Source organism: Periophthalmus magnuspinnatus, chromosome 13 (genome assembly GCF_009829125.3).
Source record: "Periophthalmus magnuspinnatus isolate fPerMag1 chromosome 13, fPerMag1.2.pri, whole genome shotgun sequence".
Classification (NCBI taxonomy): domain Eukaryota; kingdom Metazoa; phylum Chordata; class Actinopteri; order Gobiiformes; family Gobiidae; genus Periophthalmus; species Periophthalmus magnuspinnatus.
In genome coordinates this window covers 4,733,036-4,873,126 of record NC_047138.1, presented here as the reverse complement: position 1 = coordinate 4,873,126, position 140,091 = coordinate 4,733,036, and the positions used below count along the sequence as shown (strand labels likewise).

At 40.1% G+C, this 140,091-nt stretch overlaps 1 protein-coding gene across 1 annotated transcript; it reads right to left on the bottom strand.

Moving 5' to 3' along the window:
- Positions 1-19,798: 19,798 nt before the first annotated feature.
- On the bottom strand, positions 19,799-94,252 carry clmpb (CXADR like membrane protein b). The gene is made up of 7 exons (XM_033977155.2): positions 93,843-94,252; positions 39,872-40,023; positions 33,692-33,884; positions 30,557-30,724; positions 28,759-28,881; positions 25,423-25,564; positions 19,799-24,394 (listed from the first exon to the last, which is right to left on the bottom strand). Exons 1-7 carry the CDS (start codon positions 93,871-93,873, stop codon positions 24,058-24,060), a joined length of 1,146 nt encoding a protein of 381 aa, XP_033833046.1. The 5' UTR covers positions 93,874-94,252; the 3' UTR covers positions 19,799-24,057.
- Between the last annotated feature and the right edge of the window lie 45,839 nt (positions 94,253-140,091).

Below are 140,091 nucleotides of genomic sequence, written 5' to 3'. Positions count from 1 at the left end.
GGAAATAGAACAATGTGAGTCCTGCTGAGTTGGCCTTTGTTAAAATCTTCTGTTGGGGGGTTTAAAAGTACGACTGGCAGTGCTCCAAGAAGTCATGTGACGTTAATCCCAAGTAACAAACACTTTCATATATAGGGCAAGAAGTATGTCAGATTCTATCATAGTGGAAAATGGAGTTTTGCTGAGCCTCACATGTTTAGTACTGGGCATCTGAAATACTTCTTAGAGAGTTTATATGTCTTTATGTCTAAAACACATCTTTAAATGCAGTGGTGGAGCATAATAAAGTAAAAGTACTGCGCTTAAGTACACATTTTAGGTATCTGTACTTAAGATTTTACAGTGGATACTTTTTACTTTTACTTCACTACGTTTAAGAGAAAGTATCTGTACTTTCTACTCGAACTGGACTGAAAAGTAAAAGTTTTTTTTTTTATTATGATTTGCGACCTGCTATAACTTGAGCAAATAAAAATAAAAACATCTATAAAAATGGTTGATTCAATTGTTTCCATTGAATAAAATTCAGAACAAAACTTTATCAAAATCACTACATCTGAAGCTTTATTAGATCCAAAATACTTTACACTTTTAAACAGATACTTCAATACTTTTACTTTTACTAAAAAAAAAAAAAAAAAAAAAGTAAAAGTCGAAAAACTAAGTACTAAGTAAAACTAACTAAGTAAAACTTTTACTTTTACTTGATTATTTATCCCCTCCCCGAACCGCCACCTTAACGTGGTGGAGGGGTTTGAGCACCCGAATGATCCTGGGAGCTATGTTGTCGGGGGCTTCCTGCCCCTGGTAGGGTCACCCATGGCAAACAGGTCCTGGGAGACGGGTCTGACTAAGAGCGGTTCAGAAGCCCTTCATGAAGAGAAATCCAACGAGGCCGTTTACGTTGCCCAGACTGGCGTTACCGGGGCCCCACCCTGGAGCCAGGCCTGGGCTCGGCAGCGAGCGCCTGGTGGCCGGGCCTTTCCCCACGGGGCCTGGCAGGCCCAGCCCGAAAGAACGACGTGGGGCCGTCCTCCCGTGGACCCACCACCTGCGAGAGGAGCCATGAGGGGCAGGGTGCAGAGAGATCAAGGGCGGCAGTCGAAGGCAGGGACCTCGACGACCGGATCTCCGGACATGGAGACTAGCTCTGGGGACATGGAATGTCACCTCGCTGGGGGGGGGGGGGGGGGGGGGGGGGGGCTGAGCTTGTGCGGGAGGTTGAGCGTTACCGGCTAGATATAGTCGGCCTCACCTCCACGCACAGCTTGGGCTCTGGAACCCAACTCCTTGAGAGGGGTTGGACTCTCCATTTCTCTGGCGTTGCCCGTGGGGAGCGGCGGCGAGCTGGTGTGGGCTTGTCATTGCACCACAGCTCAGCCGCCACGTGTTCCTCGGTGGCAACGAGATCCGTCCTGAGTACCTCAAGTCTGTGGATGTTGTGGGGCTGTTTTGGCTGACACATCTCTGCAACATTGCGTGGTGGTCGGGGACAGTACCTGTGGAATGGCAGACCGGGGTGGTGGTCCCTCTGTATAAGAAGGGGGACCGGAGGGTGTGTTCCAATTACAGGGGAATCACACTCCTCAGCCTTCCCGGTAAGGTCTATTCCAGGGTACTGGAGAGGAGAATCCGACCGATAGTCAAACCTCGGATTCAGGAGGAGCTGGTCCAATGTTCCATCCTGGTCGCGGAACACTAGACCAGCTCTATACTCTCCATCGGGTCCTCGAGGGTCCATGGGAGTTTGCCCAACCAGTCCACATGTGTTTTGTTGATCTGGAGAAGGCACAGAATTTCTAGGCGCAGCCAGGGGCCGGAGGGGGTCTGGTTCGGGAACCACAGGATTTCATGTCTGCTGTTTGCAGATGATGTTGTCCTGATGGCTTCTTCGAGCCAGGACCTGCAGCAGGCACTGGGGCGGTTTGCAGCCGAGTGTGAATCGGCTGGGATGAGAATCAGCTCCTCCAAATCCGAAGCCATGGTTCTCGACCGGAAAAAGGTGGTTTGCTCTCTCCGGGTGGGTGGTGAGTCTCTGCCCCAAGTGGAGGAGTTCAAGTGTCTCGGGGTCTTGTTCATGAGTGAGGGAAGGATGGAGCGGGAGATTGACAGGCGGATCGGTGCAGCGTCTGCAGTGATGCGGTCGCTGTATCGGTCCGTTGTGGTAAAGAAGGAGCTGAGCCCAAAGGCAAAGCTCTCGATTTACCGGTCAATCTACGTTCCTACCCTCACCTATGGTCATGAGCTCTGGGTAATGAGCGAAAGGACAAGGTCGCGGATACAAGCGGCTGAAATGGGTTTCCTCCGCAGGGTGGCCGGGCGCTCCCTTAGGGATAGGGTGAGGAGCTCGGTCACATGAGAGGAGATCGGAGTAGAGCCGCTGCTCCTACACGTTGAGAGGAACCAGTTGAGGTGGCTCGGGCATCTGCTCAGGATGCCTCCTGGACGCCTCCCTAGGGAGGTGTTCTGGGCATGTCCCACCGGGAGGAGGCCCCGGGGAAGACCCAGGACACGCTGGAGGGACGTCTCTCGGCTGGCCTGGGAACGCCTTGGGATCCTACCGGAGGAGCTGGAGGACGTGTCCGGGGTGAGGGAAGTCTGGGAGTCCCTGCTTAGACTGCTGACCCGGCCCCGGATAAGCGGAAGAAAATGGATGGATGGATGGATTGATTATTTATTTTTGCTCCTGTATCTGTACTTTTACTCAACAAAATGGAGTACTTCATCCACCACTGCCCAAATGCAATTGTATTTTTTTATCAATTCAATTTCAAAGTGCTATAATTTCCACAAAAAACACCAACTACACAGTGCAGTCATGACCACTTGCTAATGTATACCTGCAAACATATCATTTTCAAAGCTCACCCGTGCTTAAATAACAAGTTTAAACCCTCAACGTTTACAACTCCAGTTTGCTAAGCTGCTGATGAGGCGGTGATTGAGCGATACTGTACTTTCCCAGCATCCCTCTCTCTGTTACAAACTGGAAATCTCAACACATGCACATTCATTCATACAAGAACAGCCAATACGAGCAGTAGAGCTGAATGTAATATATGAGCAAGAGTGCACAATGGGAGAGCATGGAGAGGCATACCTTCAGGGAGAAATTCCTCGGAGAAGTCAAAGATCACAGTGCCGGTGCCATTTGGTAATGTTCTAGGTTTAAAGTACGGATTGGTTTGTTTGTCCTCTTCAATTCCAACTACAAAGTCTTGCTGTGCTTACGAGGAGAGAAAGAGAGAGAGAGAGAGAGTCAGGAGAATATTTTGTCAGCTGGTGTAAGCAATCCGGAGCTAGTTTTTAAATCCCTGAAGAGGAGATGCAAGAATGCACCTTCCGTTTGCTCTTGCACTGGTACTATCTCTGACAGCAGAAAGCTCCACACACACTCTCCCTGTCCCCTGCCTCCTTCCTTCGTGGCTGCCTCTGCTCTCTCTCTCTCTCTCTTTCTCTCTCCTCTGATCCCTCGCTCACTCACTCTGGCATGTTTCCTTCCTTACATCCATCCATCGTAGTGCTCAAACCAACCAAACACATGCAAATAAGAAGCAGCCACAGCACATGCACAGGCTCCTCGTGGATTAAACCACTTTGTTTGTTGGAATTTGGGAAGCACTGACTGGCCCAAAGGGAAATTTGTTCTATACTTCCACAAAAAACATCTGAAAAATGTAGGACGCAGACCTTGTAAACGCAACTGCTCCTAAATGTACGATGAGACGTTTTTTTTTACGAGGGAGTTGCATCTGACTAAAACAAATCTGTGTAATTCATCAAAGTCAAGAAAAGGAAAACTGTTTTTCTTTTTGAGTGACTTTTGTCCACTTCATTCCTGCGCTGAACGATACCTCTCAAGTGAAGTGGATAAGCGTTTCTGTTGTATTTATGAGATTTAGTGAAAAATGAAAAAAAGCCGGCCATCTGCTTGTTTCCATGGAGACGTTATTGGTTTTCCTTGAATATTCCACAGCATAGAATTAAACATGTCTTCCATTAATCACATTCCAGCTGTTTTTACCGCTCAGAAATACAGTAAAAATATGCATTCTTACTGTTTGCGGACTCTCCTCCCCACAGATTAGACTTGTAACTCGACCTGGAGCGCTCAGTTGCTTCTCTCTATTGAAAGGTTACACAGTACACCTTTAAAATCCTTGCAAATCTTTACAATTTGTAAATGGAGACAAGTCTATATGTGTTTTTAATGGCAGTTTTGATTTATTTTGTGTATTTCTGTACTTTGAAGCAAATCTATTAGTTATTACCACAGGAATAACTATTTTTACTGTTGTACCACCTAAAACACAAAGTATTTCCTTGGGCACATGTCTGTTTTGGGGAGATAGTAAAGCATTTCTGTTTTATTCTGAATGACTAGAATAAAATCCTTCATAGTGATGCACCATTGTATTGTAAAATCTGTTATTCAATATCCATTTTCCACAGATCACATGACTTGAGGGATATACCGAGTGTGAATGTGTCCGGTAAAATACTAAAGACACAATTGGGCTCCGCTCTCGAGGGGTGTGCTATTTTAAGCGACAGTCACACTGCACGAAAAAACCAAGCCACTATTATGAGAATCCCTTCCATAGTTACATTTCCTCCGTCTCCAAATACACACGGCTGCGTTTCTTTCCACGCTGAAAATATCAATGACTGAAATGGATAACAACAGGAATAGTCACAGGCAGGGATTGAAAAATAGCTCGTAGCAGATTTAATCATTTTTTCACAGTTAGCGTGACCTAAAACATCCTTCTTGGGTCTAAAATGGGTCAAAATGGATTAAAGTAGGACTAAACCAGGGATATAATAGCACCAAAGCTAGTCAATATCAGGACTAAACGAGGGAAAACCAGGACCAAACCAGGAAATGAAGCACCTCAATAACATATCTAACAAAAACAAACAAAACACAACCTAATATGTCCAACTGATACTGATACTCTGAAGTGTCACTGCGCTGAAACTCATTAAAATGGAAATGAAAAACCGTTAAAGGGTTATGCGGATTATGAAATATTAATTTTTATGGCATGGCTATTGTTGAACTCTTTCAAACTGTGTTCAAAGACGTTCGTTTCTAGCAGTGTTGCCATTTGAGAAATTTTAAATCCCACAGCTGGATACTTGCGTAATCTCCACTGAAGTAAAACGTGTAACCATAAACGCAACTGCTGCCATTATTATTATTACGAAAAGACTTCTATACGCCATGAATGGGAGGGCATCTGACCTGCAACAAATCTATGTAATTCCACAGTTTAGAGTAGAATCTATCACAAAATAAAACTGTATTCTGTCAAATCTGCCAAAGTTTTCGAGAGTGACTTTTGTTGTTTTCTTTTGTGCTACAACAAATCATCACTGCAGTAAAGATGCCGCCCAAGTGAAGAGGAAAAACATTTCTGCTGTATTTATGAGATTTAGAGTAAAATGAAAAAAGGTGCACAACTGTAAATGAGTCTGCCATCTGCTTGTTTCCATGGAGACGTTATTAGTTTGCCTGGAATATCCCACAGCATGGATTTAAACACGTCTTGCATTTATTACATTCCAGCTGTTTTATGTTTTATGCTCAGAAATACCGGGGAAAAAATGTGCATTGTTAGTGTTTGTGGACTCTTTTCTCCACAGATTAGACTTGTAACTCGGCCTGGTGACCTCACTTGCTTCTCTGCATTGAAAGTTACACAGTGCAGCTTTAAAATCCTTGCGATTCTTTAAGTTTTGTAAATGAAACCAACATCTTTTGAGCTGAACACTGCAGAGTCTGTCTATATTTTTGAATGGGACTTTGTATTGCATCAAGGAGGTTAGAAAATGCTTTATTCAAACGTGACAATTTTATTTATTTTCCAATAGTTACGCAAATTGTTATGAAACAGATCGTTTTCCCTATTGACCCAATTAGTTTCATGCTCGTGTTTAGTTTGAAGTCAATGTCCCAAGTCTTTTGTCGGGATCGAATTAAAGACGAACAAATTTATTTTTTAGCAAATAAGTTAAAGTACTGTCGAATATGCTGGGTTTATTTTGACTTGTTTAAAGGTGAGCTGTGTAACTTTTGAGGTGGCAGTCCATCTAATACTTCTAGTCTTATTTTTTGATCAGGGATAGCATTGAACAGTCTAGAACAGTGGTTCTTAACCTTGTTGGAGGTACTGAACCCCATCAGTTTCATGTGCATATTCACTGAACCCTTCTTTATTGAAAAATAATATATATATTTTTTCAAATTCAAGACATATGTATGTTTTACTGGTGCACAAAATGAACCGTGCATTAACATCACTGTGCTCAAAGAATAAAACCAATACAATGCATGAACTCACAACAAATTACATACATACCTTTTTATAAAGACATGACCTTTTTTAACACTACCACACTGAAATTATTTTAATTTTTAACCTTATGTATTTCAATAATGTTCTTATTGTATTTATGCTATTTATTATTTTTAACATTTTAACACACACCCATCACCTAATTTCCATCAGGCTAGAATAATAATGAATATTTACTGCAAATCAGTGACTTCTGCTGTTGCCTTTGAGAGACCAGTTCAGAAATGCATGGCTTCACCTTGACAAGTGCCACTCTCATGTCATTTTCAGAGCAAAGTCTGTTTCTTTTCTTCGTTTTTATGTCGTTTTATGTTTTTATGCCGTTCAAACGGCTCATTTAAGTCGGCGGGTACTTCGATAGGCAGATCAAAGGGTGCATTTGTTGAACTGGGACACGGCCAGCGTCTGGCCGCGAATCATATGAGTCGGGTGCGTTTCTTGACCTCCTCCGAATCCCTGAGACTGACTCACCCAAACCCTAGGGTTCGATCGAACCCAGGTTAAGAACCACTGGTCTAGAAGTTATTTCATTTCAGATCCTTGAAAAAAATGCATTTAGCAGAGTCGTTTTCGCAAAGAAGAAACATGGAAGCAACAAAACATGCCCTTCACCTCAAAAAATATGCACCGCACCTTTAATAACACTGAGCACATCCCTAAAATCCTTTCCTAATAGAAGCTAATGTATGTCTGGGACTTCACAGGGGCCAATAACGATCTATTACAACCATTTAATTAACCACATGAAAAGCTACATCAAAACTGCAGAGGAGATGGGAGCAGCAGCCGGGCCTAAACGAAATGATGAACCCCCGCTGAGCCGTGACACTGCAGAGACTGGAGAGTTAGCTGAACAATGATGATGACGACAATACGGATAGAATATGGCCGTGCCAAGAGATGTCATTTTAAACAGGCACATAGAATATGATTTTATGTTTGCACTGATGTCTGCAGAGGGCATGTTTAAATGTTTTCAGCTGAAGTCAATTTGTCCATAGGAGGCGATATATGCAACAAAACAGAAAACACAAACAGCTAAATCACTACACTGGCTAATATTCCCTGTGGGCTCTCTGGTTTGTTTGCTGATTTGCTGTTTCAGTGGTAAATTGGAAAAAAAAGTAAATTAATGAATAAATAAAAATATAATAATAATAATAATAATAATAATAATAATAATAATAATAATAATAATAATAATAATAATAATAATAATAATAATAATAATAATAATAATAATAATAACAATAATAACAATAATCACCATCATCGTCACTGTAAAAATTGTCAGTAAAAAAATAATAATAAAGTAGAAAAATAAAATGATAATAAATAGAAACAATAACATAAAATAATAATAATCATAATAATAATAAGTAAAAAAATGTAATAAGTAAAATTATAATAATCATAATAATCATTACAAATATAATAATCATAATATTCAGTGAAAAATAATAATAGAGTAGAAAAAATATATATAATAACAATAATCATCATCGTAATAATCATCATCGTAATAATCATCCTCGTAATCATCATCATCCTCATCATCATCATGCTTAATCATCATCCTGCTCACATAATCCCTCACTCTCTCTTAACATACCTTCATGTTTTAACTTTCTTTCCTCAGGTCACGGTGACAGATGGGAGTCTTTATCTGGTGGAGAGCAGCATCTGTAGATCTGAAATAATACGCTTCCACCACATCGACCTGCCCATTACACAAATGTCACTTTGCCCCAGCTATGCCCCGTGTGGAGTCAGACAAGTCACATCATTATAAGAGTTTAAAGTTTCACTCGACTGGTTAGAAAGTTTTGTTTCTCTGCCCACACAGTATCCTTTGAAAATAGATGTTGACTTATTTGCTACAGCTACACATGCACACAGCAGTAGAAAAATAATTCAACAAATACATACATTTAAGCTGTTTTATGTAACTTTACTGGTGTAGCATCTGCCATCTGCTTGTTTCTGTGGAAATGATTTTGCTTTGTACATAATAGATCAATCGAAAGTGTTTTTATTGCTGTTCTATAACTTTTTTCATTCATTCTTACTGCTGGTGAGGTCATCTCTCCACAGATCTTACCTGTAATAGGCCTAGTGTCGTCACCTGCTTGTTGCCATTGGGACAGATACATTAACTTAACATATTTAACTTCAGTAAATGAATAAAGGAGGAGGAATTGTGGCTTTGCTTGATCAAAATGATGCAAAAAATCAAGTTGTAGCAGATCATCTGTGGTAGCACAAAGTGAATATCAATGCAAAGTGACCATGAATACGCTTTTGTGCTTTTTGACGTTACAGCGGTGAGTGGGGTTTTGTAAAAATCCAATTCCAAACTCAAGTCAGTGACATTTTGGGTTTGCAGTCAATCAATTCAGAATGCACTAAAACCAAGGTTGACCACAGAAAATGGAATAGCTGAATACTGCAAGAGGCCCCATGGGACAAAAACTAGATTACCATACTCATTTACAGCGAGAGTGGCCTCCTGACCACACCGTCCCCTCAAATATTCAGCTTCATGTGGGAGTTAGGATTTGGAGAGAGCTTAAAATAAAGTCAAGGCTGAACACAGTGATTTACAGAACAAGAAAGATGCATCAGAATCACATTATAAGCAAAGAAAAACATAAACAGCCATTATAAAGTTAGATCAAATCCATCTAGACTCATGCAAAACTAAACAGAACTGATGTGAGCTGAGATTTGAACATTTTCAGAGTTGAGGCCCGTCTCACATCTTCAGAAAGACACATAAAGGTTTATCATTGTTTTATACAGCCAGACACATCTTCTAATTCAATGTCTTTTTCTTTGTGTTTACGACTTTCTACATTTTATATAGATACCAGAGACATTAAATATATGAAGCAAGATGTGTGGCATTATGGAGCAATGAAAGAAATAGTAAAATAAAATAAATAAATAAATAATAAAATAATAAAATAAATAAATAATAATAATAATACTACTACTACTACTACTACTACTACTACTACTACTACTACTACTACTACTAATAATAATAATAATAATAATAATAATAATAATACATAAATAAATACATAATTACATAAATACATAAATAAAATCATAAATAAATAAATATGTATGTTTTAATATTCTAGATTCAAATTCCTCAAAGTATAAACCCTTTCTTTCTTGACAGTGGTATTTCTTGACCCTTGTCTTGTCAGGGTCAAGAAATGCCAAAAGTACAAACCAGTAATCAAAGCAAAGAGTAACTGTTTTTTATGCGGATGACGCAGTTTTTTATGCACCCGCCAAGACACCAGAGCAGGCGGCGGATGTTTTGTCCGCATGCATGGCTGAGGTTAGTCAGTGGCTAACTCAAAATAAGCTGACTCTAAATTTTGCAAAAACTACTTCTATGTGTTTTTCTATTAAAAAAATAAATGTAGACCAAAGATTTCAAATAAATTTACAAAATGATAAAATACAAGTAGTTAACGATTTGAAATATCTTGGGTTGGTCTTAGACCCCCAACTAAAATTTGATAAGCATGTTAAGAGTATAGCCAAAACAATACAAAGAAATCTAAATTGTTTTAAATTGATAAGGCAATATATTCCAAATCAGGCAGCCCTGCTGTACATGCATGGTATGATTTTTTCTCATATCTCCTACTGCATGACAGCATGGGCCCAGGCAGCTCCCTCAGCCACAAAGCGCATTGGTTCTTTGTACAACCAAGCAATCAAAATTATGGATCGAAAGCCAATCCGTTTTCATCATTGTCACATCCTTAAAAAATATAATCTATTAAGTTTTGAAAGTTTTACTAGTTTATGTTTTCTTAAATTATGTTTTAAGTGTATTTATAACTTGGCCCCAGAACCACTCAGTACATTTATACAAAGATTAAACAGCACCAGAGTGACAAGAGGCACCATAAACAAGAACTGTACAATCCCACAACGCAGAACCTCTTTTGGACAGTCCGCCTTTTCATATCAGAGCTGCAAACTGTGGAACTCACTGCCCACTGAAATAAAAAACATTTCTGAGTTGAAAATGTTCACCTCTAGGGTTAAGAAATGGCTGAAAATGAGTCAAAACTGTACCCACTTGTAAATAGGCAGTATGACAGAGAGAGAGAGAACGTGTGAGTGTTGAATGTATTTTTGTGCACTGATGTATCTATTTTATGGGGCAGGTGTTTTAATATATTTTGCATATTGGTGAATTGTGGAGAAGCTCAACCAGGGACGGGAGTTGAGAATTAGCTTTTGCTACAAACTCTATATGCATCACATCAGCTGCAATGTTCATGTTGTAACTATGTCAGATTGCATTGTCCCTGTCAAATAAATATATAAATAAATAAATAAAATCTAAAATGTTTTGGAGTTTAGAGTTATTTTGAGCTGATTTTCTTTACTGGACTGTAAGTGTTTGTTGTGTGTTTGTTGTATGCAAAGGTTTTAAAGAAGTTATTAAAAGTAGTTTATACAGTTCGATGTAGACTGGTAATAGTTTTGTTAATCCACTGCCAAGTTTGGAGAAAAAAGAGATCAACATTCAAATCAAACTAATGATATAGTAACAGTTATAAAGTATACATTTCAGTCGTGGTGCGCATGAGTCAGGCCCACCCTTTCCCCTCTCGCTCCCTCAGGGCTTTTCTAAAAATGCTCTTGTGCTGTTATGAAGTACATGGTGGTTCCTGATGACTCAGAGTACTGTAGGCTGTACTTTATTGATTGCAAAGCATAAAAAGTGGCTGAATCACGTGACGTGAAATGAATAGAGTTTGATTAGACAGAACTCATTTCAGCGTGTGTACAGGAGGTAAATGGCAGGTGTTTAGGGAAACTACTCGAGGAAGTGTGTGAGGAAGTGTGTGAGGGAGTTTTCAGCAAAGAACAATAATGAATCATCCAAAATGTTCGGTGTACACATGAACTAACAACGAGCAAAACACCAAGGCAAATAAAGGCATGGACGATACGTAAACCACATTTATGCATTTTATTCTGTCCATGTGTTCAGTAAAAGCAAGACACTGTTTTCAGTTATGTATGTATGTTTATTTGATGGGACAGTACATAGTTATGATAGTTATGAGTGAATTTCATTTTTTCACAGATTTGTTTCATGTTTATTTGTTTGGTGTGGCCATGACCGTGTGGCACTTTCTTGCATTGGTTTATTAATCCAAAACAGACCTGAGGCGTTTTAGCTTTTCAACGTCAGAATCAATTCATCTCCAGATAAAGTTGTAGTCTTCTTATGGCTTTGACTTTACCAGGCAAAACCAGATGATTTTTAAAGGTCAGCCTTGTCAGATGTGATTTAGATCAACTTCCTCTGTGGTTGTGTTACTTGAGACACAACGAGGCTGAGATCTGGTGACTTTATTCTGAAGTTCCATGTGGGGACTCTTCACACTGTTCCATATTATTTATTATTAAATACGATACTGGGAGGCATCATTAGAGCTAATTGCTTAATTAGATTAAGCAGTGGGTGGATTGATCTGGAAAATAAAATAAAGCCATCAAAAAAGCCATCCTGTTTTTGCAGGGATGGCTAAATAAGGTAATATCCTTTCATTTGATAGATTTGGGGACAAAAACAAAACAAAAACAAAATAGAAATAAAAAAGCACCTTACAGCACTGACCACATTCAACATGTTACATAAGAAGAAACAGCAGATAGCAGAGTCCACTTCTGGATGCACATAAAAAGTTTTGAATGATCAAAGCTCGTCTCACAGCCCCTGAGGACGGCTTTCTGAGTGCATGTACTTGTGCTGTCTAACCTCACAAACTGCATCTGTCTCACTCTTTTATTCACACTCAGGGAGAATGGTATCTGCTCTTGAGTCTAGTATTATTTTCATTTAAAAATCACAATCTTTTTTCAAAGTGGGAAAACACACACCAATGTTTTATTGTATGTTGTATTTTTCCTTCTTTTCTCCAGTTGCTGTTCATTTTGCATTAGCATTACATTTTATAATATTATGTTCATGTTGTTATGTCTCTTTGAAAATAGTGTTAAATTCTCAAAAACATCTCAACTCTATTGGACACAAAGCAATCTTATTATTATACTGCCCTCTAGTGGACAGTGACACACATGACACAATGAAATCACTGGATGGGGTCTGCAGTTTTTGAACAACTGTCAACAGGAGTTATCATAATAAAATGAATGTCTTTTTGAAATTTCTGCTGAATATGAGGTGATTATCAGGACAACCATACTGTTGCATTAAGTTACAAGGACCTGGGGAAATGTAGATTTACATTTTAATGCATGAATCTGACAGACAGGACTCCCAGCTGAGGAACATGTGATGAGGCACCTATTACATTATATAACATTATATAACATCATATCTTATAAGATTAGGCTTGTGCTTCCAGCTGTCCTTTGAAGACAAAAATAGCAGTTATGTTCTGTGTCATACTGTGAGAATAATTAGCATAACCTGTGAAGAAATACGTCTTATATGTCTTAGCTTAGCATCTTTGGAGTCATTGAGGCGCCTGCTAAAAGTTCATGATTACATCCAATAATCTCACTAATTAGACCTGAACCAGCGTTTTATTGGTCTATAATTAATCTGACTGTTCAGGCAAAGGGGCAGGGAATGACATTAGAGATCCTTTCAGAGCTCGTGCCCCCGAGACACACCTGGTTTATCTGGTCTGTATAACACACAGAAGAGAGGCAACACACAGAAGAGAGGCAACACACAGACGAGAGGAACACACAGAACAGAGGCAACACACAGACGAGAGGAACACACAGACGAGAGGAACACACAGACGAGAGGCAACACACAGACGAGAGGCAACACACAGACGAGAGGAACACACAGATGAGAGGCAACACACAGACGAGAGGCAACACACAGAACAGAGGCAACACACAGAACAGAGGCAACACACAGACGAGAGGCAACACACAGAAGAGAGGAACACACAGAAGAGAGGCAACACACAGACGAGAGGCGGAGACTAAATCAATGTTTCTCCATTCGCTCATTAGCACAGGCCCCTGGGTCAGCAGCCTCCACAGTCCACAGACCTGCACAAGGACATGGACACAGTGACCACAGACACAGAGACAGACAGTACAAACCAGACTGCACAGGTATGGAAGACATGTGTAGAGAAAGACAGAGAGAGAGAGACAGAGGGGAAAGGAGTGAGAGACAGACAGAGAGAGCGAGAGAGAGAGAGAGAGAGAAGGAGGGGGGGGCAGAGATACAGAGACAGAGGGAGGGGGGGAGAGAGAGAGAGAGGAAGAAAGACACACAGAGATACAGAGACAGAGAGATGGAGAGAGAGAGAAAGAGAGGGAGGGGGAAAAGAGAGAGAGAGAAAGGAAGGAAGAGAGAGTGATGCAGAGAGATAGAGAGAGAAACAGAGACAGGGGGAGAGAGAGATAAAGAGAGACAAAAAGAGAGAGAGAGGAAGAGAGAGAAAGACAGGGAGAAAGAGAGAGACAGAGGGAGAGAGAGACAGAGGAAGAGAGAAAGAGGAAGAGAGAGAGAGAGAGAGACAGAGAAAGAGAGAGAGAGAGACATTTACTATACAATTACACACCGGCCTCATGGATTCCGTAGATTCATATTGTTTTATTGTGGGCTTATGTAGCAAATGCAAAGTAGCAAAACTATGTATGTTTGTAATTACTTTCCATGTTTACTGTAGCTTTATTTTTCCTCATATCAATTCAAAGCACAGGGTCTGAATTCTGATGGTTCTATGGACGATGCTAAACCTGGAGTTATTATTCACTGGGAATAGAGACATAACATCACACTACAGTGGCAGTGAGAATAACTCCCTCATATCCACCCACACTTCTGTTGGTGTCAAGGCACGTGGCCAATTCCCTGTGACATATGGTGTAACATTATGTGGGTAAATATGTGCTCCACTGAACAGTTTATAATCTGTGTCCACAGGTCTGAGCACCGCCAGCAGAAGGCAGCGCATTTGAACGGGATTAGTCCTATTGTTGTGGGGATTGTCTCAATCTAATTACCTCATAGAAAAAGCTTAACCGGCCACAGCAATATGACTTCTTTATTTCGGTGTTTGCAGAGGAACAATTGCAAAGCTGATGACTGTGTGCATTTGTTATGACAATTTGTGTCAGTTTGACTTCATCCATTTAAGGCAGAGGAGATGAGAGCTGAATGCTTTAGCCTGAATTACAAAAGCTGTGGTGTGTTTAGTAGTTTACTCATGAATGAAATTTAATATAATGAAATTCAGTATAATTACACATTCAGCGTCCACAAATGGATCCAGACACATTCATTTTCTTTATTATCAGCTTGTAACTTCTGCTTGTTTATTGAAATGAGGTTAATACTGCATATATTACGTATCATAATTAAATGTAATGATATTATAGTATTTACTTTACTGTCCTGCATGTAAGGCTTGAATTTCATGTACCTCACTCCTCTGCACAGCCCTTTTCTCTGTACTTACTTGTGCGACATGTAGGGCTCAATAATGTCACATATTTTCATTATTAAAAACACAAATCTGGAAGTCAATGAAGCCAAAGGTTTTATAATGAACAAAATGTAAAAGAATGATATTTGTATGTTATATAAATACCCCTAAAGCATACAGTGTCTCCTTTGGGACTCGCTGAAGCACATCTACCTGTGAACATGCTCCTACATCTATGGAAACTACAGTATATGCACATGTGGCTCAACAGCAACACGTCTCAAATTATCGCTATTCCTTCTAAAACCATGAAATGTTCCTATTCTCTTGCATCACTCATCAATCAACAATCACCATCCCCACCGCCGAAATAGCAAGATCCCAGAATAGTAAGTGCTCTGGTGCAGCCACGTTGAAAAGACTCTCTCCCTGCGTGTTCTGATCTGTGCCGTGTTTGTGGATTATCAGTGAGCGCTGGTGCAGATTTTCAGGGATAAAAGCAGAGATGTAGCCCTCTGCTGGAGCTCGGAAGCGGCCTCATTTCTCTGTCTCGGCTTTGCTAAGGCCTCATTAGAGCGTTTCTCACACTGCATTTGTAAAGCATTGTGGTAGAAAGCGATACAGTAGAATGTAAAGCAACTATTTATAACATTTGAAGCATTCTGGATGAGCACAGTTGTAGTTTATGCTCCTTCTGCGCAACTTTACAGATGTGTGCACCACCTGTTTGCATAGAGAGTGTCATGTATTGCTGTTTTGGCCTTGTATGTTTCGCAGTATGGCATTAAACTCCATGGAGACAAGCAGATAATCCCACCAGAAAGAAGGTTATGCTGTCATTTGGATGACTTCGATCAAAATTAATCATCAAATCTCGTATTGCACGTTGAACTATGACTAAATTGAGCCAGTTCCAATGCACTTTTTTTTTTTTTCTGAGCCAAATTTGCTGAGTCAATTTTACATTTGAGGGACACTTGGACATGTCATCAGTTTTCGCCCCGTTTATGGATGGCTCAAACCCCCTCATGTGTCACCTCCTGTCTGTCTGTCCACTGGTGAATCAGCAGTGAACGTCCATGTCCCTCTATGATTCCTCTCTCTTGGGGGCAATGCCAATCCCCAGTCCTCAGAAGACAAAATAACATGAGTTTGACACTTTTGCAAGTTTCACAAAATGTCACAGAACGACTTGCGGGTGTGAGTTTTCTATTCCGGCCCGTGGGTAAAAGTAAACGCAGCGGTGCTATAGTTAACGGCGGTGAAAGAGTTGGACGAAGTTGCTGGGGTTATGCTGACATTTCACACCTGTAATGGGTGGACTATTATGGGAAGGTCGTGTCAGGAGCCTCCCTCGGACTGTGTTTCATCGTTTTTTCTCCCTTCTGTGCTTCTGTCTCTCCTCCCACCTGGGCGTCGGCTCACCTGTTCATGCAGCTGGCGCGTCTGAATCCAGTTTCCCTCATTACGTGCAGTAGAACACATCTGTTTTTTTTATCGTTTCCTCAGCAGTTTGTCGTTGATACTACTCCAGTTAGTAGATGTGTTAACTTTTTGCCTGATCCCTGCACCTCTGGACTCCCTTCCCCAGCCTGACACTTCACAAATGTACCTGATTACTAGCCTGGATAATAAACAGTTAAAATTCTTACAAGTTGTGTGCCGCTTTTTCTAGCTCTGTGTTCACTGTCCATCTCTGTGGCTAATAGCGCATTATTTAAAGACCACTATATAGAGAGTATACCGCCTGCTTGTCATTGCTTAGCCCAGAATATTCCACTGTTTGGCCTAAGACATGACAATTTTTCTTCCAAAAAAAGCATTTGCAATTGAAAAAAATAAAATAATAATGCCTTGCCTTGGGACAGTAGCCCTGTCTCAAGTAGAAATGCTCGCAAAAGGCCCTTCTTTTAATGCACTTTAGACATCACTTGCCACAAAAATGCACAAAAATAGTATTAGCTTGAGTATAGGGCAGAAATGATGTGGGGAAGCTTATCTAATTATTCATTCGAAGAAAAAGGAAGAAGGGAAAAGAGAAAAAGAAAAGGGAAAAAAGAGAGAAAAGGGAAGAGAGAAGGGAAGAGAAAAGGAGGAGAGAAGAAGGTGAGAAAAAAATGAGAAAGGAAGGAAAGGAAAAGAGAGAAAGAGAATGAGAGAGAGAAAAGAGAATGGAGACTCAACCCTGAAACTGAATGTCAAACCTAGTTTTAACTTCATAACTTCACTCATTCATTAATTTTACCTGCGAAAATAATAAAACATTAGCTCATTGTAAGACCCCAGCCCGCCCCCTCAACCCACCCCAAGCTCTGATCATTGTTTTATTTCCGTTTCTTGTCCTTTGCTTTGTACCAGGTTTATCATTTTCTTGTCTGTTTCTTTATCTCTTGCATGTTTCTTTGTCTCCTTTGCATGTTTCTATCTCTTGTCAAATCCTGTTATGTTTTGTACTGTGTTTTTTTCATAAATAATAATAAAAAATGCCATGCTTATTCAATTCAATGGTTTTTTTGTAAAGCCTCAAATCACAGCCGCAGTTGCCTCTTAGGGCTGAACAAGGGCATTGATTTAACCAACAGAAAATTAGAAAATCAACAATGAAACAGATATTGGTCAACAACAGAGAAGCAGATTAATCAACAGAAAACAAGCAAATGTATAACTGTCTCAGAACTTCTTTAGAGCAAGGAAAAACTAAAAAAACAACAACAAAAAAACAGAATGAAAAAGAGAAACCTGGAGGAGAACCACAGTGAAGGAGAGATCCACTCCTATGGACGGGCAGCTGCAGATGTGTCCAGGACTAATGTGCATCCATTTACAGACAGAGGTGGGGGTCATCCTAGTCTGGTATTATCCCCAGTGCACCTTTAATCAGGGCATTGTATCAATCTATTAGTTCCACATTGTCTCATTATTCCTTACTGACAACATAAGAAAAAAATGTGCATCCAGATCACTGCTTATAGTCCCAGATTAGATCCATTTCTTTGATTGTATTCCCTTCCCTATTCCCTTATATAAATGAATATCCAACAACCACTTCAGAATGATTGCCTTGGGTTGACGAGATGCCATGAGAATTTTGACATATTTCAAGCCTCTATCATCTCTGTATCACAGCAAACTGCCTTTAGTGTTTCTACCCTGAAGCTTCCATTTGAATGTACATTATTAGACATAACGCCTACAGTCTTTCACTGAGCTGTGTAATGTGATGCTGACAGTGACACGCTTCAGTAACTCCTATGGAATCAGGAAATCTACAACATCTCATCTCCCTGGGACATGCGATGGAGGAGGACGGAAGTCTACCCAAAATGCATTGTGTTCTGAATTAGCTATGGCCAAAGGGGCAGTACGAGGTGTTACTAATGGCATTTGAAGACAACTTTTGGTCAGCTGGTTTACTTTTAGACTTAAAACATACTAGAAACAGACGTTAATGAATTGAATATAAAGCATGTATACCCAAATAGCACGCACCCGTAAGTTAATAATGAACATTTAGGTAGATTAATTTGTATGTCGTTATTATTATTACATGTTTTGTCTGTTTTTATTAATATGTTTCTATATGTATGGGCAGTTGTTAAAAAAAAATAAAAATAAAAATCCCTAAAATCCTTGCACCAGTCCAATGTAAATGTAGTGTTCATAATAAACATAATAAATAAGGTTTATACAAAAGGGCTCAGTGTGACGTTTGGGTGACAGGCAGGACGAGGTCTTTCATGCAGATAAAACGTTCAAGTTGATGTAGGCGGATAAATTCTCCATGGGTTTCAAAATGCTGAAAAAAATTGCATAATCAACAGTCTAAATGAAAATATTATACCTTCTGAATGGTGAAAAGTGCTTAAAATGTCACACATACTCCCATGTACCAACCAATACCAATGCATGGCCACCAGGGGGAGCTTTAACCACACTTCTGCATTCTGGTAACTGTAGAGTCAAAGCATGAGGTTAAACTCTTCTGATGCAATGTAATGATCAGTTAAAGAGGGAATATATGATATTTAGTGAGGACAGACTTTGTGGATGCGTATGCTCCAGTGAAAATGTAGCAAACTAAATCAAAACTACATCATAAGTAATCAGTGATGACTATGACAACATAAAGAAATAAGTGGAGACTGTATATAACTGTTCATAAGCTTATAAAGTCATATACCTTTTCATTCACTTAGCTCATTGTTTCCCCTGTAGGAGTAAATAGTTCTCACGGTGCCTCTTTAAGTGATGTTGATGCAAACACTTGATCTGTGAGGTTCAATAGATGACCAACATGAGAGGGACTTTTCAGAGAGAGGGAGAGGAGCATTTGTCAATAGGGGCCGACCGGGTCAATAGATATCTCTGACCTTGTTGCCTCGGGCTGCAGTGTCACATTGAGATGTTAGAGATTGGGATGTGGGCAAAGAAAGAAAAACTACAGGGTTTGGAGTGCCTGTGTTTTTATATTGTCTCTGGTGTATGATTTGCCGGTCCATTGCTAATCAGTGCAGAGTGATTCATTCAAGATTTATTCCATCTGTGGGTTTGAATGATTGATTTTGTGTTTCTGACACTTACGCTTTGACAGGAAAGTTGGTGTTATTTTCACACTTTAAGCATTAAACTTAGACTTTTGTACAGTTTAATGTCACTATTGCATGTTGTATTTTTTATGTATTTGTTTCTATCCATGTATTTGCCTGCCTAGGGACTACGGATGAAATTTTTTTGCCATATTTACATCTGTTTTATACTGATGTTCATTTATGTGCATTGTCCCTATCAAATAAATAAATAAATAAAATAAAATAAATAATAAATCTATCACAAACGTCTGATCCATGTCACTGACTTTTGATCCTACAACTAAATGTCCCTCCAGGGCCACCATATATAGGTGTTCAGGTACAAGTCCAGACACATTATACCCAAAATTATAACATTAGCACAAAATCAGATATGTTGTCATTGTATATTTTATTTGCAAATGAAATAGTAGTAACTCAGAAGTCGTAAAAATATACATTTTTTACTTGTGTGATATTTACATGGATTGTATTTCTCAAACAGACAAACAAACAAACAAGCTGAGAATCCAAAGCACTGAAGAAAAGTAGATGAGCATGAATGAAACAAGTGTCTGATACATTTCCCTTTCGTGTTTGCTGTCCCTGACATCCACAACACTACAGCGCATCGCCAAGTCCCACACAACGGGCCGGCGATGAGCAGAGCACACAAAAAGTGCAAAGTACATGAATATGAGACCAAAAATAAAGCTTTGTAAAACTTTCTGTGATTATATTTACAATTGTAGTTTTTTATGTTTTCTTTTTTTTCTTAAACAGAAGCTTATGATACACCAAAGCATTTCCAATCCTCTGCTTGGTCTCGACTAAAGACATGCAGATACCTTTGTGATCTCCAGAACCGAAACCATTTTTCAGTCGCTAAATGTGTTGACATTCTACAAAAATCTCCCCACGCCCACTCAACATTTCCAAATGAACATAAATATTCTTAACATAAAGTGTGGCTACATGTAATTTATACCTCTATCATAAAACGCAGATGACAGCAAATGGGTATATTCTGACTACATGTGAGTGCCGATAATATACTGTGTGGATGGATACAGTCAAGGTAAGATGTGCTGATCCCTGCTTTTGAATGACATCAACTCTAAGTAATATATTTAGGCGATATTTTGCACATTTAGGACTCGAGCATTGCAGGACTCATAAAAATGGCGAATCTGCCATCTGAGACTTCTTGCAAACTGTGTAAATTAAATAAAAAAGCAACAAATCTCAGTGGAATTTCACAGCTGGAAGACTTCACATCCCATTCACCTCCACCACTTCTTTTTCACGTGTGGAGGAATTTCAACGGCACGAGCCTACGCTACTCTGGCTCGGCAGCAATCTGTTATTTCGCCTCCCCACTTCGCTCCGATAATAAAAACAGTCTTGAAGCAAATGTTACCCATGAATTTAATTATGCATAGCTGTATGTCAGAAACAGCAGGTTTTGTGTTTTTATATTTACAACGTGTGTCTGGTTTCGTGTGCTAAAGTCCCCCAGGTATAAAGCAAAGTTGGCTAGTGTCCTTTCAGTGCTGCGTTTGAGATTCCTGACTGCATCCATCAGCCGTAACACCTGCAGACATTCAATCCATCACATTGATTTGTAAAGAACTAAAAAAAAAAATCAAAATAAACAAGGACTGTTTTTCAAATCCTGTGAATTTCTGCCTATATGTGCATGTATAAGTAAATCTCAATTGCACATCAACATCTGCTGTGTTGTAGTTAAGAAGTAGAAAAGACCGCAGTGCCCTCCAGTGCTGACAATAAAAATGAATTATGGACTCGCTTTGATTAAAGGAAAAACAGGCAACGAGATAACCTCTGTTTCAAAAAATAGGTTTAAACGAGCGCAAATTGAGATGCACGCTAGTAGTCTGCGATCATATCAACGTGGATAAAGGTTACGTTGCCTGGCTGGATTCTCCTCCACCACCGCACGGCCGACGTAAGAGTGGGTGTCGCCTAAAGGCTCACTCTCCCACGTACACTTGCATGTACTCTAAAGCACACACACGCACACACGCACACTCCCTGGTCAAACCTAATCGAGTTCTTGGATTGGTACAAAACGGATCTGACTAATGCAAAATACGAATTATTTCATCAAATGAGACGGGATTTTGAAAGCGATGGATTGTTTTTTTTTTCCTGAGAGAAAATAGAGGAGGTGCATTGTGTACAAGGAGATAGATTTGGAGCTCAAGAAACTCAAGTTAATCCTTAAAAACAAAAGTCCTACGCACTCATCGAGGTTACTTATCAGTGACACGACCAAATGATTTTTTTGACCTATTGCAGTCTCCTGAGGAAAGGCCAAAAGAATCAAAATGGACTCGACAAAACGCATACATCCTTTAATGGAACGTGACTGCAAAGATATGTCGATTTAAGTTATTGTGTGTTGTATTGTTGTATAATTGTGTATGATTATGTCAAAAACTCAGGCCATGTGATTAGGTACAGAGATTTAAAAGCAGTGGACGATGTGACAGCAACTCAATGCATTTATTTATTTAGTTCAATGACTCTTTATTCCAGATACTGCTGTCTTCTTACCATATGTCTATTGTCAGACATTGATCTTCAAAACGCCTTAAACCTAATGAACAGAATAGCAGGCGTGTCATTTAACAGCGTGATGAAGATGTATTGTAACACGTATACCTAATAACATGGCCTGCGAGTGTGTATGTCGAGGTTTGCACTTCCGATTTCGACTTCTTGTAAGGAGTTTGTCTTAATTCCCCTTACATTCGCCTATATTCATATGACATCATGTGCGTATATATCTATTTGTATTTACAATATAAAACATGTCTGATTACACAATGTACAGTTTATATACTACTAAGGTCTGGCACTAGATTGCTTTCCCCTGCGGATAATTGGCGTTCCCTTGGCTGGAGGCTTAGACTGCGAGCTATATATGACCCTTAAAGCTGGACTTGAACCGAGACCCAACCCCTCGCGGCGTTGATGAAGACAAAGAAAGAGAAATGATCAAAATGGGGACTGCAAAGGCACACTATAGAGAGGCAGCTTTCCCTGTTTTCAGCTGTAGCCTCAATCAAACCAGAACTCAGGGTGCAACAAAAGCACTGATAGAACAGCCACACCAACCAAAAAACAGGAATCCAGTAATACTTTGGAGAGAGTCCTGACAATGATCCTTTATCACGTATCAAAAAGGCGTAACATCATGACTCATTTTGCCCAAAAAAATATAGATTTTCTTTTTCTTTTGATCCAAATTTTAGTAGTCAAGATTTACTCAAGTAATTATTTTTATTTTGTCACGTTTGAATAGACTAAATAGATAACGTAAATGTATTTTTGTAAGTTAACAGTAATAAATAATGTATTGGACGTAGAGTTTATGACCTGGTTTTTGGTTCTAGGTTTGAAAAGTGGATGTTTGATAGTCTCCACTCCATTATTTGGCGAAAATATCAGTACGAAAAATTCAGTTGTAGTTTTAATCGATGCTGACCTATGTAATTTTAGTCATTATAATTACTTTTCAGTTCAATTTAAAGGCAATCTTGAGTCTTGACAGAAAACATATTGGAACCTTACTAGTCAGGAGTCAGAATATCCTGTATGATTGTTGTAAAATCTCGCCTCACCCTTTTGTAAAACTGAAATCAGTGACTTACAGGGGGCACTCGAAACCCTGTGACTTCCCGGGCGTACCCTAAATTGCACAGCTTTTGACTCCTGATTCTAAAATGAATAGGGATCCACCATCTTTGAGCTCGACACATTCACCATCATTTTGGTTTTCAATGTAGTACTTCAGATACATGAAGCAGAAAACATAAAACACAGTGATTAAAACCCCATGTAAAGATTTGTACCGCATCTCAATATTTAATGAATGCACACACAGCAGTCTGTCAGTGATTCTCACCCGTTCCAGGACAGACATAAAGAATGGAAATAAACGCCAGGCGGGTTTAATAGATGCTTATCTATAGTTAAAGTATTGACTACCTATAGATCTAATACTATTAATTATTCACCAATGTTACTTACTACCAGCATAGGACATTTGGAGAAAAATAGGGAACATCCTTTTCAGCTCATTATGCAACTTTTTTTCAGAAACTAACTATCCATACAGTCCTCGCTGCAATGAATAGCAGTTCTTAACCTCCTTAAAAAATGATATCTTTTGAGCAGGCTGATTTGTTTTGTAGACAAATCAACTGCATCCTCTGAATTTGGTCTGACAATATTTTCTGGGCATTCATTTTCCATTCCTTCCTCTAAGCCTTCGCCTTAATAAATAAATAAAGCTCTACTGGGGGGCTTTCCACCTTGTTAAACATTGTACTCTGTGTCTCCCAAAGCCAAAAAAAGAAACTCAGAAATAAGTTCAGCCTTCAGCCAAGACACACAGCGATGCATTCTGGAGATGGAATTTCTTCTATTTTGTTCTATGTCATTCAGTACGGGTCAAGCAAGTCATATTCTTTATGCATTCATTAATTAAAAGTATTTCTGATTTTATAGTTGTAATATCTTCCTTTTATAGTTGCATTTATTATGGAAGAGTTCAGTCATTGGAGGGCGCTATAGAGCAGGGGTGGGAGTCTTTTGGCTGCAGGAGTGCTGGCGCTTTCCTGTTTAAACAGTCTGAAAGGCCTTGGTTTGCGCTGGGACCATGAGGGTGGGGGGCGTAGGGGCGGACATGTTCCTGGAGTTGAATTTGGGTGTGGTGGGGGGCTCGGGGGTCTTGGGTGGGACCACTGTAGTGTAGGCTGGAGGTGACTGAGGGAAGCCTGGGGGTTGTCCATTCTCCTTCAGAGCAGCCACAGCGGGAGGGCGGGGGCGGTGACCACGCTGGACACTGTTGTGCACCATGGACTGAGTGGACGAGGCACCGGAGCGAGAGCTGCCGGACCGCGACGAGGAAAGTGAGTTGGGCTTCACTAGTTTAGCCTTAGGAGCCTCTGCGTCCTCCCTGTGGTTAGACACACGGAGAAAACAAGGTCAATTCATATTCACTCAGATTTAAAAACAGAAAGTACACAGTGCGCTCAAAACAGGCCAGCGCAGCAGGATTTCCACAGTGTCTTCTGTCTCCCAATTCTCATGGGGATAATATGTAGAGACCTCATGTAATTCATGAGGCACCCAGACACAGCGTTCAGGAGTGCATTTGCATCAAATAATGAAATCTACTGAAATGATGCGTTCCCCCCTGCAATTGTCAAGAAGAGAAATAAAGTTGCTTTTTTTCCACAATGAAAACTTCTGCCTTAGCACTTCATGCGCCCATTTTCAGACAATGACATTCACTGCAATTTTATGTCTGTTAGGATCATTATATGTTACCTAAAACATGTAGAATATGTAAAATCCTCCAGCTATGGTAGTCCTGACCAAGTCTGGCTCAAGATCTGATGTCAAATTTGCCTTAACCTTATTGTATTGACAGAAACAAAACACGAATCTAACTGTGTTTTAACACCTCAGTGGATTACAAACTGCATTTACATTATTCATTTGTGTCTGTCCCATCCTGCATAATTCAAAGTTACATCAGTAATTACCAGCCCCTACACCACAGCCGCTCACAGAATGCTGTTTTACCTGTGTGATTAACTCAGAATAAGGCTGATGCAAGATGTCATAAGAGAGAAGAAAACAGTGGGACACCTCACATCACTCAAACTCTCAAGTTTCACAATGACAAAGGCAGAAAATGGCACTAAAGTTAAACCTGCAGTGTCTCTCTCTGTACACTTTAAACAAAGGCTTGTGATTAGCCTCTCCCATGGGTGCAGGACACCCACCCGCAGGTGCAGTCTGCCCAGTCTCTCGTGGCTGCTGAGAGCTTTACTTGTTCTGCTGTATAGTCATTCACCTACACTGTAAAACACCATACTATTATCTAACAGAGTGTGTGTTTTATACCTCTAAGATCTGAGATTTTTTCCTACACTGTGTATCTTTAATAGAAGGTCAACCCCATATTGTAAAACTTACCTGATTTCATTTGGAGTCTCCTCCTCTTCATACTTCTTCTTCTCCTTTTTCCGAAAGACGAGCCAAATGATTAAAGTAACAATGAGGATACCCATGAGTGTCCCCACCACTACACCGGCCATCGTCCCCACGTCTCTAACGTCTGTACAAACAGAACAAGACAAGACACTTCAGTTTTCTGCACTTTAGATGACCTGTGATATCCAGTTCCTGATAATTACAGTATGTTTGTTAGTTGTTTTGACGGATTTTATGGGGAATAGAGGTGCCTGCAAAGAAGAATTCATAGTTGTCTTCCAAGTAATGAGTTCAATTTACATTTTCTATTTGTGGCGTAAGGCTCTAGTTTTAGGTAACTCAGATTTGGAATAGGTTTACATCAATGCCATTCAAGGACGTGGCCTCGAGACCAACATATTTAGGTGTAAGGCTCGTCGTGGACATCAGAGAGAGACGTGAGACAGGAATAAAAACACACCAGCTCAATTTATAGAAGGCTATAGGGAAGAGTAAAAAATGTTAAATAGCATTGAAATATTTTGCATGGTTCAGGACAAATTAATAAAAACAAAATCTATGGTAGTATACAAATCAGCAGTATCACATTTTAACGTGATACTATAAAGAAATTGCATGACTTTGATGCTAATCTCGAAATTACACGATAGTCTTATGTTACAACGTGATACAAAATTATCATGAAATTATAAGGATTAAGTAAAATGAGGAACTACAGCATCAATCTATCGATCCACTTTTGCGTGTTTGTATGATGAGATAAAGGCTGTGCGACAGATGCTGACATGATTTTTCTCTCCCGTAGTGGCCGCATCACCAGTGGTAAGTTGAGCCCATGAGGGAGCACTGAAATGACTGTGTCAGCGCTGTAAACTACTTATGGTCCTCCACATCCAAGTCTGCGGCTGAGTGAAATCAACTCTGAGTATTGGGAGACAGATGACTTGAGTTGCCGTCTTTATTAAGGTATGTAGCCATAGTCTACAGCTGATTCAGCAATTGTTTGATGCTTTTCTGATGTCACTGTCACATAATAATCTATCCCCCTGACATAAAAGTGAGGCGTACACTCATGCCAATATAAACTGCACAGGCTACAATAGATGTTACATTTGGATGAATAGTGTACATCCCAGTTAAGCCAATCTGATGTTGATCCATGATTTTTTGCAGAGGCAAAGGCGTAAATAGGTGAAGGGCTCCGGGCATAAGAGTGGATAGGCTGTCTGCAGGCTAGGTTCCCCCTTTTTGAGGCTGAGTGGTCAGAGGAAGAGTGGAGATCACTCCCTGAGGCTGCTAGTCAGAACACCTGATTCATGCTTGATTTGAGTGCACACTGCAAGTTTGAACCCAATCCCCAACTTGGCCTCCAAAAGGGGAAGCCTGGCCTGCAGACAGCTTATCCACAGTCTCACGCCCAGAGCCCTTCACCTATCTGCGGCTTTGCCCCTGTGTAATGCCCGGTGTTCGTTTTGCTGGCGCCAGCATGGACCAAGGCGAAATCACCCTAATTTTGATTTACACTATCCATTCAAATGTAACATCCATTGTTGGCTGTGCAGTTTATACATCTGGCCATGAACTCCATCCTACTGCTGCCACTTGGCACGAGTGTCCGGCTCACATTTACGCTAGGGGCAGAGATTACTGCGAGGCAGTGACACAAGAAGAGCATCAGACGACTGCTGGATCAGAATGAGGATACAGAGGCTGCTTAAGTAGGTACTATTAAATGTATGATTTATTTACTGAAGGTGTTGGCTTTTATGAATGACTAAGAGCTGCTTCTTCCTGTGTGCACAGCTGTAGACTATGGGTAAGTAATCTGTGCGTAAAGAGGGCGACTAAGTCATCTGTCTCCCAAAACTCAGAGTTGATTTCACTCAACCACAAACTTGGATGTTGAGGAGAACCACGGAAAGCTTACAGCGCTGACGTGGTCATTTCAGTGCTCCCTCATGGGCTCATCTTACTGTTGGTGATGCGGCCTTGCCATTTAAGCACAAGCAGTAGTCCTACTACTAAGAGTTAGAAAAGTCATGCCAACATCAGTAGCATAGCCAATATCTTGCCAGACAAATGCACAAAAGTGGATAGATCCTCCATTAATACACATCATTTTCAAGATAGTATCATGTAATTTTGAGATAGTGGCATGTAATTACATGATACATTACATTAAACAATGATACTGCTGATGTTTTATTTAGTCCATATTTGGCAGTTCTATGCTGCCATAAAAACTAATTTAACAGACCAACTGAATGGACACTAAATATGTTATGGGAAACACTGCAAACCATGCAAGTAATAAAGAAATGTTAAAGCAAAATAACCAGCCGTGCAGGGGTTATGATGCAGTGTAGCAAATTATATTTTAAAAAGTTATATAACACACAAAAATAAAACTTAACTCACCAAACCAATGGAATAAATCAATGTCTATGTCTAAAGAAAAAAAGGAAAATCTATTGAATTAGCCTTTCTTGCTTAAAACATCTTAATTGTCATGTATGGGGCATTTTGGTGAGGCACCTGAATGCACCCACAGTGCACTAGAGATGGCACCAGTCACACCAGACGAGTGTTAGAGAAGAAGAGGTAGCTTTGCTTAAACAAAGAAAAATCAGCGGACAAAGCAACAGGTCCTGGTCTGGATCTTTTAGAGTGTGGGTCCTTTAGAGTCTAGGGCCTTTAGCGGCTATGTCCTTGTTGGACTGGATGTGCCTGTGCTCACAGCCAGCAGAAGGACAGGGAGGGCTCGGGTGGACTGGTGGTCAATCCCTGCTCCAGCTCAGAATCTCAATCAAGATGCCCAAATCCACAGTGCAAGCCACATCACTGCACCACACACACAAACATGCTCCAAACAAAAGAAATCTAGAGCTGCACCTAAGAAAAGAAGTGCACACCTAATGCCACATAAAGATTTGAATAATAATCCATAATCCCTAATATAATTCACCTGGGGACCCAAAAATGTCTCCGTCCCTCCATATCAATTCCCTGTTCTGAATCAATCATAAAACCTGTTAGTGAGTCAGTAATACATAACCTAGTGGACACTGGTCGCCACCTCTGCCCTCTCGTTTGGTGCAGTCCCTGGTGTTTAAACATAACTCTGAGTGGAGAAGTGAAAAAGGCACAGGGCAGAATAAATGTATTTCCAGCTGGAGTTTGAAACAATAACCATCAATCAGAGTGTCAGCTGTGTATGAGGCGACTACAGCAAGGTCGACCCCCCTGTCCCACCCCCTTTCTCCCCCTCTCCCTCCTGCCTCTCCTCCCCGCTCCCACCTCTCTCCCTCAGACACTCACGTTGCATGGTGACCTCCACGGTGCAGCTCTCCTCGCCCACGTCATTGCTGGCTGTGCACCTGTAGACACCTGTGCTGTCCATAGTCAGGTTTCTCAAAGTGACGATCTCAGGATTTTTTAGATCTGGAAAAAACAAGCAAACTTATTAACAACCACATTTTCTCTTTCATGAACAATAAATCATTTTCTCTGGTAATTTTAAGCTAAAATTTGCAATAACTACCACCTTACCGCTTCATCTTACTTAGTTTTTGAACATCATTTTGTAATAATTAGGCTGTTTGTAACAATATTATGATGTATAGACCTGCAGTTTTTGGCATCACCAGCCTCTTGTCTCTAAACAGCCACATTACCGTCTGTATTAGAGGAATAGACGTGTCGTGAATGCGCAGAATATGAGTGATTGTATTGACTAAGCTGCGTGCTGTCTTATGGGAATGCTTATTTGTTATGGAACTCAAAGGCCATGTATTATCTTGTCATAACCGCCCCGGGCCAGACTTTGGACATGTCTACTTCAGAGTCTACATAAGGTTAGAGGGAAGAGAAAACACTTTATCTTGCGATGAATGCCCATAGACAGCAATAACAAAATATGGCCGACAGTGCCCCTCTGATGGATCTATAATCAATCTCACGGATGATAAACATATTGTATTACCTTTCAGCAGGCCTCTGAATAATGCGTGCGGATGTCGCGGGTGATCGTCCAATGAAAACTAATTAAACTGAACAGGTGTTGTTTGGTTGAGGTCATTAAATTGAATTTCGGTCCGGGCTCATGCCATTGTGGATTAAGTGTGAACAAGAGACAGAGATTCAGAGCCTGGAGCGATTTGCGGTGCTTACCAGAAATGCACTTGCCCCATAGTTACATTTGTGTCCCGAAGGCTGTTTAGAGACGGTTATGATCCAAGACAAATGCCAGGATGCACGCTGTGTGAATGAAGTCTGCCTCAGGGCTACAGCAAACACACTTTTTGTCTAAAAATGTGTTGAAATCCACAACTCCATTACAGCATAATATAGATTTTTACTCGTACTTTTACGTTCATGAAATATTTTAATAGACACTGATTTTAAATTCAATCGTCAGGCAGATTACAAGACTCGATTAAGCAATTCTACTTTTATGTGGTAAGAAAAGGGCAGTAGGCTAACGGGTGTGGAAATGTGTTTGTTTACTTTTGCTAATCAACCAACTAAATCAGGGCCAAAGATCCCAACTTCAAGAAAAAGAACATAGTTTTAGAGTTATTGCATTTTGTATTTGCAATTTTGTGGCACGGTGAAGAAAAAGCAGAAGATTGAGTGTGGACTCTTAATAATCGGGAAATATCTACTCAGCTCTAGTTTTCTATATAGTTTTTAGCTTGGTGTTATTTATCATTTTGGCAAACCGCCGCTAAAGATCAAAGTTATATATTTTTTAGGTTTGCAGAGAGTCTTCTTCGGGTGTTGGTATTATGTTTGTGATGGGTGTGCTGCCTAAGTGTGGTGAAGATAAGGGATGCGTGCAAAATCGGGTCTAATTGGGACATTAAGAGTCCGTGTTTGTGCCCTTTAGGAAAGCATTGTAACTAATTATCCAAGTAAAGCAGCTTGGGGACCAGCTGTACTGGGAAGGGAAAATGTTTGGAAAATTATGCAAAAGTAAAGAAAGCCTAGTACGATCATTTGTCAGACAAACACAGCCTCTAAAAAACTCTCAGTGTAATAAATCTTGTTAGTGGATAAATCTGGACGTTTTGAATGGTGAATCAGCATGTAGTGCACAGATATTGCTTTTGCTTACCTATCAGAGCCAGGTTTGGCAGCTTTCCCAGACTCTTGCCTTTGTCCAGGACTCGCTCCCACTTGTAGCTGATGGGATCTGAACCGTCGCTGGACTTGCAGCCCAGTTTGACATCACTGCCCTCCAGGAGTTTGCCATCCATCCAGCATTTGGGCTTTGAGGGCTTCACTGTAACAAAATAAAGACTTTTTAACATGAGGATGTAAAGTTATACAGTATAATATATTTTCATAAAGCAATGCTATGGCTTTTCATTTTTCTGGTTGCTGTAAGAGAAAGGCATTATCTGAGTAGTCCCTACTCTATTCTAATTAAAACACTCATCAAATGACAATAATCAATGTTATTTACACCGCTCCAAGTTCTTCTGAAGTGAATAATGTTTTTATAGTGGTGTTACCATATGGCTTGTCTCTTCGTCTGGTTAATTAAATTGTATAAGCAAACAGACTATTTTGTCTTCATCATGTGCTTGCTTTAACCACAAAAGGCTCTGATGAGCTCGCTGCAGTCACAGCTCGTGCAGCACAGAACCACAGCGCTCCAGAGGGAATGGATCAATGTGACCTCAAAGCTGCTGGTGGATGCTGCTGGTGATATGCTCTGCACAGGTCAGAGGTTTTGTCCAGTAGCTCCAGGCTCTGTATGTATACAGCCTACTGTTCTCCTGCCTGCTCACTATCACTCTACAGTCACTGCATACAAATGGAGAAAATATCACAGGAATATAAAGATTCACTATAGCTCCATACAAACAGAAAAAAACATAAATAAACAACATCACATGATGTGATTTTTAATAGATGCACAATATGTCTGTGTCACATGGCAGACCAAGCTTTGTCAAAATCACATTCACAATCCAGTAAAAAGTACTTTTTATGTAAAAACAACTGTACAACTATTTTATTTATTTATCTTTATTTATACAGGGGAACCCAATGAGAGCACTTGGGCTCTCTTTTTCATAGCTGTCGTGTTTAAAATACATTACAAAGAGAAAAACAAACATTAAAAATAGGTGCAGGTGTGTGACACTATTACTACTACTATTACTCATTAAGGCACCATTATCATAATGTTTTACTGCTGGCTACACTGGCAACTCCATAACTAATTTGGCAATGATTTCCATTTTCATCACTAACACTCCTACTCCCCTCTTTGCATGTGAAAAATGTGTGTATGTAGATAATAACTTGAGCAAATGAAATCACTTTAACTATTGTTAAAAAGATTATTGTGCAAGAAAACAAAAACAAACATCTAATTTAGTCTGAATCACATTGTGTGATTCTATTTACAATATAATTCTGTTAGGATAAACAGCAGATGAAATGTATAAAGTAGCACACAAACATGGCTGTCTCATATGCACAGTCCTTGGCATGAATACAAATACATACACTGCATCTTGTGCCAGACCAGTTTGGCTGCCAAGCTATTATCTAAGCGTGGGGAGCGAGAGGAAGAAAAAAAAAATAGTAATGTTGTTCTCTTTCAAAAATCGAAAGTGTCACCACAAAGCTGAGGGCAATTTGTAAAAATGAAGCCACTAACTCAGTGAAAATGTCTTTATAGAAGTCAGAGGAGGCCAGTGGATTAGCACACTGTTCTATTAGAAAACCAATAACTCTGCGTTGGACTAATCCTCCATGATGTTTTAATAAATCGTCTGCTTTTATGACACTGACATGATGAAGCTCCTCCCACCAGACTTCAAGACCATATTTGTCACTTCCTCCTTGGCTGTCTGTCCTTCACTGTCTGTGGGGCGGGGGGCATGAATAAGCAGAAAAAGCTAAGCCGTATAATAACAATCCCAGAGACAAAGAAAAATTGAGTACATTTTCCAGTGATGACATTGCAGGGACCGAAACAGGATAAGTTTAACAAGAACTGACTTTCAATATGAATACACTCTCTAAGTAGCTTAACCACTGACTAATGATAGTTGACAGAGTTTCAATGTCATTCCCAAGTAAATTTGATTTCAGAATGTATCCGAAAGTAGGGCTGTGTGGTATTAGCAGAAATGTCATATATGTACCATTATATACATATTGTGACAAAAGAAACTGGATTCACAGAACAATTTATAAAAATATTACACATTTAAAAAGGGTTAAAGCAGGATTATGGGTAACTTCAAACATTCACACACATCTAAAAGGTCCAAACCAAGTCTACATCAGGACTAAACTGAGTTAAAACCAGGACAAGTGTGAGCACATGCTGCAATGCATTTAGTTAATGGAACAAATAATGTGTTTGCTAATATAATAACAGCCATAAAATGAGGGAGTAAGAGAGTGACGCAGGCAACACGGGGACATGAACTTCTTTCAACTTAATCAATTTGTACTGTGCCCACTCAAATGCTTCTGGTCTCACCTCATCAACAAAACCAATCAGAGAGGACCCAAACAGTATGAGTGAAATCAAATCACAATGTCTGAATCAAATTGAATCATTAGATCAGTCAGCATGACAGAGGAAATGTGCCGGGCTAATGATCCAGTGATTAGGGCCTTGCTCAAAGTGTGTGCGGGTTACATTATGCACGCATACATATGTAAAAATCAGTTTTCTTTGTAAAATAATAAACATGGCTGCCTAGTATCATTCCTGGAACCTCTTTGTGGTTCCATTTCACTGTACTTCAGACTGCTATATAGTTATGACACCCGTGGATCATTATGTTATAATTTGCACATTTGAAATCTTTTATATTCAACTAAAACAACTTAATAAAAGAAACAAGTCCCCTGTCATGGGAGAAGACACTGGCTGTGAATGTCGTCACAATAAAGCCATGAATTCCTGCACATCACGTGAGCAAATAGCAGATTTTTTTTCCCATTTGTACCAAAATGACAACATGACACTACCTAAACTGTGTAAGAAAGTCTATTTTTGCAGTTTCATAATCCACAAGTCCAGCCTAGATTTAATTTGACTAATATTTTTGAAAACATAAACATGCAACAGTGACTGGCCCTGAGGAGATGTTCCAGAAAAGTTAGATCATGTTGTTGTCATTTTGCCATTTCACATTTTGGTCTATACTTAGCTGAATCCTGAAAACATTTGTCATTTATTATTCCTCATAGTGTCAGTCTGAATGTGGCTCACCCAGTACAATGAGGTTGATTTGGCTCCAGTGGTACTTCCCTCCGGTCTTGACTTTACAGTTGTACTCTCCAGAGTCACTGAGCAGCAGGTCACTGATGAGCAGAGAGGCGTCTCCTCCCAAATACTCCCCCGCAAAGGACAGACGGCTGTACTCCTCGTTTGTGTATATTTCTCCTCCAAAGAACGTGATGATCTGGATGCAAACAAACAAAAAAATGACACAATTTGAGAGAAAATATTGTTTTACATGGAATATTTTGGAGCTTTGTCCCACTATATGACATTAAACTTATTTATCTTATGTTTATTCAATTACACGTGTTTGTATTTGTCAAAAATACCTTGGAAAAACATGCGTTATTACAGAGCGGGGTCGCCTCTCTACAGATCTGACCTGTAACTTGGCAGGTGTAGTTGAGAAATTCAGCATAATAAACATTCAACAGAAGTTATCTCACTAATTGATGAATTTGCAAAATAGGACACGATGTTCAAGAAAAATATGCATGGCGTCTCGTTAACTTCTCGGAGTAATTCACCGAGCTGAGAACTCATTACAAAGTATCAAATCAAGCATGCAGTGTTTAAGAAGCATATTTAAAAAGTACAAAATACCAATACTAGTGTAATCATGTTAACATCCACTTTTCAATTATAGTTGGGAAAATCACACTTGAAAAATGAGTGCATTTGCTGTAATGCCTGTGTGCTGCCAGTGTTCATTTAGCTGATTATCTGTGAGAGCTCTTATGGCCTTTCCACTAGCGCTACTGTCAAATTGACCAAATCGAAATCAATTTTGTAGATAAAAGATTCAAGAGCCTCCCTGGAACTCACGTAGTAGAAGTAATTCTTAAGGAATGGCTCAGTAATGCTTAAGGGCCCACTGTGCATATACATTTCCCCATGTTCAGAAAATACCCCTGTTCCTCTTTGATGTTTAATCTATATTACTTGTCAAAGTTTGTTTAACATAATATGCCTTCACTCTTCACATTACATAACCAGCAGGATTTTAGCATAGAATTTGAGGTGTTCAGATCTCATATGTTCACGTTCTTAAGGCATTTAAATAGCACTTATGTAACAATAAGAAATATATGCAGTGGAAATACATGGAGGATCTAGTAAAATGTATAGGCTACAATATATTACAGTGTCACATGCCTCCATAAAGTCACAATTTGAATGGAATTTGCAAATCACAAATGGTATGTTTTTAGATATCATTATGTTCTTAGCAATCTTTTTTTTATTCTGTCTCTATTGTTTTTTGTTTGTTTGTTTTTTTAGAAATCAAACAACTTTCTAAAATGCATGTTATTCTTGCTTTTTCGTGGATTTTTTGGCGCAGTTTTACATGATTTTTTACAGCGTCTGAACGTGCGTTGTGTTCTGCATCCTGATTGGCTGTTGGACTGTAGACCATTGTCCATCAGTCTCCTCCGTGTCGTGTTTCCTGTACAGCACAGAATGTGTTCAGACAAATTTACATAAATGTTCGATCAAAACTACAGCGGAGCGGCGCTTGGACAAAGAGGCACATTCAGAGGAACTGTGAAATACACGTGAGTCACTATTAATTAATTAAAGAGAGAAATGTGAGAAAATGTTAATGCCTGTGTGAGAAAAGTGTGTAGTGAGGGGTTTTACAGCTGCAAAACATATAGAATAATTATAAAATAAAGCTGATACTTCGTGGATTTCGCCTATTGTTAACGATAAACCTTGGACCACTGTATTTCAATACAATAGAAACAATAATGCATTTACCATAGCATTCTTCCCTCATATGTATAGAAGGTTTCAGAGTCTCTTGGACACTGTTTTTCATGCATATTTCAAAAAACTTTCTCTAGATTTGAACACTGCAGGACGAATAGGGGTTTATACTGTTTCCTCATCTAATATTCAAAAATGTTTAGAAAAAGCTATTCTATCTCCACTTTGTGTCTCTGGCGTACACACAGTAGCGGGCGCAGCTGTCATAAGGCCTGTACTGCGGGCGGTGGAGGGTCTGCACATGTGCACTGCTAAACGCCTCTGCCACAGTGCATCAGCGCCTGCCAGCACCTGCCGAGCGCGGGACACCTGCCGGGATCACAGGTGACGAATGGCCACTTACACTCACATCCATACACAAACATACAACTGCACACGCCTCCGCTCAAACATGTAAAATACAGTCACCGCAAAACCAAACAGACAGCACAGGAGTGAGAGCCGCAGGGGAATATAGAGAAACATACAGAGGTAACAAACTGTGCACATTTGAGCTGCCCACTGGCGAAGACGCTACAGTGTTAGGCAGATAAATATGTTTACAGGTCTGTACTAAAGACTGATGAGGAAGAGGCTGTTAGTTAAAGAGAGTACATCAAGAGTGTTTTTGTGCAACAACCTGAGGGAAGCTATTTGCTTTATTCTGCGTATATGAGCCAAGCTAAATATACGCCTCTAATGACACTACGGCAGCAACCCAGGTGTAATAAAGTGGAGTTTTATTTAAACATCATTTTCCGGTCTCATGGTACAAAATTATATCTGTACTGTAGCATTATAGCCAACAAATATGACTTGCACTTTAAATATATCCACTTTAACATGCGCTTTAGTAATGTAAATGTAATGAACGGCAATATGCTCATGTCATTCTTAAAGGTGAGGGACTGACTTCAAACGCTCTAAAGCAGGGGTGTCCAAACTACGGCCCGAGGGCAAAATGCGGCCCTCAGACCATTTTAATTTGGCCCTCAGACCTTCTGCTGACCTGGCCCAATTGATCATACAGATGTTTTCTCAGCAATTTAAGAATTTCTAGTACTATAACCTCAATAATATCACATTTCATTGTGAAACAGACATAAAATTCACGTTCCAAGCTTAATTAAAAGGTATGGTGGTGGCGTCCGAACTATGTCAAATGCACCCAACAGAACTCAGAGTATTGACTGTGGCCCTCCGCTTCCAATATGTTTCAAGATGCAGCTCTCAAGTTTGGACACCCATGCTCAAATTCATAGGAACTAGTTAAATATCTACTTCCTGCCTTGATTGTATTGTTTCTTAAGAATGTAAACATATATGAGCATTTTGAAAAGCTGAAAACAACCTTCAGACTTCAAGATAAATGTGTATGTTTTCTTATGCCATGCAACATAGCGTGCGGACTTGCTAACATAAAAGCTACATGTTTACAGTGGTTTCTTTCCCTGAAATGGCTATCCTGCAGAACAAAAGAATCATTTATTTATTGGGCTACGGAAACATTCTCTCCCCTGATCAAATTTTCAGATGTTTGACTTTAATTAATTGCGTCTTCAATGTTATCTTCCTGTTAAATATTCATCACAATGTGGCAGCCTTCCTCGGAATCATCAAAGCATGGAAGACACTTGTTTTCTGCTTTCATTCAAACCGAGACCCTCCTTCCTCCTCTGTGCACTCTCTGCTCCCTTCTTTTCCCACTGTAACCATTGTCTGAGCTCTAAAACAATCGCTGCACCGACGAATGAGAGCCAGCACACAGGAAATCTCTTTCTTGTGCCTTCATGCTCGGGCTGCTATCTGACGCTGTGTTCAAATGGATGGAAAAAGGCAATGATTTAAAAGCAGTCAAATGTAATAGATATGGGGGTTTACAACAGTAAGCATCGCCTGTGTACTGCCTGCTTTGAACTGATCTATGCCCAACAAGACAGTTTAAATCAATTGCGTAACACAGTGCTTCCTATATTGCTAGAGCAGAGTGGCTCCAAGTCCACTGTGATTAACATGACAAGAACAAGCAAATCCTAAAAGGGGGAAAATAAGAAGAAATACACTGAACAGAAAACTATTGTGGTTACTATAGAAGTACAACTACTACTAATAGGTTTCCACTACTCCTACTAGTACTAGCACACACCTTGGGAAGAAAAAATATTGAACTACTATTACTTCTGCTAAAGCAATCAATACTACTATTACTACTGGTGCTGCTACTACTACTACTTAGACCTGTCAAGATAAATACCATATTGTTCAATATACGTTAGAAGGAACTGTTACGACGCAGCTCGAGTGGGGACGGGGCAGTAACAAAATGAAACCGAGAAAATGGTAAAATAAGAAGTTATTTAAATAACAGAAATGGTAAGGGTAAACTAAACAAAAAGGGACTAAACACATATAAACAAAGGTAAAATTAATTAAAACACAAATTTCTCAATAACAAAATCTTACGAACAAACAAACAGAGTCAGTACTGATGATGAAGTGTCTCATCACAAAAAAAGTCACTACCCCTGTACTGACTTGAACAAAAGAGACACGTGCAGATTGGCAAACTGGCCACTCCAGGCCAGCAGCCCCAAACAGGTGTCCACAATCTTCTTGAGTACTTGGGAGGCAGCTGAAGGTGGGGCCCTTGATTGGCCAGGCTGGAAAACAATCCTCCAATCACATCCAAAGGGTCCAACAGACATGATTATGAAGGAAGAAGACTCAAGAACATGTCATAACAATTATCGCAGAGACTTTTTCTTAGTACTAATTGGGAATGTTTTGCAAATTTTCCTGTTCCTATGATTAGATTTGAGCTGTGGACGGGTAAATAACTTCTGTGGCTCATTAAACTGTTTTAATCTACTATTTATTGCCGTTCCTGTTTTTTTTTTTTTTTTAACAATATTGTACATTTAGAATATTTTTTTGAAGATAATTCTACTTTATATATTTAGCGTTATATTGCACTTAAAAATGAGCTATCATGACAGGCCAACTACTACTATTACTACAACAACAACTTACTACTACTACTACCACCACGAGTACTCCTAAGCAATATTCACTCACAGAGGGTCATTTAGAGTCACACATTCTCCAAACTATACTTAAATATTTCCAAATTAGATTAAATAGACATCAACAAAACAACTCTGGATGAGACAGAAAAAAGCACAAATCCTCTTCACACTACACAACAATGTCTTTTCAATTCTTAATGAAAGTGGAGAACTGAGCCCACAGCATGGCGGCCGCTCCGCTGGGAAACGCTGTCTGACAGAAATCAGTCTAAAAATAGCCCACTCCTTACCTGACATCGTGGGTTTAAGACAGGCAGTATTTTTAGAGCCTGAAATATGTTTTAGCTCAGAGCACTCTCCTTCACTTTGGGTTTTCTGGTAGAGGTCAGAGTACGAGTAACTTTGAGTCCAAGGCCGTGGCGGATGTGACAAGTGTCTCTTTTCAGTATGTTGGGCTTTGTGATTTCTGTGATGTTTTTAGACTGTGTCGTGATTGAAACGTGGGAACAAATTCAACCATTTCAACCCTGCTTATCCACAACTCCATAAACTACAATGCACTGTGTTTTCATGCTTTTCATTCAGAACTACTACGCACCTCTAGCAATGTCATTTTATTACTCTAACTACGTTTGCATGCACATCAGAGTTAAATTATTGTATTATTTTAATGACATTTAAACAGCTATATCTGATGTGAGTAATCTGATTTACTACTAATTGTTGTTGCTTAGGTTTATAAGGAAAAAGGGCAAACTTAAACACAAAAATGAGATGTTAGATGCTCTATGTCACGCAAAACTAACTCTTACGATAATGTTATGATGCTGTTACCTGTTCAAAAACATACCTGTTGTGTTGTGTTTTGTTTCACACTTGTTTGAGTAACCTCTTATTATTAGTCTGTCTACATCTCCAAAGCTCAAAATGCTCTGTTTCACCTTGTGATGTCATGAAACAGCTTGCAACCTTGCACCTTTTGTTCAGTAGAGAGTGTTTTCAGTTGGAGAGAACACAGCCAAAATATTCAGAGTTTTTGTGTTAAACTCTGTCTATTTTTTGATGAGGCAACAAAATTATGACATAGATAAGAAAACAGTGTTATATGGGCCTTTTAAAGATGATAATTTTATTCCAAATGCAACAGTTTGTCTAAAAATCTATTGATTAACTGACACATGCCGCTAGCTTTCTCTTGGGCAGGTAAACACACATAATCAGATCTTATTGCTGGATTAACTGCTTTACTGCTTTATTAACTGATTTACTGGTCATGTAAATGGTTAGGTCAACAACAACGAGCTGCAGCGTTATGAGCATTTACCTGAACTAGAAAAAATAAGTCAGGTACAAGATCTTTATTGTTATGCCTCGGGGTTGAATCAACTCTTACCACTTTTTGCTTGGAGTTGGGTTTCTGCAGCAGCCACTCAATGTCGAGAGAGTTGGATGATGGCAACTGATGGTGACACGGTAAGGTGGCGTTGTCCCCGACGACCTTCTTCATCTCTATCTGGGCGTCCGCTGACAGCGAGCACAATAGCACTGCACAGAGAGGAGACAGAAAGAGTGGGAGACATGTCAGGCCGGGACGCTGACTCAATTCAAAACTTTAGACAAGAAGCAGATGCTGCAGATTGGATGCAAAAACAGTGGTTGATAGAAGACAGTGGGACTTGGGGAGGAGGTACGACCCTGAATGCACAATAGGGATCTGACAGTAGCTTTGATTTGTCACTCACAACACGAGGGCGGTGCTTTGTACATTGACATATAGGAGATCAAAGCTATACATCATCATTAACCCTTTTTGACAGGGACTTTCACATCATGCATCTCTGGGTAGTAGTGCATAACATATTCAACTCACCGAGCGCTTCAAATTTAACCCGAAGTTCGATTCAATTTAACAAAGCAATAACGTTTCAGCTAATTCAGACATTTGTTTACTCTGTTGAAAATTAAAGCGGTATAAAGTACAACAAAAGGATGATGGATGTTTTTGCATCCATTAGACCACATGTGTCAAACTCAAGGCCCCCGGGCTAAATGTGGCCCCCCACGTCTTTTTATGTGGCCCACAACAAGATAAATTAAAAGGTTTGACTGTCTTAAAATGTCAGTTTATCACGAGATACAGTTATACAGCCATGTTTTTACATCTATGGAAATGTATATGCAGTATTTGTAACTCAAATAAGAAATAAATACAGAGACAGTTAATGAACAAATTAAAAAAGTAGTTGCATTTATTTTACATGTGGCCCTTTGAGAGTGACCATTTTATGATCGGTGAAAATGTGTTTGACGTCCCTGCATTACACCGTCAAGTTGGTTACACATGACTTACAACTACTAAGGACATTCTACCGAACACTTATTTTGCATCACCCCAAATAAAAATCATAACAGTATTTACTTAACAATAGAAGTGATTTACTTTAGTTTGCACGCTCTTACAAGATTACTGGACAACAACAGCATACCTAGAACTACAGAAATATCTTGCTCTCGGCTATATTTAGAAAACTTTCCAAATTACCCCTGCTTGAATTTCATCACCTCGCAAATAGAAATGAGGGAGCTGTTGCAATTGCATGATACAATCCTATTAGCGCACACACCAAATGAAAAAGCCAGCCCACTCAGTTAAAAGCACTGTGCTGCTGAAGTCGAAATAGCAATAATTCACTGTGTGTGACTTTGGGAGGTGGCCAGACTGTCAGGGCCTCTCTCGGTGGGGGGAGAAGCCCGGCTCATTTATTGGAGGATGCGGGACGTCCTGGTGGGGTTTGGAGTGGAATTAGCCAGAGGCGTCACTGGGGTTTGCTGGAAGCTGAAGGAGATATGGATAGAGCGGCTTACACCTGGTGCTGTACAAGACCTGAGCAGCTAAGCTTACGCTCAAATCTGACAAATATTCCGGGCTCTAAAAGCATTAAACTTTACTACCGGGATTAAATTTAATTTCACAATAAGAATACGTTGTAGCTCCTGGAAAGTTAGCTTTACATGTAAATACAGTTGATTCTCACTCGGACAGTTGTTTGAACGACCTAATTCATGGTTTAGAATCATTTTAGACCTGGTTCAGTATCAATTGACCATTTTAGCCAAGATTTAAGGCCTGGTATTGTCTGAGTTTAGATTTGGAAAGCAAAATATTGTCTTAGGAAAGGATTTGTTTTGCGTTTCTATTGGAATCTAATTAATTAAGCTGTTCTCAAAGTGGATTTGACTGAAAATAAGAACATTTCTGAGAAGCGGTGTAACTCTTGAACCTCTCAGTCTCACTCCACCCTTCTGGGTCAATGGTCCTTCCTCAGACAGGCCCGCACCCGTCCCAGCAGAGTGGAGATGTTTTAGCTGTGAGCCCTGAGAGCAGTGAGTCAGTGCTGACGCAAGGACTCAGAGGAGAGGGCTTCACCACAGTCACTACAGCCTTTCCATCATTTTTGTCCAGACTACACCCAAAACTAAAATAGGCCTGTACAGCATATGGCGAATCGGTCAATGAGTCATCTGTTTTGTCAAGGATTGTCCTCCTATGACGTCACAATCTTGGAAAAAATTGCGTCGCTTGGAAGAAGATCAAGAGCCAAGATAACGTGATGTAAAATACAACTCCAGGTATGTTGTTGGGAAAAACTTAATACATTGACATTTTGGTCCATTTATAATTCACAATTACAAGTTTATTTTTGGCCTGCAGTTTTTTTAGTTTTTTTTTTTTTATAGCGCAACAAAGACGTGAAATGGAGGTGACAGGGACAATGTTCAGCAACTTAGCGGCGTTAGGACTTAATCTTAGGACGCTGCAACTGCCACAAAGTCAGTTTTTATAACAATTTGTAGCTCAAGTTTAAACTGTGCAGAGAAATTGCTCAGTTAGTTTTAGAGATTGTGGCTATAACATCTCTCAAATGGCAAACCCAGATTCATGCAGCATAAAGCACATACATAATTAATCAGCAGAAAATGCCGCCCATTACATTATTTTTTTTGGAATATAGTATTTGTTGTACCTTTCACCTTAAAAGCTAATTTCAATGTCAACGTGAAAACAGACTTCGCAGCCCTGTTGTGATGTTGTGTTGGCTGCTTCCACTCATGCGTTTTAATCCAGGGTTGGTGGTTGGCTGCTCTTTAGACATATGCCCAGCGCTTCCCCTTTGCTCCTGAGCCTAACCTCTATAATCAGTGCTCCAACATTCAGCAAAGGCCTAAGGCAAAACAGAGGAGCAGGCCTGATAAGAGCTCTGCACCTCCTTCTTATACCACCCACTCACTCCTGCTGCCCACCGCTTCAACACTTGATTTGAAATGCAAAGGTTCGGATAAAAATAGGAAAGGGTTGAGACACTGGCAAAGTGGAAAATGCTATTAACTCACGGTGCAATAATAAATACAGATTATAATGCGTGTGTATTTCTTATGGCAAGTTTAGGGAAGGAAAAATAGATCGTGGGATATTTCGTTGCGGGTTCAGATCAGCGTTTAGGTAAATAGTAATTTGATACGTTGTTTTGAGGCTAAATTAAAGTTAATGTAGGCCAAAAATTCACAAAGCATAGCATGACAAACAATTTACTTACAAAACTGACTTTAAAATTGGTGGTCATGATGAAAAAATAGTTCAACAGGCATGATTCAGACTTAGTAATGACTTAATTGGAGTTACGGTTAGAAGTTGATTTTAGGGTTAAGTTTCTAAGCCTGAATCATATCCAGTACAATCATGAAAGCTGTTTGTTTTTTCATAAGGAATAGTTTGGGTTCAGTAAAATGTCACCTTAATTTTAATGTTTTTCCCAGTTTTCAGAGACCAAAATAAGCTTTGTGTGATGGATAGAAAAGTGTCTGCCAAAGCAGAGTTGGCAGACAAATCACAGAATCTTTTTATATATAAACGGTCCCTTTCTACTTCCTCACTTAGGTCTAGTGGGGGGGCTTTTGTGAGCGCAATGGATGAGACAGTGCTTCCAAAATAAGCTCCAAGCCTAGAAGTTGAAGCTTGTGCATTTGGATTGGCCTCATTCAGCCTCGTGTGCACAGCTGGGACGCTTGGACGGCAGGACCCCATCATTTGTGTCAACAACAAGTACGACAGAATCATCGTCTCTGTGGCAGTTTTGCACACAGAGAGGAGGGGGGAAAAAAACGGTTTTGTCAGTCAGGCCCGTGCTCTGACCTTGTGTGGATGTTGACAGAGCAAGTATGGAAGAGGTGCTGGACTGTTGGTTTAGCAGAGCATAGATAGCATTCCGTGTGGCAGTGCGATGTGCGTGTTCCCAGGGCTATACGAGATACCATAACCAGCGAAAACCCATCTCAATAAACATGAGCGCTCTGAAGATAAGAAATATAGTACATGTTATTCGAAGCTGGACGCAAAAGCTCTACATAAGCAACAAGCCACATTTTGAGTTCACATCAATGTTTAGGAAGAGTTAGTGATTATATTGACAGAATATATTTAAGATAATGCACATCATATCTGCAAAAGTCAAATTTTACTATTAAAAAGATGACTAAAATGGGCCAAATTACCATGTTTACCAAATATTTCCTAGAGTATTATAAAACATGAAGCTGAAAAGAATGTAACTAGTATGAAGAGCAAGTACAGAGTCATTTGGAAAAACGGGTGAATGAAATGAGAAGGAACCAATTTCTCTGAGAAGGCCCTAGGGGGAGTAGTGCTCCAGTAAATCCACCTTAGAGCCCTGGCAATCTCATTATAGTGTGTCCAGTGAGAGGGACAGACAGGCGCACAGGCAGACCAGAGCACTGGCCCAAAGTCAAACCCTATCCCTTCCGTCAGCACATTGGCATTGCTTAGCCCTCTGCCACCTCCAGCACTAATATGACCTACAGTCCTCAAACACATCACACGGAGGCGAGTGAACGCAGAGATGCACGGTTATTTTTTGAGAATGCTTTGTAAGTTATTGCCATGGACGATGGATTATACCATTACACCGGTGTATTTCTATGCAGGTTAGGATAGATAGGAGGAGGGAATGCTGTTTTATCTTTGCTGACAATGCCCCATTGCGCACATACAAGCTGCTCTCAGGCATCCAACATATATATTGCCACATGCATTTTATGAATATGTGACCGAATGTATGCAGAGGCTGCCAGAGATACCGTTACAGCTTCTTATCTGCATAATGGAGATGCAAGAGGCTGCCTTTTGCTGACAATAAATCAAAGGCATGGGGCTGTCATTGGGAAATAGATATAAAAATACAACAGCACCAGTAAGGCTAACCCGTATATCTGACCATCGGATAGAAGGACACAGCGGAACATTTGTATAAATCACCGATGTGTGATGTGTGCAATAATGCATCTAAGCATATTATAGACAAATCGATCAACCGGGGAAGAATTACATCAGCTTGTAAATTAATAAAACTGCAGGCAACGTAAAGCTGGAGTGGACAAACTTTATAGCCTGCTAGCACACGAACAGTAAAACGTTGTTGGTATATAGTATTAGTTTCACTTCATCATCAATTTTGCACATCTGCACAATCAGTATCTTAGAAAAATGTGGTTTAAATTTTGTTTTTTATAATTATGTGACATTTTCTTTGCACCTATTTCCAAGCTCAAAGGAATTCAGCAATGAGAAGCAAATACAAGACATTCCTTCTGCAGTTGAAGCGTGCGTCTGCCCTTACAATGTGCAGCACTGGCATGACCTGAATTTGATATTTAAATGGCAAATGTATAGACTATAAATACCACAGGCAAAGAGCAGGTGTTCTCTCCCACTGAGATTTGAGGATTCCATTATATGGATCCTTTAAAATGCCACAAAGAAAAAAAAAGTACTTATGAAATAAATGTTGCCTCACTTTCCTATGACTCTGGTTTTAATTACACCTTATAAAGCACTAATCTTCTTAAATGCACTGCCTTATCGACCGCTATTACTGCATGATTTGCATGTGACACACTACATTAGTCTTCTTGTAGTTTCAAGGTCCTGCTCATGCATATATTTCTCTGGAGAAAATCAAAGACTGAATGTTATTTCTTTGACTGGAGGGCGGCTCTTTGAAGGACGAAAATCCCATAATCCTCCTCTTCCTCACACCCGCTCCCAAATGCTGATGCAGGGCTTTTGTCACTAACATGCTTCGGTATTGTACAAACAGTCAATAGCTGGAAATGAATGAGCTACAAATGAGAAGTCAACTGGTAAATGTCGCCGCTAACAAGTGAGCGCCTTCCCCATTACACAGGTGCTTCGGTTGCACTGGTTTCATAGCAGTTATGTGGATGTGAGAAATCAAATACTACCACGTACACAATAACAGGGTGCGAGTGGACGAAATGATTCATTAAAGAGAGGGCTCAGATCTCTGGAAATCTTATGGAACAGTTCTGACGGCATTCAGACGCCAAGATTATATGATACCAACATAACATATACTGCTGTTGTGCTGATGGGCAACACTTTTTTTTTTAATTTTTTTTTTTAAAGTTCTTTAGGAGGTAAAATACAGCAAAGATAATGGTGCAGTTGAATCACTTTACTTTCATATTAGTGGGGTAGAATCTTTACTTTCTACTTTCTTTCTGTCCTCTAACCAGTGGTGGAAGCAGTACTTTTTGTAAATTAAGTAAAATAACAGATACCAGAGCAAAAAATAGTCAAGTAAAAGTATAACATGAAAAAATCAGCTGAAGTCAAAGTACTAAAGTATCCATTTAAAAATAAGTAAAAAGTACTTTGCACACATTTTGAGATTTAATAAATCTTCAAATATAATGATTTTGATAAAGATTTGTGCTGAATTTTGTACAACAGAAACAACTGAAATAGTCATTTTTTTTTTTTTTTTCCTTACCTGTTTTTATGTGTATATATTTTTTTTGCTCAAACTGTGCGTTAAAAATAAATCCTCAGCCTTAGGTCTTAAACAATCATAAAAAATACTTTAAATTTTCTGTCCTGTTCAAAAATGCAGTGGAGTAGAAAGTACAGAAACTACTCTCAAATGTAGTGAAGTGAAGGTAAAAAGTACCCACTTAAAAATGTACTCAAGTAAAGTACAGACACCAAAATTTGATTTAAATACAGTACTTTACTACTTTTACGTCATTATATTCTAACACTGCTTCTAACACATAACACCGCGGATCATTTTAAGTATAAATTAACCCGTTTTACATATGATGTGTTGTAGACGATGAAAACACTGTATGTTCACTGTTCACATGCATAATTCAACCTAATAACTCTTGCAAATTCCCTTGTACTATTTAGCATTAATGGAAGCTTTCCAAGTATCCGTGGTGATGATAACTGTAATGGGAGGAAGAAAATGATTTCCAGTACATCACCAAACCTGCAGGCAAGGGACTTAAGGGACCAACGAGAGCAGGAGCAGGAGATGAAACACTGGCGCTGAATAATGTAGAGGCCTGTGGTAAATGTTCACCTCTTATTGCCTTCATTAGCATCTGTCCCTGGCCCTGTCAACGCTGTCATTCAGACCGACCCAACAACTGACACAACCCCAAAATAGAGCTAAAATTAGTTTCTCGACAAGTACTTTTAATTCCCCCAAAGCATTCTGTACAGTATTTTTCCTCAGCAAAATAAGGAAGTGGAGAGGAGATGGGAAAAAGCTAATTACACTATTTCCCGAGGGAGGGGGAGTCGGAGAACCTGCTTACTGCGCTGTACTGAGCCTTGTATCAATGCAGCATCTGGTGGCATCACCCACACTCCCGAGTCCAACTGTCTCAAGCGCTACGGCTGACCCATAAATCTTCCAGCTTTGGTCCAAAATAGAGCACAGAGCAGTATACAGATCTACCCAGCTCCACTTTTAGTATGAACAAATCACACTAATAAGTACTGCTGTCATAATATTCAAATATCAAACTTGATTTAAATATTAAGGAATAGACTCGACACTCAATAATAATGCCATGATCTTTCTTTAGACAATAGAAGTTCATTTTCAACATTAAATCATATCTGTGTTATCCCTCAGTGGTCCAGGTTGGTCTGTAGTGGTCCACGGGCGTATAAAAGTCTATGTGGTCTTATATTTGCTCTGATACAGCTCATTATCATTCTAAAGATATTGAGAAAAAGTTCATTTGTGTCCTGTTAACAAGACTTTTTTTAGTATTGATAGTTTCGATACTTGTTTTATTTATTGATTAGCATCTGATTTCTGATACTTTTGACATTATTAAACAGCACCAGTCACTCACTACATTTTAAGCCTTTTTGCACATGTGACCTTATTTTATCTTCTTTTTAATTTTTTTTTAAAGTATTATTGGTTTGACATGGGTTTACTTTTCCATTTATTTAATCATTTATATGTTGTATTTACCAAGCCAAACATGCTAACTACAGTGTTTCCAATAGCAGTAATAAGGACTGGTTACTCCAAAATGTTAAACCTATCTGTACATTGGGATGTATTTCTGTCAAGATCCCAGTCTGCCTTGTGTTTTGTACTGTTTTCCCCCTCCCTTCTGTGGCAGAGCCTGGAGCTGGGCAGAGATTGGGGCTCCTCCCACACACACCTGCATCTAATCGTTAATCAAGCTGCACCTGGGGAGGACAAAAGGAGTTGGGACCTGACACTCATTGCCAGATCGTCTGCGTATCCACAGTGATACAACTCTGCTTGGCTCAGTCTCATGTTTTACTATTTGTTACTCTTTTCTAAGTTGGATGTTTTTGCTCCTCATCAGATCCCGAGCCCTGGACCCACTCAGCTCCTCTGTCTCCGACCCAGCTCTCCACAAGTGGTGCGAACCTCACACCCTCCGACCCAGCTCACCTCGTCTCTGACTCCGCTGCCCACGATCTACTTTTTACAGTCTACCTATAATTGCATAATATTCCTTGTAAATAAACTTTGTTAAACTGTTACCCGAGTCTGTATCTTTGGTCCCTCCGTCAGTCGCTATGACAATTTTCTTTTCTTCTTTTGTTTGGCACGACTTTTACTCCAGACGCCATTAATACACATTCTTTATTAATACAAGCTTAGGGGTAGAACTGGTCTCTCCATTCAAAAATTTACTGTGAATACTGCTCACGTCTCGTTTCATTCTGAATTGAATAAGTAATAGACATCGTTGAACAAAAGTAATCATTTATAAGACTGTAATACACACTTGTGACTTTAGAGGAAAATATCCAGATGTTTATGTAGCGCTTCACAGTTTACAAAAACGTATTCCCAGGCCAATTTTTCTTCCACTAATGTGTTTGGAGAGAAGAGGGGTCCAAAAGTCAAATGGTCTGTTTTGCACCAGATAACACACTCAGTTAAATGGGGCTTGAAGACTACTGACCTCTCTATGCATTTATAGCGACAAGAAAGGCAAGGCGAGGCTTAAAACAGGATGTACTGCACTTTGTACTTTGTATTCCCAAACAAAGGGTTTAATAAGAACTAAACAAACTTCTCAAGGTTACTAAAGCTATCTGTATATTTTAAAGGGCATCTCCTCCTTGCAGCCCCAGCACATGTCCCCCCGCTGTGGAATTACTTTCTAATAGAGGCATAACGCAAAACAGAATAAACTCTTTGACATATTAAAGCATTCGCAAAAGTGCTTGTTTAGAAAAATGTTGGCACGAAATATCAACGCAATTTATTTTCCCCGTTTTGCTCTAGTGTGCAGTACATAAGAGAAAACAAAATATGGTAAGTCAGCAGTTGGGGCTATCACAAAAGTAATCAACTCCACATGCACAAGTAGAGATTGTATTTGCTCTGACAAACAAAATGGGTTTCATCTTTGTGCAAACTTCGCCAGCTTTCCGGATATTCATTTTAGATGTGTCAGAACTGTCTTGTGCCCCGCGGGTAGGGCTATTCTCAGACAGGTTGAGGTTGCGCTATTTTTATTGGCCGAAACAGGGAAGATCTATGTAAAAGACAAGAGTGCACCGATAGCAAGAGTGAGAGTCTATGCTGAGTTGAACTTGTGTTTGACCGCGCGGGCATGACAGATGGTACAGCCACAGACAAGATGAGCTATATTCATTATAACACGGAGGAAGACAGGTTGGCCCACCGCTGCTTATCAACTTAAAGCTCTCCGATTGGACAACGGGACAAACAGAATTCACGCACAGGGCTGGTTCATGGGCTGAGGGCCAACCAAAGCGATGCTACACACAGACATTACGCCTACAGTGCACAAAATCAGCTACAATTTCTGAGTCACTATATTCATGCTTTTCTTTTGGGATCGCAATAATAATAATAAAAAAAACCCATCTGCCTTCTAGCAAACCAGACGTCCTTCCATCTCGTCTTTTTGCCATGGGACAGACACAAAGATAGACATGTTCTTCAAAGGTTCACTGCAGAACTTTTTGGGTTGAGGTCCACCACCTGCATGGAGATGTTTTTGCTTTGTCTCGATGTCCAACACAATAGAATTAAAAGTATATAATGCAATTTTCTGGTCAAAAAACACACTCACACACTCAATCTCACTGTGAGCAAGTTAGTCTGACCTATAGAGACAAGGAGGAAACCCCACCAGAAAAGTTAGTACATTTTTAATCATGAAAAGTTTCTTATTATTTGATATTTGTCTGCTTCTGTGCTTGCATTGGATTACATTTATACCACGCGTCCTAACTCATATATACTCAAAAACAGGTTCTAAAAAGTGCTGTAGCTGAAAAATCATTCAATCCAATTACTATCAGTATAGCCAAGCATTTCTCCAGATGCCCTACCTGACAATTTGGCTTCTATTTGTCCATAATTTGGGATGAGCTTGAAATAAACTATCTTAAAAGGAGCAGAATGTGTTATTATTGTATTTCTACTATTTATGGCTGGCAAGTGTATTACCAACTTTTCCCACAATGTTGGAGTGACTGAATGTGGGCACTGACCCTGCTGGATCAATACTTAATAAGCTTTTGTGCTGCCAACTCCATTTTGCCGCAATCTGCAATTTTTTATGTCCATTAGGTTGAAAATACAGCTGAGTAGGTGAGTGAGTACTGGAAGTCAGAAGTGCCAGGCTGTGTATGATGGATGCCTGGTAACTGTGAGGGGAAAAAAAAGCCTCAAGTGCCATCCGCCTATAAAGTACAACACTCCTGACTTTAATAAAATGCAATTGAAAACCCAAGTGGCCTTTGAAACGAGCGTATAACTGTGTGACGCAAGACAATAAAAACACAGTGGCTCTGCATGCTTAAGTTTGGAGGCACGTGATGCACAAAGAGGACACAAGAAAAAAAAATGAGCCTGCAGCGAGGGCTATATTTAGAGCAGCACGAACACTCATCCATAAGATAGCCATAATCTAAATGTGTAAACACTATTTTGGTCGCTGCCAGTGCATGCCTCTCCTCATTAGTCTTAGCATGCATCTCAGCACATTTAATCCCATTATTTAGGTCACTTTGTTTATTTGTCATTGTCAAAGGCAGAGGCCGTTACGGTTCAACTGAGGACCGATTCTCAATGCAGACACTCATTTACTGGACTGGATTCACCTGAGAAAAATGCATGAACAGCAGAGTTATACACCCATGTTAAGAACCTCAGGTCAATTAATCAAAACAGACCAAAGCCTAAATCCCTTGCTCTATAAATGCAACTGTGCTACATCACAGACCTATCGTATTAACAGTGATGCCAGTGCAATTTAATCTATTGACAATGTTTAGGGATAAAAAAAGAATAATTGTAATTGGTTCAGGAACAAGGAAGGTTAGAAGGAAACTTTTATATAACAAATACTAGACAAAAAGTTGTAGGGTTAGCCAAGTAACAGCAGTACTAGAGCTAACCTGTACAATGGTGTAAATAATAAGAGCAAAATAGCACAGACATCAGAAGTTGTACAGTAGGACTAGTAGTAGTGCATAGTACAGCTGTAACAAAAGTATGTATTAGACACATGACACATGTTGGATGGGTGTATAAATCATCCACAGTATGACATCTGAGTAAACATGAATCTGGCTTGAATTTATAAATCACTTCTCTGGTATGTGACTGACATATCGTTTTACTGGATCATTTCAGCGGAAAATACCCCAACTCATGAATAGAAAAAAAACAGCTCAGTGTTACAGACTGTTGTCACAGCTGCAGAGGACGAGGAAGTCACCTCTCCTCTCCCATGACTGAAAAGGACACCGTGATGGCTGTGTGTCCCAGAGGTGAGCGCAATGCTACGTCTGTTTTGGCAGCTGTAAACTGAAAGGTGTTGACTGGTGGTGGGGGAGCTGACAGAACAGAAGAGGAGGTGTACGGCCAAAGCCAGTGTAGTCGACATGGACTGTGAGGCTTCCAGGAAAAGGCCTGAGTTTGGCTCATTTAGTAAAGCTAATGGAGCAGCGTGCCATCTGTCCTTATGATGAGTTAAGTCCACTCAGGTAGGACTCTCACCCCGCTACACACAGACATGCACAATACTTAGTTATATGATGATTATATTTACTCTTGTATCATTATTGGTCTGTACGGTTTGTTGCACCAAGCGTGATGACATTATGAAATCCTTTAGCCCTGCGCCGTTTACTCAGATGGTAACGAACTGTGTCATTAATAAAGTTAATTGGATTCAGCTTATCTGGACTATATTTTTGGATAGTTCTCCTAAAAATAGCATACAGGGAACTTGGCCTCTATGACACCATGCAGCACACATTTAATTTCTAATGCATAATGTCATTTTTTTTCTTTTTTTTACTCATTGCTTGTTGTTGGTGCCGTAATAAATCTACTCTAAATCAGCTCTGTGTAATTTGCATATTGATTTGACATACTTAGCTTTCACTTTCTATGACCTTCAGCATGCAAAGCTTTTTTTTCCTCAGACTTGGACCACCACAACACCATTGAGCGCTCCGTGTGGATGGAATTTCCACTGTGTAAAATAAGGCTTTTGTTCAAGGGGAAAAGCCTAAAGAAAAGACCACGATCCACGAGATGAAAAAAGCTGTATTGACATTTATGAATGACATTTGCGTTGGAGGACAGCCAGCCTGACTACATCTAAGTAAGTGCACCTTTTTGTCCATTGAGGAAGCTCAGTGTAAAAACCTACAGTGAGAGGCTTTTTAGTAAGCACGGCGCATAACACGAGCTTGCATTCTGCAACCTTTTTAAAAATGACACTGAAACGCACAAAGACACACACACAGATAAATATGTTGGCCTTTGTGCGACTCAGCAGCAGTTTTTCCACCTCTTTCCCTCCTGCTCTTTATCCCTTTCTCTCTCTTTTATTCATTCTTTCACTCTCTCCCCTTTGCCTTCTCTTTTACTCCTTCTGTCTCTATTTGTCTAACTCTCTCTTTGATTCTTTCTCTGTCTTTCTCCCTCTCTCTATCTGTCTTTCTCTCTCTCTGTCACCCCCCCCCCCTCCTCTCTCTCTTATTCCTTCTCTCTCTCTCTTTCCAGTGTGCGTAATGGAATGGCCACACAGCCACATGCGAGGGTGCAGAGGAGATTGAAACCAGATGAATGGAGTTTGGGTACAGGCCCATACTTCATTCTCCTGGAGCTGATTAAAACGGGCGCGGCACTCGAGCTGGGCCAGAGCAGCCTATTCTCCAAATGGGAAGAACATTTGCTTGTGTGTGACACTATGGGTGAGCAAAACACAGTGCAAAGGTCACGTGTTTGTACTATTGACTCGGGCCGTTCTAGTCAATGGTGGTCAGGAACTAGAGTTATTTTGCTTTTTATTTGCTTTTGTATTGCTATGTTTGTGAATGAGTAAAAGTATTGTAAATGTAGTACTGATAGTAGTAATAATATAGTAGGCCTAGTAGAAGTAGTGTTAGTGGACGAAAGTGAAACTCATCGAGGCTAGCGGTTATAGCGGTGAATTTGGAGCTGAGTTCCACGTTTAGAAATCCGACTTCGAGTATCATAGCAACCAAAGAGCCAATCTGGAGCGAGCGTGTTGAAGGTAACGCCTCTTCCCGCCTGCACCGTTGGTTTAGGAGGGAGCGAGTGTCAATCAAACCTGTTGCTAACGCTATCGGGAGCGAACTCTGGGATAGAAGGAGCCTCTTTGGTCTGTTATTAATGTTCATATCTTGATTTATGGACAAAATATCAACATAAACCCACCAGGAACATGTAGAGAGGGTTAATAGGAACATTTTAAGACCAAAATGATGAGCAGCAGTTACAGAAAGGGGGAACTGGAGCTGATGGAGTTGATGGAGCCGAACGCGTGCCCATGCTCACGTCCGATTTGTAACGCAGTGGCTATCAGGTTAGCTATGTCCATTTATATATACAGTAGTTACAAGGATTTGGTCTTATCTTATCTTATTTTACCACCTCAGTAAATACTTTTTCATATACTTTGACTTTTTCTTTGAGAATCGTGAATCAGGTGAGTGAAAGTCCATTTTGGGTGAATCTGATACCGGCTGTGGGTAAGCCAGGGGAGCCGTGTCCTGAGAGAGGGGGATGAGGAGGTACAAAGTAGGCCATTAGTGCTGTGGAAACTGTACACTGACATGCCTGAGAAATGAGGCCAATCTGAGACAAAGTGACGCAAGAACATTTTAGCATCACCAAAATGGCTTAGGAAACAGTGCGGCAACATTCACATTCACAGCAGTGCAGCGGCTTTCAGTAATAGTTTAATCTTAGCAACAAATGTACTGGGGCCTAAGTAGGTTCCTGTGTAATGTTATCCAGATAATTGCACAGTCGAGGTTGTGCATGTGTTTAAAAATATCAACCCAATAGTGATGCGCCACATTTGTCAGCAGCCATTGCGTTACATCAGTGAGCAATGGAGCAGCCTATCAACCGTGATTTGTAGCATTATGGGAAAAAAGTCGAAAAAAAAAGCCTTGTGATGTCGGGAATGGCTTTTCTATCTGGGTCTGAAAGAATCTGCATCACTTCTGCTACCTACTGTGTTGAAATAAAAACAATCTTTCTTTTGATTAACTATTTCTTATTTGAATTACTACTGCAACCACTGTCACAATGAATATTACTACTTCTCTACGACTACTACAGTCTGTCTTACTGAGGCACAAAGCAGATACAAATGCTCTTTCCTTTTCTAAATGTATTTCGGTATCTGTAATTTTTAGAAACACTCACACCGTGGCATTTAAAAGTGCTATATCTAATCTTTACTGTATTAAAAACTTGAAAAACGTAACTAGTTTGTAGCTGCGCAAACTTATTCCTCACTTCCCCAACGCATTCCTAGCATCCTTATTATCACTGCTATGAATTTGTAAGTAGAGCTGTGCCAAAAATCGTAAGATTGATTGACCAGGATGTAAACTTCGCTCGTTCTTGATGATAAGGCACGCTCATTTTAATCGACAGGTCTACAGCAGGTCGTGTGGTTTTAAAGACGAGTCGCTGCCCATTTATTTAGGTGAATGCTCTGAGTCAAGACCACGACGCGTCTCTTCTTTATGTCACCTCATGTCTCCTTGTGTTACCCAAGTTTTGACTTAAATCTAAACAGTCTGACTAAAATTCCAGTGCCCAGTGTTGAGTTCCCTCTGTCTGTGTTTGTGCTGTGCCATTTCCCTCTCTCTGATCCAGCTCAGCTCCTCTCCTCTCTTTCTCTTCTCTTGTGCTTTTTATCAGTATAATCCAAGTTTCGGAAAGTAAACGACTATTTTCTCACTGTTTATGAGTGAAACTTAAGACATAATTTAGCACATAGACATCGCACATGTTTCTGTCGGTAGAGGTAGTACGTTTGTGCATAATTCCAAACGTTACATGTGGATTTCGCTTAAATTATTGCTCCTATCAACACAAAATAAAAAGCTGTAGTGATGCTGACACCCTGATCTTTATCCCTGATGTCCAGTGTTTTTAAAAAGATGGAAGAAGATAGAATTGATTCAGCAATATGTAGAAAAAAAATATTGTTTTTTTGCCATACTGCCCAGCCCTGTTTGTGTTTCAAAACTTAAAGAACTAGCTAGCAGCGCACTGGGGTTAGTTCCTGGTTCATGGCTGATAAAAACAATGTGTTATTCCACGCAGATAACGTATAGCACCTCTCAAGTCTCATTTTGACTCTAGGACCTTTCACAATATATCTATAAAGGGACGAATCAAATTTGACTTTACTACACATAAACAAAAATGTGCACAGCCCCTTTAGCACAGCAGACGTATCATTTACATTCTTCATATGTAAATATATACGACTTCACAGCCCAGGCAGTATATGTGCTGGTATGGACCACAGACGTGTGCTACTGAGTGATTAGTGCTCCTCTTTCATCGCCTGTCTGCAGCAGCCTCTCTTGAGATAGCAGCTCCAGCTCAAGAATGTTATAGTATTTTTCCAAAGCCGTCTGCTGCAGCTGGTCCGGGCCACACTCACCGCCTAATGCCCAACACACTCCCTCTATCCCCCTGACAGTTCAGTTATGTTACCGTGGAGAGAGTTGCGGCTAGCCTACTCGCCAACTAGTCTACGCACTCGAGTAAACAAAGCACATTTCATCCGGCTGTAATGTTTCATCTACACTGGCTTGGTCAACGAGAGGTTAATCTCATTATCTCGTGCTAAATGGCATGCGCGGGCATCCTCAGACAAGACCAGGCGTAGACAAGAGGAGTTAATTAAAAGAGCAATTAAAAGAAGACAGTGAACAGCAGTAATATGTTAGCGCTACTGACACCACAATAAGCGGCCATGTTGGATAAAACTATTTAACTACGGCTTGTCACTACCAGCAAACCACATTAACTAGGCAACTAATGGGGCAACAATAGGGACCTGGGATAAGATAATGCACTTTTGTGGTTAGGCCTTCAAAAGAAAAGTGGTGCTTGAGATGTGGTTTACTGACTGTGAGTTGCCTTGTTAAAAATACAAGTCTGACCACAAGTCTCACTCAGTTTTATTAAAAGACTTAATCAACTTCACCAGACTTTTAAAAGCAATTACTGCAGCCTGTGGACAATTACGTCTGAGCCAAAACCGCATTCAACTAACACTGCTACTTCTCTTGTACGTTTTATCAAAATATAACATTATAACTGCATCTTTTTACCTATAATCTGGTACAGAAGAGGTTTTCAAAGTCATGAATTTATTGTGAAAAGGGTTGCAGCACTAATCCAGCCTTAAAGCGCGTTAATCTTCATTGTCAGGAAGAAACAAAAAAGAAATGTATTAAGATATAATGAGCAAAAAATCCCAAATGTCTTGCTTCACCCGTTTCCTCCACCCTTCTCTCTCTTCTTTTCAATGCACTTATTTTATTAAACGCTACACTTCACAAGTTGACTCAGACATTGACGTCACGCCGAGAGCTGAATAATCTGCCTTTACCAAAACTCCTCATCCACAGAACAAGCCCATTCGGAGAGAGGTGATGTTAGCGTCTAGAAGAAAAGAGGAGGTTAGGATGCTGTCGGCTGGCTGCGTGCCCCGTGGGTCCCCGAGCAGCCTGCCTCCAGATGAATCACAAACACATCCCTGGGCCTGCTGATCTGATCCCCTGTGACATCGCCCCCAGGAGGCGGAGAGAGACGGAGCGGGCCCGGCTGGAAACACGCTCAACTTTAGACTGAATTAAACATAAGCATGGATGTGTAGGGAGTGTATTTGAGGCCAATGAGCAAAGAGAGAGTCGTTTTGAAGCCACACTGTGCAGGAATGGACAATTATTAGACAACAATGCTTCACTCTTCACACTGTGGCTGGGTTTCAGATGACATCGGGACGTTCTATAGGCCTGGACATGGGGGGTAAAATTCAAGATCTGCAATTTTTTTCCTGTGGATCTCCAAAAGCCCTATTTTCTTGCCACTCAAACTGTTTGATCAATAACGTTTTTGTAGAGATCTATACTTCTGAAGCCAAATCCGCCACGGGACATAACGGCAGAGAAGTGGCACCACGGCAAAAGCACGATCTGACACCCGCTAAATTGTAAAAGCGTTGTGTATCTGCTGGTTAGTTTCTTTTAAGCCATGTTCCATTGTGTTAGTAACAGATGATAGTCTCTTGATGTGGCAGAACGTCTTTGATGGGGGCATAAGAGGAAGTAGAGTTTTTTGTTTCATCGCCTTACAAGTCACTTCATTTCAGAATGTACCTTTGAGCCACACTGTTACATTATGCAAATTCATGTCCCACAGTCCTTCCACTTAAATTTGGTGGCACGGCTCTGGTTGGGCCGTCTATAGCACATGGCAGCGAGAGCTACAATCAGAACTGGGCTGCTTTTAGTCACGAGAAGGCATACCCAGGAGGGACAATAAATGGGTTTATTTTAAGAAGCAGAAAGCCGAATCTTAGTTAGGGCCAGACATGCTAAGTGCTTTGTCCCATATGCATCAGGCCTCGGGCACAATTTCTTTTCTAATTAAAAAAGAACAAAATCAAATGCAGAGAGTGTGTGCAGAGGTAGGAACAGCTGCAGTGCACTTTTCATTGTTTCTCGGAAAAAAGAAAAAAAAAAGTTTCATTTTGTCAGAGCTAAGTAGGTTGTGCAAGGACTGTGGTCTTAAGGAGAACATTTTTGTCTTTTTGGAAGACGTACAATGGTTAAAAACAGCCTTAGAGTAAATTGGTTTATATTGCATGACATTGCATCGTCATGGGCGTCAGTGTCCTGTTATATGTGCCATTTTGAGGACTTGAGTTATATTTGCTTTCTTTTAAATGAAGACGAGATGAATAAAGTATTTTGAGGAGTTTTCCCCATTCAGAAGATTTATTTTGTTTAAATTTGTATGGCAATAGTACCCATTTGTCATCATAGTCAAACCCATGGATATAGGCTTACAGTAGAGCTTTGATTGAACAAAACTGAAGTTCAAATCAAGTTGTTTGAAAAAAAACAATATACATTTTTATTTTCCCACTTTCTTGCATCGGAAAGGTTGTTCACTGCAGTTACGGAGACCAAAGTTTAACTCACTGACTGCTTTGAAATCAGTCACATCAAATTAAACACTGGGGCAGCATGTTTAATAGTTTAATACTTTGTTTTATCTCATTCATCAAAGATTCTCCCAAAAGCCAATGGGTTAAATATGATCATTCTTTCCAGTTTTAACAATTTTCTGTAGTTTGCAGAACATTTTTATTAAAGAAGGGAGGGAAATCTAATCAAGTGTTTGGATATAATGTACAATTTGCTCAGCCTTAGCTTATAGACGACTTTAGGAATGACTTTTAGCATATAAAAGTCCTTTAGTGATAACACTTTACAAAGCATATCATTATGACACGTTTATCATTGATTTAAACGTTTGCACCTTTACCCTGCAGAGTTCGTGTCTTATTATTTTTATATAAGTCAATTTCTCAACGGAGATAAGAGCACCCCCACTGACAGCAATAAAGGCTTTATTAATTGGAGGGTCAAAGAGAAGTAAACATTTAGTCATAAAACCCACTCTTTTCTCTGCGTGGTGCCTGTTCATTTGAGGGTAAATAATACTTACACTGTGCATGGCTGGACTAGTGCCAGAGATGACAATGTTCTCGCCCGGTTTAAGAAGAATGCAGATCTCTTTAGACATCTCAGCTTAAATGTGCAAGATGGGAATGAAGTAGAGTCTGAACTAATAAATATATACTGATATTAGGTAAGTTTAATGCAATACAATACTACTTTACTGCAGTAACAAACCATTGACCGGATTAGTAGCGCAGTGTAAATATTCAACTCTTACAAACAACATTGTCATTGATTGAGGACTAACTGAATTGTGAGTGTGATTTTGATGGATGTTTTTAATAATTAAACCAAACCAGGTAGTGACTGATTTATCTTTGAGCGTTTGTGAATATAAAGTTGGTGATAAATCAATTGAAACTCCCGAGGAAGCAGGTGGTAGAATGATGTTTTCAGTGAGGAGCCGTATTTCCTAAGCTGCGAGGCTGGACTTGATGAAAATGTTGCTGCAGAATTTGCAAAAGGATTATGTTTGTTTACCCAAATGTAACTGATCAGAACTCATTAATCACCTCATTTCTCAGGTGGATTAGGAAACGCTTGCTAAAACGGAACAGAAAATAGATGTAAATGATTATTATGTTGAGTGAAAATGAAACTTTCAAAACACAGATTCCACCGTGATCCTTGGATTATGCTTGGAGACAAGAGGATGATGCCACCAGGTCAATTTACTGGGCAGATCTGCGGAGAGACAACCTTACTCATAATAATTACACCTAATTGAATACATGCAAGATAGAGAGGTTTAATGCCACACTCTGAAACCCTCCTGGCAATGCAATAACATCTCCACTGAGCCAACCAGGTGGCAGACTGAACTTGCTAAATTTCCAATTGCACAATCCTGTATCGCAATCTTATTTTCCATTTGGTGTTTCTATGAAAATTGCTTTTCAATAACACACACTCGTGGCTATGCATGAGGTACGATTCCTTCGACCTGAAATCTGTCACTACTGCTCCTGCACCCAGACATGACCGCCTTCTTGTTACACAAACACTCTGTGTAAGCTAACATGCCTGTATGAGCAGAGAAATTGCGCATATACCCATGTTAGGAGACAAATCCGATCAGCTAATTCTGCTGTTCACACGGTGGATGAGCAGCGCGATCAGGCTTTATATAATGATTAAGTCTCCCCATGTGCAAGATTGATGTATAATAGACTAGTTTTGTATGCTTTAATGAGCAGATAACTTTTGCCTGCAGCAAGGTCTTTGGGAGCAAACATAGTCCTACATTGTCCTCATCATTTGATAGATACTAAATATAGCACATGCATAAAAATTCTGTCTGATTATGCCTTGTGCAAACACATCTATACACCTCACAGGCTCATTATGCATACCTAGCTGATTCGTAAACACACGCGCTTGCTTGCACTCTGCGGTGTTAAAGTAACGCTGCCCTAAGCATTGTACCATAGATGGACTGCGTGGACCGACCTTCAAGCCAAAATGTCCTTGAGTCCAGATATGTCCTTTATTACTGTTCCTATCCCACGCTAATGCGAAAAGGAGGGAGGTGTGGGATTGCTATATCATCTATAATATGGGGAGTTCCCTGTATAAGCTGATCTGTCCTGAATAGCTAATGCATACAGTAACAACACAATTTCCCTTTTACACGTACATTTGGTGTCATGTGTTTGAGCTAGACATGGAGAATGCATAAAATAATGATAAAGACACATACCTTTTACTGTCTATGTTAATGTTACCAGCTATAAATGTGATTGAGATTCAGATCACAGCTCAAAACCAGGCCTTGGGTCCCCTCCTCTCCGATCCCCCAGCCTCTATACTGTACCACTATAGATCATTTCAACTGCTAAAAGCATAGAGGAAATGCCTAATGACATTTGAAGGGCTGAAGAGTTCCCACTAGCACTGTAGGCACAAACCCAAAGCAGTATTTGTATGGATAACAAGTCAGTTCTGGTCAGCGCGTGCCTTAAGTATAATTAGACAATTGTTTCCGTAATGTCACTGAGTTTTACTAGAAATGAGTTTAATGTCAGTCATATTTCACAGCTGAATGTCACTGGACTTTAATTGGCATGCTTGTGAAAATGCAAAATGTTACACGTGCCCAGGAGCGATGGAGAACTAACAATATATAGTCAAAACGACATTTATAAAAAAACATGATTTCCTTGGGTTAGAGTTACATTACGCTGAGAAAGCACACAAAAAGTCCAAAATAGAAATGGGTTTTTTCCTGTTCTTGTTCAAAACTGCCTTTTCATGGTACACTGCAGACTAGAAGACAAAACAGTAAAACTATATGAACATACGCAACACTAATGCATCTCAAATGGGCCGACTCCTGTTGTAAATGAACTAGCGACTGCAGCATTGTTTCATTACTGCTGGGAATTATACACAATGAGCCATGAACACCAAAGTTCACAAAAGGTAACCATTAATCGATCAATGCCTAAAATGAATTTGTCCATATAATCATTCATAAAAGCTATTTGTAATGCTAATGGACCAATATAATAAGTTTCACGGAAATGATGAAGAATAATACAGTAAAAATAGACATGGGTCATAAGCAAAACAAGTGCAAGCAAAGCAAATCCACTCACACTGAGCCTGAAAGACAAATATCGAGAGGTCAGAGTTCAACGCATTCACAGCTGCTTTTAAGTCTGTGACCAATGGCAGCCAGACACATAGTCAATCTAATTTAATAACACATAGATACACCGCTGAGGGCAAAATAAATGCAGTAATCTAGAGTCACGTTTGTATAATGAATATGCAATGTTTTACAACTAGTGTGCAAATATTCTGAGACTCACAATATTAGACGTTCCAAGCCATAAACATTGCCAGTTCTCATCGTAGTGACACTAATGTATTGACCTTATGCCACCTCGCCCACTTTTGCCGTAAATGCAACTAAACCGTGCTTTCTTTGTGGGAGAACGTCCAGGAAAGCGGGAATCTTGCAGCTAAAATATGAAACAAAGTAGGTTCATTTAGGTAAAACGTTCTATTTTCATGTGCACCAACAAGTCACCACTGCATCGACTCTCTAGAAAGCTTTAAAACAGCTTTGTAGTCTGTATAGAACTTATTTTCAGCCCCGAGCAAACTAATACAACTCCAATGACGATGGCAGCGCCCAGGGGAACTTCCAGAATATAGTGAATATGAATGGCTAGTGCTATAGTCCAGTGACCGTGTACAATGACCTCCTGTCCAACATGTTATGTGCATCTTACGTCTGCTCAAATGCCTCTGGTGACTCACATTCCTGACTGTCCACGACCACAAAAACATGTTTTGGTCATAACTTGAATGACTTGCATCTTTCCTTCCTAATCCAGAAAATCCACCTTGGAGCTTGTAGGTTTCACAGCGTTAACACAAACCTCATGTGTGGACGTAGAGGGCCGTACACCCCATCGGAAAGCCCATTATGAGCCGAGTCACTGACAAATAGCAAATGATCCTTCTGGCTAAGCTAAAGTCAGAGTTTCCAAGGCTCCGCTGCAACACGCCAACAGCCTAAGAGAAACCGAGTGCGGCTCTGTTGTCAGGAGTTAGTAGCACAATGGGACCGATGGAAAAAGTGAAATCCTAAAAGTTAACAGCAGGGTCTGGTTCCTATTAGCAGTGAAATCTGGGTCACTGTAGAAAATCCTTGGCCTCACTTATGGTTTCAAGTATACTGACATAAATACTATATCACATTTCATTTATTCAGTGTAAAGGTTAATTCTTTATTTATATACTACAACTCCAATATTAATGATTGTGGTTAAGTTAATAAGATATGGTCTAAAGTTAAATCTTGAGCATTAAAAATTCAAAGAAAGCATTGCACTCTCAGGTCAAACATTCTTTATTAGACATTGCTTTGACCTATTATTGTTATTGCCTTTGTTGGATCTTTTTCTTTGAACAAATCTTTAGCTTTAGCGTTACCCCCAGAGTTTATCATTGCTATTTTAATATTTAACCATATAGATTTTAATGCTTATTATGGCTCATGCATTTTCAAACTTGATGCATTATATTGATAAAGATTGAGGCTAAAATTATTCCAGAAAGTGAAAAAAATGAAAAAAGCACCCCCGAAATGAGCGTCTATGCTACTAGTTTTAGCATTGATTCATATTCTGGTATAAATTCTTCTGATAACCCTCTAAGATACAAAACCAGCTAACACAGGCGTTCCTCTCTCGTCTCGTTTCGCTGACCCTTTGCTTCTCTGACGATTCGTGCTGTGGACATTCCTGGTTTTGGCTCAGACTGAACTTTGTTTGGATTAGCTGAGAGAGAGCAGAGCCCTTTGGTCCCCAGGCGGCTCGGCACACGTCAGCCTGCTGTCGGCCTGCAGTCTCACAAACGCACAAGCACACACTAAAACACACTACAAGACGGACAAATATGAGGCTAACATATATAGGGTTAAATCGACTTCACACTACAGGCGTGCTCAAAAATTCATCCCAGAAAGTAAATTTGCTCCAATTCTAGTGGATAAACATGGCTTGGTTGCAGTGACACTTCACACAGCCCACATTCACTAACTCCACACTCCCATTCACATTGTACAGGCAACTAGAAAAAGTACTAGAAAGTCCATCCGTAGAAAAGTCACAAATTACAAATAGTGACGTTATTTTTATCCACTTTTGAATATTGAGTTGAAATGATAAATGCACTTATATGTTTTATTACCAATTGTTGTACTAGTTCTCCACTTTTAATTGAGTATATGGCACCATATATAACATTAGAGTATAGCATTTTGTAACATTGACAAACACATACAGAAAGGTAGAAGCACTCAAATCCTCCAAGATAAACAGGTCTTTGCTGGCCCTGCAGAGCTCTACACACATGCACAGCCTGTGGCCTTATACAGGCATGGTGGCGACCCATTGCCTTTCATGGGAGCTGGCTTCCTGACATCCTGTCCTCAGGCTCTGCACTCACTGCAGTCCAACTAGTCCACAGCGGGAAGACGGGTGGAAGGAGGAAGAGATAGATAGAGAGATAGATGAAGAAACACAGATAAAAAAGCCAGGGCTGCAGACTGTAAACGGATTGAAGATATGGAAAATGTTGGAAGAGGGAATAGGGAATGTGACACAGCCGAGGTAGGGGGGAGGAACAGGAGACACCGGGATGAAGTGTACTTTTATAATGTTTATGTTGAAGTCATTTGGCACTACATTCTTCCCCTGACATAAGACCTTGTTTCCAGTTCGTGAATACCTGCTACAGTAACCTTAATCTTACACACAAGTGAAGCCTTGTTCCACACCATCCAGCCACCGAAATGTCTTCTTAGTTTTAATAAATTGTGATCTATAGTGTGTGTCAGTTAAATGAGAAAAACTACAGCTGCAATTTTGCTTGCACTTCTCAGAGCAACATATAACATGTCCAGAGGGGAGGACAGAGAATCACTAATATTGACCAATTTATTCTGTGTTTCTCATACAACAAAAGCCCCCTCGTTCAGCCGTGCCTCTGCTGCCTTTACATGTGCAGGATATATGGAGAGAGACATGGGATTAAGTAGTGTTTAATCTGTAATATTCACTTTACAGTGGCACTTATGACGAGGACTTACAGTTCATTAGTGTTTAATCTTGACAAGTTGAATTTACACTTAAATGTACAGGGTTTACTTTCCTAATCTCACACAACATTCAAATACATTCAGATTATTATTATTTATTTTCCATGTGATTTCTGAACATAATGTTCCAGTTTGTTTATGTTGTGTTGTGCAAAACTTTCAAACACAGTATGATTTCTTGGTCTGTAATTTAGGATAGCTCCCAGTGCATGACTGGTGCTAAATAGAAGATAATTAGAGAGCCTGTGCACTTATCGCAGCAGTGGTGATAGTGGGGTGTAATGTACACACAGTCTGTGGCAGGCTCCTGCTTCCTGCTCCTACAGGAGGTTCTGGTCGACTGAACAGTAAGACCCGAGTCTCCGGCACGGCCCAGGGGAGTCATAACCAACTCATTATAAATGAATGAGCTGCATCCAGGCTACAGGACATATGCACAGTATGACAGGCAGCATGTAAAGCAAAGGGCTTTTACAGGCAGTTTCACCAAGTCACAGAACATTTATACACTATAGATTTTTAGCTAAAACACAAGGCAGTGACTCAAACCAGCACAAAACAGCTGGAAGTCCATCTCCATTAGCCAAACAAGTACACGTGTCTACCCCAGAGAGAGGGAGAGAGAAAGAGAGAAAGAGAGAGAGACAGAGAGACACAAACTAAACAGGAGTCCAGCTGATGCTACACTTCCACACATGTATGATGCATGACAGGGCCGGGCTGGTGTGGGCACATGTCCTGTGGCGATAGTGACTCACGACGCGTCTCCAAAAAGCATTAACACACAAGCTAACTGCTCTGATGTGTGCAGAGAGAACAGGCCTCATTAGGAACACCCGTGACAAAGTAACGCTTTAGCTGGTTAGCTGGTTAGCGTCTCTGATCTGCTAATACTCCTTTGCTAAAGCCGGCTGATACGGGATAGCAACTCATGATTCAGGGTTCCAGAACCACCATTAAATAATTGTTCCTCTCTCTCGGCTGCAGGCTGTGTTAGCATGCACTGGCAATACACAGGACCCCGCTCTCTCCCCGGCCGGCCAAGCCCTCCAGGAAAATAATACATACTCCCATCAGTCATGCTACACTGCAGTGCTCCACAGCCCCTCTGCCTCCACCAGCCTCCAACCAATCCATCATCCTGAGTATGGTGGCCCAGAGGCACAGTCTGAGAGAGAGCTCTTCCTAAAGATTGGTTTAGCAATATTCACCACTTAATGTCCAAAAACAAAAACATACAGTACATAACACATCAAATGAAAGTAATGAATAAATCATTTAACAGTTTCAGAGACAGACAGACCTCTGTCTTATAGGTTTGTTTACCAATAATTAAAGGCATAATGGGCTTTTGTCTACTATAGAGTTATAATCTATGACACCCATGGATCATTATGTTAGAATATGGACATTTTAAATCACAACATTCATCTAAAACAACTTAATACATAAAGAAAGTCTGCTGACTGCCACGCTAGAGAACCGCAATGCTCAACGGGAGCTGATGTATCTGTCAATGTCATAACAACAAAGAGAAGGCACCTTGTGTCCTGTGCATCACCGATTGAGAAAATAAAGTTGAAGAACAAACTAAGTACAGAGCAGTGGGTGTGTGCCGGTGGCAGTGAAAACGGCAGTTGATCAGCAGTATGGCATTTTGAAAATAAGCAAATAAAAATGCTGAAATATGCACAAATCACTCTGAAAACAACTTCAAGAGGGTAAATGAGAAGAGAAAACAACTATAACATGATTACAAGATCTAAAAAGTCTATTTGGAATAAGTCAGCTTTAAAATAAATATGTAAATAAATAATAAAAGGTTGACATCTGTTGACAACATATGGGATTTTTCTTGTCGTATATGACTCAATCGTTTAATATTCTGCTAACAGAGAGCAGCACTCTGAACAGTATAAACCAATACAAAATTCCTCTCAATGTCTCAATTCTATTACAGATGCAATATTTCAGTCTGAAAAGAGAAACCATTGCATTTGAGATTCCGTTATCTGCCGTTGCACGCTACTCCAGACACAACACAAAACTGATTATAATTGAGTCGTGGAGAAAATCCACTGGCATGTGCAGGCTTATTTCAGGAAATAGCTATAAATAGATTAGCAGGCCTAGTTTGAGCGTGTGCGCGGTTGTTAAAATAGAAAGAATAACCCAAATAACTCAAATAAGTGAAAGAACAGCTTCTATAGATGGGAGTCTATTTATAACGGGGCTGGAATTCCTTCTTCTGAGTCCACTGTGCAATTTGGAACGCTGTTTATTTTCTGAGTGGGAAACAAAAGCTGCAGGTTATCAGAGAAAGAATGAAAACAAAAAGAGAAAATAAGTCCCTTTAGGAGCGGGGGTGGAACTATACAGAATAAAAAAGTTATAATACAGTGCATGTTTTACTTAATACTTTTCTTTTCCACTGTTGCCAAGCAAAAGCAGCACAGTGGATGCGCTAAACATTAACCCTCTGTGATCGGATTATTTGTAACATTTAACACGAAGAACCAAACCACATTAATGCGTCCTTTTAATTGTATTGTTCTTTCATTGCATGTTTCACTGGTGTTTGTACCTCTCTTTCCCAGTCCTGACCTTCTTTCCATTCTTCCTGCTCATTAACACTTCTTTCCTCCTTTCTCTCCTTTATTGTCCCTGTGCGTCCCTCGCTCTGTTCCTCTGTCTCATTAGCTGACAGCAGTCCTGCCATAAGAGGGGCCAGATGAAACCCAGAGTGCTTTGACCTTCCTTTTAGCGCTAAGGCCACTATCTGTGACAGGCCATCAGCTGTATTGCACCGCTGTCCGAGGTGTGTGCGCGCGTCCAGACTCACATGCAGCCTTATATGCACATGCAACAACACATTCGATACACCGCGTGCGCTAATGGGCCACAAAAACGCACATTTTGACAGATCATGGTCTAAACGTATGACAGCAACCTTCAACGAGCTGACTGCCAAGGCCAAAAGGTCATATATCCGGTGGACAGAAATGACAGCTACCTTGGCCTTGACCCTTCTCATTTGCGGCATAAGGCAGAGGTTCTCAAACTGTGGTGCGTGGGTTCAAGTGGAACTCAGAAAGGGTCTTAATATTGACTATTCAGTGAGATTAGGAACTGGAGCTTCCGTCTGTGGAGTGTAGGCCTATAGCAATAATTACTTAATCAAATTATTGTTCAGTAGATGACAGCTGGAACTAAATATTCTGGAGCTCAGTATTTATCGCGTGTACATTTTCTTTGCAAAAGTGGGGAGATGTTTTGATGGTTTTGTAATATGACTCCAGGGCAGCTGTGGCTACAATCGCTTATCACCACCGAGTGTGGAGTGAATGAATAATGCACAGTAAAGCGCTTTGGGTGTCATGAAATGCGTTGTGTGAATCCAATGCACCAGTTGTTACTCAGTTTGTCATGTTTTTTTGCAGCTCATGCCTTTTACTTATACGTTAATTATGCTCCTGCTTTACTGTTATAGTGTACGTAGCATAAAGTAGAGCCAATGTTATTGTTTATTGAGGTATTTCATAGGCCAATTGTGCTTCAGTTTGTTATGACGGGTGTAGTGGTGCGTAAATTATAAGTGTTTGTGGTCGGATTGTGGCTCAGATTAGCGGCCTTGGTTCCATCACTCTACCCCAGGGCAGTCATGGCTGGCTTTACCACCACCACCGAGTGAGGAGTGACTGAAAAATCCACAAAATTGTACAGCAAATTTGAGTGTCTGGCGAATACTGTGCCAGTGTACTGTCAATTGTTCTTGATAGAGCTGGTTTTGATACGCACTTCCTGTTTGTCCATATGTTCCGCTTTTGGTTAAACCTCAGTCACATGCTTCGTTTTGACTTACTTTATTCACGTTGTTCTTGGAATGACACATAATTCACCAGGTAGTTCTTTGTGACACTTGAAACCCTCTTCTAGAAATGTACAACCTCCCGCTAGCTAACCGCCAAGGCCAAGGGGTTGACACATCCGGCAAAAGGGATGACGGCTATCGTGGCCTTCCCCCCTTCTCACTCCCTCGCATGATCCAACGGTCTGGGGGGATGGGACATTACGAGGTCCTTGAGAAGCATGTCCATGTTAACACAGCGCACACATACACACGCAATACGACCAACCACACGCGGTAAATAACGCTCTGTGCTTTTAATCAGCTTCAGGGACGCATGGGTGCTCTTTCCAATCCTAACAGGCCACCCCTCATGAGAACTACGGGCGGCGGGCTGGTCGAAACACGGCTATAAAGGTCTGCAAAGGTCAATGATCGTGACATCTGCTTGACCTCTTGAGCTAGGTAGCGATAAGTTAGCAGAAAAGATGCAGCAAGAAGAGAAATGCAAGCACGAAGCAAGAATAGGCCAACCTTGAGCGCAGACAGACTGTTCCTGCAAGATAGAGTCCGGACATAGACCTGGTTTCAATCTGCCTCCTCTATTTACAGTCAAAGTCGGGCCTGTTATTCAGCCCACAAACAGTAGAGGAGATATAGCGCTAGGCGGAAAAGATAATCAACGATAAGGGGGAGGACTGCAGTTGAGATAATTACAAAAAATCTGCCGGATGTTCCAACAGCAATAGGCACAAAAGCTCAAGTGGAGAGATTGATTACTAATTGCGTTCATTAGCATTCAGTATTTGCTCATTTTGGCATAGAAGGAAAAGTTCATTTGGTCCAAGCTTCCACTCACAAACTTGATTACTTAAAGGGGATGTTTTAATCTGGTCTAGTGTTGTGTTTAATAGGCTATATATTCAATGTTATGTTATTTGTACCGCTCCTTCAGACATAATTTAGTGACTTACTAACAACAAAATATATATTCTAGTTTGGCCAAATCAAGCTAAAGTCATTTCTTTGACCATAACTTGCACTTTCACTTGAGTAATATTAATTCGAAGTGACATTACTCTGACTTAAGGTCATTTTGTGGCTACTCTGTGCACTCCCAAGCGTGGATAAACTTATTATTTCTGCAAACTCCGAGGCAGACGATTAGATGTGGTCGCAAAATAGTAAAGCCAGACGTATAAAAGCTTCCGATCCTTCAGTACGTAGACAAAATTCCCATCACAATGCATACTTTTCGTACAATCAAAATAATGGTGCAATCAAGACGCAGCTCTATGGAGATGTAGTGATTATCTTAGGTGAGAACGGCGCAGAGAGAAAAAAAAAAAAAACAAGGTACAAATGTTGCAACATGTTGATTGCATGCCAGAGGATTTACACTTGCTATCATCAAGTGATTCTCATTTCCTCCTTCGCCGGATTGTTAGCAGCTTTATTGTGATTAGCAAATTAGCGGTGGAGCAGATGAAGCAGAGCAGAGGTGTCAGAACTGGAAGCTTCAAGGCGACTAAATGGGAAATACTGCTACGTAAAGCCCTCTAGGGTCATTTGTGGCTCATGTTTATCCTAATAATTACCACATCACATGTAAATAATCTGTTATATTTTTCTTGGCGGAAAGCAACCAAAACACTGAAAGGATTCGGGAGCAAAATGCGTTTAAATGGCAAATTGCTGTCGTGCCGTTGCAACGAGCTACTATAAATTGCTTGAAATCCCTTTCTTTTCCAGCACCTTTGTTGTTATTTTTCTCAATAAACACACTGTAGAGATAAAACAGCCTTTGAGAATTGTGTCTTGTGATGCAAATGTAGCGGCTTGAGCAGACATTCATTGCTTAAAGTAAACTAGAATGTAACTAAAAACCCTTGTGGACGCCTTAAACAGCCGATGAGCAACATGCCAGTGCGAATAGGTGCCAAGCCTAATCTGACAGTAATGGGGGAGGAGGTGCTTCTTTGGCTGAAATGGATCATTGGGTTTCTGGCTTGAGGGTGAGGCAGCAGATAATTTGTAAGGACAGGCTCAAAGCAGACATTGATTGGGTCAGATAGACAAGGAGTGCTGCTCATTAGCTCAGGTGCAAATGAAGCAAATGAAAACGCAATGGAAATACAACAGAAGGTTAGTCGAATGTTTAACTAAAAGACATTTTAACACACGAAATACTAAACATGCCATTCATTCAAAAGGATTCTAATAGTATTATCAGTAGTAAACAGCAGCTGATCGGGTTGTTCCACGCCTCTTTTGTTTACTTCATTACATTCTATTCGCTACTGCATCTCTACGGACGTTTTGTATGCTGGCCAGAAGCGTAAAGATGCAAAAACTCATTCAGAATACTACATTACTCCATTTAAATGTTTCTCGTTTGTATTTACATAACCATCATTATAGCAATTAAAGCAAAATAGCTCAAAATGTTTCACCGTGGGGTTAATATGTTACAGCATTTTGCATTTTCAACTGAAGGTCAGCAAAACTTCTACTTCTTAATTATTCAGATGAACCTGTGAAATCTTCCCTTTGTGGTTTATATAATTACAGAAACAGGAATATCTAAAAGAGGTCAGTGATGCTGTTAAACTAGCCCATTAACATAAAGCTAATTATTATAAAGCTTCAAAGCCCATGAGGTTTTCAGTGTTACAACATTAGGGATTCTTATCATTAGCTGCCGTAATAACACGCAATTCACAATCTGGCACTGAGAGCCTATTGGAAAAAGCCATGAGAAATGCAGAGATACCATCACTTTAGTCCCTATTTTTGTCACAGCATAAACATTCAGAAGTATGATTTGAAGTATAAGGAGTAGTAAAGCTTCTTAGATTCTTAGTACACATATGCAGATAATGAAAACTCAGGTATTACTTTGTATTTTTACATTTTTACATATTATTTTGCAAGATTTACTCCATTTACTCTGATGCAGTCTGTCCACTGGCATCAGAAAGATAAAAAAGTCGGACCTCTGCCATGTCGATTAACAATTAAAAGCTAATTATATCTTTTGAATGGGGAAAACGTCCTTAAAATTGTGCATATAACAGTAATCTATAACCCATGAATACATTTTGCCTCGCAGGTCTGTTTTGCCTGAGGATTCATCAAACTCTCTTTGCGTCAAACTGCAGTCCAGTGACAGGTAGGTGAAAGTAAAGTTACACACAGATCTACCAAAGAAGAAACTTCTACCTCCAGAGGGTCTGAACTGAACCAAACTATAGAAAGAAAGAGTGTGGGCAGCACAATGTAATCTGTGGTTAGAGGGAGAAAAACAGAGAGGATAAAAGCTGCTTTAGCGCTCTTGTTTGCGAGGCCTTTGATGTGAGCGGCTGGACCTCTGCACACTGGGGCTGGGGCCGGCACACCTCCTTCTACTGCTCTATGATGTTCACAGTTTGACACAAGGCAACCACTTCCCCTACAGGGATAATGAGAGGATCATTCAAAAGTCACGCATTAGAGTCACACAACGGCACGTCAAGCAGTTTGTGGAAAAACACAAGGATATGTTGAATTCATAATGTGAACTGTGCATATAAAATGAAATAATAGAATAATAACAGGTCCAATCTGTCGAGAGGTGATCAGCTTAAACAAAGAATACACATTTTATTATTGTTATTTTATTTATGTATTTTTCATTATTATTATTATTATTATTATTATTATTATTATTATTAATTTATTTTTATTATTAATTTATTTTTATTATTTTTATTTATGGTTTACTGGGATTTTTTTTTTCTTTATTTAACTGAATTAATAAAAAAATAAGATAGATAAGTTTAATGCATCATATGGAACACTGCAAGCAAAACAATAACATCCCTATGGAGACAAGTAGGTGATGATAAAGATCTTTAAAAAGAAATGTTATTGTGTGTGTATACGGTTTTTGCTTTTATTACTTTTATGCCAAAAAAAACTGTGTACCTTTTATATGAGTTCTAGGTCTGGAAAAATGAAGAACGTACAACAACGGGTTTAAAATCTGAAATTAATATTAAAACATTCCACATCTGAATGCAGACAAGTGGTAAAGGTTAATTAGGTCTATTGATTTTTAATGAGATATTTCTTTTGTTCCAATACAAATTTGACATTTCAGTTACTGATGTTATTTAACAGATAGAACAGTGCAGCATTGCTTTTACTGGTATTATATCTATTTCTTGCACGATCAACACTAAAGTGAAAACACAGTAATGAATCCTTAGAGTGAAGAGCTTTAAGAGGCTCTAAGTGTTATTTTGAAAACAGCCCAGCCCTTCTAAGGAAATGACAGGCTCTGTGCTCCAAATGCCTATTATGGTGTTTACCCTGGTGACAGAGGGCTCTCATTCAGCGCCATTTGTGGAGCCGTAGTGGTGTCAGGCACAAAGGCAGCAGCTCTATTAGACCTGGAGTGTGGCGAACCCCTGGTGCTTATAAGGCTGACTTAAGAGCAGACTCCAGGTGGCTTTAATTGTGCATTGGGTGGGTTTACAATGGCTCACTGGGAGCGGTTTCACTCCAAAACAAATGCATTCTTTTCTCATTCGTGCAACAGCTCGTTTTGAAATCTAGTGTGAACTCAGAGATAAACATGTACAGGAGAGATGTGTGTTTTTCATAGTATACTGACAGGATAAATAACACTTTTAACTGTTATTATGGTCTATTTTAAGATTTAAATGGCACAAACAACATTTAGAGAAGCATATAAAACTAAACTGGCGTGAACAACAGTTAAAGAAGCATATTACTCAGTTGAACAAACACAGAAATAAGATAGTATTAATAATGCATAAAGCTCGCACATGGAATCATAAGAAAATGATGAAACGTTCTAGTTTTTTTTCAACAGGTTTTATTGGATTCGACAAGACCTAAAGTGAGCTGTGGCAGAGAGATTAAAATGTCTTGGCAGACCCTGGCAGTAATTATGTACATCAGAAATGTCAGGGATATCCAAATCGCTTGTGTAATTGGACAAATATAAGCGTGCTACAGTGTGCTGCCAGTCTCTGGAAATCCACTTTCTTTAATATGCCGCCTAGAGCCATCAGAAGAGTGAGATCAGTTTAGACTGGCAGAGGCTTTATATTAAGTCACTGGAAGACCAAAAAATATCAAATCAAATGTGATACTTTTAATTATATACAACTCATCACGAGAGAGGTAAATTTGGAAGGAAATATTTCCAGTTGAAGCAGCATTGGACTTTTTTGGCGCATGCATTATTTTCTCTGCATACTAACCATGAAGTGTGTCAGTACAGTGCTCTCATAAATAATTATGAAAGTAGCAGCCCTGCTTATAAAGTCAACTGTATAACTTGAGTACTGCAGAAAAGAAAAGTAACACATTTTTTAAAAGTACAACTTTGCTACCAGTCCAAAAACTTGTCAGTGCACTCTTGTTCTAGTCTCATTAAAAAGGGTTACGTTAGAATTCAGGATCTGGTTTAATAATAATAAAGCTTTGGATTTATATCATGCCTTTTGACATCCAAAGTTCTTTACATTGCATTATTCGTCTAGCCGCGCCTATAGTAATCTGTGCCATTAGCCTCTCTTCAACTACCACCAATCACCAGCTCACACACCACATTTGGACTAGGCAAGGTGGGTGAAGTGTCTCGACTAAATCCACAACAACAGTATGCACAAGAGCCACTGCCGCCCCACTGTGTCACCTGATACTCCCAGCTGCCTATCCGTCTTCTGCATGGCAAAATATTAATACACATATGCAGAAGTGGTAGTATTAGTGCCACTTGCAAAGGTAGCAGTAGTAAAAGTTGTGCTGTAGTAATATTTGGAGCCGCAGGTGCTGCATGAACCATCCTCACCCGTGCTCCCTGCCTCCGCAGACACTACTGAGTGGCTTATATGACAGTGACAGGGATCAACTGATGAATAGAGGAGATCATGTCGCCTTTCACTTTTGCTCTCTCCTCTTTTTCAATCACACTCGCCATATGGCACAGATAACTTTGACGGCATTCATTAAAAATCTGCTGATAGACGAGGAAGAAGAGGGGGAGAGGAAAGGGGGGAGAAGGGGATACAGATGATGCAGTCAGATAACGTCTCTCATGGTTCCCTCTTTCTTCGCGCACACTATCATCTAGATGTCTTTGTGCCTCTACATTGTTCCCGAGTTTGGAAAATGAGGTAAATCGGATTCACAAAACAAGTGGATTAACTTAATCACCCGTCAGCTTTGACAATGACCTTGGCTTCTGAAGCATAATAAGGATTAGTTAGGAGTGGAAGGACATATGCCATGCAGAGGAATAAGATTATGGTTCTCTAGTGACGGCGTGATTGAAATATGCTGTTGGACGTTCCTTCATAGTGCGAGGCTGTGATAAGGGCCCACGGAGCAGTGTGTCACAATGCTTAGCTCGGAGAGAATTGAATAATATGGAAAAGCGCAATAGGGAAGACATGGTTTGAATGAGGCTTTCTAGTAAAAAAAAGCGTGTTTATGTAAATTAATTAAGATGGAGGATCGATTTCAGCTTGTATCTTCCCCGTTTTGCGTCGCGTGAACGTGGTGTGTACATAAGCGACTGATAGTGCTCTGAGGAACGGATTGGTTTAATAATGAAGCAAACAACGAAGACGATAAAAGGAGGGAAGACGTTTTTCTGCTCATCCAAGCCGCTTCTTCAGTTGTTGTATTGTTTTGTAGTTTCTGTGTGTGTTAGTTTCAGTGTTTAGCTCCTCCCTTCAGACAAAAATAAGGCAGTAATCTGACCAGAACTGATGAAACGGCAAAACATCTTCACTCCTTCACTCGTTTTTGTCTTAAATTGTCTTTGCGCTGGTGATATTAAATGTCCAAAAGCCCAAAGATGGACTTAAACTAGCCAGGAGCAACATAATTCCTACACTTATTTGCCTATAACTCATCTTCCACAAAGTTTTGAGAGTAAAATCATGCAGGCAAATTCTGTAAAACACTTGTCAGATGTTCCATAAACTCCTGGCATAACGCTATAGTGGAAAATACTAAAATAGAAACAGGAAATCAAGCGTTTACATTTACATTATGGCTATTGATTCCTGACAGGCTTCCATATACTCCATGATTCCTGTCATTATTACTGAACAAAATGGCATAATATTTCTTATAGCCCATGGACGAGTATTGATCTGGGACGCAGGAAGGAAGTTATTCTAAGGCTTATATGAAAGACAATCCGGGCACATTGCAGCACAGTGGCTCAATAGGACAGAGCAGTCAACAAGGTCGTGCAAATTAATAAGTAACATTGACCTTTGGTGTAACTTACAGGAAAAAGGTGAGGTCAGGTGGGAATACGGGGTCACTGGACATGCTGCTAAAAGCAAAAAGGAGAAAACAAGATCGCCAATAGGAGACTGCTGATGACAATTGATCTGACTGAGAGAACGGCCTGAGTAATTGGCCTCTAAATGAGCTAACGTCTTAAAGTGGAAATCTACTTCAAAAAGAGAATCTTAAACTAAAAATAGGCCCAAAGGGATGTTGCGTAAAGTGAGTTAAATTTAAGGCTGTGTTAAACTGGACTAAAATGGGCTAAAGGAGGTCTAAGAGAGGAGAAAACAGGGTTAAACTACATCAAAATCCTGCTTTTAGGGTTAGAATATGACATAAATACACCACCACAGTTTAAAGACACCATTATGTTACTTCGAATAGTTTGAGGAAAGTTGATTGCAATACGTTAGTCCCATAATAAACAATAAAACCTTTGAATCTACTATCAACATTAACTGGAAAGACTTGCTTTTTCTCTGATAATATCGCTTTTGTTAGATTAGGACAAAAGGGGCAGAGGCAAAGCACTGATTAGGTTTACAGAACAAAAAGAGCTAAACATTGAGCTTTAGTTTGCTTTCCTCCATCTTTTCTTGTACCTTATCTTATTCTCCTGGTGCTCAGCTCTGCTCTAACTGCAAGGTGCTGTTTTGGGAGGAAGGACATTAAATTGTGGTGATGGCTGTTACATAATGGGCACTGGAGGTCTGCATTTGTAGTGTGTAACGGTTTGTGTCTTTATCCATTGTGTGCAAAGTTGTGATGACGCAATGAAGTCCGTTACACTATTTATATTTGGCAGGAAGCTATAAAATATTGAGTGCTGGGAATCAGATTTTCCAATGAAGATAATCCTCGTAGCTTTAGCCTACAAACAAAACAAACACTAAAAGTCAATGTACTAGTGGCAAACATATCTCTATAATTGAAAACAGGCTTTAATATAGTGATTATAGTGATTAATAAGTGAAATGATTTGCTTTTGTCATGTACCAAGTAGGTTACATACGGATACAATGGGAGACAGGATTGGATAGTTGCATATTTCACCCGAATGCTTTAAAAATAACCAAATATCGCTATTATGTAAGCACAAATCTTAACATATCCTATTCTGTGTGCATCTTCTCTCACCCACTCGTCTCTTTCCCGATTAGACACTGGTGTTTCGGCCTCTCCCCTTGACAATGACACTTATCACTTTGAGCAGGAACAAAATGTTTGGCCAGTGTGCGTTGCTATGCATGGCACCGAGTACACAAACACTCACTCACGCATGCACACGCACACACATATGCACACACTGAGTCACGAAGCGCGGCGGGTACGGGGAGGCTGGCGAGGCGGTGCTGGCATTGCCTCTTCAGTGGCAAGTGTAAACTGATTGATTAGAGCGCTACACTGCAGTCGTTCATGCTGAGTCATCCCGTACACTACCGGAGAGGGGGAGACAAAGGATGCACGGGACAGCGATGAACAAGGCTAAAGAATTAGAAAGAATTATGAGTGGATTCAGTTAAAATACAGAGTTTAGCAGGTTTTTTGGTAAGAGAAAAGGCTAAGAGTCGATAAAAATGCATGAAGCAGTTAAAGAACTTGGATCATTTTCCTCTATGACCTTCATTTGTATATGGTTGTATGGAGTTCATTCACGTTTTGGCGATTAAAAGTCATTTGTATTAGTTTTTACAGCAATAGGATTAAACTAAATCAAAACACAAAACAGAAAAATGTCGTCTTTTGTTGTTCTATTGCCCCACCTTTTTGTTTCAAAGCTGCTTTAACTTTAACTGTTGTTTTAATATGGAAACGCTTTTGTAATTTTATCAACTGGACACAAGCGGGGTCCATAAGGTCTTACCCACCCCCCTTTCGCTTTAAATCTACTTTTCCACACTTCCTCCATCACTCAAGGTTATCTAGCTAAGGGTTTAAGGATGGCAGAAATAAGGGTCACTGAAGGTTAGAGCATACCTGAAGCAACACTGAGCACGGAAAATGAGGGTCCTTCAACGACGGGGCTGTTTCTGATTAGCAATCTGTCCCAGCGGACCCTCGGTGCACACGGGGCTGATGGTGGGAGAATCAGTCTGAGGTTGTTAGCGTGACTGTTAATGTTATGCTAGCTGGAGGAGGGGAGAGGACTCCGGAGCAGAGACGCGAGAGGTGGATGGATGCACCATTTTTCTCGTCCAAAATGGGCCCAATGTCACCGTGACAACGCAGTGCATCCTCTGAGGCCACACTCACGGGGGCCGCAGGGAGTATAATGGATGAGTTTGCAAGCAGCTTTTCCCTTCTCCATCATCTCGCGTTGGATATTTATACATATAGGCCTACATAAACATCTCATGACAATGCGCACGCTGCAATATGCACAGGGGCGTTTGGGGAGTGAAAAAACAAACAGAATGCAACAATAACATAAGCAAATATTCTGTCATGAGGCTATCTTGGGATAAAGACGTGTGTGAGTGATGTCTATATGAGGCGCTATTGATCACAGAGTTAGCAAAACAGCAAAAAAACAAACCAAAACAACATGCACAATATAGAGAGAATACAGCACTGACAGGTTATGAATGAATAATCAATGTAAAGCATGAATGTCCAAAAAAACAAAAACAAAACACTATATAAGAGCTCTGTCTATAGGCTAATGACACAAGATCAATGACAACCCCACCCCCTCCTCACATCTCTGACCCAGAAGCACCAGAAGCTTCATGGACCAGGCGGAGCACCCAACAGCAATATCTCTTCAGTGACTGCGCTCCAGTCTGGAATAAGGGAACAAGAGCCCTGGGTCATTCCATTGTTCACAGTCCATCACACACTTTCCTCATGCACCCACAATGCAACACTATACAAGGATTAGCACTATAAGGAATAATAATGATACAGGGCTGCACAAATCAAGTATAATATTGTATGGAGCAGCTATTCTTATGTAATAATAAGATAGGCCTTCTCTATTTCTTTGATAAATGACAGGGCATATAACAAACATATTACATTTCTGCTTAAGTATCTATGACTTTTGAGTATATTTTACATCAGAAGCTCTTTTATGACGCAACTATTTATATATATCCAGGTTTAGCACAAAGAGTATCCTGTCTTGTATCCAGTCTGTAAAGGTAATGCACCTCTGTCACTCAAAACACCTAAATAAATCATACCATGTAAAGAAATGCATTAAGAACTGTGCTGTCGGCATCTGTAATGTGATTTTTGTGTATTTACAGTAACTACAACCGATTATGGGCCATCTTCTTTTTGGAATCCAATTACAACAATTGAATTTGTATAATCCAATCTTTCTTGGATCTTCGCATAACACAACAGGCCTGCGTGCTTTCACCGTGCTGCTAGTGTGGAACTGAAAATCTGTTGAAATAAATCTGAAAAGTACTGTAAGTGTATAGTGCTCAAAATATAAAAATGTGTCAAATGAGAATGCAGGATGGATCCGAGTTTTAGTATCAATTTGCATCTATATATTTTGTTGACAGCACCTCAAGTATAAGGAAGTTATATTAGATTTTTTTTTTTATATTACTTTTTTTTTCTTTACAAAAATCGCCCAAACTTCTCTAACTTATCCTCCTATTTTCTTAAGGAGAAAGCCTCATGACAGAATGAGAAATAAGCATATTCCCCTTGGACAGGAGAGAAATAACATGTAAACTGCACCAATGTAAGTGCCCAAGAAAAATAGTCCAGCCTTGGAGATTGATGGACTATAAGCCTTCTCGCTCCCAGTGTTTTCTCTCTGCACAATCCACTGGGGTGCATGGCCATGATTACTTGTAGTCAAGCGATAGCTCGCAGTGGATGGCAGGTACAGTCTAAATATTAGGATTAATGATCAGGCTGGTCAGTCACTGGAACATCCTTCATACTTTTACTGGTGTTCATCATAGTGTCTAGTAGGTACATAGGGTAAAGGGCACTACAGGTACGATTAGCTGGTACAAATGTGAAGTTAGACCATTACCATAGTCAAATATTAGCTATTTCACATGACACTTGATTAGATCCAGGAGCATTCACAGTAGAGACAAGACGGATATGATCTGCTAAACTAACACAAGAATCCCATGCATTTTAGTGCAGCCTGCAAGTATATGGTGTAGGATTAGCAGATTTTTATTAACAAATTCAAATCATTCAAATTTCTGTTTTGTTTAGTTTGCAAAATATTATTACAGCACTAACGAAAGAAATATAAAGGGCAAATATTACGTGATTTTCTCATCTATGTTATAATGTTGTTTCTTCATCAAAAACATACCTAGAGTTATTATTAATGTATTGTATTATATTATTCTTATTTTATTTTATTATTCTTATTGTTGTTGTTATTACTATTATTATTATTATTTTTTTTTCTTTCTTCCCATCTATATTCTCTATACCTTTTCTCACTTACGAATGACTAGTACTAGCACTCTCCTCTCCCATCTTCACCTTACCCCCCTCCAAAATCACGGAAATGTCACACACGACACACACAGGTACACACACACACACACACACGACACAGACTTGTCACATATAATTGTAAATAGCTGTTACGTTCACAAACCATGTTATGTCTTGGTACGTCTTTTATGTCTTATCACCACTTGTCACTATTGTATATGTCTGGTCACTATGTATGTATGTTTTGCGTTAAATAAATAAATAAAATAAAATAAATCGTACCTGGAGTTGTGTTTTGTTTCATTCACACGTTTAACACTCTGTTCCACCTTGTGATGTCATCTGCTAATACAGGAAGTGCTCCACTGTGTTTTTAAACTCAACACACCTTCACTAGAATCATTTGGATAATTTCAGCCCTGGAATTGCCAATTTGTACTCAACAAAATTAAAAGGTCAACTTGACAACTATAGCTTCATGACATCACAAGTCGGAACAGAGCATTTTTAGCTTTGGGGATGTGGACAAACTAATTATGCAGAGTTCAAACGTGTGTGAATGAAACAAAACACATGTCCAGGTCTGTTTTGGAGGAGGGAACAAGCTCACGAGAGTCAATTTTGTGTAATATGGGACCTTAAAGGATTCGGGTGTGACGTTAAAGGATAATCTTTTATAAGTTACTCCTGGTGTAGTGTTCAATAAAGAAGAAAAAGTCCAAAACATTAAATAAGTACATTTTGGTTCCACCTTTTAAGCAGATGGTCATATTGTTTTGCTTTATCTGTGTATGTGGCTGTACAAGAAAAATCAATACATGAAATACCAAGACCTTTATAGATGCTGCGATTTTTGATGTGTCTAAGCTTGACATTGTAGCGCATTAAGATGGTAATGTGGGTAATAACAATACATCAAAACGTCAGCCCATCGGACGCATACTCCCCCACTAAGAAAGGTGCTAATATATGCAGTAATTCATGACTGAAAAACACGTATGATAAAAGTATATTCTGCAGTGGGTGGACTCTCGTAGCTCAATACCATCTAAGTAATGAATAGATTGTACTGAAATGTGCTGTCTTGATTGAATAAAGATTTCATTGAAGGCCCTATATGGTTCGGTCACCACGAGAACAGAATGATGCTAACTTATACGTCGATAACGCTCCTTTGCAGCACAGCGGTGGGTGACGAGCCTATTGACACGGCATCAGAAAAACTGCACCGTGGTCCATCCATCTTCACCAAGGGGTCATAAACGACAGCCTCACTGGACAGGCTCATGGAAAGATTAGTCATGCTATCGAGAACGGTGTGAAGAGGGTTAAGACCAGTGGATCACCTACAGCGTACAGCCTGTGAAGAAGTCCTCACGGTTTGAGACAGCATTTAAATCACACCATAAATGTTTGCGCTGCCTCTTGGGTATTAAAATGTTCACTTTCTTTCATCCGATTTGACAAGAGAAGGAACGATGTGCATTTGGTGAGGAGTGAGTTCACTACTGGACAGTTTCCAATTAGGAGCATTGCATAAAGGGGCACGAAAAGTTAATTTAAAATGCATTACTTATAGTGGTAATAAGGAAGCTTTAAATCACTAATTCGCTCTGGTTTTATTTATATTGAGTACTGAACCCACAACTGTCTCGCCGATGTATAGTCTGCCAACTGTGCTACTGTGAAATCTCATATTATGCAGAACAAATAGCCTGTTTTTCCAAGTAGAAGTCGTTTGACAGAGATGTACAGTGCAGTAGGTACTCAGATGTCCTTGTGTCTATACCTACAGTATATAAATGCCTCCATACACAAAATCTCTAGTGGTGAAGTTACAGCAGGTAAATCTGTTCATTTGGACCTTTTCCAGTGCTTCAGGTCTGACTCAGTTGGCCACCGCTGCCATGTTCGCCTTTATAGAGCCCTGATAAATCGTGGCAAGCTCATACTGTAGACAAAGCCTCAAAAGACAGGCATTGATTTTAAGCAAATCTGTGTGGACACCTCGTGTTTCTGGCTCAGTACACCTCTCTGAAGCTAATGAGCAGCCGTCTTCATTCGCCTTGGACGGAGACGTTCTGCTGCTCGTGGCTCGTGTCAGGAAATACACACCATTCATTACCAGCAAAGGAGAGATGCAGGAGAACAGAGTATGATGGTTAAACCCCAGCCCTAAGACAGGCAACGATGTCCCCTAATCCCCTCTCAGCAGCAGTAAGCCTCCCCTTATCACTGGTTAGAATAATTCAGCCCCTAAATACATTAACTCCGGCATAATGCCAAACTTTTTCACAGAAGCTGCGGCAGTTTTTCAGACAAGGAAGTTTTATTCAAGTAATGTGTTTAAAGATTTTAGAGTTTTTAAATACATGTTGTCTGCAGTAATAATAGTAGTAGTTGCAGTAGTAGTAGTAGTAGTAGTGGGTAACAGGGCTAATTATTTCAAGGTGCATTACCTTTATTTGGCACGAAAGGGTCTTATGAGTTGTCAATTAAAACAATTGCAGATCTTTGTATGATCCAAACCTGTCAGGGAGACTATTCTAACACATACATAAAATATGCTCCATCTCACTGCGGAAAATACTGTTTGCATAACCAAACACAAAACTGGAGAATGAAATATTAACAACCTTAAATCTTTTGGGACTCGCCTCAAGACTTCTTTCCTGCACTGCTGTTGTTATGCACCTGTGTGCGTTCAGTACCTCACATGAGAAAGCTAGTACAACTGTTGAAATAACTCATACATGAAATATGAAAAATACACTTTGGTTAACCGTATAGATATACACTCATCAATAATGTAGCACCTCAAGTCAGACTGCAGAACGAATTAAGAGCACTGGGATAACACATTATCTAATATAAAACATGACAGATAATGCAGTTTATGAATGACTTTTACATGAGTGTTTAGAAAGGTTTAGCTCTATGCAGTTTTCCATCGCTTAACAGTAACTGGGGCTTTGCCAAATTTGTGTTCTTCTGACTTGTAAACTGTGCTATAAAACAATTCTAGCTTGAATAAAACTTCAATTTAAAAATATATAAAAACATGGTACCATTTTATATTAACTGTACCTTAACAAACTAATAAAGCCAGAACAAAGACTTGAAGAATGAAGAATGAAGAAAGCAGGCAAGGGATAAGTAGTTTGTAAGATGTGAACTATTTATTATTACGTCCTTGTTCATGCTTTGTAAGGCTAATGAAGTGTAGTTCTTATAAAGTGTTCTTTTTTGCTCAGTTTACATGTAAGTGCAATCATCAAGCCTGTTCCTTACCCATGACTACAACTATTACTTAAGAACTAGTGTCTCTTGATCTCCTGAACTCAATAGGAAACAGAAGGCGACCGGTGCATGTAGTGCTGTTTGTTCTGTATTCTGGGAGCAGCCTGCCTGGACGCTGGCTGTTTGCTTAGACAGCAGATGACTGGCCTTGCTCTCCCGGCCCCTCGCTCGACCACGGCAGGAGAGACTTAATTGCCTCATTAGCAAAAGAGCCAGCGAAGAGTCAACCTCTTCCACATTGTTCAATGTCAAGAGAGCAACCAAGAGGAAAAGGTTAATACAGTAAACAGCATCTCCCTTTCCTAAGTGGAACAAATGTTAGCTTTCTTATAGGGTGCGTCACTACATCACGTGTGGTAGAGTCATGTATTTATCTTCTGTCATAAAGTTATGGTATATGGTGAAACAGTTTAAATCCAGGGGCGAAGGGATTGAACGTCCATCGGGATGCACCTCCACAACCTCAATGCACCCTCACAACCTCCCAATAATGAGGCTACAGTAAAAATATGAATTCTACAGATAGCTAGCTACAATCAAACATGTTTAGAAAGGCAAAGTAACCATGGAAGGGGGTAGATGGTTCACACTCCACTCTTTAAAACGCTCAAAACGCCACGTTAAAGCCTCTCTGCCAGTCTCAATCCCAGATAAATTGTAGTGTTTTCATCAGGAAATGCATCATCTGGTATAAAACAAATACACAATCACACAGACATGACCCAAATACAAGATTATATTTGTTGTGTCAGTCTCCATACTTCTTAGATCAATGGCCAAAAACCTATTTGTGGTGATACTATTCAAAATGTTGGTTGTAGTTGTGATTGTGGCATAAATTTCCATCTTTTTAGTATTGGTTGGCCTCATGTACCAACAATGAACGGACTCGCATTGAGCTTAATTATGATGCAAAACACAGTGCAGTCCAATACAGAGAAATTACTCCAATCAGTTGGAAATGTTGAAGAAAGACCTCTTATGTATTTCCAGTCAAGTGCTTAGTCCAACCTTAATTTGTATAATTGTAGAGCAAAGAAAACCTCAATAACTCCCAGCGCTGTTTTTTTAAATTTCATCCCAGTGTAGGGAACCGTCGTCATGCCAACTTTAATTATTTTAAAAGCCCGACTTTGCAAACTCCGCTGTTTGCTGTTGCACACAATCCTTGGACGCGAGACAGCAAATCAAGCCAAATACAAACACTGTTGATTTCCCCCATGAAAAACACAAAATGATGTCTACGTCTATGAGAATATACACAGGTCTGCCATTTCACAACACATAAAATTCAACCTGAAAACCTGTGGTAATCCAGAAACTACGAGACAGTTTTATATGAAATCTGACAGTTTGGACAACAATTCCACGTCATGACAGGCATCTTGAGCAGTGTGTCCAGCCCCTGTCTGTTTCCTGGATGGAGATGGTGTGATCTGACAAACAGTACAACATGGAAGGTGCAAAATACATCTGTGTGATATGACAATCAATTATCAGTCTTCTTTTCCTGAATATGGACAATACACTATAGACTTATAACGATATGTGATATTTAACATTTAACACAAACATAGTCAAATTTCTTCATGTAAAATCTTAACTCTGAAGCACATGTTATTACTGGTGTAGTGTTGGCTAAACCTCAGTGAAAAGAAATCCAAGATGATGATTACTGAGTCTCCAACTTGTTTAAAATTCAATTCGTTGCACAACCCTAAAGCAAAAACTGTGAAAACGTGGCATTAATTCTTGTTATTTTGCATCTTTGGCTAGCTGCTTTTCTCCATATAGCGCAGTGTGACCCTCTGCTTTCCAGGTCAGAGAGAAAATATTATAAACCCTTTTTTTGCGGCAGTATATGAATTCCTGAACAAAGCGTAAATACAATGGCGAAGCTGTTGGCGTTGTGTTTGGACTTCTGCAGGGCATTTTACAACAAGACCCATTGTATACAGCTTGGCTACATCTGCACGGGCAACATAGCATAGAGGCTCCATTTCATCAACAAGTCAAGTCTAACGAGTCGGAAAAAACAAAGGTGGTGGTCCCATCTGTTCTAAAGCGCTTTGCTGTGAAGTGGGAAAACAGCAGCGGCGGGAAAAACGGAGAGAACGAGGGAGCAGAAAAAAGTCAGGAATTTCAACTTACTGCACAATGACCACAGCCTGAACCGGGAGAAGTTTATACCAGGAGATGTCGAGTAAACAGATCTGATTACATTTGATCCTCAATACTCGTTCTGCGTTTTACAGTGTGTTCTACAAGAGGTTACTTCGAAAACGACTGCATAGGTTTGGTAGCAAAGAGGATGCAACGGCAAGACTGATATAAGAAAATAGTGTAGTATTGTAATGCAGTAATACGCGGAAGTTATAATTATTAAATAGTAGTAAACAAATGTGTTGATCCAGAGAATAAATGATTTGGAAATAGTAGCTCACAAGTAGCATAAAAGCAAACTTGAAAAGAGTTGTAAGAGTTGTAAAGTATTTGTTCTAGTGGTAGTAGTAGTAGTAGCAGTAGGATAAAGCAGTATTGGTATTTATTTAAATAGTTGCTGTGTAATTAGCAGCACCACCTGTATATATATTTTTAGTACTATTTTGAGACAATAATCATACATAAGTGCAACGTTTGAGTATTTCTTTCACCCTTTCTAAACATATCCTTTAACTAAATAAAAATCTTCCTAATTTGGACGACACATCCACTCCGACAGAGAAGCATTTGGTTGCATTACATAGTTAATTGTGGACAACCATGCGACTGATCAGTGATCTCCAGTTTACAGTGTGTTTTGAGCGTGGTGAGGAGAGCCAAATGGCTGACATTGTGGTTGGATAATTAAACCATCCATCACACACTGCACAGACCAGTGCTGGCATCCCAGGGCATCCCAGAGCTATAGCATTTTAGATTTACTGCCAAACAATGATTACATGAAGGCTGGTATTGATCAAAACAAATTTATATGTGGGATTTCATGTCCGTAAAGGGCAATTTCAGTTAGAAGTTTGCTCATAATGGACTATGGTGACTCGTCTATTGCATCAAAAAGTACAACTATTTTTGAAATGCGGTGAAATCCAGACAGATGGTGGGTTTTTGTCTTGGCTGTCAAACAATGTTGAGGAATAAAGTGTCCCAGAACTGGAAAAGAAAGACTGAGACGAGATCTGGGAAAAGTTTAGCTTTGGTAGTGAAAAGAACTGACACTTGTCTGTCATGATAGTATTGACTTGTTTGGATAAGAAGCGCAAGACAAGAGTAGGCTTATCCCAAAATCGAAAATGGTCACACTTTTATACAGCACTTTTTCAGTTTCACGGCACTGAAAAAGCGGTTTACATCAAGGAACTACTCATCTATTCACACTCACATTCATACAACAGTGTACACAGACACTAGGAGTGACGTGGGTTCATCTGTGGAGCTGGAATCACACCGCCAACCTGTGGATTCAATTTTCTGACCGCTCAACCAATGATGTTTAAGTTAAGAGAGGGATTCAAATGACCAACCTTCGAATCAGCGGACAAAGATTCCCAAATGCCATAAACTGCCTTCTGTTTATCCAGGCTTAGAACTGGTGTGGAGATGCCAACATTTCATGATTATTATTCAGGCTACACTGCAATTATCGAAACTAAAAACATATAATTCTGTAAAATGCAACCTATAAGTAAGTAGTAGTCAAGAATGATACAATGCTAACAGTAAAATGCAATATTGTGACATCCCTAGCGGAGAACCTTCTGTAAATCCCCTGTAAATCTTATACGACCAGGCGTTCTCTCCGGGTAGATGTTCTCCAGCTTTAGCCAGTGTCTAGCTTCCCCTAACTCTAATCAATGACCACGAGATCGCCCCTCCTCCAAACATCATCCATCTTTGAGCCTTTGGTGACGAGCAGAGGCGTTCAAGATGAATGTGTGAGGGGCAGGAAGGCCTCTGCTGATTAAAGCTCGGACACTTTAGGGAAAACTGCGGAGCGAAGGAGGGAATGGTGTGAAACAATGGTACGCGTGGGTTCAAAACACCTAATGGAGTGTCCTCGCACCGGGCTAATAGACTGCTTCAGACGCACACAAAACAGCGGGAGTCTAAATGGAGCGTTGTGGAACATTTCCTCCACTACTTTCAGACACAGCCCAATTGTAAAAATGAGAAACGAGAAGGAAAGATATCTGCGGTGCCATTGTTTGGTGAGCAATACAATGCAATCTATTTGTCTGCAGAAAATGCTACACAAGAACGAATGATCAGATAGGTGTGCGTCATGTTTCTACTATCAAATAAGGCAGACGCAATGGAAAAGACGAAAACTGATATTTAACAAAGGCTGTGCAATTAATCAAATGTCAAAAATCTAATCGTCAATGATCAGTTTGGCGCTTTTTAACTCAAAAAATCAACAGCCCAATTCTCTCAGTAAAAAAAGCATGTGGCTTGGAGCGAAGTACAGACGTTGAAGGAAGAAATTTGACTCTGTTTTCTGTTAAATGGCAAAGTTTAAAGTCTATTGTGTTCAGGAAATTAACACTGAAAGCCAAAAAATGATCAAAAATGTATTAGCGAATCCACAATCATGACTATATGCTACTAATGCGTTACAATAAGGAAAGCAGTTCATGTAAAACTGTATGTACATGTATAAAAACTGAATTCAGTGCTGGACTCTATGCAGTACGTGCTAAAGTTCATGTTTTTAGTCCAACTCTTACGCTTAGTTGATACCTACACGCGCTTATCAATAACCCAGCATGATCAGAGACAACAGTTGGGGTCTGACAGGTTCACCCCATGACCAATTAAAGCCATAACTGCCCTGGAACAAGGCGTGATCAATTATCGGCAGACAGTTTACTGCTGTTTTGACACTCCTGCCACTCACGGCAAAGACCTGAGCCCAAGCAGCGTACCTCAGCGCGGCCTTGTGCGGGGGAATAAAACCCGTCAGGCCTCCAATGATTTCATATCATCTTGACCTGACATGTAATCAACAGGACGACATTTGTTCGACCTTAGTCTTTCTCACAATCTTCCAGGCAATAGAGTAAATCTTACATAGGACACGTGACCTCTAGAGTAACGCAGCCAATGTCATTACAGTGATGCTCGGTGTGCACAAATGTTTTATCACTATAGTTAGCTGTTATCCTTTTTGTGTCATTGATGTAGGTGCAGCGCTAAGATCCTGCAAGTACAAGGCGCCTCACCAGTGGGGATTTGGGGATTTTTTTCTAGTTAGAGCTACTTATTTTTTCCTGGATCATGAACAAAGACAGTGAGGTACATGATTTCTGAGGAATGACATTGCAGAAAAAAATTTAGCTCTGGCGTCAAAAGAGACTACTGCAATTTATTCTCTGACAACTACCTCATCTCAGTGTTTCTGTTATGTAGCCACAACTGCCCTGAGACAAACCAATGCGTATGTGGCGGGAATACTACATTTAGCTTCTCTGACCATTGTACGATATGTATAATAGAACGTTTAACTATCTATTTTGTCTTGAGAGCGCCAAAAACATCCAAAAGAACCTGATAACGATGCGAAAATAACTGGCAAGACACAGACCGAGTATATCAAAAATACATTTCTGATTTCTCATAAACCATAAAAGTTTTATTAACGTGTTGTTGTCTTCTTTAATTGCTGTCGATGCATGTTGAGCTTGGAGTGTGCCAGTTTTATGCAGTAATGTGGAAGAGCACTTGATAACATCTCAACCCCCAGTGCTGCTTACAAACAAATCATTAAATCTGTATTCCATAACATTATGCATTCGGAGCCCTTTATCTGTGCTTGAATGGGTTTTAGTGGATAATTGATTCAAACTGAAAATAATATGGAGTCAGACCTTGAATAGGCCGAGTGAGTGGGAGGAATTACATGCTCCGCCTCACAGACAACAGCATTTAGCTCATTGTTTTGCTTTTAATTTAATCTCAGCCATAGACCTTGGTTAAAATACTCAAATGAAAGTGACATTTACAACAGTGATTATTGTAGGCCTAAAGCATTTTGAGCCTATGCAGTGATCCCTAGAATGAATCAAGCCTTTTTAATGCAATGCAAGACACCACACAATACATATTAGTAACTCTGCCCTTAGAAAATTTGAGAACGTCTTTACTTTTACTCACTTTCTGAATAAAATATGGTTTCATCCCATTTAAATATCTCACCCATTCACAAATCAAAATGTTTCTAAAGCCGTTCTTGTCCAATATTTTGGTTAAAGCTTTGACCAACACAATGATCTCTTTGTATTTCTGTATAGGTAAAAAGTAGGTCTAACGCATGTGCACGCCCCTATAGGAGAACAGTGTTGAGCATGTGGCTCTAGTTAAACGTGGACGTGAGCCTCCGCAGAACATCTGTCATAGATTAGCAGTAAAGTGAAAGAGGCAGTTCCTGTTCGTACTAAAAAAAAGGAAAAAAGAAAAAAAAATCGAGCCGTAATTTTCCCCATGAAAGATAAAAAGAGGGTGGGTTTATAGGTCAGGAACACAGCACAAGTCGAGTTCTGTCGAGGCATGATTCTTCTGTTTTACAAGACGTAAGTGACAAAAGCCCCATACACAGTAATTTATGAGCGTGTGCTTCAAGTCTTCAAGTCCTAGAAGGCGCCGATGTACCAGGAACCAGAACATTTTATTTTGTTTTTCATAAATTCACCATAAATGTACAAACTAGTCCCAAGCCCAGGTAAATTAAATAGCCAATAACAGTAATGCGCATATCATTTTTGGAGATTTAAAGCTAAATATTTGTTACTTTTCCAGCCTATTTTGCAGTTATGGTTTGCATCAAATTCAAACTTACATTTTACTTCTTGAATTATGCTATTATGCATCAAGCGCAATTGATTATGAATGCTGCAACGTGTCAAAATAAAGTACGCTTAAGGACTATTAAAATTCGGAGTATTTTGCACGACTTAAATTCAAGCGCCCTCGACATTTTGTTTACAGGGACAGAAGCCTTTACTGTACAAAGCGGGTACATTTCGACTTACCACCAAACACAGCGGGCGTCTCTCTGTGATAGAACAGGTACACCATCTCCACTAAAAGCAACTCAATCAATGAAACATGAAGAATCTCTCAGGTACAAAGAGGACAGCTTGTTATTCAGGCAGGCTGTCAGTCAGAGGCCGTGGGGTGAAACTGCTTGAGAAGGCAAATCACTGCTGGTTAATGATATGGGTCAATTGTTGAGAGGGGAAGGTGCTCCTCTCCAGTCACCTCTGTATGGGGTTTTGTATTCCACACTGCTGCGCCCTTGCTGAGCCATTCAAACAGCTATATAGAGAAATACAATCCTCTCTTGATGGGGATGTGTTTACACTGTGTTCTGCATGTCAAATCGCTGACATTGCAAGAGAATTCACTTAAGGCAAAGATATAAATATGATTTTGCCCTTTAAATATGTCTAAATGGATTGTTATTGTACCCACTGGGCATAGAAGTGATAGGACAAGATCAACAAACCACAACGTTTCTGTTAAGACAATAAAAAACGATGGTAAAGGTTGTACTACTTCTAAAACTACTACTACAACCAATAATCAATCAAAGCTATATGCCGTGCGCTTCTGAATTGACATGAATCACACCCACTCCACTCGTTTAATCAAATGCCAATCACTTTCTAAGAACTAATTTGAAAGTGTGCGCTTCAACAAGTAAATTCCAAGGTTAAACTAAGACTTGGCACCTCACTCGCAAATGCCTCAAATGCATGTACAAGGGAAAGGTGCCAAATTTGTCTGCCGTGCTTGAAAATGTACAAACACCAAAAATGTACGAACACAAAAACGTCAATATAGCGGGAGATTAAAATTGCATGTAAGTGTGAAGAGTCCATATGACTTTGTGGTGAATGCGATCAGCACAAACGCATCAACATGTCACTTTATAACCTCTGGCTAAGGGGAAGCTTCTGTCATCTTCACAACATATCGAAGATCTAACCCCAGAACACGTGCTAAATATAGAACGGGGACTGACTTTTACTCCCTTATCTATCACACCACCAGCTCTGTTAAACAAATGTATTCGTTTTAGCCTTTCCGTGGCATTGTTAGGGCCCAAATCCCATGCAAGCGCAATTACTAAAGCATCAAAAAGCTATACAGTTGAAGCTCCAATTTCGACAAACTGCTCATTATTTCCCATTTCTTTTCTATAACTCACATGTTTTTCTTAAGAGCAAGCGTCGTTTTCTTCCTATTCAAGTTTAAAGTTGTTTTTTTCACTATTGTGCTGTAGAAAATCTGAAACTATATTCGTTTATTCTTGTCCATATAAGCTACACTATGTGACGTTTTGGCGGAGAGTTCACGGGCCTGGAATGTTCCACATTATTGTATTAAACATATCAAACTTCACAGAGGCAAACACAAGACACTATTGGTCAGATCTGTGGAGAGAGGACCTCGTTCACAGTAAAAATGCAGTTTTCCAAGGTATTTTAGAGCAATAAAACACCGGTGAGACAGATGCGATGTTTAATTCCACACTACGAGACATTCTGCGCAAACATCTCCATGGAGAAAAGTTACATAGTGCATCTTTAAACACTTGGTGCATGCTTCTCCCATTGAATCAATCATGAACTCTTATTAAATTATTCATCTTTCAGTGAGTGACACGACTATCTCCAAAAAAACGGTACAGTTGTTTTGGTCCGTTTGGCCTCCTTTACCTGAAATACTGACTTGTATAAATGGCCTATTACTTCATCTGACGTCGTTCAGCGTCTTGCTTCCTGCTTTCGGAGGAGCAGACAGGAGCAAAGGAAGTCTCCGCAGCAATTAATTGGGCTACTTATCTGTAATGTGAACAGTGGATATTACATCTCCAGCAGATATTAAATTAAAGATCTCTCAAGTCTTACAAGGCCAAAGCCAAATAAAAAGGAAATGAGAGCCTATTAATTACTATTGATTCTTTTATAATAAAACAGCCACTTCCTCTCTTTACTCAGGCCACTGTGCGTCTTAAATTATACAGCTTCAGCAAAACGTCCTATAGTCAAGCCATGCAATCTAGTCGAGTCTGGAAACCCACATGTAGTGTTTGTGTATCGTCTTGTAAAAAAATCTCTTTGGGGTGAAATGTAGATGACCTGCTTTGATTGGACAAAACAAAAGGAGTTTCTTGCAGCATCAATGTTTATAAAGTGTAGAACATACATGGGGAAAGAGAAGGAAGCTCACAATGAGGACAATTTAAAAACAAGTTGAAAAAGAGGCAGTTATGGGGCTGTTTGTGGCTGCATATCCTGGTAACTATGGGCCTTAGGAGGAGGAGTCATCTCTGAATAGTGCAAGTTGAGGCTAACGCAGAAAGTCACAGCTCAAACCCTTTAATGTATTCACTGGAAATAAAAAAAAAAACAAAATCAAAATGACCTAATGAATCCCCTGACATTAATCCATAACCTCCTTGCTGAGTAGCCTACACGCAGCATTTATTAAACATAGCCTCAGATCAATAGGTCTTATTAAAACAAAGCACACAGTTAACTTTGTCCACAGCTGTGTCAGCTTCTATCCGCTGCCATATTGTGCACATATTTGTTTACATGCCAGACTGACCTTAAAACGCAGCTTCATGTTTACAAATGATTCCATAACCTTTAGCGTCAGAGGAGGACACCAATTGAACCCAAATCTCTAAGTAAATGTCAACAATTCTGGTGCATTTTGACACAAAGCTGAGAAATACTTTTTTTTCTGTTTACTTCCTGTTTTAGTCTGACATGTTCTGAGTCAATCCCAGTCATAGTCACACAGTTTTTGTGAAATCTGTCTGTATTTCACAAGAGGCTGGAGTGTGAATGCTCTGACGGGAAGTCGCTTTGCACATGGAACCTCCAAGTCATGAACTAAATAAACCTTTGTGGAATGTTGTGAGGTGAATGACACAACTGACACACGTTTTGAGCTCATCTCCAAGGCAGGGTCTGCACACATCTGGAAAATATCGCTTTGTGTGCTTTTATATAAATAAAAAAAATCCCAGTATTCACTAAAGGGAGGGGTCATGTGAACTTTTCTGTCTAGAATGGTCACACTAGAACACTACAACTTCAGCTAAGTAACATATCAATACAGATGGATCTCAAAAAAACATCATTTATCTCTGACTTTACGCACAGACACTGAGAGTGGGCGGTTATGGCAGCATAACTGTTAACAAAAGAATCATCCTGACATCATGCTTTCACGATAGTACTGCTGGGAAACAATCACCAGATGTGCAGTGTGAGGATAACAAAGCCAGAAAAAGTGGCACATGCAAAAACTCAGCTCCACGGGTGGAATAAAACAAGGTGATTTTGGAGACTTACCCAGAAACAAAGAACGAAATGTGGCAGACATCACGGCTGGAAATCCCAAACGTGGCGTGTTGGTTTGAGTGCGTTCAAAGTACCTTCACATACATGCAGCTGGCCAAAGTGCAGCGGGCACAACAACGCGACACCATGAGAGAAACCAGACAAATGAGAGCCAAATGGTCACTGACAACACGAGTCCAAGGGCATCATATGCTGCGCGCGGATCTGGAGCCCGCAACAACAAACGCAGATCTCTTCCCCTTCCTCGTCATGTCGCTGAGGATGGACTTGTGGTCAAAATCAAAGTTCCCCCCTCCTTCTCTGCGTGCGTCTGGCTGTGGCGGTGGCGTGGGACGTGTCTGTGGGTCCGCGGCGCTCTGCCTCTCCTCCTCAGCAGTCTCTCCTTTCTCCGCTGCACAACGTGTCAGAGAGGGAGAGAGGGAGCGATCCAGAGGCACACGAGGAGGAGGAGGAGGAGGGCGGAGAGGTGGAGGCTGAGGAGGGGATGCAGATGGATGGAGACCTCTAGAGTCTGAACTTCTCTCCTGTCACGGTCCGGGCGTTTTAGAGCCACGCGTGGATGGGGCTCGTGGAGGACCCCTGCAGCGCGTGCCATGCGAGGACCAGCCTATTACTGCACATTAACGTCCCTTTTATTCATTAATCACAATGCAGAGCCCAGCTAATGCTATAATGTAATGCAATATACTGCCTCACTCCCTGAAAACGAGGTTAGCCTTCTCAATATTGTTACTTGTTTATTTAATCTGGGCTTCATAGTGTTTACCAAGACGAATACTTGAAGGGTTGTATTGTGATAGATTCAGTATGTGCACGCCTTGGGTTTGTATAGCCTTCAAACGAAATGTGCAATCCATAATATTATGCATTTACTTTTATTTTGCAAATGAAATTAATCTAATGCAGACTAGTTTTGTTTGAATTGCTGCAACACTAAAGCTCTATGTGTTTTCTTTGTTCTAATGTAGAGAATGAGATCATCTTGTTAAGAAAATCATGCTTTATAATGACAGAAACCTTAGAGATATATATATAAAAAAGAAAGTTCAATTTGCTGCAGTTCAATGTTGACTATAAACATGTTATCGATGAGAGACAGTGATGTTTATCCACTGATCTGAAGGTTCGAACCCCGCTTTCGACATAAAATTCACTGTTCACTGCTCACAGGTTGGCAATGTGATTCCAGCTCTCACAGATGCATGTTGTTGTTGTTGTTGTTGTGTCCTTGGGCAAGACACTTAACCCACCTCGTCCATAGTCTCCGCGTGCACTGGTGTATGAATGTTTGAGCTGTTCCTTGATGTAAAATGCCTTGAAGGTGGAAAAGCGTCGCGTAAAAATGTGACCATTCGATTATATTTGCGTTAAAATGAGCTAAATTTAGCGACAAATCTAACTGAAACGTGTCTGAATCGCAGTAGACATGTGCCTTTGGTGTAAGAAGTGGGAAGCAGATCAGGATTCAACCAGTTCTGATGATGTATGTTTCAAAGAGTGTTTATATTATGCAGGCGGGTGATGCATGTTTTGATCAAAGGCACTTTTAACATGTTTTATCAACCACAAGGCGCATTTTTACTCTGGTGTATTTTATTTGTCCACCAGCCACTTTTTATTCCATCCATCATTTTCACATGTGCCACTTTGGATTTAGTCTAGTACAGGGCTGGGTCTACAGGGGTGCAAAAGGGTGGGTTGCGACCTTACTTTAAGATGTTTGCACCCTTATTTCAGGAAGCGTATCATGTTGGCACCCCTTTGCAACTCCAGCGCAGCCCCTAGTCAGTTTGTTCTGCCTGATTCATGTGCAGCTTTGGGCACACAGCGGTACACGGCCCGAGTTAGGTAAACAAACAGAGGGGAAGTGCTTCGCTAACACTAATGGCTGCACTCGGACCTTGACTCAGATTAATCCTCTCTCTTTCTCTTCCCCTCTCTTTCTTTCTCTTGACAATCTGTAGAAATAACAAAGGCTTTTCACTCTCTCTCCACTGGCGGTCTGCCTCTTAGCCCTCAAGTGGAAGGCCTGCTCTTCAGGACCAGCCCGCTCCCATTGCTTTCCGTTCCAATAACTAGATAGCCTGAAACAATGTCTCACATGCCCAAGTAGACAACACACACACCCACATACACACACACGCACACATACATGCATCGCCTTTCTTCTCTCCCTCCGCACCACCAACACAAGAAAACATGTAGAGAGATGACATACATAACACAGGCCCAGATAGAGGCGCATGCTGCAACAATCACATCTGATGGCTCCATGCGTTGCTATGGGCTGATTTTAAAGATTCAAAGTGATTATTGATTTATTATTTATCGAAGCGTGACAAGATACCAGGTTATAGACGGGATAATTAAGCGATATCACTTGTTACATCTACATAACGCGTTCCAAAAGCTGTGGATGTACGTTAAAACTATAGTACTTTTCCACAAATAACGATAAACAAAACAATTTCAGAGCTATCCGGAGAGATTAGCGTCCACTAGACACGGTCATACAAAAACTCACAAACAAAAGCTAAACATGGTTACCACTCTGAACTGCTTGGATATGAGCTGTCAGAATGTGATAAATGGCAGTAATGGAAAAGCCCGCTTCTGTGCCGCTACACAGAAATGTCCCCCCTGCAATACTTCCGCACATAGTATGTTTAGGAGTCCGCAGCCTCAGTTTTCAGCACAGATCAAGTTTTAATCTCGCAACTCTGTAAGCTTTTGTTTTCTCAAGGTTCTGTTATCTGTCGTCCTGAGATAGGGTTTTCCTAATTTATCTAAAACATGCTGCATGGATCTGAATAAAAGTCCCAGGCGAGGGGAGCTGTACACCCCCTGCTCCTAAATGTTTTTTGTTTTGTTTTTTTTTTCTAGTGAAGGATGGGTCAGAGGCAGAGAATACATTCCCTTGCATAATATTTACCATAACAGAATTATTTAGATTCAAACCCTGCTGTGCCACAAATAACATAGAGCTACGTTTTACAATGTTAAATACTAAATTTATTTATGTGAAAATGTGCACTAAAAGCCAGTTCAAACTTCTGTTTTCATGAAAAGATCCATGTTACACTATTTTCTTATCTGTTACAATGTTGTTTTCTCATCACAAACAGACCCGAACTAGTGTTTTGTTTCATTCACACATATTTAACACACAAATCCTGCAGATTTAGTTCTTTTCTCAAACAGAAAACACTCTGTTCCACCTTGTGATGTCATGTAGTGATACAGGAAGTGCCCCACTGTGCTCTATACACCTTCGCTAGGATTGTTTGGATAATTTCAGCCCTGGAATATCGTAATGACGGGCAAGGGGGACCAAAAAGACAGAACTCGGGGAATAGTTTAATAGTGTTTATTTACAACAGAAGCGCAAAACGACGGTAGATCAAACGGTGAATCGCGGAGAGTGCCGTGGTCTAAAGTGAGAGCGTGAGGAGTAGGGTCTGAGACAGGGCGGACAGTACCGGTGGAGAAGAGCAGGGTCAGAAACAGGAGGGCAGAGCGGGTCCTGGGAGCAGGATCTGGTGAAACAAGAACAGAGTCAAGCAAAGAGTACCACAAAGATACGCGGACGATCTGGCGCTGGGTGTCAGGTCCCGGCTCCTCTTATCCTTCCCAGGTGTGGTTGATTGGTGATTATCCACCAGTGTGCATGAGAGGAGCCAAAAATCTCCACCCAGCTTCAGGCTCGGACGCAGGAGGGAGTGGGGAGGTGCACCGGCAGGGATCATGACATGGAATTACCAATCTCTGTAAAACAAAAGGTGGAAAGGTAGCTGCAAACTTGAAAATTACCACTTCATGACATCGCCAGGTGGAATAGAGCATTATGAGCTTTGGAGATGTAGACAGAGTAATAATAAACGATTATAAAACACAACTACGGGTATGTTTTTCGTGAGGCAACAACATTATAACATGGCTTAAAGCTGTAAAGAGTTAATTTTGCATAATATAGAACCTCCACGCATTATTTTGCAGACATTGTGGACAATTTTGGTCGGCTTTTTCAACTGCTGACTGAACGCACGCTTTCGATTGCATATAATGTAGAGTAAATAATACCAGCTTGTTACATGTTGTTGTAAATACCCCTCAGACCCTTAACCGCACGATGCAATATGATGCAGACAATACAGTCAATTCTCAGCGATAATACTGAGTGTACAATGTCTCCCATGAGCGGAGATGCCCTGGGAGGAACCTGCCCGTGCTTGGTGGCTTGGCCTTGGTGTATGATATAGCACCCCGATGCAGATGGCCTCACAGATGGCTGATATTTATACCAGCGGGCCCTGAAAAGTCACAAGTGTGGAAACTGCTCTTTCTCTATGATTAGTTTCACTTCAGCCACAGCGCAATCATGTTTCTGTGCATCCATCCCTCGCGACGCATGTACCACAATTTGTATATGTAATGCTTTATCGGCCTTGTTTGATGTTTTATAGTAATAACAATGTAGATTTCTCCTCTTTATAGCGATGGGGCTGTAGGGATTCTCCGTGTGGCCTCTGTAGCACATAAAAATGTAATCCCCTAAGTGCAAGGTCCATGATTTTTTCAGAAAACATCCAGGCCCGACATGGGTTGCATTTTAGCCGAGAGCACTCCAGACTTTGGTACTTTAAGTGGATTTGCTATTTAAATTTGAACAACAAGCGGCACCTTAGACCTGTACGCAAGCGCTGACATTATTCTCACCCGCCAGAACATCTGTATCTCCTTCATCGTGACATCACAAAGAGTGCTAGTGCTTTGTTGATGCGCTGACGACATCCCGCAAAAACACAGCGTATGCCGGGATGCCTGGCTTGGACCACGTCTTCTCCCACCTCGGGGAATGAGAGGAGTGCGTAGTTAAAAGGATTTCCAAGTAACAATATAAATGTGAAGAAGTCTTTTGTTTAGGCCTGCTATTTTTAGAAAGGCGTGGTGCTGCTTTGCCGTTAGTTTCTCACGGCTCACAGATCCTTTATAATTTAATGAGGAAGAGGGCCACCCTGAGATTTATGGAGAGCTTCTCAATGCAGCGTTGGCCACTTGGCTTATTGATCCAAATTGGATGTTTGTTTATGGGCCAGTAAAGCCTGCTCTCTCTCGACCACTGCGCTCCCACCTCCTGTACATTCAAATGACTCTGCTGTTTTTCATGCCTCTGTATTACTGTTTGATCTCGTTAAACATGGAACTAATCCTACCAGAGCCTGCCAGGATAATAATGTGTGTAGCGCTCATGTCGCACACACAGCTACTTCAATAGAACAACTACATAGTTTTCTATTTGTGACATTTCTTTTTCAACTTTCTTAAACAATATTCAGGTTTATAAATGGTCAAATGTCGCCAGGCAAATCCAGAATGATATCTCTTTGTATTTTTTTAGACAGATTGATATCAGTCTGGTCTCCACGTCCTCTGTTGCGTCTGAAGCCCGGTCAAACGTGATCATGCAATCAGATTTAGGTTTCTTTGGGGTTTTTTTTTCAGTGACACACATGAAACGAAGGAGCTCAACTATGATTTACAAATAATCTCCTATTTATCTCACCTCAGATTCACAGATTTTAGTGTTCCGTGCATTGATTCTTCAGAAATCAATGACGTTTTTTCAGCGCTCAGTGACATTTCCTTTCCTTTATTTCCACGCGTGTCCCCGCTTGGCTAATCCCTGTCAATCACGGCGATTTGAAAACGGAAAGATTCACCGGTGAGACTCACATCTTCGTAAAATATTGAAGAAGTGTGCGCTTTTCCACGTTCAAGAGACTCAAAGCGCTTAACATCAAGGAACCACTTACCCATTCACGCACACATTCATACACAAGTGTACGCAGACACCAGGTGCGAGGGGAAGGGGTTAAGTGTCTTGCTCAAGGACTCGTTGACCTCATTCATCAGTAGGAGCTAGAACAGCACCGCCAACCTGTGGGTCAGTGGATCAACCGATGACGTTTGTGTCGACAGCAAACATCATTGGACGGATCAGTGGACAAACACCACCAACTGAGCTAAGGGCTGTCACCGCACCGATCCCAAGTTGATGCGGGTTGCGTGAGGACATGCAGCACTTCCAAATTAACATGCAAATTGTTTTACAGTACACATTATAGAAAGCAAATCAATCGGGACAGTAACGCTAATATAGTTTACGCATCGTGGACATCAGCCGCACTAATAGAGGTTTTAAAGCGAGTAAACATTACACATCCAGGCAAACCAATTAGTGTTTTTAGTTGTAATGAAGGAGAAACTCTTCATTTGAATTTCAGCGGGATGTTTTCTGTCATCTCCTTGCCACGTAACTCAGAGCGTGTACTGTAACGCCTGCTGAGTTCAAACGTAGACCCTCCTTTTCAATGTATTTATGAGCTCCTCACGCAAGACACGAGGCGGAGAGAGATAGACTTTAAAACGCGCTCTAATTAAATGCTGCCTTGTATCCCGGATCTAGACAACATGTCAGACAATGGAGCGGCTGAATGGAAAGAACTGAATGAACGTGTAAAAGAATCGATGCATCAACTAAAGCAATGACCAAACTACACAAACATAATGGTGTCACGTGTCAGGTTAGAAATGACGGCTTTTTTAATTAGACGCCCTGTCTGTCTGCGGTGGAGGTAATAATGTTAGACTGTAGCTCTGACCGAACAATAGAAAAACAAATCAATCACATTTAAACATTTACATAATGCATCAAGATGGCGCAACACGACAGGCGTTTTTCACAGACACGAAAGCTCTGTTCTGCATAAAAGCAACGAAACCACTGGTGAAGTTGAAATTGGCAGTGGGTAGTAGTTGTAAATAACAATTCTAGTGTAAGTACAAATTGAAGTAGAGCTGATGAGGCCTGTGTATCATGACTAATGCAGATTGAATGGACTGTATGTGGTTAGACAATAATTAAAGAGTGAAATCCTCAATCTAAATATCATAAACTGACTATCATGGCAAAGTGTGAGGACAGTTTTTCACGGTCTCTTACACAATTAAAAATACTTTGAAACAACAGAACTAAAATGTATCAGGAAATCTGTGTTATTTGTTTTTGTTGACTTTTATGGGAAGGACTTTGGGCGGCTGAAGTTGTTTTTAAATGTGCTCTATAAAAAAATAAAAAAATAATAAAAATAAATAAAAATAGAAAAAAATAAAAAGAGTAAAAAAAAGAAAGAAAGAAATTGGACCAAAATTTCAAAAACCACCAGCCAATTTTTGTATTCATCATTTTATCCCAAAACAATATGAACAAAACTAAAATGTATCTGGATATCTGTATATTTGTTTTTGTTGACTAAAGTTGACTAAAGGCGGCTAAAGTTGTTTTTAAATGGGCTCTATAAAAAAAAAAATTGAAAAATTGAAAAATTGAAAAAAAAAAAAGAAAAAAAATTGAAAAAAAAAAAAAACTTTTGGAAAAAAAAGAAAAAAAAAATAAATTTAAAAAATTTAAAGAGAAAATAAAATAGAAATAAATAAAGACCACAAGCCATTTTTTTGTATTCATTATTTTATCCCCAAACTATATGAACAAAACTAAAATGTATGAGGATATTTGTATATTTGTTTTTGTTGACTTTTATGTGAAAGACTTTGGGCGGCTGAAGTTGTTTTTAAATGTGCTCTATAAAAAAAAAAGAAAGAAAGAAAAAAAATGGAAAAAAATGAAAAAAAGAAAAAGAAATGAAGAAAAAAAAAGAAAAAAAATAGATCTAAATAAATTAATTGAATCAAGACCACAACCAAATTTTTGTATTCATCATTTTATTCTCAAACTATATGAAGAGGATTGGTTCGGGCATCTGCAATATACAGCTCATACTAAATACAGCTATGACTAAATCTACATACTAACAGACAGCACATCTATGGACTGTTTTTTCCTGGTGAGAAACAGTAACATACCTAATCACTCCTATACTCCCACTGATGCAGTCTGAGCGCACCATCTTCATTAGCATGACATCTGAGTAGTTTGTGTGCAGCCCAAGAACCAAATTAGCTGATTAGCCCCGGATTTAAACCCAAATGGAACGTCTTCTTCGTCATTGATTGCTCTGCGGCTTGGCTTTATTGACACACCTCCGACTACTGTTTATATTTAGCAAACAGACCCAGCTATAACTGGACTGAATGATGCACTCTTGTTTGATTTGGCTAATTGTGCTGATATCCCCAGTCTTCCTCAGCTGGTGTCCAATCACAACACACTGCAGACCTTTCTTCGATGAAGTGGTGGACATCAGGGACTGAGTGATTTGAGCCATATGGAGCTGAAGAGCTGTGTAAATCACTAGACACTTTGCCTCACAGAACATCTCAAGAGGCTGCAGCTGAGAGGAAATGTTCTCTCTACTCCAGCATATCCCAAACATTCAAGATACAAGAATATAAACACAACGTTCAATCAACCAGTTATAAAAATACATCACTTGGAGGATATAACAACATTATAACGAGGCCTTACACCTGTGCTGTGCTTTTCAAGACTGACAAGCTTCTTAAAGTTCTACACTGTGGTACACGGTGGTAAGATCCCACAGCTGCCCCAGGATAAACAGGCAGATGTGAGGCTGCCGTTCTGCACACATCATAATTATGGTGGTTGAAGTGTCTTGCCCAAGGACACACTGACTGAGGACGCTCTGGTCTGTGGTGGGATTGGTGTGGGCGAACTCTCACTGCCCCAAGAACAAACTGTGCGCAGCAAGGCTAACCTGGGGCCTTCAGGCTGTGGCACTCGAATACTAACTAAACAAAATTTGATGTTTCTGCTACATTGTGATGCAGTGATACATTTCTATGAATTTGCAGTGTTCTGAATGTATTTTGCACTCACTCAAGAATGTGTCACAGACTTCTGTAAACCACTCAGGGAATAATTGATCCACCAAACGCTGTGTAAACGTGCAGTTAATGGAAGCAGGAGTGCCGTCTGCAGTTCTCATTGTGTTATGAAGGGCGAGTGGGTAAAGTGATACAGCATGGTTAAAAGGTGAAGGCTGCCTTTGTCATGTCCAGGGGCTTGAGAGCAAAGCTGCTCCATTTGTCTGCTAAATGACTGAAGGAGGTGCACTATCCCCTTACACTCCTCAGACAGCAGCCACACCAAGGTCAAAGCTGGGATTGCTTTTCTAAAAAGCCTGTACATGTATCAGGCCGGTCTCCAGAGGCCAGCGCTGACCGGCCACTGGGGAAAGGAGAAGTTAAGAAAAACATTTAAATAGAACTACAGGCTGGAACTCACTTTGCTGTTAAATGTTTGCTCTGGTTCTTTCATTTATAAAGCATCTGCAGATTCCACATTGTACTTTTATACGTACAAATTTATATCCTTAATTTTGATAATGTACTGTGTTTTGTGTGAAGTTAACACAAAATTGCAAACTTTTTTTGCAAAGGTTATTTCTAGCTTGAAATGAGAAAAGCAGGAGTTGTGAAATTAAGAAACACTAATATTTGCTTTTATAGTGTACTTTTTTTTTTACCTTTTTCCAGTCTTTTTCCAGACTATTGACATAAAACTGACAAATTAAAAAAAGAGCCAAATCAATATCTAAACGTGTTACAAATAGCACACATAATAATAATAATAATAATAATAATAATAATAATAATAATAATAATAATAATAATAATAATAATAATGAGAAACAATTTGTCTGCATAAATGTTCCAAATTGCTGCACACTCATTTTTGTCATTTTTAACTGATAGCGTAGCATAGTTTAATTATAATAAAACTTTGCAGTAAAACGTCTCAATAGCCTCAGTTTTACACAGCTGGGTTTTAAAACAGTAATTACATTTTAACCAACAGCAGACCCACACCATTTCACCAAACCAAATTACTGGTCTAATTTAAAGCAGGATGCACTGTTTGACGTCTAATTGATTTTCAGCAGCTGAGACCTCACCAAATGAAAACATTCATGAGATTTTGTTCATGCGAAATACAGATAAGCCTTCTGTTGCCTGATAAGAGCCATCGCAGTCTGGCCATATTGAGCAAACTTGATATAAGATTACATTGTTGTGTGTGCTAAGGGGGATGTCTGAATAACCCCGCGGCTCAGAAACTACAATAAAAAATGATTTCCAGGAGGTGAAAATGTTCCTGCACTCAGACAATCCTGTGCTTTGAGCGGCAGACTGCTCAAAAGCCAAAGCAATTTTCCCCGCGCACTCAGAGCTGAGCCATGACTGATGCAGAGACTAGTGAAGCTAGATCAGTCTTTTGACATGTTTTACCAAGAACGCGAGGGGCAGAATAAGAGCTCATGCATAATGCTATGGCACTCCTGATTAGGTGACAGTGGTCATGTGCCACGCCCGAGATTCTCTGTAACGCCCGCCACAGAGAGACGCAAAGATACCAAAGATGAGCTATAAATACTCCATTCAGGGCTTAGGATGAAAACACACATCTCCTTGCCGTGACCTTTTCCTAATGCAGTAATAACACAATTAAAAGTGCGTTTGGGTACACAGCCCTTTTATCCTTGCTCTAATATGATTGGGCTGTTTAGCATGCCCAGCTGGAGGCTGCTAATTACACCCAGGGTCTTCTAGGCCATCAGCACCAACAGAGTTTGAACTCTTATGCAAGACTAATAATTTTAGCATACAAAGAAGATCAAAACTGAGTGCAATTTTACAACAAAAACATATACACTTTTCATGATAGCTGTCCAGGGTGAAGAGAGAGTCTACAAATCAATCACTGAAAAAGTTGAAAAAGTTCATCTGGACATTTCATATTGAAGCTGTACTTGAACCTGCTTGTGTGACATGCAGTAGAGCTTTAAATGACCTTGTTTCAATGGTGTTCAATCATCATTAACTTACTAAGTCAGTTATATACATTAGTCGAGTTATATTTAGATTGGCTCCTTCATGTTTGAGTGATTCTTTTACTTTTTACAGTGAAATACCAGATTATTAAGTGCAGTTTTGAACAGGGAGTCAGTGGTCCCATTTCTTTAATTAAACAGTTTTAATTCATTTAGCTTTAGAGTTCAGTAGTAAATACATGGAAATATAATGTCTTCATTAATCAATATCAGAATGACTTTATTTATCATCAAGAGCCAATCTTCTGCACCGTCTTCAACTGCTGTGACTCCTCATCTTCTCTTCACTACATAAATAAACTTATCATCTCTGTCCCTTCTGTTCAAACCATCTCACTTTGGCTTAAACTCCGCCCCCTCCTTCTTAAGCGCACATAAACAAATAAGCTAAACAAAACGGCTGCATTTCCCTGTTGCTTGTGTTGATCTATTGCCTTCAGCCAACTACAAGGATAGAAAGTTAATTACACGTTATTACACGCGATCCATCACGTTTTGGCCTTGAACACAGACCCGCTGACCTTTCTCCCCGAGACCAGTTTTCATTTATCAACCACAAAAAAACCTACGACCACCAGTTACCTTCAACTTACTCACATGTATGGCCAGACTCCACTGGTTAAATCAAATATCTGGATTACAGCCTTGAAGGTCTAGTCCCATGTCTGTCTTTATCGTAGACCTCATTTGTCACGCGCCAGGTTTTTCCACAATATTCTTCGTTTGTCTTGATCGAACCTGGCCTCGGTCAAGATTGAGATGTCATCATGAGAGCAGTTCAATAAAACACCAACAATAGAAAAGGTAGAAAAAGCGTTAGTCTGTATGGTCTTGTGGGATTGTTTGGTGCCATATGAAGTAGAATGCACATCTCTCCGATAGAACGAGTAATGAATATGATAATGGCGGGCCCCGATCGGTGTGTCCCTTGTCAATCTTGGCGCGATCAGGTTTAGTGGCACACGCTGTGGAGACCATCACACTTGAGTTGAGAAGAAAAACCCTGGAGACACAGACAGGAGAAACACAATCAAGGCCAGATAAGTTCAGGTCTCCTCTGGGAAACCCCACAGCTACACTGAAATTGCCTGGACCATGTGCTATAAAAATAGTAATGGTTTGGTGCTTTTACATACGGCACTCAGGGATGGTACAGGCTATACTATGTAAAACTATCGATGCACACCTTGTACAAACATCAGAATTGCACGGATAGCACCGCAACGACACCTGTAGCACCACGGTTCACCAAGAATTAGGCCACTGCTTGGGATATTGTCTAACCGATTTGTAATGCCATCGCTTTTTTTTGTTGCATGCAAGAAATCAAAGACTACACACGGATTTTCCATTTACAAGCGGGTAAAATTATGATGCTATGATGCCATTCTTATTCACAATGTTGAGACTTGTCCCTCAAAGCATTAAAATTTCCGAACTGACCAAAGAATAACAAGAGTTTCCATGTCCTATTTGTGTCCGTGCAGCTTAACCGCAAAAAACATGTTGACCAAGTTGACCCACAGTGGCGCAGTAACATGTAACAAGTTCTTCGCCTTTACTTTATACAAAACGTGAAAGATTATATTATGAGATCAGACCTTCCTGTGTAAATGACAATTGTGCGATGCCGGTACAGACGATTAACCAGGCAGAAAAAAGCCTGATACATCCTTGCGTGTAATCAAAGTGGGTTTAACAGGCAACAGATTACAGTGTACACAGCTGTCACTCCGCTTTACAAAGAGAGGGGACACCCACCAAATATCACCTGCTCGTTCAGACATGTGGTTTTTCTGTTAAAAACATAATGAGAGGATTTAATGAGCGGATATGCCGTCGATCTGAACTCTGCTCGTTTTTCACAGTTTATGGGGGATTCTCATTCTCCATAGATAGAAATTGCAAAAGAAAAATAAAATCAGTGTTGTTGATTCTCATTTCAGGTAGATATAAGGCAGTGTCCACCAGTAACCTGACCAGAACTGAAGAAACAGCTTGTTTTGTCCAGCTGACAGATTGTATTTTTCTTTTGCGATGGATCAGACCTGGACGACTGAGGGATTACACTGATATCATAGACGTAAGAGTTCTGTCACGCAAAAACTGGATTCACGTGCAACACAAGAAAACTCCTTGAAAATTAAAGCGCCTGCATGTCTTCTAAATGAACAGACAACCAAATTAACAGATGAAATAAAAAAAACAAAAAACAATTCAGCAACTCGAATCGAATACAGGAAGAACATAAAGGCTACACCACTGATTTACAACGAACTTCAGGTGTGGGGAAAACAGGGAGGCAGCAAACAAAGAACTGGAACACAAAACTGGACTGGGGATAACCAAAACAGGCAGAACTGTGACATGTTCAGATTGTTTCTAGGCAAGGCAAGTCTATTTGTATTGAACAATTTGTACAGAAGGTAATTCAAAGTGTTTTGCAGAATAAAAAAGGAGCATTCAAATCACAATACAACAAACTGAAACATAAATAATCACAAATAATCATCATAAGTTTAACATTAAAGGAGAAAAGTGCAGAATAAAAACGTAAAAAATATATGCACAGCTAAAAAGAACTGCTTTGAGCCTGGATTTAAACATTGTCAAAGTTCGTACTGCACAGAGAGTGAATATCTTTTTTTGGGTGCAACAAGGCTCAGTGATCCCAACACCAACCCAAAGGTCAGAGGATCAATTCCCAGTGCAGACGGCCATTGTACCCTTAGGCAAAGCACTTCACCTAACCTTTAATCATGCAGAAGTAGCTTACCACCACCAGAACTTGAGTGACTGAATGAATAATCAAACGTAAAGCATGAGTGTCCAAAAAAGAGCTCTATACAAACCACACAGACAATACTCACTGCAGAAATAGTAGGAGTCATATTTAGTGAACGTACACTCAAAAGAGAAGGTTAAACAAGGTATTTTTGAACACGACATGCCCCGCAGCCATAGTTGCCATTTATGCATGACTGCTCTGGTCTGCAGTGGGCAGGGTCAGCCGCTGAGCTGGAGGTGGAGGGAGCGCCACACTGTTTTTTAAATAAACCAAACAACAGACTTAAATGAATGAAAGCCCAAAGCCGTGGAGCTCTTATGTGAATGGGGTCTACTCACACAACAGTCGCCTTAATCCCTCTCCAGCTCTCAAAGCATGTGTCCATGTTCAGCACAAGTGTCATCTGGATCACACCACTCCAACTGATCTGTGGCCTCAAATTATTCATCTTGGTCTGGGGCCAAGTGTTCCATCTTTCTGCTTTCTTCAGTTGCATCCGCTCTACCAAGTATTAGATTATATTTTAATGAAGCACTGTCATTATTGTTTGCTTATTACAGTTTAGGCTAACGCACATTACCCAGTTAATTATGTAGTAGTCTGTTCAGGCAAAAAATATTCTTGAAAGTATCACAGGGCCATAGGACAGTGTGTGGTCAAAGTTCTCATTTAAAAGTGTCTCATGGTGTGTAATACAATTTAAAGTGTTATACCGCTTGTATAAAAATATAAATCCAATGTTCTCTTTGCCCTGCACCCGTACACTGCATGTGGTATCCTTGACAACACTTGTAACTTCAGTATTGGAGACGAGTTGTGAAATGACCTCACTGCTGCCACCAAGATCTGCCAAAGAAAACACGCAGCCTGCAATTATATGTGTCATTTCAACGCTATAAATAACTGCACGCTGGCATAGACTTACAGCCATCGACACCAGATAAATGGCGCTTTTTGATTGCACAAAAGCTTCAAGACAGATTGCTTTAAAGTTAGTTGCCGGCGAAAGAATCAAACAATACAAGGGTGGTGCGTGTCTAAAAATAGCTTTCTTGCAATAAAGCGCCATTCCTGGTTGTATATCATGGGAACAGAGGAGCAGAACAGCACACTGCACATGCATAAGGAAACGGAACAAATCTGTGAAAAAGAGGATCAAGGCCAAGCACCAGTTTGTTAAAAATAGCTGGCCTCCTTGGCATTTTCTATACCTTGCAGCATTCTTTCACCTAATAATAGCAGATACACCAGCGCTCCGAGCCAGTGCAAACAGAGGCAGAGGCAGAGCAGCGCCTCCAGGGTAGATGCACTCGGTTATGGTAATGCTTTCGGAAAAGAGGCTTCCTTGATTCCCCGGGACACACTTCATCCCGTCCCCAAGCCCCTATAATGAGCTCCAGCAGACAGCCGCGGAGTGGAGCAGAGTGGGGAGAGAGAGGCAGAGATGGCTCGGTGATGTATTGCATGCTTGCCCCACAGCAAACAGGAATTATCTCCAGAAGGACTCCAAAATACAAGCTCAAGTCTGAGTTTGGAGTTTGGATAGCAACAACATGCTTTCGGTGGCTTTTAGGTGAACTCTGCTGCTGGGTTAAGTGCTTCTTAAGATGGGAAACAGAGTCAGATACAGAGCTCCGAAACATCCATTGGATTCAAAGGTAGAAGCAAATGGTATCATTTGTGAAATGCTTTTACCCTCGAGCAGGGTCAGGTCAGACTTCAAATTTCTAAAAAAGTGTATTCATAAATCATGTATTCATTCACCTGTTCAACCACGTTTACAGTTTGGACTTGATAAGAGTATATTATTTAACATTATTTATTTCTGTAATAGGGTACGGTACACTTTAGTGTCCCCATAGGGAAATTTGTCCTCTGCATTTGACCCATCCTTCAATGTCACTGAGGCACCTCCTCAGGGGCAGTGAGTGCCACAGAGCAGCACCACAGTGCAGCCCCTGGGGACCCATCTCCATGATCTTGATCTAGGCTAACTCAGGACAACCTTAACCCTTAGAATTGTACCTATTGTACAAGTTTTGTGGTGATGGGAGAATGGTAGAAACATGCTACTCCACAGAGAAAGGCCCAAAAACAGTGAAGATTTTTACCTCAAATTTTACAAAATTCATCATGTTTTTGAAAAGTGAAAGTATTATTATTATAACTTATGTGGAAAAAGAAATAAACACACAAATCAACTAAAAGATCAAAACAGACCTATTAGAGTATACTTTAATCCTGATAGTCTGAAAATAAACCCATAGTCGTTTCTTTTCAGGCTGTCCAAAGAAACGACCCTGTGAATGCCAGGAGCTAAACCAGGTTGGGCCTGGTTCGTTCTTGGATGAGAGGCTGCTGGTAATGCCAGGCACCATAGTGGGCCAACAGTGCATACTGTCATTGTGTCCCTTGTGTCTATTTTATGAATGAAATAGGCTACATTTTTATGTTCGCTACAGCTCCCCTTAAGCCATAAAATACATTCCGCCTTAAAGCAGGACCATTGTTAAAGTATATTTATTTTTAGCACCATAATTCAGTCATGCCAAACCTTTCCAAAATCTATAAACGCATATTTACAAAACAAACTAATCTCATAGTAGCTTCTGTGATTGAAGCCTTGAATATAAGGGCTCATAAATAACACTGGCATTGGCTCACATGTCACCCACTGGGCTCCTCACTCCCTGGATATAAATTTGAGAGCCAAGGCCAGTAGTGCAGTTAGCCAGGAAAACACCATAAGCCTGGACCATGTAATTGTATGTCTGTCCAATTTAATACCCCTAATTACATCAATTTGCAGGTAGCACAATGGCAGCAATGTCATGGTCAAACGCACTGCAAGGGAATGATGAATGCCTTCTTCACAATGGGGTTATGTTAAGGCTCTTTGAAATTCATTTAATAGGTTTTCTATTTGGGATAAGTCGAGGCAGGGGCCATTATACTTGCAGATGACTTTAGCAGAGCACATTCATGGAGGTTTTTACATATCTGGCCACTGTAGCGGAATAGCCTCTGTCACGTGTTGTTTGTGATTGATGAATAAACAGTGCGTGTTTTCCTCAAGCATGGTGCACAAGTTGTAGAAGTAGCCTTTTTATACCCTCTAGATAAATACAGTGCAGAGAGTTCATATCAAGTTGACTTTTTACACAGAAATGAGGTTGTGAGTTGATGCTTTGCCCACATAACACTGGCGGGATGTTGTTGGTGTACTCTTTTCTTTTTATTAGTCATGGTAACACAGTAATAGCAGTAGTACGCTGGAGAAGTAGATGTTATAAATAAAATGCAATACAGTGTTAGAGATTCTGTTGTCTACTAGAGTCAGTTTTTTTTTTTTTCTTTTTTTATCTGCCCATGTTAGTGTCATATAAACCATTTTGCACTCTGAGGACTTCAGGGACCAGCGTTCTGCTGGTCCCAGAGTCAGGACTAAAGCAGAGCTAAACCAGGACTAAACCAGGACTAAACCAGGACTAAACCAGGACTAAAGCAGGACTAAACCAGGACTAAACCAGGACTAAACCAGGACTAAACCAGGGCTAAACAAAGACTAAATCAGGACTAAACCAGGGCTAAACCAAGACTAAATCAGGACTAAACCAGGACTAAACAAAGACTAAATCAGGACTAAACCAGGGCTAAACCAAGACTAAATCAGGACTAAACCAGGACTAAACCAGGGCTAAACCAAGACTAAACCAGGACTAAACCAGGGCTAAATCAGGACTAAACCAGGACTAAACCAGGGCTAAACCAAGACTAAACCAGGACTAAACCAGGACTAAACATGAAGCATTGAGGTTTTTGCAGTTAAAACCCGGAACAACGTTTTTATTATGTGCTCTTCTTTTTTTAATATTAATTTTATGATGATTATTTGTGATTATTTAAGTTTTGATTAGTTTATATTGTGATGTTAATGTCTTTTTTATTCTGTAAAGCATTTTGAATTACTTTGTGTACACATTGTGTTATACAAATAAAACAGGTTCACCTCTGAGTTTACAGTTCCATTTTGCATTTGTGTTGTCCAAACATTTAACTGGACCCACTCTCCCAGGTTTACCCCGTCTGCGGCCCATAGCTGCTGCATAGAGTCATTCACATCCTAAATATGCAGGAAAACACAGCAGCTAGACAGTGCTGAGGTCAGAACAAAGGAGCCCACGCAAATGAGTGTTTGCATCGCTCAAAAGGGGCATCATTCAAGCGCGCAGATGAAATTCAGAAAGCAATAAAAAGCCAAACACAGCCAGTCGTTTTCAATGCGACTTCTAATTTGCTATTTAACTTGGTAATGTGATATTGTTTGAAAATAAAGTATGTGGAGCTGTAAATTGGATACACTATGGAGCGGGGAAATTACATTTGACGAAGTGTTAACATACCGTGCAGTGGAGCGAGATGGCAGGCGCTCCAGTGTTTACACAATGGGGTGACGTACATGAGGGAATGTCACTGCGAAACAGGTCATGAACTGGATGTTGTTCAGTGTATTCATTTTAAAGCATTATCTCTCTGCTTTAGCCTGATTTGCAAACTTGTAGAGGAATAACTTGCTAATAAACTTGAATAAAGTGCTACTTAAAAATATAATTAGCAAATCCAGCCACATGGTGTAAATTGAAATAGTTCCAGAGCATAAAGCCTAATCCAAACCATGCATAACAAAATTGATCTGTTATTAGGTTTGAGAGAGGAAGAATCATAAAGCACAAAAAATACATTAAAAACAGATACAAGAACAACAAAAACAGCTTTCATGGTTAATTATAACGTGTGCACAAACACTAATTGTGTCTTTTATATGTTTATGTTTTTATGCACACAAATTAACTTTATCTTCCCCTGAAACGACTTTGATAATTCCTCCACGGAGAATGCACCAAGCCATTTGGAATCCCAAATGGTTGTGCCATAATCCAGCAAATTCAGGAGGCTAATTGGATTTTTCAAAGAGACCCAGAATAGACTCAGAATATTAAATACTTGCTCTGTCAAACGTTGTATTAGGAAAAGGGGTCAAGTGGAAAAGCCATCACCGCGGCCCTCGGAGTCATTCGCTTCATATCATTTACCCTGGTGCCTAAGTGTGGTCAACCAGCAGAGCCAAAACTCTAATAGTGCAGTTAAACCCTGGAACAAATGAGAAAAGTCGAAGCGGCCAACATCCAAATATAGACATGAGGATGTAACGCGCAACCCAGAACCTAATTACAGCTCGCTGGTCTGTTACACACAGGCAGCAAAGTCACTCACGGAGATTGAGAGCATCTTCGAGTGTCGGCCCTGCTCCACATTACAGAACATTTACAGTAACAGCACACAGCCTTCTTAACATTTGATTTTAGTGCTGGAAAACGACTCTAAACTCTAAAACATGGCACCTGTAAACCAATTATATGTGTCAGAGGCTCATTCAAATGACAATTACCAAGACTGTGACACCTGCATAAGATTAATCTATGTTTCATTATAGATTACAGATAGGTTGGTGTAAATGCATGTATGTTTGGGTGTATAAATGAGGTTGAAGAGTGAGGAGAGACATTCGGCAAACTGATGGAGACAGGACTTAAGATTTGTATGATCCTGGAGTCTAAACAGAGCCACTCCCTTGGCCACTGTGCATTTTGTCATTTCGATTACACAAAACTATAAATAAAGTATTTTAACCCACACAATGGCATTTCAATGACAATGCAAAGTTTATTTTTTGTTTCATTATAAAAGTGAAAGTAAGTACAGCTCATATGGCTCATAGAATTTGACTCCAGCTTCTTGACGCAGTTCTTTTATGGATCCTAATGGCGCCTGATAAATCCACGTCTTATCACTCAGATTCTGGTTAAAGGGGCTGGTGTTCAAAAATAAAACCATACAAGTTGTGACCCATATTTGGTGCAAAAATAACTGCCTGGGAGACCAGCAGCTACGGGGGGAGCGGAAGAGTTCGAAGCCTCATTTACATTTCAGTCATGCTCTCTGATCGGCAGAATTATTTATTGATAACGTTTAGATGCAACAAAGGCACACGACTGCACAAGAGTCTCGGTGTATCTGATGCATGGTAATTAGCAGACTGTGTGCGATGATTCGTATGGGTTTGATTAAAATGATCTCTTGAGGTATTGAAAGTGTTTCTAAAAGGAAAGGAGCAAGGGCCAATTTATTTTACAATTAAAGCGGGTAAATTCAGTATGGATTTTTTCATTACTCTTTGACCTCCAGTGATTTGTCTGTGGTTCTACCTGTGATATCATTATGGAACTACTGCTCAGATAAGCTTTTTTCATTTTAAAATGTGTTTAATTGGTTTATTTGGCTTATAATGATCAATTATTGGGAAGAGCTGTGCAGAGATGGCTGATGGAAAATTATTTATGACTTTTGTTGACTGTAATCTTATGACAAGGCGTTCTGATGTACTGAAATAAAATTATGTTATCTAAAATTCCAATTACTATAGACCAGGATTCTCAAACTCGCGGCCCAGGGGCTAATTGCGGCCCATGAAACGATATTTTGTGGCCCGCAGGACAATATGAAAGTTCATTGTTAGTGTGGCATTACCATGTTGCGTGTAGAATGTCACGTGTCACTTGCGCCGTGTACTCCCGTCACAAAAGATTCAACAAATAATGATGTATATCCATAAAATCCACAAGAACTGGCGTATTTCCTCATGTATGTTGAAAACAGCTATGACTTTTGAGAAGATTTTAAGCTTTTTTTGTGGAATACCTGATGCGGCCCAGCTTCACCCAGACTCTGCCTTCTGTGGCCCCCAGATAATTTGAGTTTGAGACCCCTGTTATAGACCAAAAACATTTGCCAAACCAACCTATAAACTTAAACTACATTTTATAACAGAATAGTAATAGTAAAATAAGTTACGTTCCTCCATCTGCCTCCATCCTGTCCAGCGTTTAACCTGGACAGTGGCCAATAACACTCATTGTGAAGTAAATAATTTAAAATGTGATGTTACTGTTGTATTTACTGACACCTTATACATCACCATGAATCAATTGAATCTCTTTAATCGATGCAGATCTGCCTGTTACAACCCACAGTACAATCCTCCTACCCACTGAACTCCTAGATTTTCCCAAGCACAGCAGTTTGTGTGACTTATCTGAGACCGGAGGCGTTTCCTCTTAATAGGACCATGAACCTGATCACCACCATCACCCCGTGCTCCTTCTGCATATTTCCGACACATGAGGCGAGGTGATGGCTCTTGGGCACCTACTCATTACCTCCCCATCATTTCTTTTAATTGCACCTAATGCCTTTTTACTGCTAATGGCTGTCATAGTCAGGCGAAAGCCCAAATCAAAAGTGTTTATGAAGGGGAACTCTCATTTCTCCCTGGATAAATAGTTTGGCGGTGTGAAAATCCTGACAGCAGAAGAATAGGAGGTCCCCATGCCTGTAATCACGCCTCTGTGTGCGTGCTAATGAATCCCAATCTCCCATTGTAATGAAACCATAGAATGCCTATCCCCCCAAGCAATGCATTTTAAGCCAAGTTAGCACATTCACTACTGCTCGCAGATTGGATTTGCTATTAAATTATTCACTGATCAGTACAAGAATGCTTCCTAAACAGGGTGGTAGTTGTGTTACTAAGCCTGTTTTACTAACAGCCAAAAGCGTAACCATACATTTCATTCAGGATGACATGGTATTGACAGAGATTGATTTCCAGCTCTGATAATTTACTGAATGTCCTCCCTGTTCTTCACCTCCATCTCACACTGTCAAACAAAGCCTGCAGGCTGAAAAAGCATTAAGGAGATATAATTGTTAAATGGATTTTTATGAGCTCATAACCGTGTTATGGTTTTCCCACATCTCCAGATTACTCACAGTAACATTTTGATTGATTTATGCATCTTTGAGTAATCGTGTATCGCCCTGCACTGAAGACTTGAGGGCTCAGAAAATCTTTGTTTTCCCTTATCCCCTATCTTCACTCACAGACTGCTTACTTGCGATTTTATTTTTCAAGAAAGAAAAAGTAAACTGACGTTGCTTAATACACATCCAAAAGGAAATGCCAAAGATGCTAGATCCAGGTGACAAAACAAACAAGCACAAACACAAGTAGAGGCAGACGTTGTCCTGTGTGATCATTGACGCCACACAGCATGCAGATCTGTATTCTAAACTACCCATTGTGCTCCGGTGAATGTCACACACAGAAAATTTCCATTTCTACTTTGGCACCATCTCAAAGGGCGCGAGCATCTCATTTTCTGTTATTGACACACTGTTATGATAGGTAGGGCAACACGTAAACTGCAACGCAAACAGTTTATACAAGGGATGTATCTTCCAAGTAAATAGTGATGCGGTGCCAAGAGGTCTTTTCACTCACACAAAAGTACAAAACTAACAACAAAGCCGCTAAAGTGTGCCTCACCAAACCCTCCAGGCGACTGCACCCTGTCACCACCCCAGTGTTAAATTCAGTGGGTGCTGCTGGTCCCTGAACGAAGCGCTGAAAAGCAGCTCTGACTTAGACGAGGCATATCTCTAGCACGCAGCCACACAAATGCAATACTTAGCCAAGTTTGGGGATTTCAGCAAATGGGTCGTGGGCTTCTGCTGAGAGCTGCGATCAAATATATCTAAAAACCCTCTGAGGTGGAGGTAGGGAATACATTCAGAGAGAGAGAAAAACAGTTTCTCCTGGTGCAGTGATATCAGGCCAATCCAATTTCTTATTCAGCATCCTAATCGATAATGCTCTATTCAGAAAATATGATTAAACAAAAGCCATTAGCTAAATGTGATTGCTTAGAGATCACAACAATCAGATATAGGAGGATGTGGAGGAGATGAAATATATTTGTACCGACAGCAATGTACAATAAGAAAGTGGATTTTAGTTCAAAGTTAAATTTAAAGGGCCATATTATCTCAAGAATGGTTGATTTTGTCTGATTGCAGAAGCTAAGAAGGGTACTTAGTTGGCACTTTAAAGGAAATACCAGTGGGCAGAAGTGGCTCTATAGTGCGTACTGTCGTCATGTCCTTATGCAAGACACTTCACCGACCATGTTTAGTGTGAATCTATTGTGAGTGAGTGATTAGCGGTGGTTGCAGAGGTCAGTGGCAGGTTTGCTTCCATCCATTTACCCTACAACAATTGTAGTTTACCAATGCAAAAGGCTTTATTCATATATTGTCATGATCCCAGTCTGTTTTGCCTTTTTGCACTGTTTTCTCTCTTCCCTTCTGTGTCTCAGCCTGCAGCTGGGTGGAGATTTGGGCTCCTCCCGTGTGCACCTGCATCTAATAAGTAATAATAAATATCTAAAAATCTAATAAAGCTGCACCTGGGAAGACAAAAGGAGCCAGGACCTGACACTCAAGGCGAGATCGTCTGCGTAGCCATTGTGGTACAACTCTGCTTGGCTCAGCGTCATGTTTTTGCTCTTTGTGACTCATTCTAAGTTGGATATTTTTTTGCTCCTCGTCAGATCCTGCTCAGTTCCTCTGTCTCCGACCCAGCTCTCCACAACCTGTACGAATCTCACTCTTCTGACCCATCTCACCTTGTCTCTGACCCCGCTGCTCACGCTCCACTCCTGGACCACGGCAAACAACCCCGCTCTCAACTCCCTGATCGATCTACCTTCATTTGCACATTTAAAACTGTCAATAAACACTGTTGAACTTTTCCCTGACTTTTGTCTCTTTGGTCCCCCCGTCAGTCGTTAAGACATATATTTAGTTTTCAAAATCGATGCCACAAGCTGCATGTAACATTTAAAACCTGACTTTCAACACACATTGAGTAGTTAGAAGTCTAAGTCCAATAGAGTATGTCTGCCATTATATTAGTCAGCATTTCCTACAGACAACACTGACATTAAGGTTGTGAGAGCTCCATACCCTTTTGAACTGATTGATTTCTTCAGATCATTAAGTTAACATAGCGTCCTACAGTGTACTTTATCCAAAACCTCATCCAAACGTACAAGGCCCCACACAGTCCATGTCATCATTCTTACACATCTTACCAGGTAGATTTGGCCTCCTTTCCTCCTTCCTGTTGTTCCCTCTCTAAAAATAAAACTGTCTTGTGCAAAGCTGCCATAAGGCCCTAGTGTTGTCCTTGAAGAGGCTTAAAATGGAACTGTATGAACCAAGAGACACTTTAAACATTATTAGGACAAAAAAGTGACTTCTTTAATTAAACTTTATTCTTAACAGGCAATTTCTGGCAACAGTTTCCTTCAAAAAGCAGATGAATTTTGTAAAAAGAGAAAGAAAAAGATCCTTGCATGAGTAGGTAAGGTCATTTAAATAAAATTAAAAGTGTATTTGTTTTGGACCAATGCATCAAATGACCAACTTAAGTGATGACCTAATTTTGACCATGAGTATAACATGGTCCATCTTCATACTACACATATTCATAATAAAACATACAACTGCTGAAGAATGTTGGTAAAGAATGCTACTTTTAGAAATAGTCTGGTAACAGTGATATACAGCAAAATGTGTTTTACAAATCCCACTGTAGCACATGTCTCAATAGTGGAAGACATTCTTTAATATTTGTGTATCATTCAGAACAAAATATAATTTGTGGCAGCTAAACTGTACCTCCAGCCTCTAGGTGTCACTGTTTGCATGTCCCGACACACCTGGGCCTCACCTGTGCCTATTAAAGGGGAGGTAGTTAGTGCAGCAGGTGTTGCATATGTGAGGAGGAACCGTCTTTTTGAGCGTGTTTTGGAAATAAATGGAAATAAAGCGCATTTGAACTACATCTTTTTTGAGTATTGAGCTCACTTTTTGGAAACTCGTCTGAAACACCAACAAAAACATTTGCGACCTAGTGGTTTTGTGGCACAGGGTCACTTGGTTTGTATTTCAGTGCTCTGTGTTGTTTTTCCCTTTCTTTTTTAAACTCATACATAAGCTGCCATATTTGTTTTGACAAGAACAATCTATTCGATGCAACTATCAACTGAATGGCTAATCTGCCTGTCAATCACACTAATTAAAACTCCCAGAAAGAAGATTGAGTTGTAAACCATAAATCTTCGTTATGGATTAGTGGAATGGAAAGTGTGTTGTTTTGAGTTGCCAGTACAGTGTATTTATTAAAGGTAAACATTCAGCACCACGGACAGCTCCCTCTATGACAACATAAACAGAAGTACAGTTATTAGAATAAAGTGCTCCTTACACATTACATTAAAAGTCCTATGTATCTGTGAAGCCGAGTGTGTGCGGAGTGAATGATAAAAGTGCTGAATGATAGAGCTACACGGCTGGATTAGTCAGTGGAATTAAAAAAAGGTCATGGAGCTTAGTCAGGAGAAAAATGACTTTAGGAGGAAATTTTGATGAACTGTCTGCATTTGGCACTGTGCTGACATTAGGGAAGGATGTGCCCGAAAGCCCTTTGTCCTTACTGAACTTCACTCAAATGTTACGGCGCACATGTTTTTGGCGTTGTATTTATAATTGTAAGAATGACATTGAAGAAATATTTAGTCAACGGAAATGTCAAGTTAATTTTCATTCATTTATGGTGAACTTTTCAAAAATATGTACGTTTATTGACAAAAACTGAGATAAACAAATTGAAAAACATGAAACTATTGGGTGACAGTGGCTCAGTTGGTAGAATGTTTGCCCATTGATCTGAAGGTTGGTGGTTCGAATCCCTCTCTCAGTTGGTAGAATGTTTGTCCACTGATCTGAAGGTTGCCGGTTCGAATCCCACTCTCAACATAAACATCATTGGTTGAACGGTCAGATCCATTGACCCACAGGTTGCGGGCACGATTTTAGCTCTAACAGATGATTATTAAAGTTGCGTCCTTGGGCAAGACACTTAATTCTCGTCGTCCCAAGTGTCTGCGTACACAGCTCCTCAGTGTAAAGCGCCTCGAGTGACCATTTATCTCTTAGACTTTCAACGTATTTCTAGCGTTGCACAGACATTCATTTGCAAGTTGATTTGTAAAAGATTAATACACCCGTCTAGTTTATCTGGGCTTGGCACCAGCACACATTTACCCTGTATAAATTAAGTTATAAATAGTCTCTTTCTCTCTGTTTTTAGGGCAGTGCAGGTGGCGGCTCACCTTGATCACTTGTCAAGTTCAGCTGTGAGCGAGAGGAGCCCAAAGTCCTGCTTCTTCACAGATGGGAGCGGGCAGATGGACATTTGAATAGGGCACGTCGTATCCTTGGGCTACGGAGGGGTGAAATCTGTGCAGACACTGGAAACAAGTGAGTTTAATAGTTATGTAAAGCAAGAACACTGGTTAATGTTATGACTGCTGGGCAAAAGTAAGCTCTGTGCTGCGGATCTGTGCATTTGACTACGGGCTGCTGTACCGTTGTGAAAGTAAGGATTTATTTGCCAAAAAACAGATGCCATTTAAAAAGTCAGCTGAGTCGACAAAAAACAGTGATACGGATAATACGATACATAGGAAAAGAACAATAAAACACCAGCATATCCTGTCTAGCTAGTATTACATGTCAGGGAGAAGACTATAGACTTTATAAATACCTTTCTAGACTTATTTATCCAGGTTTTGGACAGACTAAAATATTTGCTCAGTGGCTCCCTGTTGTGTGTTGAATTTGAATGTCCTTATTTGTTATGCATACTGAATATTTGATTTTCAGGTGCACATCTAAACATATTATGCTTATGTATAGGTAACTCTCATATACACAACAATGAATTTTAATGCGCACCTACGGCAGGCGTGCGTTATAATATATTCAGTTTGAAAGGACCCTGAGCAGTGGAGGGAGAAGTTGATTTGACCTACTGTGAAGCTTTGACTTTGGTCCTGGTCCAAAATTATCCACGAGGTCAAATTCGCTTGACCCCCACACCTCTTCAATTTTAACACTCCTATCTGTCCTCCCACAGAAAGTGATTACCTGCTCTCTCCAAATCTGCTGAGAAATGGAGGGACTTCTAAGAGTTCAATTATCCAAGTGAAAAATGAACTGGTATCTCATAGTTCTACTTAAGGACAAGAATATACACTGTATTTTTCAACAAATGGGCTTATTAAATGCTATGTTATTACTGCACTGAGCCTGTCTCTTGAATATTGATTCTTAGTAGTCTCCAATAACCTGGGCCTGAGTGATGGGACATCCCTGTGCCACTCTCCGGGTAGACGCTTGTATATGTGGCCACAATGCAACAATAAATCAGCATTGATTTTCTTACCCTCTTGATTTTGAAGGACAAAAGAGCAGCAGTCTGTTACGGTGCACACAGAGGAGACAGCCTGGTCCTGCTATATCGGCTGTAATGGAAAAGTCAGAGGGAGGCTTTGTGTTCGGACGGGTGCCACTCACATCAGGCAGTATCTTTGTGTTACCTGAAAAGAACCATTTCAACAAACAGGGCAAATTTGTTTGGCATCAGAAGAATAGGCTCTAAACTGATTATGAATGCATTTCAGCTTGTTTCTTCTGTGGAGTATTGGTCATGAAACTAACTGCATAATGTGGCATTACGAGTGGATGACAAAGTCAATATAATGAATTATAATAAGCTAAAAAACAAAAAACAAACAAAAAAAAAACAAACAGCAACGCCACCGGGTTTAAACTCAGAAAAATGAATCAATTAAATAAACTAGCATTTATTTTAAGTTGCATAAAGCTTGAGATAGGACTTCTGTTTGGTATAATTTCATTCACTATAAAAGGACCAGTAGAAATTCATTCACTTGAACAGTTTGGTTCTTTATATTCACAGGTTATAATTATATTCTTGCCATTCAGTTACAAGATTTACATTTTATAGTTCAGGTTCCCATTAGGGCAAGAAAGAACAGAACGGTGAAGGCAAAACAGCAGGATGCACTGCAGGGCATGACTAATTCAAGCCCCATAACCTGAGAAATAAGTTACATTAGTCTATAGCTGTTAAAGTATTTCATTCTCATGCTAGTGATTTAAACATACCTCTTCAGAACCTGCAGCCATGTTCAGTGAGTGACATCAGCTCGGCCAGGCCATGACGCACACGGACCCATCACCACAGACAGGGAGCACGCCATTGCCCACAGCAGAGGGACATGAGGGCCACAGAGCCAGAGCTCCACAAAGTCCAACCTACTACAGCAATATACTCAATGTCAATGGGACAATGATAACATAAGCATTGTATAGTATAAGCTGTTTCTTTCACTGAAAATAATAATAATAATTATAATAATAATAATAATAATAGGCACAAACTATGTATATTTTATTGCCTCGTAGAGGCAACAAACCAAGAATATGTGTAAAGTTACCTGATGAATCTTCCCTATAGTGAATGAAAGAGAGATTTAAGGTTGAATCATTTATGCCTCTGTGTGAGCCATGTAACCAAACTGAAATGATCAAGTCATTCAGTAATTGATAGATACACTTATAAATGAACTCATTATTTAATGTATTACTTGTATGTACAAACATAATACCAAAGCTCCAACTACTGCAGGAATAGAACAAAGTATGAGAACAATTCTCTCTATGCCTCTTTTTCCTGATATGTCAGAGCCAAAATGGATCCCAAAGGTGCAGTTACAGTAATTAGACATCTCAGTGATGCTGCGGGAAAGGACCACTCTCCTCATGTGGACAGGACAAGACTGTGTGAGAAAGGCCGCGGCTCAGGCAAAGAAAAATGCCTCCATTTATGGAAGTCTCCCTTCAACAACAACCCAAGGACAGGCCTGTCAGTGAATCTGACCCAGAGGTGCCATGGTTCATTGACTATATTCTCATTCCTCTGTCAGAGTGGTACTAGTATCACCTGAAAGATGACTCCTGCAGCTGCACTGGAGGAGGCCGGATGAGGCTCAGATATGGGCTTTGGAAAATGGGATATGGCTGCATCAAAACAGCCCACAAAGCACATTATGGTCAGGGCTAGCTTGAATACACAATGACTCCCATGTCCATCTTTATAAATCATGCTCTCCTTGAGTGTGTGTATATGTGTGTGTATGTATGTATGTATGTGTATATATATATATATATATATATATATATATATATATATATATATATATATATATATATATATATATATATATATATATATATATATATATATATATATATATATATATATATATATATATATATATATATATTGTACAACCATACCCAGCCATCATGTGTTGGTATGATGATATGTTATTATTAATCATATTAATCATATATTTTACCCTGTTTCAGATCGTCATATGAATGATGTTCATTGCATGAAGTAAATATGTTTTATGATATTGTGTATGTTTGACTGCACACTAACATTGTAACTGTTATTGTTATAGCCTACAGTGGTGTCATGAAATGTAATTATGGATACAGTCTATTGATAGCTGTCAAAACGACAGATGGATTGGAAAAGAAATAAATACTGACAAAACATTCACTTGGTCCAATCGAAACCTATAGAAAAGATATGTGGCTTATTGCAGTATGGTAGAATATCGATATAGGATGAGAAATGACACAGAGATACTATCAGGACAATACATTTGTATACAGTAAATATATTCATAAATTGTGTTCTTGTATGCCAACACAATTACCCTCTCTTATGAACACAGATGCCAATTCAGCCTCACATATGGTTTTCAGAGCATGTGCCAGTGGAGCCTCCCCTAACATAAGGCAGTCAGAATGAAATCCTTCAATGTCCTCCTCTCTACGGCCCTCTCATTCAACATTTCTGCTCACTCGAAACTAAAAATATCTGACATTTGCCAGTGAGTAGCACAAACTGGTGTAGGAAACGCTGGCCTGGCATTGGACCTTGGGGAGGAGGTGTTCCCTGGACATCTGTTAATGGGGCCTCCTCCGAGTTGGGCCTGTGGAGATCAAAGTCTGCCTCATTTATTTTGGTCAGAGATTTGCTTAGAACAACAATGTAGAAAACAGAAGGAGATGGTGGTATGAGGGCAGTTTAAGCAATTATATGGAGTTAGAATCACAAGACTACGGATGTTGGGACTATAAAAACATGTTATAAGCTTTAAGTGACAATGTAAATGTCCGAGTGGATAAAAGACAGGACAAAGAGACAAAAACAGTGCATATAAATGTTGGTGTGCCCTGGCTTATGTACACTGTGTTTCTTTATACATGTAATGACACGGACAGGAAAGCAGGAACTCTTTAGTTTACATGAAATCATACTGCAGTTACTCTCAGAAACACACACAGTTCTTAAGTTTGGATGTTCTTTTGTCATTGTTTTTCTGTGTTATTAAAACATATTTGAATCAAAGACCTATACTGTACCAGATCAGTTTTACTACCCCCTTTTCCACGATGTCTTTGGTATTTTCCAGGTCCAATATTGTGAATTAGTCAGGCTTTTCTGTGGTTATTCTATCGATTCGGTGGTGTTTTCAGTATGTACATGTGTCTTGCACCAAATATGTCTATGGAAAACTCAAGAAGAGGGCGCTAATCGCATCTGCAGACATATTTGAAAGTCCTTTGTATGAAATGACTTTGTGGAGCAACCAGCAGGTGGCAGTAGATCAAAAACGATAAAGGTTTCCCAGCAGTCTTTGGTCTCCCTCTGACTCGCTCACTTCCACCCGCTGTGTCGTCTGCCCTGTCCTCCATGATACAAGGTAAAATAGTTGCTTTAATAAATTCTACTCGCATTCGTTCGCTACATTTAAGTGAACGAATGCAAGTTTAGTCCAGAGGTGTATCCGAGGGCCCGGCTCTGCTCTGATTCACTCGTGTCCCTCCGTCTGTGGTGATGGGCCCGTGTGCGTCATGTCCCGGGCCGCGCTGATGTCACTCACTGAACATGTCTGAGAGGTTTAAAGCGGTTATGAGCTTTGAATCAGTTACACCCTGCAGTGCGTCCTGCTGTTTCGCCTTCACCTTTTTGTTCCTTCTTGCCCTAATGAGAAACTGAACTATAATGTATAACGTAAGTCTGGTAATTGAATGGCGAGAACGTAATTATCACCTGTGTGTATAAAGAACAAAAGTGAATGAAATTATACTAATCAGAAGTCCTAACTCAAGCTTTATACAACTTAAAATAAAGCTGCTATTTAACCTGGAACTCATTTGCCTCAATGAACAACCCTGTGTGCTGTATGCTTTAGTTTAGTTTGTTTAGTTTATTTATTTTCCCGGTGGCGTTGCTGGATTTAGTTATATTTACATTTGTCTCCCGCTCCTAAAGCCACGGACACAACACAAAGGAGTTTCATGGATTATGTGTTGTATATAGAGTTTTTTGAGCCAAGGACAGGAAGATAGACTAAATATGTGAGATGATTGAAAAAAACACAAATGAAGTAGCAGCAATGAACCTGTAATCTGTTTGCTTTTAACCCTCTAAATATTGGGGCAAGGTTAGATAATGCATTTTCAAACAGGTCAAGATGCTAAGGCTTTTACAGAGTCACTTCTCTTACACTGTTTGATGAGAACACTGATTTCTTTCGGCCTATAGAGCCTCAGACAAACACTTGTGAAATGACCTTGTAGTCTGGAGGTTGAAATGAGCCAGTTAGTGCCAAACAGGGAGGACGCAGCTCCGCAGTAAAACCTAAGTGAACGGTGTAATTGAAGCAGACACGCTTTGGGCTGGTCACACAGATCACAGTGCTACGCTACATGCCTGCTTTGATAGGTTCCCTGCCTTTTTACATTAGCACAGAGGCATCAGCGTAGGTAAGTGAAGATCAGTGACTTCCTCTCCGCATCACCTCTGTTTAAGTCACTCACGGAAGCTCAAGATGTTGTTTTGTCGATATTTTTCCGTCAGTTTTGGATCTATGTGGTGATTGAAGGAGTGTGTAGTTTAAATTTGAGATACGGGGAAGCTACGAGGTATGTTCGAGCGAGACTGCAAACTGTGTCAAAGGTTAAGATTTCATTTGTTTATGGTTAATACTGAGGCGACAGTAGCTCAGTTGGTAGAGTTATCGTCCTTTGGTCCAAAAGTTGGCAGTCCGAATCCCGTTCTCAACATAAAACATGATCGGTGCACTCAGATTCATTGACCCACAGGTTGGCGGCACGATTCCAGCTCCCACAGATGAATGCTGTTAATTTATTTGTCTTTATTTATTCAGGGGAACCCACTTGGGCTCTCTTTTTCATGGATGCCCTGTTTAAAATACAGTAGATACTAAAAAAAAACTATTAAAACAACATCAAAAACAGGTGTAGGTGCGTGTATAAATGTTTGGTATCAGATTATTAAATTGCGACGCATCCAGTTTTGCTTTTCCATGAAGTTTATTCCATTTTTGTGAAGCGGAACAGCTAAAAGCCTCGTTCCCGTCCCCTCGTTCGCGGCTCGTCCTCAGCCTTATGCAGTCATGTGATCTGGTATTAAACGTTCCAGTATCGATGCGTAACAAGCAGGTGAGGTATTCTGGCAGTTTTTGAAGTCGTCCCTTATAGATAAACTTCATACAGAGCTGTTTTCTTCTAACAGACAGTGATGGGCAATGCACTTTTTCACAGAGAGCACAGTGATGAGTTTCAAATTCATCACCTGTAATAAAACGAAGGGCATAGTGAAAAAGTGGTTGTGTTCTTGGGCAAGACACTTAACCCAGCTCGCCCCCAGTGTCTGCGTACACTGGTTTATCGATGTATGTGTGAATGTGTGAGTGGTTCCATGATGTAAAGCACTTTGAATGTCTTGAAGGTGGAAAAGCGCTGTATAAAAACATGACCATTTACCATTTACTTTTGTAGTTACCGGGACTTTCCATGAAAATATAGTAAACTAAACTACTACTATGTTTGTATAATAGAAAACCAATGGATATTTTAAAAAGTAGGAAGTGATTTGTAAGTCTTTTGTTTACTTTTTTAAATTGTTTGGTGAGCGAGAGTGGATTTTGCCCATAACATTCACATTATGACATCTAATCCCATTCACTATTGTCCATTCACGCGTGCAATTCATTCACATTTTTCAGTCTTATCCTTTAGGAGTCATCTGTAACCTATCCAACAATAGACTTGGCAACAGAAGAAGAACTCTGAAGATTATTTTTAAGCCTCGATGTCTTAAACTGTGCAAAAGAAACAGAGACTCCGCTTGTCAACCAGCCATCACCAGAAGGAAGTGAGTGTAATACAACAGCAGGCTGGGCTGTTCTGCTCCCTATCTCCACACTGCCCACAGTTTGTGCCCAGACAGTTACTAATCCCCCTGTCTGGCACCCACTTGGCCGGAGGAGACGGCAAAATTATGTACGATCAGGTGATGTAATAGGAAGCGGAGGTGCCGTGTGAAAAGAGCAGTTGTAAAGAGAGGTGCAAAGATGGCCTCCCCTGCAGCCACGACTATCCTTTATCTTCACACTGCCCAGAGAAAATCTGCTAACTGACAACCTGTCTCCTTACCATAGCGTCAATGTGAATTATTAATAGGTGTGGTACATCCCTTGAGCCATGGGTATTCTCTGCTATTTCAAAGGCCCCTAAGGTATAACGACAAATAGTTGTTTTTTTTATGATTATACAATTCTGAGGGTCAGTTTGAGCCATGTGTGATTTTATTGGATTAAAGAAAATGCATTGCAGTCTAATAATATGTTGGCTCTGTGCACATACACTTTCTGATTGGCTATTAAATCGTTGTTGTTGATATAAGCTCTGAAGAAGTGAAGATGCATGACAAACATACATTAAAGTGTCATAATTGTGACTTAACTGAGACCTAAACTAAACCTGGACCAGGACCTGAAACCAAGATTAAACTGGGTTCAAATCAGGACCAAACTAGAACAACAACTAGAACGCACCATTAGTCTCTCATCTTTTAATGCTTTAGGGCCACAGACCGGTGATCAGTGCAGTCTGGTGCTTTATACACAGCTTTGACAGAGCCGCTGTGTATTAATAAGGCTTGAAACGCGTTCATTTTAGGTCTGTATCACAATGCAATACAATGTTTGAGGTTATAGTGGTAGAAATAGTTTAATTTGCTGTTAAAAGTACTGCTTATGATCAACTGGCCGGTTCAGCAGGAAGTTTGAGGACCAATAAAAACATGTCTGAGGGCCGCATTTAGCCCATGGGCCCTAGTTTGGACACTCCTCCTTTAGGGGAATTCATTGAGTCACCATTTTAATGCCTTTGGTTTGCATTATGAGGACATTTAATGTGTTTTGTACAACATGGCATCATTGTTTCTTATTATACCCTAGAGTGTCACTTGCTGTAGAGGAAAATTGGCTTGTCGTTTTGGGGATTTTGTGGAGATGTGTAGAAAAACAAAATGCCAAAAGGAGGTGAGGACATGGGATGAACACTGGAGTGAATAGAGATATCAGTGAATCAATGAAAACACAGACAAGACTAATATTCAGCTGTAAGTACGAAACAGCAGAGAGAAAGTGGAGCCATTGAATTAAATTGTAATGCTGAGTGAATGTGACAGAGCTATCATGAGACAGAAAGAACAGTGGAGCGTCAGGCTTTCATCTGATTTGATTTGAAGCGAAATGGAAGTAATCCCTATGTTAGATATGAGAATTTGAAACGCACATGGCAGTAGAGTGTCAGAAATAAGTCATCAGCGGTGGTCATCCTCCTCACATGCCACCCCAAAGAGTCGACTCGGGCCCACAACAACCTACAATCTGACCGACCCTTCTGAGTCAGCATGTGCGCCCGATGCAAAGGTCAATCGCAGTATTTTAATAGAAAATAACTGACTGCAGCGGGCTGTATTAATTATGTTAGTTGGAGATCATAGGGGCATGTTAGCAGTAGATTATTTCTTATTAGTGCTCCCAAAGGCAAGATAACATGATGTAATGAACAAAATGCCCAGATTTCATTTTCCGCTCAAAGAAAGATGTTCATAGTGCCACTTATTATTACTGTAAAAATGAAGCACTTCCAGCAACGTTTACATCGTGTGCTGTGGAGAGCCGGCCATGTTTAAATGCACACAGCGTTTTTACAGAACTGCACCCAAGCACTGTCACCTCACTACTCAAACACACTGGAGATAAGACGCGTGAAGTATTTTGTGCTACTCTAGATGAAGAATCAAACTGTCAATCAAGTGGTTAGTGGGTTCTGGTCAGCTTGTCCAGTAAAGCAATGGCAGTAGCTCAGGTCTCAGTGCAAACTTCTGCTGTGGCCTTGGGGCTAGGCTCTGTTAATATAGAGTTTGAGGAAGTGATTGGAGATTGGAAAGGGTGTTGGCACTGAATGGCAGCTACATCACTGTCAGTAAGTCCCAGTCTTCTGTGGCTACAGAGCCCCACCACCCTGTGTGGAGAGTGAATGAATAATGACTCAAACGCTTTGAGAAGCTTGTGCATAATGGTGTATGTATTCTTATACAGTCATCTATAACTTTCAGCGTGCACAGTAGGCCAGTCCTTCAGCTATGCATGTTTACAGCTCAAGATGGAGAAGGCTTGAGTCAAGTATATTGTAACCTAAGATAAAGGAATGTATGTATATATATATATATATATATATATATATATATATATATATATATATATATATATATATATATATATATATATATATATATATATATCCTTATTAAATGCAGTGAACGCCATGGAGCATTTGTTGTCATTAGTGTAGAGTGTAATGTGATGCCATTACTCTTTGCAGATGATACATTGTGGAGGGGCACTGTCCTTTGCAAAATCACCATTTTCTCACTTGCATCAATCATGCTTATGTCTCATAATGCAATCAAAAACCTAATGACAAACACATTGCAGCACAATGCTGATGCAGGCCTTTTTCGTGCTTGCATAAGTGGACACATACATAAGTTAGTTAGGCTAATGGCTGATGGTAGATGTGAATTGGCGGTGCATGGACAGGAGCTTACATCTGTCTATGTCAGCTCGCTCAGTATCGATCTCATCACAGTAGTAAGACCTTGTTGGGGCAGGTTGACAGGTGTCCTTGTGCCTAATTCCTCTGTGCCACAGTATTTCTGGTCCTTCTCCTCAGTGACTCAGGACTCAGAGGATTGTCGGATGCCCCGTCTGCACGGGGCAAGCAAACAACCAAGGTGATACTCAAAGACACTGGCTCTCTTTAACACAAACTACAAAAATATATGTTTTACACTGTCATTTAAAAAAAAAAAAATGCTTTCTGGAAATATTTGTATGAATATGAACACATTTTGGCACATGGGTTCTTGAATTCTAGTGTATTTTTAAACATATAACATGCATTCAAACAAATATTTAGTGTAAGAGAAAGGACAGATTTGAAATAAATTAAACAACATATTTTTACAGGCTGAATTTAAACATCAGGTGACAAACAGGTATGTGTTTTAGTAAGACTAGAGTCCAAATTTCATTGTTAAACGTTCAGAATAGTTTAACAAATGCAGCCTGTCAAACTATTACATGTCCTGGTTTAACTCGATGGAGGTCAGATATGAAAAATCCTCTAAGCAGCGTCATCCAGCGCTGAAGAAGAGGTAATCACTATTCACAACACAAAGACTCTATTATAGGGATACAGTGCCATGATGCGAGGCAGTGTGGCGTGAAATTGAAGAAGTGACAGATTTTGCTTTCATCTCTGTTTTTATTTGTCAGCTTTGCACAGCTCAGTAACAAGTCCACTGAAGTCACATTCTGACTCGGCCTTATTGTTTGATACTACTCAATATTTATTATTTATACCATTAAATTTGGGGTTGAAGTCATGCATTTGGGTGACACCTGGAGACAAGTTGTGTGTCTGATTCAACCTGCCCCACGACGCTAAAGTCCGCCCAAGTGAAAAGATGGAAAGCGAGTTTTGGAGAGGGGCTGTCAGTAAACATCAAAATCAGCACAAGGACTCAACAGATACGCTCCAGTGGTCAACAGTGGCACTGGCTGTTGGTCACGAACTTTTCAAACATACTGACCTTATCAAATAACAGCCCAAAAAAAGGAGCATATGTCTTGTTTAATAATGACTTGGTGTTTGAAGAGAGAAAATGAAAAGAGCACGATTTAAATCTTGACCAGAATTTGTTGCTTTCTTTTTCTCACCAGTTGAGATTCTGATCTTTTAACATAGTTTTTCCTGATTAAAAGGTGCTCTACCTTTAATATCCCTGTACTTTTTTTTTGCTGGAGGGATATCCACCTGTCTCCATGGAGATTTTGTCATCTTGCCTATATTTTTCCACAGTATGGCATTAAATCTACCAATCTGCAAAAAGCAAACAGGTGAAGCCACTAGACCAACTTACAGCTCGGATTTTGGGAAGGGCGACCAAGCTAACAGTACAAATGCAAGTTGTTCTAGCTGTTTTTGACCAATAAAACTTATAATTTAATAAAATACAAAATATGCAAGTTTAAATCTACCATCTGTAAGTTTATTTGAGGTTTTCAGCAGTAGATGTGCATAGTATCTAGTGGTGATATGTGAGAATACAACTATGCCAGGGCGGCCAGTCTAATTGCAGATGGTAGTTTTAATGCCGTAGTCTGGAAAATTCAAGGTAAAGCTTCATGGAGACAAGCAGGTAATAGAACACCCATGATAATAAAGAGTTACATGGTGCACTTTTACAGACTACAGTTAGAGTAAATGTTATTTTTATAAAGTTCCAGTGACTTTGTGGGCAGTTAACGTCAATTTAAACTCCATACTAATATCACCATTAAACACATTAAATACATAAAATATGTGCATGTAAAATTAGTTGTATGAGATTTCAGCACGCTGTCTCTATATCAGTTTCGTTTTGGTTTTCCGCACACAAGCACCGCGGCCGACACGCTGTTTTTCGAGCCAAATTAAAACACTTACATTTGATTTTTAAGCCGATTCATTTCGTATTCCCTGTAATTACTTTTTAAAAGCGGTTCTCAAATGAAAACAACTTGTACTGATCTAAATGAGACTTTAATGCCTTGAGTTTTCTCACATCCCACTGAGAAACCATTCCTACTCAAATATTTTGCTCCCTGATACGCGGCTGGTGGAATAGTGAGTTTTTTTGAGTCTGAAAAAGCCCTCACACTGTTGTAGTCGGCTGTCTGGTGTGTGAGATGCGATGTGACAGCTGAGCGGGCCACGAGGGCAAAAGATGAATTCACAAATGCTTGCCCCGGGAGCTGTGGGTTTGGGGAGAAAGAGGTGGAAAAGAGCTGAGGGCGGAGACTGTGCAGGGACAGGAGCCATAGGGCAGGGTTAGCGCGGCAGCTATATTCAGGCTAACCTTTTGCTCTCAAACATGGCGTCTGTTGTGTGTTTTTCCCATGGATTCAGTGTTGTTACTCAAAGAAATGCATTGATCTATTGGCAAATGATCAACAGTGTGCACATGGATTGTAAAGCATGTGTTACTCGAACTATAAAGACAATCTGGTGTTAAAAAAAAACACGCAGATAATACAAAAGACATCCTGGTTTGTGGTTAATAGGTTTGTAATTACAGGGTTTATCTGCATGAAACAGAATAACCTCAAAACCTAATAGCACTGGTCAAAATCGAATGTGTGATTCTTGCAAACTGAAATTACTTTTAGCCATAGGTTTAATGTCACAAGTTTGTAAAGCCAATCTCTAACAAACAAATAAAGATCTATTCATGGATTTTCACTTTTGCCCATTTCTTTTTCACTCTCCCCTTGAGTTGTCCTGACCTCTGACCTCCATTTCTTAACTATGACATTGTTAAACATGGACATAACCTTAATTATGTCAAAGCTGGTCTGGGTCCTGTCTAATAAAAAAACAAATATACAGCAATAGCTTTTCATTTGGAAGTCTAAACATATTTCGAAATAGCTTTGGGAAGACTCCAAAGCTTCGCCAATATTCCAGCTGTCAAAGTTGCGCACATCATCTCTCAGAGTTACCTTTATGACAAGCCAATGGCACAGAACTTTTCACTTGGAGGCAACTTCTAGAATCAGCATGAATGTTTTTATTCGTGCTATGGTACTTTGCAGCTTGCTGTGCTCTTGGCTACCCAAGTTACTCCAATTTGAGGCAGCAGCACATATTAGCTCAGAGGAGGGTCCATTGGGAGGTCCTGTTTGAACAGAACTTCCCACTGTGTTTTAGTGAAGGTAAATTGGGCTGCTCGCAATGGGGCTGCAGACTAAATGGAGAAATGCACAGAGAAAATATAAAAATAGCGTAGCGAGGGATTTTTCTAAACTTGTATATTAGTCATGTTTTAGCGTAAGCCCATATAAAGATCTCCCACCGTAGCTTGTTCACTCTTATCTGAAATAGTATAATGGCAGCGAAGGAGGAGAGGAGTGCGGCTCATAATTCTTCCTGCATACAGTATTGGGAGCGGATGCATAGTTAATGAATTGGATGACACCAAAGACGAGCTGCTGATACAGTGGCAATTACCTAGTGCTGCCACTGCACCTCCTCAGTCTTAGTCACATGGTCGTGGCCCTGAGCACATCCTCGCCAAAGCTCAGTCTGTCTCGCCTCTATTTCCCAGACTGTCAGGGCCTGTACTTTACTCTGGTATCAATGACCCCCTTAAACCCAAGCTTGATACGGAAAGTTACAAGGGGCTTCATCGTGTTCTTCTTCACAATCTTAGAGCGTAGAGTTGAGGGAGGCAAGTTCATCTTCAGTATCTAATAACAAACATACAAATAAATACATGAATACATATTTTACGGCATCTTTATTAAACATTTGGGCCTTTTCGTTTATTCCGTGTTGACCTTTTGTTCTCTCTGGCCTGACTCTGACCCAACTCATTAACAAGAATCATTAATCATGAAGTGATTCTGGCTGTAAATACACATTGCTAATGCTAATGTTTGCTAAGGTGTCGATGGTAATTTCTTTTGGCTAATTGATTGCCACCCCGGAGCAAGATTTCTCATTACGATCGAACAAGTAGGACATTTTTGGATCCCACTGACATGAAACTGTCAAACTGTTTTACCCAGGGCCAGTCACAGGCTTAATTCAGTAAGTAAAACACGTCCAAATTATAGCGGATAACAACAATACCGGTAAATCTTTCACTTTTACGTTGAGATATTTATTCATTTATGCTGTTGCTGGCTTTTAGAAGTAAATGAAGGGCAGAAATAGTTGCAGAATGTCCCTGTGTGGTGTACTAAAAGTGCTAAGCTACACGTAAACCCGTCTCGACAATAGTTTTTCCAAAATGTCCTTTATCCCTTGCACACCTGCAGATTTCTCTCACTTCTCTCTCATTGCGGTACATTATGAATAGAGTATGCTAATAAGGCCGTAGGTGGAATACTTTGCAGCAATTAGGGCCGCACTCGGAGAGAAAATGCATGTGACTGATTGCCAAGCAGCAGATATCTAATGGAGGAATAAGAATCTGAAGTCTACCCACAATGCACCAGAATGTAGCTATAAAAACACAGATGCCACAATGCTATGATTACATTGTGTGGATATGATGATGGGATTGAACCACATAAAATACTCTGATAGTCGGGCAGGCGGACCCCCGGTAGCGCTCCGGTGCCATCAGACGGCTTATTATACCAAGAAACATGGCTGAACAACAAGCAGTCACGTACACAAGCTCGCAGCGTGCACCTGTGGAGACCCTTAAAGCTAATTTAGGAGCGAAAAAATCAGAGTGAGACATTAACTCAGCACAAATGATATGAAAAACTCAATTAACATCTAACCAAGTGATGAAATATAACAATACAAACAGCAGCGCCTCTGGTGAAGTGGAAAAACGCTCATTAGCCAGATGGAAATTATTAAAAGAAGATAATAAGTAGTGCTTCCCCGTTGAGAGGTGTGTGGGGTGGAAAAATTTAAAGGGCCACGTACCCAATTTGTACCGTCTGCATCGAACGCTTTCATTATAAAGCACGTCGGAGAAGGGAAGTGTGTGCTTAGCATGCTAGTTGCTGTTAGTATTACAGTTAAAAGTGCTTAGAAACGCATTGCAGTGAATAATTACGATGTTCAGAATGCAGAATAACTTTGGATCTGCAACATGTTAGCTGTACTTTTCATATTTTAGGATAGCGTCGTTACGATTTTGCATTTATTTACCACTGATAAAATAATATTCTTCATAGACAAAGGACAATTAGGGACGACAGTTTATCTCATTGCAGTGATGAAGGCAAAAAGAGAAGTTTTTCCCTGTTAACACACACACATTCGGTCATCGGAGGAGGAGGCCCCCGGGGAAGACTCAGGACACGCTGGAGGGACTGTGTCTCTCGGCTGGCCTGGGAACGCCTTGGGGTCCCACCGGAGGAGCTGGAGGATGTGTCTGGGGTGAGGGAAGTCTGAGAGTCCCTGCTTAGACTGCTGACCCCGTGACCCGGCCCCGGATAAGTGGAAGAAAATGGATGGATAACACACACATCGCAAAAAGAAAACTAACTGAGACATAGAGACAAACATTCATTTGATTTTAATACATGAAAAGTGACTCATATCTGTATTTTTCATGCTGTATTTGTATAATAGCCTATAAAATAACGTCCTTGACCATAGGGAGTTGTGTTTCTTCTTGTCTTGTCTGTACGATTCCCCACAAACGACACACTGCGGTGCTGCAATCCAAAATTAACTGTAGATACACATCATTAAACGCTTTGTTTATGTTGTCCAACCTTTATTAATATGCATTCGGGCATTGACCAAAGAGCTAAATGAGTTTTCAAATGATTTTTAATGAGAATTTAAAACTGCTAATCTCACAGAGCAGTGTCGCGAGTGGGCTGTCCGTGGAGATAAAACTATTGATTTGTTTGTGGGTGGTCTTTGATCTGTACAGAAATCAGGCCGCTTATCTCACCAGTGCATTGTAATGGGGATCAGGGCTGTGTCTGGGCGGAGAGGAAGGGGGGCAAAACGTTATCTTTTATAGTGGTCTGTTCATTAAGTCATAGTTCATTATGTCAAAAAGTCACGTTTGCACTTTTTGACCCGTGTGATAAATATAACAGCGTGACGAGGAGTGAATGAATAACTTATGAGATGGTAAATGTTAAGGTGACTTTTGAGTCTGGAGAGCAATTAGAAAATGAATGCATCATCATCCTTGTTTTATATTGTTAAAATGCCACAGTATTTTAACGTCAGCCTTCAAAAAGACACTAGTACATACATTTTCCAGTTACCTCAAAGCACGACCACTGATATTTTACTGCTACGTGTGTGTATTAGGTACCACAACATGGAAGTAACACTGCAATTCATTTACCACTGACGTTATTTACTGAAAAGAAAGCTGTGTATCTCAAATGAACTGTGCAAAATTTCATCATTTTCATATATTTCCTTCCTTATGTTGTTTGATTAATGTTTCCCGTGTACAATCTGACACTCCCATGATATGCATTCATTCCATGTTTTATGATTTCCCAAACTACAAAAGACAATAACACAAACATAAAGGTAGCATTAACATATTACTTTAGCCTGTGATGTATTCTGGTTCCCATCTGCAAGTCATAAAGTGAAGCCATGTGTTACTATTAAAGCAGTATACAATGTACAGTTATGATTTATGGAGGGTATTCATATCTGACGCTATAATTACATCCGACAGCATTTTTCTTGTACTTAATGCATGGATTGATGTGCATAATTTATTTAGTCTTTGACAGAATTGAAATTGGAAGCATCAAATGTAACCTTGGTGTATCATCCAAGTGCAGAAACGCAGCTGTCACCTCGAAGGAAAACATATAGAAATATCGACTGTGTCTCGTTGAAAATAGAGCGCTGTGACGTCACGGGGTTCCTACATGGGAGAGGCGCGACTCAGCAGTTCATTAATGTCTGAAATCAATATTTTAGACTCTAACGAATATATAAGAAGATATAGTTTTTTGTGTAGGTGTAATCCCTCAGTCGTCCAGGTTTGATCCAGAGCAAAAGACGAAGTTTAAATCTGCCAACTGGACAAATCGTTGCAAGAGTGAAGACGTTTCTGACCAGAACTGAAGAAGCGACTTGGATGAGCAGCGAAACGTCTTTACTCTTACAACGATTTGTCCAGTTGGCAGATTTAAACTTGGTATTTTGCTGTACTTTTTTGTGCACTCATAACAGAATTTTTTACTTAAAGTGACAAAAGGGTAACCCATTTTTTAAGTTGTCTGTGTAATCTCTCAGTCGTCCAGAAAAAACAATTCAATCTGTCAACTGGACAAAAAAGTTGTAGAAGTTTCGCTGCTCGTCCAAGCCGTTTCTTCAGTTCTGGTCAGATTATTGATGGATGCTTCCTTATAAATGTCTGAAGGGAGGAGCTAACTACACTGAAGCTAAACTGTAAACAAAACGTGCATTAGTTATAGCGTAGTTAGCTCCTCCCTTCAGACAGATAAAAGGCATTGTCCAGCAGTAATCTGACCAGAACTGAAGAAGATGGATTAAATTGGATGAGCAGCGAAACATCTTCACTCCAGTTGACAGTTTCTTTTGCGATGCTTGCATTTTAAGTTAACATTTTGCAGCTGTAAGTCAGTATTTCAGACTGACTCGGGGTTAATAAGGAACGTTACAGCTATCATTCAACTGTTGTATGGATCAGAAACACTTCCAGGTGTGAAATTACACAAACGCCAACACACACCCACGCTGTTTTTCACACATTTGGTTTCTAAGTGAAAAAGAAACCCTTAAACGTTTTATTTCTCGAGTCTCAAGGCTGTAACATTCATAAGTGCGAGCAATAGTAACATACAGTAGCGCATTGCCACGACTGTGAGCTGTTAAGTTAGTCTATCCTTCCTAACAGCAATTTACTGCATATGGGAGCTCGTATTCACAGTTAAAATAGCTCTGTCTAATATCTAGGTCACACAGTCACCACTTTCAACGATGCACTGTGGAATATGAGGCTATTTAGTCAATACATCTGACAATACTCCATCTACATTAGTCACTAGTTAATGCATGAACCTCTGGCTTTTGTTGCCGTGGGGACAAGAAGACCTCTACATCCGCCAACACTGGACAGAGAATTTAAAATGAATATTTCATAATACACCAGTGACTCTCCCACAAATTTATGTGGACATGGCGTCAATAACTGGGTGAAAGATTGATGGAGTATGATGTCCCCTAGTAGAGCATGAAGCAGATGGTCGGAACGATGAGATTAGGGCAATTTTATACATTCTCCGCTTTATACTTTAATCCATTACGCCGGTTACAGAGATGTTGCATGTTAGTAAAGCTAAATGGGAAGCATCCTCCATGGAATATAATGATTGAGCTACATTTTGTATCAGTCTTGAGGAAGCATATTGCAGGATTTTTACTTCATGATTGTGAGCATTCAGACCATTATTTCACTTTTCCTTCACATTAAGCACTTTTGCCACTATTTGTATCATAAATTATAAATCACGTCAAGAAAATAAGTTGGGTTTTGAAGTTTTTACACAAGATTGTACGTTTTTGACAGGAAAAAGCCCATATCCGCAATGACAATGACCCTCCCAACCTCGTCATCTGATTTCACTGGACCTGACAGCGTCTCATGGTATCAGACCACTTCTTTGTTCCGTTCTGTCTGCGTTGTGGTGATAGCTCCTGCTCGGATTTGTTGTCAAGTTCTTTAAACATGATCTGAAGAGTTAGAGCTTGGGCTGGACAGAGAATATGTCTTGTCTGAGTGTCTCGAGTTCTCTATCTGAAAATGGCACAGGTCAAAACAGAATGGGTCTGGAGTCTAAGTAAAGTGGCTTGGTGTTCCTCTACTTGGTCAATTCAGTTTTATTTTTGTACATAGCCCAGTATTACAGAAAGTGATAGAAAAGTAAAGTAGTATAGAGGTATGTAGTCTCGTATAAAAAGAGGATTTTCTTATCTACTCAGACAGTTATGGCTCAACACACTGAACAGTAAAATGTATTTTCTCTGTTACATTGTTGGTGGTGGTTAGATTTCCAACTCCAGTTCAAGTGAAAATCAGATATTATAATGGATGTGATTAAAGCCGACATCATAAGATTCTAAGTGCATGTGATTTCTATAGTAATGGCGTTCACACAGTGCACAGTCTGAGCGAGGGACTGAAGCAGTGCAGACAGCAGGTGGTGTGAAGTTAAACATGGTTCTATTAGGACAAGTATTTTCTTCGTTATAACAGCTAACTCCCTCCATTTTGCACATTTGGCAAAGGGCACCTCAGTTCTCCAACAGGCAGGATCAGGATGATGTGAAAAGTGCTAACAGCGCACATCTTCAACAGTTAAGGCGATGGGGCTAATGTGTGCAGCCATAAGTGTACAGAGTGTAATGCTCCTTAGTCTTTACTGTGCTACACAAGCCTGTGTGCTGTTAGCCATAAAGTGTAAGTCAATATTAGTCACCAGTGTGGACCTGAAAAGGCTCCTGTCCACCTTAAGTGATTGAAGAGGGAAGTGGTTTTGAATGTTGTGCCGCAGTCTGGTGTGTGGGTATGATGCCAAAGCTCTTGTTGTAATAGTGTAACTCAGCACTGCAGCAGCCTTGCATTAGGATGGATGAACCTCCAAATGTGTGCGTTTGAGAAAAGGGTCACAGAAATGACAAAGTCATGCTGCATCAGCGTGCCATAAACATGCTGCACTGATATTGGGATAACAAGCTTTCCTTCCCAGGACAGAGGACTATAGAGTGAACCATCTTGGACACCCCTCAACACATTTGCCTTCATTTGTTTTGGAGGTGGTGAAGCGGGTGAAGAGGGTTGGCAAGCTGCCAGTTTTCAGCACTGTGGGAACAAAACCACTTCATCAGAAAACACATTCAAGTGAAGACAGAGAACATCCAAAACATCTGCAACTAATTCCTGAAACAAACTTTTGGTCTGTCACTTAGATTCACAGAAAATGTCCCTGTATTGTGTTGCATTTGAATATTACTCATTTGCTTTAACGCAGCATTTATGACTGAATTTAACATATAGAATATTGACACATTGATAGTGTTCAAATAATTAGTGTCTATGTATGTAGTTTGGTGAGGTAAAAGCAGCCCCATAATTTATAGCCCACAGTCCTTAATAATTAATGACATCCACCACAAAAGTGGTTCTGCTTGTCTACTGAATTAAGTATGATTGATTCACATATAGCCATTGAGAGCAACACTCTGGAAACATCCCTATCAATGCAGTCGGTCTAATAGCACTGCTGAGGTGTAACTAGGGACAGTGAAATATGACAGTGCTTCAGCTTTACAAGAGAATATCACAGAGACATAGTGAGTATTAAGTAGTGTGTTTGCAACAACTTTATGACACCAGTAGTTCTACTATAACCAAGGAAAAGGAGTAAAAATGTGTATAGTAATAAGGTGGCTGTTTTGAAATGCATTTAGATAAATGAAAGAGGAGAAAGGGGGTGGTGTCTTTAATAAACTGCCTGGAAGTGAAATATGCATTTTTCTTCCTGAATGGACATAGACTACAAAGCTCTCCTTATTTTCCCAAATGGCTGACAAACAAAAATGTATGTCATACATTGGATTTATATGTAAATTACCAGATAAGCGTGTTGATAGATTACATCTTGCCTGGTCTCAACAATTTTAAAACTCAGTGCTA

Bases quoted from the DNA above. Each gene is read 5' to 3' on its own strand.
- clmpb (XM_033977155.2), bottom strand. From the start codon at position 93,873: ATGTCTGCCACATTTCGTTCTTTGTTTCTGG. The intron at 25,565-28,758 runs GTGAGTGTCTGA...CTGTTTGTACAG, and splicing joins CGTGGAGGTCACCATGCAAC to ACGTTAGAGACGTGGGGACG. The intron at 24,395-25,422 runs GTAAGTTTTACA...GTCTAACCACAG, and splicing joins GAGACTCCAAATGAAATCAG to GGAGGACGCAGAGGCTCCTA.